The sequence below is a fragment of the Peromyscus eremicus genome, chromosome 2 (genome assembly GCF_949786415.1).
Source record: "Peromyscus eremicus chromosome 2, PerEre_H2_v1, whole genome shotgun sequence".
NCBI lineage: Eukaryota > Metazoa > Chordata > Mammalia > Rodentia > Cricetidae > Peromyscus > Peromyscus eremicus.
The window spans coordinates 79,002,938-79,124,799 of NC_081417.1; the positions used below are offsets into that span (position 1 = coordinate 79,002,938).

Genomic DNA, 121,862 nt, shown 5'->3' on the forward strand with positions numbered 1-121,862 from the left:
GTGCTTTCCGTAAGGTTTGGTCATAGGTGCTCAGTGCTTACAGGATAAAGAAATTTTGTCTGGGGTCAATTAGATGTAGTAATGAGGGACCCTTTAGTTCTCTGAGGCGCTTTCAACAGGTCCATATTTCTGCAAGTCATGCAGCAAGTAAGTGCTGGTGCACCTTTTAAATACAATGTTTTTTGTACTAACTTGCTTCTGATAAAACAAACAGTATGTATTAATAATTTGATGGCAGTGGATTATTATTTATATAATTGTCAGATTATTATAGCAGCTAGGTGGTGGAGCATGCCTTTAATCCCATTACTGGGGAGGCAGAAGCAGGTGGATTTCTGTGAGTTTGAGGATAACCTGGTCTACAGAGCTAGTTTCAGGGCAGCCAGGGTTACACAAGAAAACCCTGTCTCAAAAAAACAAACAAACAGGAAAAAAAAAAAGAAAAAATTACTACAGTAATATTTCTATAACTGTTGATAAACATTTTTGTTCCTAATCATGTGATGTTGTAGAAAGTGGACCATGTTAAAAAAAAAAGAAAGGACGGGGCTCAGCCTTTTAGTGATACCATATTAATTAATTAATTAATTAAGATCAAAGAGTGCTGAAGTTCTGTTTGGGAAAATGGCCAAGTGAAACAGTTGTTGGTCGTTGAATACTTTGGCTCCATTGATTAAATTGCTTAGTAGAAAAGATGCAGTGAGTTAAATGCTCTTGCATGTCCACGCCCTAGCTGGAAATAGAAGAGATAAAGGAAGATAAGCACACCATGTGCACATTACCGTCAAGGGAGTCCTACTCATTCTTCATCAGTGGCTTGGAGTAGAAGTACTGCCTTCATTGGGGGCAGCATGCCGATGTGCTAATCTCAGATAACCAGGGACGGGATGAAATTGATATCTCGCATAAGTTGTGCATTATTTATTGTGTCTGATAAAGCAGCAACATATGTTTAGTGCTCTTACCTCTGCCTGCATAATACTCTGTGCTCTAGCCAACTCTTTTACAGTAAGGGCTTGGACATTCTAGATGAATTACCTCCACAAACAGACTCCGGATGGGAGGAGAACCAGTGAGAGAGAGGTGAAGGAACAGAAATAAACACTGGTGCAACTGGGAAGTAAATTCTCCCACTATATAATTATGCGCCGTAAGTGATTCTGACAATATCGAGGACATTTTTAACTTCTAGTGACACAAACTAGTGTGAAGAATAGAAATGCTGGCTGGAGATCCGGCTCCCTGGGTGAGGTGCTCACTGCACTGCACGAGGGCCTGAGTTCCAATTCTCCGCACCCATGTAGAAACCCAGACTTGTGGAGTACCTGTACTCCAGCAGAAGGGGGGAGGGGTGTTGGGTGGGCTCAGGAGGAGACAGGTGGATGCAGGAGCTCATTAGCCAGCCAGCCTAGCTGAATTAGTCTCCTAGTTCAGTGAAGAGAGCTTATCTTTCAAAAAAACAAAAAACAAAAAAAAAAAACCAAGATAGTGATAGAGGAAGACCCCCAACATTGACCTCTGGTCTCTGCATACATGTGCACATGCCACTCACGTTCATGTATACACCAAACACGTATACATGCATACACCACATACAGAAGAATAAAAATGGAAGCATTCCCACAATGTTCCTTGTGGGAACCATTTCTAGACCATCTGTGTGTGGCTTAGATCAAGACAGCGTATGTTGGCCCTTTTCTGCATTGGCATCTGGCATGTAGGGTTTGGAGTTAGGAAGTGTTGAATCAGTTACGTTTATGTTGGATCTGCTTTTCCTTCATGATGCGGTCAATGCTGTCTTCGGTAAGCCCTGTCTCACTGACTGCTTAGAAACCCTTCTCTGTAGCTTGTCATCCTCAGGCTCCTTGACGTCTATATTTAGTGGGTTTATTCTTTGACCTTTCCAAGAGTCTTTGGTAGTCCAGCTTCCGGGCTTGTGGCAGGGGTTTGCTTTGCCTAACTTCTTTTTCTAAAGTTGGGTGTGGTGGCATTCGCCTTAATTCCAGCACTGGGGAGGCAGAGGCAGACAGAGATGATTTTGAGGCCAGCTTGGTGTAAATAGTGAGTTCCAGGACAGCCAGAGTTATGTAGAGAGATCCTGTATTAAAAAACAAAAACAATAAAAAAACTTAGACGTCTTTCATTTCTAAATAACCTTAATCATTTAAAATAATATTGAAAAATAATGTCTTCTTCTGATCTTTAGTTTTGTTACATTTTGATCATAAATCTGCATGATTTTTGCTTTTGGGAATTCTGAGGTTTATTTTGTTTCTCATTATATGGTAATTTTTGAGAAACGCCCCCCAAAGTTTGGAAAATAATATATATCCTGTATAGTCTATTAATTCCAGTTTAGTTTAATTATTCAGTTTTTGAAATGTTTTTTGAGTTCTTATTATAATTTACTTTTCATATGACTAAAATGCGTTCTCTGTTCTCCCCTACATTGGGCTCCAAGTACCTCTTGCCTTTTATTTGAGTCACCTTTGCTGTCTCTCTGGTCCCTGGGTTTCATTATTCTGAGTATCCGTTAGTGCTGGCACCTATCCTGGTATCTAAAGGAGCCCATAATTCCCTCTTTGGTTTTAGACCAAGAGTACAATTGGATTGATGAAGGCAGTCGTTCTTGTTGTTTGCTTTGACCATGGACCCTGACCCTCTCTGACACATTTTATTTCTGTTTACCATGTTCACTTTCGGCCATAAAGTCGAACATCCTTACCCAGACTGGAGACTAAAAGCTGAGCAAAATGAATGTGTTAACACACCAGAAGGACTTCAGGCAGTTGCCAGTACTAGTGCAGGAGCTCATTCTTATGTGAACCCTAACACCAGCATCTGCCTCCTCACAGTAGGTAGGATGGAAATTTGAAATGACTTGGTCTAGGTTGCTTTTAGAGTGGCTGTTAACGGTGAGTGTGTGGGGTTCACTCGAGTCAATGGGTATAGATGGCTTGAATTAGGAAGGTATGGGGTGTTTGATAGCTGGGCAGTGTCTTTTCTGCCCACAGCACAGCTGTTTCTATCATCACCACCATCCTCAGCTACCCATTAGAAACTGTTAATTTTCCCTCCTCACACATAGCTCCTACTCTGAGAAGTGGCTCAGATTTAGATGCTTGGGTGGTCTTGGTGGGACGCTGAGGTTGTGCAGGAGACTGAGGTTGTCTCGTTAATTGTCTTGTTCTTTGGTGGCTGAGTGTTTCCCATCCATGTTTCTACATGTTAGAAAGGCGACAGAACTCCTTAAGGCACCGAAGTCAAAGTTTCAGTGATGCACACACTTCTTAAAGAGAGGTTGTGTGTGGGGAAGGTTGAGAAGGAGTTCTGGACTTAGCATTATTAAAATAAAAGGTGGATGGGTGTAAAGGGCAAGAGGTCCTTGTGCTCACAGGTCAGCACTAGGGAAACTAGGAATGTTAAGCACACAGGGCTGTCTCTTCAAAGGAATCATTTCTGCTTGTCTACTATCTATTTTTTAAGGGAAGGGAGGAGCAGGGATCATATAACCCAGGGTGGCCTCTAATTTACTATGCAGCCAAAGAGGCCTTAATTCCTGATCCTCCTGAGTGCTGGGATTAAAGGTGTGAGACACCAGTACCCCTAAGGAGTAAACCCAGGGCTTTATGCATGCTAGGCGAGTGCTGTACCAGCCAAGCTACTTCCTGGCCTAGCCTTTAATTATATGTGTTTTTATTGAAGTAGTCACTGGAGGGGAGGACTAGCTAGTTAGTTTGTTGTTGTTGTTAATTGTCTGGTGAGAGGATTTGGGGGATGGAATCTAGAGCCTTTGCACATGCTGGCTAAGGGCTCTTCTACTGAGCTTCATCCCTAACCTTTAGCAAGTTTTTACAGCCCATGAGACCCTGGAACTCTTATGGTTGTTGGTAGACTGTACTTTCATGTCTCCAAATTTCAGGAGTCTGCTACCATAGTAAATGAGGATTGCATTTTCTCATAGAGATGATAATTAATTTGATTGATTCTGTTATGTATCAGTGTTGGGCTGAGAATCACTCTGTATTAATGATAAAAATCCTCATTTATATTCCAAACCTGTTGGTTAATGTGGTGATGTTTTGTTTGTGCACCCCAATAAAGCTTATCTGAGAGATCAGGGAAGCAGAAAGAAGCCAGCCATGTTCTTACCACTAGAAATCCTCAGCCAAAGAGAAACCTACTTCCTGTATACCCATGCCTATAAACCTTTCTGTGCCCTGCCCTGTTACTTCCTCTTTCTGCCCAGCTCTATCACTTCCTATCTGTACAGACCTCCATAGTTAGTGCTGGGATTAAAGGTGTGTGCTACCACATTTGGCTTTGTTCCCAGTGTGGCCTTGAACTCAAAGAGATCCAGATGAATCTCTGCCTCCCAATGGTATGATTAAAGGCGTGTGTGCTACCATTGCCTGACTTCTGTGTTTAATGTAGTGGCTGGCTTTTTCCTCTGATCTTCAGGTAAGCTTTATTGGGGTGCACAAAGAAAATATCACCACAGATTGACCATCTTTAGATCTCAAATTCTTCAGAGTTTTTACATTTACTTTATGTGTATGGGTGTTTTGCATGCATGCATTCCTGTGTACCACTTTCATGCCTGATATTGGGTGCCCTTGAAACTGGAGTTACAGATGTTTGTGAGCCACAATGTGCGTGCTGGAAATTGAACTTGGGTCCTCTGAGAGTGTAACCACAGGTCTTAATAGCTAAGCTGCTCCAGTCCCTGGACCTCAGGTTCTTTGAACAGACTCCCCTGTTTTATTTCCTCAGAATTCCCCACACAGGAGATTGCAACACATTGTGTGTAGGAAGGGTACACTCTTTGAGATGATATTTTATTAGGGAGGAATAGGTAGTATTCTACACAGTAGTGGATCAGATAGTGTTGCTACTGTTCAGTTCTAGAGGTGAAACCTGATTCTTTTCCTCCTGTCTGCTCTGATTTCCGACTAGTTACCTGCTGCCCATCCTCTCCGGACTGTAAACACTAAAATTTATTCTCTCCTGGAGTCCACAGCAGTTGACCTCCCTGTAAGCATTACAAATCTTGAGGAAATGAGCATTTCCTGTGGTTTTTTCATTTATTCATAATAGTGTGTTTCCAGTAATGGTGAAGTAGTTTGATTCTGGAGACTACTGGTGGTCTGTTCATTGCCTGAATAATTATGCTGTTCCTAATGACGCCATTACTCCTGCTTTATTGGTGTTTATTGGCTGCAGTTATTCATATGTAAAAGTAGTTTTGTCTAGTACCTATTATATAAAGTAGAATTTATTACGTTTCTTTCTCATATAGTTTTCTAGTTTTCGCATTTTTTTCCCTCTGAGTGACAAAGCCCGTGTCCTTGGTTGTTATTACTGCTTCTTTCACTCACTATGCTGTGCACCCACAGTACAGACAGATCTCAGTTAGTACAGAGGAGGAGGAAAGACAGGGCTTGGACTGCAGTGTCCTGGTTGTTGGAGATGTTGGAAAGTTTCTTCTGTGTTCTTTATGTTGTCTCTGGTGAGGAATTTATCTGCATCGTTGACTTCCAGAGGTCCTCATGTCCATGTTAGTCCCTGTTGTACCGGTATATGAGAGTACCTGAGACTGAGCAATTTATAATGAGCAGACGTTTGTCGGCCCCAGTTCTGGAGTCTGGGAGATCTTGAGGTGACAGCAGTTGGCAAAGGCCTCAGGGCCTTGGAATGTTGTAGAATAGGAAGGTGAGGGGACCAAGAGGGACAAGCTCTCCCTTTGTTCAGGTACCAGTCCCACTGTGCAGACACAGCATCCATGTCCAGAACACCCCCACTGTGCAGACACAGCATCCATGTCCAGAACACCCCCACTGTGCAGACACAGCATCCATGTCCAGAACACCCCCACTGTGCAGACACAGCATCCATGTCCAGAACACCCCCACTGTGCAGACACAGCATCCATGTCCAGAACACCCCCCACTGTGCAGACACAGCATCCATATCCAGAACACCCCCCACTGTGCAGACACAGCATCCATGTCAGAACACCCCCACTGTGCAGACACAGCATCCATGTCACAACACCCCCACTGTGCAGACACAGCATCCATGTCCAGAACACCCCCACTGTGCAGACACAGCATCCATGTCCAGAACACCCCCACTGTGCAGACACAGCATCCATGTCACAACACCCGCTCCGGCCTCACAGTTCAATCAGTGTTTGGGAGGGGCAGACACTGAAGCCGTCACAGTTCCCATTGACTTGCAGAACTTTGGAAAGGAGTTATCTGGACAGCTTGGGCAGGTGTTAAATTGGTGTAAGTTGCTTCTTCTGTAAGCCTAAGAGAGTTTTTAATGACTTTGTTCAGACATTAAGACATATTCCTACTCCAGAACCTTCATACTTACACTTTGTCTGGAATTTTCTATGCCCTCAGCCTCATATAACTTGCCTTTTGCATTTCTTGGTTTTCAGCCTAGGAACCATTCTGATTATGCTTCCTGTGTAACCTTTTCTCTGCGTTTGGTTTAGAGTGGTTGTTCAGCAGTTGGCCATATTACATTTTAAGTTTCTCCCATGATTGACCATTAGGCTTATATAGCCACCCACCTCTTACCCATTCACACATTTATTTTCTCTCTTTAAAATTTTTTCCTTTATTTTTTATGTCTGTGGGTATTTTGCCTACATATATGTCTGTTCACCACATGTGCAGTATCCTTGGAGGCCAGAAGAGGATGTTGGGGCCCCTGGAACTGGAGTATAGATGATAGTGAGGGGCCATGTGGGTGCTGGGAACTGGACCGTGGTCCTCTGGAAGAGCAGCCAGTGCTCTTAACTGCTGAGCCATCTCTCCAGCCCCTTATTTACTCTCAGATCTTTTTTCTTTTCTTCCTTCCTTCCTTCCTTCCTTCCTTCCTTCCTTCCTCCCTTCCTTCCTTCCTTTCTTCCTTCCTTTCTTTTTCTTTTTCTTTTTTTTCCCCCCTGAGACAGAGTTTCTCTGTGTGTAGCCCTGGCTGTCATGGAACTAGATTTGTAGACCAGGCTGGCCTCGAACTCACAGAGATCCACCTGCCTCTGCCTCCCGAGTGCTGGGATTAAAGGCGTGCGCCACCGCCTGACTCTCAGATATTTCTTGACTGTCTTCTTTTAGTACAGACAGTGCTGGCCTCTTCCCTGACCTTGTGTGTTTATAATTTTAAAACAAATAGTGTTAGTCAGATACAGTCAGTCCTCATTGTTCCTGGCTGAGTTGCAGCGAGAAAACGTGCTGCTTCTTGCTTTGATGTTCATGTTATAGACCGATATAATTTTTGTGGTCTGTGTACTCTCATGATTTTGACATTTTTGTACTTTGTATGTGTGCTGTTGCTCTTTACACTGGCCCCGAGTGTTGTGTTAAAGTGTTGTGGTGGTCCTGAGCAGAAGCAGGCTGGGATGCTCCTGCCATGTTCGATAAGCTTTGTTCTGGCATTGTTTACAGTGCTGTCAACCATGGGTTCAATGCTAGTGCATCAGCAGTGTCCATGTATTGACAGGTTTGAAACAAAAGTTGGTACTGATGGCTTGGCAAATCTTAAATGAACAGATGTCGGTGGGAAGAGGATCCAGTTCTTCCTCTGGGGAGCAATGGAAGGCACTCGCTGATTTGCTAGTGGAATCTGTCCGAGGCGCAGCGGTAAAGTGGGTGCAGTGACTTTACAGAACATAACTGCTACAAGAATAAATACAGTTTGCTTATTATCTAAGTGTAAAGAAAAATAAGAGATTATGATGGAAGGTAACTGTGTAGGAAAGAGGCCTGCCTTTAGTTTGGTCCTCTTGGGGAGTCACAAATTTTAAGTTGAAATCCATGGAACAAGTAATGGAGTATTTTAGGCATGAGGAATGCCCCTCCTTCAATGTGGGAATCAAAGACAGGACCTCTCGTGTTTGAGGCAAGCCCTTCCGGTGAGCCCCATGTCCAGCCCTCACTTTGTAGTTTTGCTGCTGTTGTGTTGGTTCTGTTGTGAGACAGGGACTCCTTGTGTAACTGGCTAGGCTTGACCTCTGTGTGGTCCACAGTAGCCTCACACTGCCTCTGCCCCCTGGAGTGCTGAGGTCACTGGCAAGGTGGATGGTTTTTGAAGGAACTGAAAGAAAAGTAATGTGGTTGGAGGATGTACAGGGTGAAATCGGAAGAGAAAGCAGAAACTTGAGTCTATTACCTTTTAGAGGCTATGCTGAGGAGTTTAATTTTGGAATATGTCATGGCAGGGCATTGGAAAGTTTTAAGCTGGGAGTGAGGTGATCTGCTTTATGTTTTTGAAAGATAGTCTGTCTTCTGTGAGGGGAGAGTTTGAAGGAGGCGGGGTGAAATGGAATTGGAAGTTGATTATAGAAGTCATTATAGTTAACAGTAGCTCAGTCTGCTGTATCTGCTCCCGAATGGTTCCACTGTTGTAGTTGGCCATCTTCTCATTCAACTTCTCTAACTTCTTACGGCTCATTCTGCCTTGTCCTCCAGTAAGTTCAGAGGGTTCGATCTGTTGAAGTCACCACCTTACCATTGAATGCCCCCTTAACCCCCTCATCCATGACTGCCCAGGCCATCAAGAGTATCTGCCTGCATTTCAGTCAGTGTCCATCACTGTGCTTTGCTTAGTACTTAATTTCCCATGTGACAGATCCCCCCCCCCCCACCACACACTTCACTTGTTTGCGGCCTGTTTACCCCGCTTTGCTCATGAATCTTTTGTTCTTACCATCCTGGGGTGTGGGATGTGGTCAGTGTTCCCAATACACTGCCCCATGGTACCCAGAGCAAGAACTTTACACTCACTCATTGTATTGATTCTCATTTGAATGTACATCAGTGTTGCCCACAGTTAGACTTCAGTATGAAGTCTTTTTTTTTTTTTTAATGTCCCCAATACTATGTCATTTTTGGATTATGGGAAAGAGGTAGTAAGTGTTTATTGGATAGATCTGTTCATAGTTGTCAGTTAAAATATACTGTGTGTTACGGGGTGGGGTGGTACATGTCACAATGTGCTCATGGAAGTCAGAAGAAAACTTTGAAGTGGTTTTCTCTTCCATCTTTAGGATTTCAGGGATTGAACTCAGGTCATAGAGCTTTCATGGCAAGCCCCTTTACCTGCTGAGCCACTTCTGACCCCAGTCATTGCTAATTTGTTGACCAGAATTAATTACCTTTTTCTTGATAGCATCTTTTGGTAAATGAAAATATAGACATAAAGGAATAATCATGAGTAACAGGAATAAAAGTGGTGTTACAAAAGTGTATACTTATTTATTTATTCCACAATTTCTTATTGAATGGGGCTGGAGAGATGACTCGGAGGTTAAGAGTACTGGCTGCTCTTCTAGAGAACCTGAGAGGACCCTAGTTCAGTCTCCAGCACCCACATGGCAGCTCATAACCGCCTGTAACTTCAGAGGATCCAGCGCCCTCTTCTGGCCACTGCGTGCCCCAAGCATGCTTGTGGTGCACTGACTTACACACAGACCAAACAAGAATACCAATAATAATAATAATAATAATAATAATAATAATAATAATAACCAAACTATTGAGTGGCAGGAGATGTTCTAACAATGGAATACAATGAGCAAAACAGTTTCCTGCCCTGTTGGAAGTAAGATGTGTGTGAACAGTATGTACCAACATGCAATATATCATTTCCATCTAATACTTACGTTATAATAATGTTACAATCAGACCTCAAGGCCTAGATAACTACTCTGAGAGTTGCAGGAAGGTTAGAGAGTGGAGAGTTCCCCTGTGTAAGATGCTTTGTTATGTTTTATGTTAGTGTGATGTCTCTTAGTGTTAATGAACCAATATCGATAAATGAATGCTGTCTGAAGTCTGTACTTTATCCAGATATTCTTAGTTTTTACCTCATGTTTCCCTTCTGGCCAGTGGATCCCCCCCCCCCCATGATGCCATGTAACACTTATTCCTCGTGACCTCTCTGAACTGTAATAGTCTTTCAGAATGTTTTTGATGATCTTGAGGGAACACTGGCAGCATATTCTAGAGAACATAAGACATTCCTCAGTCTGGGATCACTTATAACTTATACCCTTGCTAGAGTTCTGGGAAATAGGAACAATGGTAAAAGTGTCTTTTAAATTCTTCTTTAAATATTTTATTTTGTGTGTACATGCATGCATGTGTGCACCTGCACATGTGTGCCACATACAGATGTGGAAGTAAGAAGATGACTTGTGGGAGTTGGTTAGTTGGTTCTCACCTTCACCACGTGGATTCTAGGGATCAGGCAGAAAGCACCTTGACTTACTCGAGTTCTCCTGCTGCCCCTAAAATACCATCCTTATCATGTCACACCAATGGTACCTGATCTCAGCACGGATTAGCACTGTCAGTTCCCTGGTTGCAGTGGTGTTTTCTGGGTCTTATAGGTTTGTCTCTCCCTCACACTTTGGTTTTTAGAAGAAGCAGCCCATACTTCATGGGTGAGGAGATGTACTTCGCCTTCTTGAGGTGGCAGCATCTATAGAAATCACTTATAATCCTGTATGGTAGAGTTCTGCTTTTCCTACTAGTAAATCACACATTCATTTCTGTTAGTATCACATGTAGTGATACACAGCTGTCTCTAAATTGAAGCATTCCCTGGGGATAGGGGAGTGGAGCTTAGAAGACTAGGTGCATTAGTTACTTTCCTGTTGCTGTGATAAAATACCATGACCAAAAGCGGCTTATTGGAGAAAGAGGGTTTGTTGTTACCGTCGTTTACTGTTCCAGAGGGTTGGACGTCTATAACGACTGGGGCAGCACTGTAACAAGAGGTTGGAGCAGGAAGCTGAGCCACACATCTCAACCACTCAGTGGAAGCAGAGAGAGAGAGAGAGAGAGAGAGAGAGAGAGAGAGAGAGAGAGAGAGAGAGAGTTGGAAATTGGGTGAATCTGTAAACTTTCAAAGCCCACTTCCAGTGATGTAATAACTCCAACAAGGCTCCTGGTCCTAAATGTTCCATATCTTAGTTACATTTTTGTTGCCATGATGGAACACCAAGGCCAAGGCAACTTATAAAAGAAAACATTTAGTTGGTCTTATTGTTTCTGAGGGTTAGAGTCCATGATGGGAGAGCAAAGAAATGGTGACAGAAAGAGTGGAGAACTCACATCTCAAAAATTATTAAGTAGCAGGAAGAGAGAAAGGAGGGGGCGGGGAGACTGAGAGTGGGGAGGCAGAGAGGGACAGCAGGCATAGAGAGGCAGAGTTTTGAAAGACTTGGCCCATTCCCTATGGAAATTCCCTATGGAAACCTGAAAGCTTGCCCCCAGTGACACACCTCCCCCAACAAGACCACACCTCCTAATCCTTCCTAAACAGTTCCACTAACTGGGGACCAAGAGTCCAAATATCCAAGCTTATGGGGGCTGTGTCTCATTCAAAGGACTAAGTGCAGGACGTAAGTTGACAAAACTTACAAGACTTGGGAGCCCCCACCTGTAGATGTAACCAACCGTCTTATTAAATAAGAAACACAGAGCCGATTCAGAGAAGAAAGCCAAGAGGTCAGAGCTAAGAGCCTCACCCTTCCTGATTCAGCGATCCTCTTCAGCCAAGAGAGCTCTCTGAAAGGGACCTACTTCCTGTGTGTATGTCTTTATATAGTCTAGCTGTTCTGCCTTCTCATTGGTTGTAAACTGCCTGTATGTACCGCCCTCCTGGTCCTTAAAGGCGTGCGCCACTGCCGCCACGTACTTGCTATGGCTCTAATAGCTCTGACCCCCAGGCAACTTTATTTATTAACATACAATTAAAATCACATTTCAGTACAAGTAAAATACCACCACATTTCCCCTTTTCTATTTTAATAAAAAGGAAAAAAAAAGTAAAAGGTTATAACTAACAAAAGAAAAACTATATACAAAAGTACAATGACTATATACAATATATACAAGTAATAAATGTCTAAACAATGTCTAGTCCATTTGTATTTGACAAATTCAGAGAAAATAATTTCATTATCTATCCTATTTTGTTAAGTCCAAAATGTATCTAATTCACTTTCTATCCTAATTAATCTTCAACTATAACTAACTAACCTTCAACTATAACTAACTAATCTTCAACTCCCTCAGAGACCCAAGAAGGAAATAATATTAGCTAACAAAAATAAAAACAGAAAGTGCATGCAAGCAACTTCCAAAAAATTTGTGAGTTGACAGAAACAGCCAGCTCCCTGGACAGTCACCTGAGGTTTCTCCGCAGTGCTGGGGCATCATCTTCAGCCTATAGGCTTAGCGTATCTGACAGACTCATTTGTGAAGTAGGATGTACACAAGGTCAACAGTTCAACCTCACATTGGGTGAGAGCAGTCCATGTACCAGAAACACCTGAATTCCACTAGTGTCATGTCATGATTCAGGATTTTAAATTCTGGAAATTGTTGATGGTTTTTTAATTAAACTGTCCATTCTTCTTGGCTGTGTATATATGGCTTCATCTCAGCATCCCGTTCTTCTCCACATCCCTCTATCAAATGCCAGTCTACTATTGAAAGGCGTGAGCTTAGTTACTCTTCAAGAATAACTGTTTCAGCTGCTGTTCCACTGCACATCAGAAGCCATCGGCCCACTGCCTGTTCAGCTGCCTTCGAAGAAAAGGGCACTGTACCTTTTCCGAATTGCGAAGGCCACTTCAGGGATGGTGCCATATTGTCCTGGCCTCAGGAGATGCCTTTTGATAAAGCCATAACCACACTTGTTTTGGCAAGAATCAGTAGTCCTTTGTTTTATGTCCTGTCTGTCTATTTTGTCAGCAGTTGATTCGAGGATACTTTGTTGTCCAGTGGCTAACTTTTGCCACAATGAGAGTTAACTCCATATGCAGTTTCTTCAATGCCCATATTTTCTCTGAAGTAGATTGGTACTACCAGGAGCCGACATGTCTCAAAAAAGAAAAATTTTCTAAGTTATTAAAACATTTTAAATGCCATATTCTGTAGATCTCTGAAGGGTTTGAAGATGACCTGTCTAAAATATATCTGTTCAATTTTTAAAACATATCTAATATGACTACAAGTTCTGTTGTAATGTCTAACTACTAACTTTCATTTCTTTATATCCTAATAGTTGGTAATAATAACATTCAAGGATCAGAAAATTGCATTGTTAAATGAACGGTACAAGTACAATTAGAATATACATATAGCATTTTCTAACAATATCAATTTCAATATATATAATTTGTATACAATATAAAACAATCCGATCCAATGTGAAGTATTTAAAACTAGTAATTGCCTTTTTCTTCTTCTTTCTTTCTTTCTCTCTTTTTTTTTTTTAAAAAAACAAGAACCTTAAATCTAATCTCCTTTGCTTAGCCTTTTTCCTAGCCCTTTACAACAACTTGTAACCAACCCCCCTCAACAATGAAAATTATTCCAGACCCAAAACCCATTAAAAAGACCAAAAAACCACCCGCCCCACACCACCTCTTTGGGAATGTGGGCGTCGTATTCTTAAAATTGCTTTCTGCTGGGTATGGGCGAAGTTATCTTTATCCTGAAAGAAAAATTTTAGGTTAATTGTCAAATTCTAGGAAAGGTAACTATATCCTTCATTATCCAGTCTGTGTAAAATGCCAAAGTTCAGGGTTTCTCAAGTCCTTATTCAAGTAGTCTTTGAGACTGGATCATCTCATCTAGTCATCTCAAAATTGCTCTGAGCACCTTGTAGTTCAAAGCTGATCTGTAGATGATGTTTGTCAGCTTAGTGATATTATTATTGTCCATGTGGAATTGTTGTTGTGGGGCCCCATCTTCTTCCTGGAGACTTCAGTTGATGTTAGGCCTGGCCGTGATTTCCTGCAGAAAACTGATAAGAGACTCGAACACAAAGACATATATATGCAGCTAATTGAAACATTTTTTTCTAGAATTAGTTAGTACTCTATATGACCATTCATATCTTAACAGAGTTTAAAATGTATATATCTATATCTATATATATTAATCTTGTAAATTTTGATATAAAATTTATACTTTAAGAAAAGTTTAAAGAGTCAGAATAGAATCAAAGAGTTGATATTAGTAATAGAATAGTCCCTTAATTAATTTGGCTTTTCTCCTGTCCCATAGCAGAAGATGGCTCTTTTATTCTGGCATGATACAGGGAGTTTGCATTTTCCTTTTAACAACATGCTTGAGTTTGGTCTGTGTGTCAAATGTGTTGCTGATTGGTCAATAAATAAATCACTGATTGGCCAGTGGCCAGGCAGGAAGTATAGGCGGGACTAACAGAGAGGAGAATTGAGAGAACAGGAAGCTGGGTGGGAGAGACACTACCAGCTGCCATGATGAGAAACAGCATGTGAAGATGCCGGTAAGCCACAAGCCACGTGGCAAGGTATAGATTTATAGAAATGGATTAATTTAAGATATAAGAACAGTTAGCAAGAAGCCTGCCACGGCCATACAGTTTGTAACCAATATAAGTCTCTGTGTTTACTTAGTTGGGTCTGAGCGGCTGTGGGACTGGCAGGTGAGAGAGATTTGTCCTGACTGTGGGCCAGGCAGGAAAACTCTAGCTACACCTACCCTCGAAAGAGATAAAATCAATAAATAATTGCTAGGACGAAAGGAGAGGCTCTTCAGTGGGACTGCCTGCAAGTTGCTCAGGGAACTGTAAAAAACGCTGGATTGGATTTGTTGTTAACTTTATTGCTCTTGAGTAACCTGTGCTCCTGTAATTAGTTCCAGAAAACTCACTGGTTCAGTAATCTATTCTTGAGTGGAATCATTTCTCTGGTCTGTGTGTTTCCTGTTTGGGGTGAATTAGGTTTGCTCATGTCTCTCTAGGAAAAGTCACATAACACATGGATACTCTGGGTTAGAATCTAGCATTACTTTATTTTCTTGCTCAAATTGTTGAGCTCTTGGAGTTGGCTCCTCAGCCCCTTTGTGGTACTCGTTAGTCTGCCTTCTGAGCCTTTGTCAGCTTGGAAAAATATAAATATTCTCAGTGATTTTGTGTAGGATTTGGGATATGTGGATTTGCATATACGAGCCAGAGTGTGAATAGATTGGAATATTTTTAATATTGATGGGCATAGTAGTCAACATCTTAACCCCAGCAGTCCGGAAGCAGAGGCACGCAGGTCTCTGAGTTTGAGGCTAGCCTGGTCTACAGAGTGAGTTCCAGGACAGCCAGGGCTACACAGGGAAACTGTCTTGAAAAACAAAAAGAAAATTAAATTTTTTTTCAATATTGAATTTTATTTTGTGATTATTTGTTTGGCTGTTTCCCATAGGTGAAAATGTAGATGATTATAAATTATCTCTAAATACTGTGTTTGTGGCCACAGGTTTTGTTTGTTGGTTGGTAGGTTTGGTGGGTTTTTTTGTTTGTTTGTTTGTTTTTTGTTATTGTTGTTGCTTTTTAAGACAGTGTTTCTCTGTGAAACCTTGTATGCCCTGGAGCTTGCTTTAAGACCAGGCTGGCCTCGAACTCACAGAGATCCACCTGCCTCTGCCTCCCAAGTGCTGTGGCCACAGTTTTATGCTTCCAGTTTGTTCACATACAAGTTTCACTTTCCAAGTCACATTAGACAAGTGTGATGTCGCTCTGGTTTTCGGGAGCTGAGCAGCTATCATTATGCCTGAGTGGTCCAGTGATTGCCTGTGCTGAGTGGTAAGATTGCTTCGTCTAAAAACGGACTCCACAATATTTGGCTTTTGGTTGTAATTACCAGTCGTGTTTGCCAGAAATTAAGTTTAGCTTTTAAAAGCGTGGAATTCTTAATATGTTTTTTCTCCAGCTAAATATTTCAGAGTGTGTTATGAAACTGTCAGTAATTCCATTATGTACTCATGCTCTGCTTCTCCTGAGATCTGCTGGTAGAATGATGTGAAGCACTGTGATCCAGCGTCACTACAGCTCTGTCTAAAGGAAACTGATCCCATGGACAAATGAAAGACTAGCAGGAAAAAGCAAAGGATTACTAGAGACTCCTTTTATTAGGTAGTGTGATACTGATCTTCTGTTTTCAAAGTAGAAATAAATTGTCATGTATCATTATGGGAAGAGAAATGGGAGCTTTTTTTTTTTTAAATTTAGGGAGAATTATGGGAAAGCACAAAGTCTGTTGGGTCACCTTTTGGGTTTTACTCTAAATACTGAAAGTTAAAAGGCCTTTTGAAAATAACCCACAGTTCTAGTTGGTTTTCTGTATTATTAACTGACTCGTTTTTATAACATTTTAACCTTTACAAAGATTCTCTGTATCTTGTTTAGTAAAATGGGTTTGAATGGCTCTCCCCTTCAGTCATAAAAGAAACGATCAGGTAGAAAGGGTAGCTAGCATCCAGTGTTGACGTACTGAGCCTCATGGCTCTGGCGTCTGCTTCTGGAGCAGTGTTGGAGACACTCTGGTTAGGATCAGAGTCTGTCGCCACCCACTCTTGTGCTGTCCGGCACCCTTGAGGGGTGATCTCACATTCTTCTCTAAGGTGCCCGGTGGCCTGTAGAGACACCTCCAGGTCCTTTAGGAGTGAACATACCTAGCATTCATTGTCTAGCTACCTCTAGTTTTTCCACTTCTAGTGCTGAGGGGAGGTGCATAAAGTTCATGACTCAATCTTGGAAGCTGCAGAGTGAACTTTTTAGGCTGTTGACTCTGGTTGTCCTTGGGATGGACAGGTATTAGTGCAATTAACGATGGATATTAAATTTCCTACCTACTTTGTTCTTTCCACCTACCCTTGTTTCTTTTTCTCTTAATGAACAGTACTTTTTAACTTAACATTTAGAAACATATTTAAAGACATCCCTTCTCATAAAATGGCCCTTGTTGCTAATGGCCAGTGCCCTGCTTTGTCCTCTTCCTCTCTGGGAAATATGTGTAGGAGGCCGAGGCTGGAGGATTATGTCCTGAGTGTGTTTTACCCTGTGTGTAAAGCACTGGAGGGATTATCCTGGCATCATCTGGTGGTCTCCAGTGGAGGTAGGACGGTGACAGAAAACACTGGGTCAGCATTTGTGCAGTCTGGCTCATGGTGTTAGTGGGATTAGTTCCTGTGGTCTTCGAGTGCCTCGGTGCAGCCAGAGGAGGCAGGTGCTGCTGTCAGCAGAGCCTGTGACGCTTTCAGAATGGGACTTGTCAGTCAGTCTGTTAGCCTGATAACCAACGGCTGCATAAAGCCATCAACGTAGGCATTAAGGACAAGTGTAACTGCTTGTCTGTCTATCCACAAAATTGTTTTAAAGTTGAAAAATAGCATATTATGTAAGAGAACAATATAATCTGAAATCTACAGAATATCTTTTTTTATAATCTCTGTGTGTGTGTTGTGTGTGTATACGTGTATGATGTATGTGTGCGTATGCGTGCGTGTGTATGATGTGTGTGTGTACGTGTGTGTGTGTGTGTGTGTGTGTGTGTGTGTGTGTGTTCTGTGTGTCCTACAGAGTGTGTTTGTAAGCTAGAGGACAGCCTCACTGTAGGTCCTTACCTTCTGCCTTGTTTGAGGTGAGGTCTGGTTGTTTTTCAGCGCCCTGTGTCAGCCAGGCTAGCCCGTCTGTGAGCTGGGGCTCTCCTGCCACCCTTCGCCTCGCCTTGGGAGCACCGAGAAACGTGCTCCCCACCAGCCTCACTCGGCTTCTGGGCATTGGAACTAAGGTTCTCAAGCTACTTCACCCACTGAGCTCCCAGCCTAAGTGAAATTTTTCTAATACTCATTTTCAAATATGCAGATAGTATAGCAAATTCAAGTATGCGGAGAGTATGGCAAAAATGAAGTCTCTCTAAATAATCTTACCTCTTCCTCCAAAATTAAGTATTTTCTCAGATTTATAAAGTACACGTATATGTGTGTTAAAGTATATATAACCTGCATTTCCACAAAATATGTGTTTGTCAGATAGCTTCCATTCTCTCGCCGCTTTTGGTGTGTGTGGGGCGTGGTTGTCTCAGCACGTGGGGAGGACAGAGAACAACTCTTTCCACACGTGGGTTCTGGGGATCAAACTCAGGTTGTCAGGCTGGGTGGCAAGTGCCCTCCCTCTCCTGCCTTATTTTTGAAGGCAGAATCTCACCGTGTCGCTCAGGCTGCCTTTGAACTTGGTATGTAGCCCAGGCTGACACTAAACTCTCACTCTTCCTTCCTCACCCTCCCCCGTGCTGGAGTTACAGGCATGTACTAGCATGTCCAGCGTCTCCTACGTAGGTAATGGTTTGGTAAATGCATATAATTAGTTGCTGTTGGGTTTTTAGGGTAACTTGCTAAAAGAAGAAATTCTGGGTCATTGTAGCTTCCAGTCACGTTATTAAACTGTATCTCAAGATTATTTTCCATGATGTTGCATGTCCAGGGGTGTCCTCACCATATGATTGTAGCACCAAGAGAGGCATGTTAGACAGTACCCAGGACCAGCAGTAAACCACAGGGCCTCTGCTTTCACTTCCTTCTCAGCACTGACTCTTTTTTATCCCACTTCAAATTTGCTATTACGTTTATTTACTTGTGCATATGCATGCATGCATATGTGGAGGTCAGAGGACGATTTGCAGGAGTCAGAGCTCTCTGACACTGTATGTATTCCCATGTGAGTCCCAGGATCGAATTCAGGTTGTCTGCCTTAATGGCAAGCACCTTTACCTGCTGATCCATCCTGTCAGCCCAAAATGTGTTCTCTCTACCTCTCCTCCTCCTTTCCCTCCCCCTTTCCCTCCCCCTTCTCTGCACCCTCCTGTTTCTTATTCATTGTGTGGTTAGGGTTGTGAGCATGTGGAGGTTAGAGTAGTTGTTCCTTTTCCAGCATGTCAGTTCTGAGGATCTAACTCAGGTTGTCAGGCTTGGGGCCAAACACCGTTACTCACTGGGCTACGCTGTCAGTCCCCACTTGATTTTTTAAAAATTATGTTTATGTTCTCTGGTTGTGATGTCATATGCCCTTAATCCTAGCACTCAACAGGCATAAGTGGATCTCTGTGAGTTTGAGGCCAGCCTGGTCTACATAGTGAGTTTAAGACCAGCCAGGCTACATAGCGAGACCCTGTTTCAAAAACTCATAAACAAACAAACAAACAAATCGTGTGTGTGTGGGTGTATGTGTGTGTGTGTGTATTTGTGTGTGTGTGTCTGTGTGTGTGTTTGTGTGTCTGTGTGGGTGTCTGTGTGGGTGTGTTTGTGTTTGTGTGTGTGTGTGTGTGTCTGTGTGGGTGTGGGTGTGTTTCTGTCTGTGTGTGTGTCTGTGTGGGTGTGGGTGTCAGACCAGAGGAGGTAGATCCGTTGGAGCTGGAGTGGTAGAGAGTTGTAAGCTGCCTGGCGTGGGAGCTGGGGACCAGAGAGGAGACGATTTGTGAACAGGCTGCGCAGCAAGGGATTTGGCTGCTTTTGGCTTCCCCTCACATCTCAATTCTGTCTGCACGCTGACTGCTCCTTTCGGCGAGTAGCTGGATATAATCCAAGTCTTTGGCTCTATCACAAGTGAACGTAAGAGAAACTGGCTTTTCTCCCATGAACGTTCTGGATCAGGAAATAGTGGGTCTTAGTATATTCTTAGTTTCAGATGCAGGTACAGATTCTCCCAGTCAACTATAAACCCTGTTATCCTAATCAGTTTCAGGAGGTGGGGTGGGGTGGGGTGTGTGAGCAAGAGAAAAAAGGAGAGAGAGAGAGAGAGAAAGAGAGCGAGAGAGATAGATATCAGTGAATTTATTACAAAAAGTATATGGCTGTACAAATGGCCCCAAACAGGACAAAGTTGTAGGACTTAGGTGTAGTCTGTGGCAGGGTCACCATACTTCTGCTCTAATGAGCAAGACGGCATATAGTTTAGATTTTGCAGATGATGTCTTACAGGTTGTAAGATTACCTTGTGCTGCTCTGTAGGATATCCAGATTTGTTGTAAAATTGTGTAGTCAAGGATAAATGCCAACAGTGGATAAACAAACCAATGGGAATCCATAAACAGGCTCACGTATCTATGATCCTATCAATGAATGGTACACATCAGTTAGATATCCATATAGAAAAACATTGCTGCTAAGCTTATACACTGAAATTCTAAGTAGAATTTTAGATTCAATTTTGTTGTTGTTATTTTGTTTTTTGAGACAGGGTTTCTCTGTATAGTCCTGGCTGTCCTGGAACTCAATCTGTAGACCAGGCTGGCCTTGAACTCACAGAGATCCTCCTGCCTTTTGCCTCCCGAGTGCTAGGATTAAAGGCATGTGTCACCTGGCTAGACTTAAATGTTAAGGGTAAAAATAAGTAAATACCCCTGAGATGGCCGTGCCTGCTTTGTGTGATAGGCACAGTATCTTAAATGAGAACAGGAAGCCATAACCATCAAGGAAACATCGTAAATAGGACCACTTTGGTATTAGGAACTAACTTGATACTAGAGAGTGTGATGCAAGCTACAGAGAGGGAGAGGTTAGTTACTTCAGCACTTGTGACTGACAGCGGGGTTCATATACAGAGCCTTAGTGGAGTTCCTACAGTCAGGTAACACAGATAGTGCTATAGGAAGCACTCTCAGAAGTTAAGAAGAGCGTGAGTAACAGGACTAGTTAAGAAGGCTATGACAGGGAAACCCTGGGGGGGGGGGGCATGGAGAAGGAGAATCTATTACCGTCTCTAGTGCTGCATAGAAGACATCCCCAAAGTCGGATAAGTGGAAGTTTTGTCTTGAGTAACACCCAGAGCAAGAAAATGAAAGGAATTGTCCTTTAAATCGAGAAATTTAATTAAAAAAAAAAACCTCTATAGTAACAAGAAAAACATGGGAAGAAGTGTAAGCAACTTAACAAGAACAGAGGAAAAGGGAAATGGGGACAATAGTAATAAAAATGAAAGGGAAAGAAAGAAAACCAGGCTGTGTGTGCTGATGAGCAGACCAAACACGAACAGATTGGGTTCTCCCATTCAAAGAGAAGTTAAATCAACCTGAGTGTGGTGGCACACCTGAACTCTGGCACTGAGGTGGCACGGGGGGTGGATCTCTGAGCTTGAGGCCAGCCTGGCTGTAGAGTGAGGCCCTTTCTGGAAGAGATGCTGGGAAGGGGGAAGTCTTGAGGCACTCTTTCTGGAAGAGATGCTGGGAAGGGGGAAGTCTTGAGGCACTCCTGGAAGTAAATGAGTTGGAGACATAAAGAAAACATTAAAAAGTACAGAGATTAAAACCAAAGTAAACCCCCATACAGAAAGCAAACAGTAAATTTAGGTTCCCTGCACTCGAAATAGACAGTTCAATCCACAATCATATATGAAATATGCAACATATTAGACAAAACCAAAACAAGTGAAGGAAAATGTGGTGAAATTCCAACATTGCATGTTATTTCTATGCACTCTTTCAGTGTGGGACCTAGAGGTACTAAATGCAGTCAGTAATTATGATAATATATGGTAGCTGGGCTGTAGTTGGTACCTACTCTCTTACTTTTGCTTTACATTGTTAAATAGTTGATCTTTCTTCCTAAAACTTATGAGCCTCAGCAAAGTCATTTTTCCCAGAAAGGTATACAAATGAGCAGTCAGCTTGTAGTCTGCAGCAGATTTAAGTGTCCTGGAAATGCAAATCAGAGTGTGAGCTACCTCGTCACAGTCACAGAGTGGCTTTGTCAAAAGCAATGTGGAGACCAAAAATCTAAATATTACTCTTAGAAATGTAATATAGTACTACTGCTGTGGAAACATTCTTAGAAGGTTAAACTTGGGGTTGCCATATAGTGCAAGTTCCACTCCTAGATTATTAATCTCTATGAGTATAGAAAGCAAACTTGGGACGAGGTGTCAGTAAATGGCTCAGTTGGTATGAGTGCTTGCTGCCAAGTCTTTTTTGTTGTTGTTTTGAGACAGGGTTTCTCTGTGTACCCTGGCTGTCCTGGAACTCACTCTGTAAATCAGGCTGGCTTCGAACTCAGAGATCCACCTACCTGTGCCTCTTGAGTGGTGGGATTAAAGGCATGCACCATCACTGCCAGGCACTGCCAAGTCTCACAATATGAGTTCAGTTCTCATTTGTGTGTGTGTACGCGCGCATGTGTGCGCACATGTGTAAAAACTTGTATGTGGCTGAGGATGTAGTCATAGAGTACCTGCCTAGCCTGCACAAGGCCCCTGTGTTTAATCCTTAGCATTACATAAAACAAACTTGTATGTGCATGATCATAATTGTGTTATTTATAAAATAGAACAGTCAGGGCTGGAGAGATGGCTATAATTAAGAGCCCTGGCTGCTCTTCTGGATGACCCGAGTTCAGTCCCCAGCACCCACATGGTGGCTCACAACTCTATAACTTGAGTTCCCCAGACACACTCTTCTGGCTTCCACAGGTACCAGGAACACATGGAGTGTACATACATACATGCAACCAAAACACTTGTACACATAAAATAAAAATAAATAAATCTTGAAAAAAGTCAAAACAGTCTAAATGCCTGTCAACTAATAGGTAAATAAAATGTGGCATCTTTGTTAATGGGATGTTATTTACTTATAAAGAAGGGTGTGCACAGCAAAAGATGCATCTTGAAGATGTGCCAAATGGAAGAATCAAGTCATGAAGGATTATGTACTTCATTTATGTGAGCTAGGGAAAGAAATCTGTAGGCTCTTCAGTGATGAGTGGTAGAATTAAAAGGAAACATTGCTGAGTATAAGAGCTTTCTTTGAAGGGAGACAAAAATACTTATTAACTTAGTTGTTTAGAAATGGTCAAGCTATGTAGCCCAGACTGGCCTGAAACCTAGGGTTCTCCTGCCTCCTGAGTGCTGCCATTATAGGTATGCACTGCCATGTCTAGCTTAAAGGTTTCCAAAATTGATTGCGGTGATCATTTTGCAAACACACACAACAACAACTATTGAATTATATGCCTGAAATTGGTATATTTATAGTATGTGAAATATGGTATATAAAATATATCTTAGTACAGTTGCTATTGACAAAAAAAATGAGTTCTATTTGTTGACTCTGAGTTTACCACTCTATGCTTGAATAAGGATAGCAAGGGCTGTGTGGGATGGTGGTGTAGTCTTGTTGCACAAGGAGGACCTGAGTTTGGATCCCAAGCAGCCACATAAAAGTCACCAGTACTGCAACCCCAGTGCTAGTAAGGAGGAGCCGGTGGAGACAGGCGGATCCCTGGACCTCACTGGCCAGCCAGTCTAGCTGAAACAATGAGCTCCAGGTTCATTTCAGACACCGTGTCTCAAAAATTAAGGTGGAAAAGCAATTGAAGACATCCCCAAATTAACCCCTGGCCTTCACACACTCCCACACAGGGAAGCACAGCTATGCTTCTATGCTTACTTGTGCACCTATGCATAGAATGCATGCATACATATATAAAAGATATAGAAAATATGATTGACTGTGTTCATAAAACAATAGTACTGCATATGAATATATGTGTGCATGTGATTATATGAACATGTAATAAATATATATGGATACATAAACTAGGCTGCCAATATGGGTCACCCAGATAGGAAAGTCTGTTTGGGCTCTCTGGAGAGACAGTCACTAGAATAAGTACATAGGGATATGAGGGGATGTTTTATGGATTGGCTCATATGATTATAGAGGCCGGAAAGTCCCATGACCAACTATATTCAAGCTGGGGACCCTGAGATGCCCGTAGTGTGACTCCATCCCAGCTGAAAGCCTCAGAACTAGAGAAGCTGATGCAATTCCCACTTCAGGACTGAAAACTGGACAACCCAGGGGCTGCTGTTTAAGTCCTGGATTCAAAGGCCATAAAGCTTATTTGTGTCCAAAGGCTGGAAATGAAAAGACCAATTTGTCTTCTGTGTTTGCTTTCTCCAGACCTGGCTGATGTATGGTTGGAAAAATCCATCTATATAGAAGTAAGTCAGTTTACCAGATATAAGCAAATATGTTCTTAGCCCTGCTTTTCAGAATGTTCATTTTGTCAATTAAATGTATTAGTTGACTTGCAAGAATACTGTTCTTAAACATATTCAGGGGATATGAGTGCATTTTTATGGATATATTCCTAATGAATCTATTAATATTTATCAGATTTAAAACTGAGTTCTAAGCTTTTCCAATATGGTCAAGAATACAGGCTATGAATATGAATATATGCTGATGAAAACATGAATATATTCTTAGTGAATATATTGATATTCATTAAATTTTAAACTAGATTTTAAAATGTCCCAATATGGTCAAGAACATAGTTCATGAATATGAATATAAACTTATAAAAATGTTCATGAATATATTCATGTTCATTAATTTTAAACTGTATTAAAAAAGTTTTCCCAACAGGGCAAAGAAGAATGTATTCATGAATATATTCATAAGGAGGATATATTCATGAATATGATCATTATAAAGAATATATTCACATTTATTGAATATATTCACAAAGAATATATTCATAGGAATGCTAGCTTATCTTAAAACCCTTTGCTTTTTTGCAAACTAAATAGTCTTAAAAGATGCTGTGAAGCAAAGTAAAATTTCACTGAAATCTTCAAAAAGGGATGATACATTTGAATTTGATACATTCAGCAAGTTGGTCTGTTGATGAATTGGCTCCTAGCAAATGGCTCTTGCAAATTAATTTAAAGCCCCCTTTCTCAGCATAAAATGAATCATCATTTATTATCGTGTCTACTCTGGGAAAACAAAGGGAGGAAAGAAAGGGATTTTGAACATGGCTGGGTTATGTGAGAACAGCACCAGCGAAATCCTAGGAGAAGGGAGGGCAGGGTCATTGCATGACCTCTAGGCGTGAAGTGCTCGGGTTAATGAGACTGGAATGCCAGGCAGTGCAGTACCAGGTTCCCGTTACCCTGTGACTGGTTCAGTGATGAAAAGTGACTCCTGGGGTTAGATGCCTTCATTGAGAGCAAGCGCTCCGTTTACTGGTCCTGTAGCTGATCTCCTCCCCAGTGAGGTATAATTTACATGTGGTAAAACAGAAATCTGTAAGTTGCTACATCTTACATAATGTATGAACTTACATACACACCATGCAGATTGATTCGGGACACTGCCGTCACCCCACTGCTTCATTCACCCCTTCCTAGGTGCTGCTCAGTCTCCAGAGAGAACCGGACTCCAATTTCTATCATCACAGACTCTTCTGCCACGCACAAATCCATGTGCATGGATTGTGCAATATGTATTCTGAAATGTATCGATAGTGTGTTCTGCTTGTGGTACTAGTGTGTGAATACACAGCACTTTTAGTTTGTTCTCTCCTAATGTGGATTGTTTGCACAGTTTTATTTTTTGTTTTGTTGTTTAATTTGTTTGTTTGTTTGTTTTGAGACAGAGTTTCTCTGTGTAACAGAGAGATCCACCTGTCTCTGCCTCCCGAGTGCTGGTCTTAAAGGCATGTGCCACCACTGCCCAGCTGCACAGTTTGTTAAGAATGACTACTATTTACATTTTTGTGGGTTTTGGAACACATACACTTATTTCTTAGTGTTTGGTATTCAAAAACACACCAAATAATATATCTTAAGCCTTAGATCTGCTTTGAGACAAATAATAAGAAAAAAAGGAAAATTTAAAAATAAATATATATATGTGTGTATACAAATGTATCCATTTTGCTTTTCCTATAATTTATTTCACATCTCTAGCTCTTGATCTTGGGTACTTTACTGTTTTGTTGATGGTATTTGGTTGTACTTAGGCACTGAGAACTTTAGTGTAGTTATCATCTGCAAAATGATACGAGTTAATTTTACTCAAAGTAGAAGCAATCTGGGAAGTCACATGGCTTGCTTTGCGTGTTTCTCACTTCATCCTAGTGTCTCAGAAATTCAAAACAGAGATGCCAAGGCTTTAGACAGTTTGTCTCCTGAGATCCAGTGTGCAATGTTTTGCACAGCTTGTTTCTGCCCTGGGTGAACTGACGCCCCGAGCAGCGTGAACCCTTGCTTGTGCAGACACTTGTTGCCAGCAGCATTCCAAATTTCTCAGCCATCTCTTGACATTTCATGTGTCCCAAAGTAGCCATCTGTCTACTTCACATACATTTCTAAGCAAAAAGTAAATTATTAAATATAAGTGGATATTGAATTCATTAGACTGTATGCCTTAATTACAGATTTTGTGTAAATATTAATTTTTTAATGTTTATACAAAAAATAATATGAATCGTTTATGTTCTTGATTGGCTTTACCATGAGACTATGACCTTAAGTCTGATTTATATTGTCTATGCTGCAGTAATTACAGTTTCTGACTAAACATACTTTATTGTATGTAACAGTTGCTAAATGTTTATATTTTAATGACTAAATATTAGCTTCTTGGAATTAACCTCTTTAATAAGTGATTAATATTTATAAGAAATGTTAGCTGAAAGAGAAGAGTCATATGAACATAGACTTCTTTTGTATAATAGTTTATCTTTTCCCTTAACTAACAAAGGATATGGATGCTAAAGCCTTTTGTATGTATTTGTCCTCTGTGTACCTAATTTTTTTTTTAACAGTAAGTTTCTGTTTCCCAGAGTTCCACATTATATCCCATTTTCTTCTTAGTGCCTATTCCCCCCTGTTTTGGGACATTTTTCTTTTTAATTAACTTTTTCAGTTAGTACACAAAATAATGGATTTTCTTAAGACATTTTCATTTGTATTGTTGTTCTTTGCTCACATTTGTTCTCCCGCTGTCCTTCCCAGTCCCTGCTCCCACCTTTTCACTGTTCTTCAGAGCTCTCATAGATGTATATGTCTGTATACACACACACACACACACACACACACACACACACACACACTATATATATATATATATATATATAGATAGATAGATAGATAGATAGATAGATAGATAGATAGATAGATAAAAATTTAGATTCTGCATGTGAGAGAAAACATGCAATGTCTGTCTTTCTGAGTCTTGGTTTATTTTGATTGATATGATGATTCTAGTTCTACCTGTTCACTTCAGATACTGTGATCCCATTGTCTGTATAGCTGAATGTGGCCCCATTGTGTGTATGTTCCACATTCTGTCATCTGTTGATGAACCTCTAGGCTGGCGCCATTGCTTGGCTTCTGTGAACTTGCTATAAACATGGAGATGCAAGTGAGGAAGGATTAGGATGGCTTGCTCTGACTGTCAGAGCCTAGGGCAACCTTCTGTAGCCTAGGCCACCTGACCAAAGTTCTAGGGAGGGGAGAGAAGTGTTCTGTCTCTAAAATGGTGAAAACAAATGCACATGGGTTCGAGATTTGTTGGTAATTATTTGTTACAACACATTTGAACGCTAAGCATCACTGTTTCACCAGAATGTGGGAGAAAAACCTACCATTTCTTATTTTCTTAAACCTATGAAGTAAACAGTGACTGGAGATGCAGGATGAGTTGTCAAATTCTGGCAGTCTTATTTTTCTACTTATACTAAACACTTTAGGTCTGTGAACAGTATGGGTTGGTTACTTCTAACAATATAAGCTGATTTAGCTTTAGAGATGAGGATTATAAAGACAAAACCAAAGATCCGGAATTGCCTGAGTCATCATGGGGCTTGTGTGCTGATGGAGCAGCTCCCATCTGGCGAGGATCAGGATTGGTAGCTCGAAGACTGGTGTGGACACTGGACAGGGTTCAGGAACATCACTCAAGACGCGTCACACTGTAGCAGTTAGCTTTGGATTAAATCTTTTTGTTTTGTTTTGTTTTGTTTTTCGAGACAGGGATTCCTTTATGTAGCCCTAGCTGTCCTGGAACTCACTCTGTAGACCAGGCTGGCCTCGAACTCAGAGATCTATCTGCCCCTTCCTCCCAAGTGCTGGTATTAAAAGCATGTGCCACCAACCACCCAGCTTGAATGAAATCTTAACTCCCTTGTTTACTGGGTATGAGCATTCTGACTTTGTTCTCCCCTTTAACATGAAAATAATAACTCCCCACAAAGATCAGTGTATTACTACATTGAATGTGTTTAGAACAGACCTTGGGGAGACAGTGAGCTCCATGTCAGTGTAGGCCATTACTATTATCTTCATTGTTAACGTCAGTTCTCGGGATTTTCTCGACAACTCACAAAGGTCAAACACTGCTTAGAAAGATCAAATAGCACCCTCACCACAGTATTGATAGTAAGAATCTCTCACTGGGATTGTTTGATTATTAGATCAGTGATGCTTTCTGCGTAAGAGAGAGAACAGCCTTGTTGTGGACAGCCTTTGCTCACATTATTCACAAGTCATGGTAAATAGTCAAGATATAAGTATAAAATGAGGGTTTCTACATTTATAAAATAACCCAGCATTCTCATACTTTGAGAACTATCAAATATTTTTAAAATAATGTAATTGTGTAGAGTGGTAAGAAAACAGACACATCTGTAAGAGAAGTCTTGTAGATCTACTCTGAAGGTGGTTTGACTAAAAGAATTGAAGAACTCTTATTTTTATTCTGTGTCTAGGCATTTATTATAAGAGGAAGTATATTAAAAAGATGATCTAAGCAGGACGGTGGTGGCGCACGCCTTTAATCCCAGCACTCGGGAGGCAGAGCCAGGTGGATCTCTTCTGAGTTCGAGGCCAGCCTGGGCTACCAAGTGAGTTCCAGGAAAGGTGCAGAGCTACACAGAGAAACCCTGTCTCTAAAAACCAAAAAAAAAAAAAAAAAGAAAAGAAAAGAAAAGATGATCTAGGATCTAGGTCTAGAGAGATGGCTCAGTGACACTCTTACAGAGTACCTAAGTTCGATTACCAGCATCCACACGGTTCACAGCTGCCTATACCTCCAGCTCCAGGAGATCAACACATTCTTGTGGCTTCCTTGGGCACATATACATACATGCAGACACACATAAATGAAAATAAAATATTTTTTCTTAAAAAAGTTAATATAAAAAGATGCTTATTGTTAAATATATGAGTAAGTGAAATCAAGCTAACCAAATCAAATATCCAGAATTCAAGGCCTGGTTAGTTATAGTTAATGTATCATTAAAAATCATGTAGAGTTGGGGTGGAGAGATGGCTTAGCAGTTCAAGAGCCGTTGCTGCTCTTAGAGAGAGGATCAGGGTTCAGTTCCTGGTAAGGGAGCTTACAACCACCTGTGTAACCTGGCTTCAGAGAACTTGACACCGCTCTGGCCTCTGGGCACTTGCGCACACACGTGCACACACAGACACACCAGTCTTCGTAAACAGTATAGAACCATGGTGTTCAAATGCAAACTCTTAGTCTTGGCTACAGAGTTGATATAAACACATAAGCCCAAGCCCTCCTGGTCAGTGCATCTGTCTCTAGGGCTGACCTAATGACCAGATGATGTGTTTTCTAACAAGAACCCTAGGTGGTATCAGCCGTCTCATTTGAGAACCATTGTTGCTTGCCCTCAGGTTGTCTACGGTCAGCCAAGTCTAAGGCTTTAGTATCTCTTAAGACCAAATGGAGGGCCCACTAAGAATCAGAGAAAATCCAAATCTGTAGGAAACCAAGAAAGGAAGAACGAATACACACACACACACACACACACACACACACACACACGCACACACACGCACACACACACACAATGGGTGATGGCAAGAAAAAGTATTTTTCCCTCACATCTTCTCCCATTCCCCATTTCCCAGACAAATTAGAGATGAGCTTTCCAAAAAACGAACACAGACTATCCCCTAAATCAGCGCAGCAGGACCTGGTTTGGATGTGGAAGGTATGGAGGAGCTGCTGCTGGCTCCGTGTACAAAATCTTCAGTTTAGAGCTTGCTTACCTCCAGGCAGCGTTTTGAAATGGTCTTAAGAATAAGTGAGCTGGGTGGTGGTGGTGCATCCCTTTAAATCCCAGCACTTGGGAGGCAGAGGCCAGCAGATCTCTGCGAGTTTGAGGCCAGCCTGGTCTACAGAGCCAGTTCTAGGACAGCCGGGACTACATAGAAAAACCTTGTCTCAAAAAAAACAACAACAAAAAAGAATAAGTGAATTCAAGCTCGAGAGATGACTCAGGGGTTGAGAGCATGCATGGACTGTTCTTCCAGAGAACCTGGGTTTGATTTCCAGCACTCACATGGCAGATCACAACTAGAGAACTGTAACTCTAATTCCAGGGGATCCAGGGACCTCTTTTGGCCTCTGCAGGTACCAGGCATATAGGCAATACACAGACATACTTGCAGGCAAAATACTCATATACATAAAAATAGTTTTTTTAATTAATAAAAAACTTATAACCAGGTGTGGTGGCATACATCTTTAATCCCAGCACTTAGGAGACAGAGGCAGGTGGATCTCTGTGATTTCAAGGCCAGCCTGGCCTACAGAGCAAGTTCCAAGACAGCCAGGGCTACACAGAGAAACCCTGTCTCAGAAAAAAACAACAAAACCCACAAACAAACAAACAGCTGCCCTCCAAAAAACCCACCCAAACCCCAAAAAACTGTGAAAAAGTTTACAAAGGGGCAGTGAACTGGTTTGTAGCTTTAGCCACCAGTGACGTTCCTGAGACGCTGAGCAGACTGGGAAAGCTGGGGGCCAAGGTACAGCTGAGGTTTGTGTCACACTGTGGGTGATCATAGTGTTTGCCCTCTGGCTTTGTCTCTTGGTGACCCAGTTCTGGATTTGTTTATTCTGCTATAACCAAACACTTGAGACTGGGTGATTTGCAAAGACCAGAGATTGATTTTTTCCAGTGTGAAGGTTGGGAAGGTAAAGGTGACGGTGCTGTCACCAGATTCAGTGTCTGGTGAGGAGGGCTGGCTTCACTGAATGTTATTTCTTCACCTGGGACCAGAGCAGAACAAAAGCTGCCGAAGTTTGCTGTCTACAAGACACATTTATGGGGGCTGGAGAGATGGCCCAGTGGTCAAGAGCATATATTGTCCTTACAGAGGACCCGAGTTCAATTCCCAGCACCCTCATCAGGCAGCTTACAACTGCTTGTAACTCTAGCTCCAGGGGATGGCCCTAACCTCAGATACACACACATACACAGACATACACATAAATAAATAATAATAAAATATTTTTTTTAAAAAAAGACACTATTTATGTGGGCTAAACTACAAGTTAGCCTTTTTCTCTGGAGCCTCACCTCTTAGTACTACCACAGTGGAGATTAAGCTTCAGTGTGACTTCAGAGAGGATCACATTCAAACTATACCACCACCACGTGAACTTCATGAAACACACAGAAAGCTGGGTGAGCTGGTGTATTCCTTGTAAGCTCAGAACCTAAGAGGCAGAAGTAAGAGGATCAAGGCTACATAGAGGGAGAGACCCTGTGTAAAACATACACACACACCACACACACTTATACACCACATACACATACACCACACACATACACACACACCCCACACCACGCCCACACACATACACACACATATCACATATACACACACACCTTCCCCCTACCACACACATACACATGCACATACACACACCACCACCACCACACACACATACACACACCACCACCACACACATACACACACATATCACATATACACACACACCTTCCCCCTACCACACACATACACATGCACATACACACACCACCACCACACACACATACACAAACCACCACCACACACATACACACACATATCACATATACACACACCTTCCCCCCACCACACACATACATATACACATACACACACCACACCACACACACATACACACACCACCACCACACACATACACACACATATCACATATACACACACACCTTCCCCCCACCACACACGTACACATGCACATACACACACCACACCACACACACATACACACACCACCACCACACACATACACACACATATCACATATACACACACACACCTTCCCCCCACCACACACATACACATGAACATACACACACCACACCACACACGTGCACACATCATACCACATTTCCCTTAATAGACTTAAGCTGTCTGTTAGATTCTGTCCTGTAGTTTCAAGGGAGGCCTGCCTGTCTCTTCCTACTCAGTCTGTACCTAGGGCAGGAATCTGTTGCCTTCAAAACCAGGTGGCTACTGGCATAGAAGTTTAAAAAGTTTGCCTCTTACACACACACAAACACAGAGATAAGTAAACACTTAAACGAAGATGGTGCAGTCTTGAAAGAGTTTTTAACTAGTAACTGCTCCCCTTGGATCCTTCGCCTGCTCCCCTTGCTCGCCCACTGTATGCTTCATGCATTGACCAGGGAGGAGCGGCCTGTGTTCACAGGTTGGGCAGGAGGTAGTAGCGGGTGGGAGACAATGCAAAATAGGTCGAGCTGGCAGGTGGACACACAGTGGGTAAACATTTCAAATAAAGGAATTCCTGAGAAGACAGCTGAGCTTGATCAATATTTACTGATGCTTTGTATGTTCTGGGCGCTGTAGAGGTGATAGACAGCTGTGGGCAACGTGTCTGTCTTATACTTTGCTTTCGGAAGGGTCACAAAGCAACAGAACACCTGAGAATGTTACATCACTGTCCATTTGGAGGGGTATTTTTGTATAAAGATTACTACGTATGTTTTTAAAAAGTTATTTGTAGTGGGTGTGGGCATGCACATGCTCAGTGATGCGGAGGTCAGAGGACAACTGTCAGAAGCTTGTTCTTGCCCTCCACATGCCAAGGCTTCTGTGGCTGTGCTGCATAGTCCAGGCCAGCTGCCCAGGAGCTTCCAGGAAATTTCCACTCTTGTCCATGTTGCTCAGATTACAGATGCTGCCACCATATCCTGCTTCTTATGTGGATCCTGGGGTTTGAACTTAGGTCTTGAAGTTTGTATCTTTAACCTCTGAGCCATTCTCTCTGCCCCCAATTCCTGAATCTTAATGAACAAATTTAAACCTCTTAACTCTGGGTTTAATCTTAGCAGCCAACAAGATAGTGATACTATTTACTGCGGTGTCTAGGAGACAGACATTAAGGCAGAGCACATGTATCTGTTGACCAGATTCATAGAGGAACTGGTGAGACAAGAATGCCAGGACCATTTGTGAATAATGGAAATTGGGAGAAATTAGCAGTGGCAATGTAAAATCTGTAGACAGAGAAATCTTTAAATGTAACTATTAGGTCTCAAACACAGGACAAAATCACTAATATTAACATATCAAAGCGGACTCTGGCCTGTAGGTTCTCCCAGCAACCCTGAGTCCCTACCTGTTAAAGGGTCCTTCTGGCTGGCATACTGTGCCCCCACCCTAAACTCCAGCACAGGGACTTCCCCCAGCTTCTCTGATTCCTATATAACCCAGCCATTTTGGATATGTGGCCCTTTTTGGCCCTTTTACCTTTTGGTCTCTTTGCCTCCTGGCCTCTTGGTTCCTGGCTGTAGCTGAAGTTTTCCTGTGTCCTGGTAGTCAGGACAAATCTCTCCCGCTCATGTCCCTCAAGTAAACACACAGAGACTTAATATTACTTATAAACTGTATGGCCGTGGCAGGCTGCTTGCTATCTGTTCTTAAATTAACCCATTTCTATAAATCTATACCTTGCCACGTGGCTCATGGCTTACTGGTATCTTACAGCATGCTTCTCATGGCGGCGGCTGGCAGCGTCTCCCTCTCTCAGCCTTCTTCCACTCAGCATTCTCCTCTCTCCTTGTCCCGCCTACACTATCCTTCCTGCCTGGCTACTGGCCAATCAGCATTTTATTTATCAATCAATCATAACAACATATATTCACAGCATTCAGAACATCCCACAGCATCTGGCTCTCCCTTCTCCCTTCTCCTCACATGGCCCTGTCCAGTCTGCTGGTCATGTCCACTATGGACTCTCCCAGATGTCTCTGCCTCTCCCTTATATCATAATAAAAATCCTCAACCCCTTAGCAACAGTCACATCTTCTTTTTATTATTTTTTTCATTCAGTAACATGTTGTTTGCTGTTTGACAAAATTAATATCCCTTCGTATTAAGAAACTGCAAATACTCTTAACATAGCTGAGAAAATTTATTCAGAATAAGTATGGAATATCATTCTTAATAGAGAAGTTTTACCATGAAAATTAGAATTAAAAATGCTTAAGCATAGGTAAGTTAAAATGTTTTACAAGAAAATAGAGATTTGCCTTCCCGGAAATAAAAACATAATCAACTGCAGGGATTTCAGACAAGGGTGTGAGTGTGTGCGTGCATGCATGTGTGTTGTAATTGTTTGTGTCAATGCACATGGGAGTGCAGGTGTGGAGGCCGGAAGTTGTCTTTAAGTGTCTTCTTGAATTGCTCTCCACTGGTTTTCTGAGGAAGTGTCTCACAAAGCCTGGAGCTCTTCACTTAGCTGGGTGATCCAGTGAGTTCAGGGCTCTGAGCGTCTCCTTCGCCCCCCAGGGCAGCAGTTCCAGATGTGTGCCACTGCATCTGACAGGTTTGTGGTGCTCGGGTCCAGAGTTGAGGTTCTCCTGCTGCTGCTGGAGCTGTCTCCCTGGCCCTAGTGACGTATAGATCAGAATAGAAAATCTAGGAATTAAGGAGAAAGTGTGAACATTTTTTGTGCTTTTATGAAAGGACCATAATAACCAAACGATCACTGTTTTATTTCTTTGCATTTCTTAGGAAAATGGTCTTCCTTAGTATTTTCTAGAATAAATACTATAGTCATTTCTTAGGAAAATGGTCTTCCTTTAGTGTTTTCTAGAGTAAATACTATAGTCCCAGTTGGAGGGTTTCGTCTAATTACCCGTTTCCTGAGATTCAAACCGTCTTAATGTCTGTTAAACCTATTTCAGAGCTTCTAAGTATCTATGAGTAGAAATAGGTTCCTCACACCCCACTGTCCCACTGTCTACCCATCCCTTCTGGAACAGTTAGCATCACGTGTGGCACTTGTCATCTTGTTCCTAAAGAGTCAGAAGACAGGAGCTGTTAGGATGGGATGAGTATTTCACAGTATTAAGGCAGATACATTCTCCTTTCCTGAGGGCCAGTGACGATCAGCAGTTGATTTATATAAGATTTTGTAGGGCTGGAGAGATGACTCAGAGGTTAAGAGCACCGACTGTTCTTCCAAAGGTCCTGAGTTCAATTCCCAGCAACCACATGGTGGCTCACAACCATCTGTAATGAGATCTGGCACCCTCTTCTGTGTACATAATAAATAAATAAATCTTAAAAAAAAGAGACTTTGTAGGCAAAATGTTGCCACGTTTTAGAAGATCACACTGTGCATAAGAAAGAAAGCACACCTGTCTGACTGCTGCATCTTTTTCTGTAAGTTCCAGAAGGGTTGCAGAGCTACAAACCACAAACTTTATAAAACAGTAATTTGGAAAACCAGCGGCTGGAATGAGTTCTCAGAATCGAACTAGTCCTGTTGGATCCTTTGGACAGATAAAAAAGTTGGAGTAGGGGTGGCTTCTAGAGTGAACTTCAGCAGCTGAGAGGATGTTGTCATTTATTCAGATAAGGCTTTGTATTTGAACTCTGCCTGATAGATAACCAGATAGTCAAGGGTGGAGGAGGACACTGTCTAGTGAAACTGTAATGTGGAAAGAAACACTGTTAATGGAAAGTCGAAAAGAAGTGAGGAGCCACAGCAAACAAAACAGGGACCTGGGGGTCAAAGGAAAAAAGGGTCAGAGAGCAGAGAGGAGCTGAGGGCTAGGAAGCTGGAGGAAGAGGCCTGGGGGTGACAGTGGGCTTTCTTCACGTGGAGGGTGTGGGTGAAGTGGACCAAAGCCTTTGGGGGGAGGGTGTGGGTGAAGTGGACCAAAGCCTTTGGGAGGAGGGTGTTGGTGAAGTGGACCAAAGCCTTTGGAGGGAGGGTGTTGGTGAAGTGGACCAAAGCCTTTGGAGGGAGGGTGTTGGTGAAGTGGACCAAAGCCTTTGGGGAAAGGTGGTAGGTGCTGTTTTCATTCTGTTCTGGGAAATCTAGGACCAGTCTGCCTTTAGTTTACTGACAAGGTAGGGCTGTGTTTTCAGCATCTAGGATAGATTCTTGTTTGAAAGACATCATTACTAAGTCTTGAACATCTTGAAAATGAAGCTGTGTAAGTTTAAAGGCAGTTTAAGAATGCATGCCTCATTTACTGTGAGAAAGAATTTTCAAATTTTCTACTTACTGTACTTCTTTGCATGGGCCGTAAAAGCATGAAGCATCATGTGAAGTCATGCCCGTTGATGGAAACACCATTTCTTTCTTTTTAAAATTTCATATTTATTCCCTCCACCCCTCCCAAGTTCTCCCCCTCTCAAATTCATGGCCTCCTTTTCTTTAATTTTTATTGTTACATATGTATAAACATACAGATACAACCTACTGAGACCATTTATTGCTTGTATGTGTATGTTTTTAGAGCTAACCATTTGATATTGGATAGCGAATTGGGGGTTCAACCCTGGGGAAGACTAATTCTCCCTCTGTCCGCAGTTATTAATTGACTGTAGTGCTCCTAGGGGTGGTTCCTTATGAGTCCTTCTATCCATGCTGGCATGTCAACTGGTGTTGTCATTGTTCAGGTCTCGTTTTAGCAGCCATGTTGCTGAGAACTGAGTGTAGTTTCCCTGTCGTATAATCCTGCAGCAGACTTCCTAGTCCTCTGGCTCTTAGAACCTTTTCTCCCCCTTTTCCTCAGTGTTCCCAGAGTTTGGGTGTAGGGGTTGTGTTGGATGTCAGTTGAGGCCAAGTATCCCACAGCCAGTTGTTCCCTGTAGTTTTGACCAGTTGTGGCTTTCTGTAATGGATTCTGTCTGCTGCAGAAAGAAGCTTCATTGATGAGGGGTAAGAGCTGCACTTACCTGTGGGCCTAAGGATGAGTTTTAACAGTGCGGTGAGAGATGCTCCTTTGGAAAGGTAGTAGTAGTTTTCTAGGTTCCCTGGCCTTACCAGCCATTGGTAGTTGACTAGGACCAGGACCTAGGATCAGGACCAGGCATGACTTCCATCCTCCTGAGCAGGGCTTACCCAAAGGTAAAAGTGTCATTGAACTTTTGGGGATATCTTGCTGTGCTGGCCATTGTGACTTAGGAGCTTCACGGCTGGGTAGGACCATCGATTGCTTTCTCCCTTCCAGCTTGGATGGACGTCCCGTGTCAGAGAGTCAGAACACTGCATTTAAATGTGATCCGGTACTGCAGCTAGTGGCGAAGTTGGAATGAACGCAGGACCTCTGTAGCTGACCTTTATCCATTTCAGTGCTCTAGAGTGAAGACCTCCATTCAGTGCACACCGGAAGAATTAGGACTGGGATAATTAGACTCACCGAGAATTAGACTTGGAAGTATCAGGAGGTTTTGTTTTCAGATTGTATTTATTTTTATGTGTATGAGTGTGTTTGTCTGCGTGTATGTAAGTGCACTGCATGCATGCCTGTGGAGGCCAGAAGGAGGGCACTGGATCCTCTGGAACTGTAGGTAAAGACTGTCTAGGTGCTGGGAACTGATCTTTGATCTTCTAGCTGTGGCTCCAGCCCTGGTGGTTTTCTTGAGAGAGGCATAAACTAGTTAGTGTGGCGTGAACATGGGTCTCTGCGGGAAGGTGAGCAACCCCAGAGCTGTTTCCTCTCCCTGCCCCCAGTCCCTTAGCCTCTTTCTACGGAGTGTTCAGATCCTCTTTCCCCATCCATCTGCCACTCTTCAAGGCTGGTTGTTGTCACATGTCACTTGAATTCTTGCTTCTAGTCTTATCTTTTCCTCCTATAATCAGAATGACTCTAAAGTCACTGTCCTGTAATGCTTTGCTGTTATCTCTACAATAAAGTCCCGAAAAATATCTTCCATGACCTGCAATGCCTTTGTGGTTGGAATTACATCGGACATACAGATGGATTAGGAGACAGCCCTAACTATGTCAACTTTTGAAATGCACTAATATGGTTTATCCACTTACTTATGACATGCTTAATTTTTCTTACTGCTTTGTACTTTATGTTTTTAGTTTTCAAGACATGGTTTCTCTGGGTAGCCCTGGCTGTCCTGAAACTCGTTCTGTAAATGGGGCTAGCCATGAACTCAGAGAGCCACCTGCCTCTGTCTCCCGAGTGCTGGGATTAAAGGCCCAGCTTGCTTTGTGCTTTTGAGTATAGAAGTCATCAACATCTTTTATTGTGCTTATTTCTGTTGCTTCTGTAAAACTCAGGAATGGTTTCCAGCAGAGGCTCCGAGTCCTCCTGGGCTTTCAAGTGGAAGAGCCTTGCCCTTCCCAGATGGGAAGCGCGGGCTGCTTTTCCTCTTACCTTACTCCTTCTCCTGTCCCTCTCGACCTCTCCTCAGTGGTTAGGTGTCCCAGCGCAGGGTTGAACAGAGGTGATAATAGGGCACTCAGAGGAGATGAGTCATTCCTGTACGTTGTTAAGTGTAGATAGTAGCCATAGATGTTCAGAGATGTCCTTTGTCCAGTTGGGAAATTTGCCGAATATTATCAATTTGTTAAGAGGATTCATATCTCCCCCCGCCCCATCTGTTGAAGTGATCTTTCAGGTTTTCTCCTATCAACTATTAATACCTTGAATTATGTTTTTCTGTTTGTTCTGCCTGGCACTCCTGGGGTATGTTTTGCTTGGTAACAGTGTGTTACCTATATTTACATTATTGGATTCCCTTCGATAATTCTTTGTGAAGGATTTTTGCATCAGCATTTGGAAGTAGTCTTGATTTATAATTTTATTACAGTAACTTCATTAGATTTTGGTGTAAGGGTTGGGCTGTCCTCCTTAAACAAGTTAAGGAGTACTCCCTCCTTTTTTTCTTGTTTATTTATTTAGAAATAAGATTGTGCTATGCAATCCAGGCTGGCCTCAAATTCACAACCTCCATGCTTCCACCTCCCCAGTGCTGATAATACAAGCATGTGCCTCAGTGGTCAGCCTCCTGAGTGTTTGTTTCTTTTGTTTTGTTTTTTTCCAAATATTTCTTTTCTCTCTGGATGTCCTGGAACTCATTCTGTAGACCAGGCTAGTCTCAAACTCACAGAGATCCACCTGCCTTTGCCTCCCGAGTGCTGGGATTAAAAGCGTGCGCCACCACACCTGGCACATAACTTCTTCTTTTTTTTTTTTTTTTTTTTTTTTTTTTTGTTTTTTGTTTTTCGAGACAGGGTTTCTCTGTGTAGCTTTGTGCCTTTCCTGGATCTCGCTCTGTAGACCAGGCTGGCCTCGAACTCACAGAGATCCGCCTGGCTCTGCCTCCCAAGTGCTGGGATTAAAGGCGTGTGCCACCAACGCCCGGCTGGCACATAACTTTTTAAAACTTATTTTTTTCCTAGGCTGAGAGAATTTACCAGTGAAATCATCTGAGCTTTAATTGAAAAACATTTTTAAAAATCAGTTTGTTAAAGAATTCTTGTATGTGAGCAACTGAGACCTGGTAGTTTTAAAACAAGCAAATTTTAAAAGGTTTTGAAGAGTTAGAACTTATAAAGATTGTCCAGCAAGTTGAGGTATCTGATGCCAGCTGGAAGCCAGTCAGGGTTTCACTGTTGGTCAACTGCTAGCTAGCTTTTTCTGGTTCTGGAAAAGTGTCATAATGCTTTAGACCTGAATACTATTTTCTAGAAAACAAATTTTTTCAAACTATTGAAAAAAGTTATTCCCATGATCTGTCCTTCCTCTTTAGTTGAGGGCTGATAAGTTTTGTTATATTGCTATTTAAAGACATGTAACTAGGGCTGGGGAGCTGGCTCAGTTGATAAAGTGCCTGCTGCACAAACAAGGTCCTCAGTTTGTATCCTTAGCACCCAGCTATGATGACACACCCTAGAATCCCAGTGCTAGGGATAGAGGGCAGGGGTGTGGAGACAGGAGAGTGCCTGGAGTTCATTGGCTAGACAGCCTAACCAATTCAGTGAGCTGGTTCAGTGAGAATCCCTGCCTCAGAAATAAGGCAGGGTGTGGAGAGATGGCGCGGCGGCTAAGAGCACTGGCTGCTCTTTCAGTGGACCCAGATTCCATTGTGGTATACAGATATACATGCAGACAAGATGAAAACACACATAAAATAAAATAAATAAGGTGGAGAAGTGATTGAGGAAGACCCTCAGTGTCAACTTTGGTCATCCACACTCAAGCATTATACTCACATGTTCATGTCCACATGAACACATGCACCATACGCATACATGCACACACAAAATGAAGGTGAGGTCATGCTGCATATGTCCGCTACCATAAAGTAGAGGAGTGGAGGGTGACGGAGGGAGAGCCTCAGCAAGAGGCAGAGCTGACTGTAGAGGCTGAGGGGAGCAGGAGGAGCCGGAGAATGCAGCTCCTGTGCAGGATGCAGGAGTGCAGGACATGGTGTACCTAGGCCATATCCCTCAGCGATTCCACAGTGCCTGTGCCTCAGGACTGCTCTCTGAGACACCCAGCAAAAAGCAGCAGCAGTGGCCGCAGGTAGAGAGAAGGGATCCAGATACAGCAAAGACTATGCAGAAAGCTGGATGTGCTGCACAAGTAAGTGCACATCACGTAGCCAAGCAAGTGGCAGCCATTCTCCACAACACGTCCATAGGTGCCCAAGGCACAGTCCCCTCTCCTCCCCTCTCCTCCTCTCCCCTCCCCTCCCCTCCCCTCCCCTCCTTTCTTTTCTCTTCTCCCCGTCCCTCTCTCTCTTTCTTTTTTTGGTTGGGTTTTCAAGACAGAGTTTCTTTGTGTAGCCCTGGCTCTCCTGGAACTCTGTAGACCAGGCTTAGAGGCGTGCGCCACTACTGTACGTCCACCACTACTGGACATCCTGAAGCAATCCCTTTCAGTGTGATCTGTGGAGCCCCAAGTACTTGCATCTTTTTATGTGGTCTTATTTCAGCGAACACTTTGAGCACCAGGTGCACAGGCAGTGGTTATGAGCAGAGATCACCAAGCAAAAGCAGGTGTCTGACTTCAGTCTTTGAAGGATAATGCTTCCTTGCTGCTAATGGGGATCCTGCTGCCTAGGTGGATCTAGCAGTGAGCAGGAGCAGAGGTTCCAGAAGGACAGCACAGACCGGAGGGTGGGAATGAGCTGACCACTGCCTGAGGACCAGGCACACTGCCACAGACAGCTCCCCATCACCTACAGAGACCACGCAGGAATCCTAGCGAGTGAGAGTCTCCTGATAGAAAAAGAAGCTGCTTGCACCTGCTAGCCCTGCCCTCTTCCCGTCTGCCTTCTGCAGAGTGTAGCTGACGGTCCAGACAGATGTTTCCTCTGTTCCTCGGACTTGGAAGTTTTGTGGGCCTCCTTTCCCTGCCGTGATCAAATCCTGTGAGCGCGTGGCTGGTAACCTTACTCACTCCAGGAGGGTGAGGACTGCTGCAGATACCTGTTGGATCCTGTTTGACTTCCGGTTGCCTGCCTCTTTCCCAGTGGGCTGCTAACAATACTGGTTCCTAGTTCCAGGCCCATTTGGTCTGTGGTGTTTGTTCACTACAGCGAGGGCAGAACTAGATACTGGGCTAGTGGCCCAGACTAGATTGGGAGCTTCAGAATATGTTTATTGAAAAGAAAAATAAATATAACTGTAAGAACTTACAGTTCTGATACAGACATAAACCTAGACAGATTTAAAATTCAACTTAAGTAAACCTGTAAAACCAACATAAATTCAAATCAACATTAATGTAATAGTGACCCAGACTTGAGATGAATCTTTCTTCTGCTATTACGCTGGCTGGTTGTGTTGGTCCACACTGGTAGGTAGGGTATGCTGAAGAGGTGGAGGTAAGAGGAACCCTAAGCTGGAAGCCAGTCAGGTTATACCTTTGAGGCTGGAGAGATGGCTTAGGGATTAAGTCTGTACTACTGTTGCAGAGAACCCAAATTTGGTTCCCAGCACCCATGTCACATGACTCAGCCATCTATAACTTCAGCTTTGGAAGGATCTGATGCCTTTGGCCTTCAGGGCACCATCACTCAATGTGCACACACACACATAGGCGCACACACGCACACACACAATTTTAAAAAATTAATCTTAAAGAATTCCAGAGACAGAATAATGTTATGAAGAACATAGACTCTAAAGTGCAACATAAGGTCAGATATTAGGTCTGCTACCTATTTTGTACAAGTACCTTAATTGCCTCTCATTTATAATATTAAGATAATCTGTGGCTGGGCGGTGGTGGTGCATGCCTTTAATCCCAGCACTCGGGAGGCAGATGCAGGTAGATCTCTGGGATTTCAAGTCTAGCCTGGTCTACAGATCAAGTTCCAGGACAGGCTCCAAAGCTACACAGAGAAACCCTGTCTCGAAAAACAAAAAACAAAAGACAAACAAAAGATAATAATCTAAATCACTGAATCAAATTAAAATTATTTAAATAATTAGGTTGTTTATATGCCTGACAATAGTAATTGGCCAATAAATATTAGTTGAAATAGTAAGTAGCATTACTTTTTGATGTGCAAGCCTATAAATCGGTGTTGGGCTTCATGGTAGAGCATCTACTTCCATAGTTAATGTGTTTCTGATTTTGAGTTTACTAGTGCTTAACTTAACATACAGGGCAATGTTAAAAACTATGGAGGCTTGTTTTCTAATCTGGGGTAGTCATATCTCACACACAAACTCTTCCAGCCAGGACTCTTCAGTTTTAATATTTAATGACAAGTCACTTGGTAAGGCTATAATGCTGATATCCTAACATCCATATCAGATATTGAAAAACACCATGTGAAGTCATTTTCAGGTTTTGAAAATGAACAGGGCAGATAAAATACACATGAAGGTCTTTGTGTCTCCCTGTCTAGCCTTTCCCTTACCTGAAGACTCCACAGGTCTCTTCCACGTCCCTCTCCATCCTTTTGCCCCTGCCCAGCCGAGGACTTAAAGCCACTGATTCTGACACCTACCTCTAAAGAGTGATTTACCCTGTTTTAGTTCTTTGTCCTTGGGGCCCTCAGGAGGTAGAGTAGACCTCTGACCTTTCCCTGTGTCTGGAGGGAGTGGCGCCATTTCAGGAGTTTGGAGCGCCTCTGACGCGCCGAGAACCCCAGACCGCTGTCCTTGCTGCTTTACCCACTGCCCGCGCCCAGCCAATCTCCTTCTAGCCTCTTCTTCCTTTTCTTCCAAGACTTTCTTCCCGGGCTCGCTGAGTGTAGCGCCTCATTCTCCCCTTGGTTCTCACTTGTCTTCTTTTCTAGTGTCCAGCAGATTGACTTTCTCATGACATTCATCCTCCAATGGATCCAGACTTGTTTTCAGCTCTGCCTCCAGTAATGAAGTCTACTAGATGGTGCCGTTAGAAGAGCAGTCCTCTTGGTTATTGTAGGAAGTGCGCACGTTTTGTGAAGGACTGAGCAAATGAACCTCCTGTCACTACAGAAGGAAAACGCCCCATGAAGAAATGCCTCCAACTTCTGCCCAGTGCTCTCTCTTCACTGTTTCTTTTCTTCTCTGCAGGAATTGTTATAGCAATAAAGGAAATGAACAGATTTGTCTTCAAATCCCACACTGTGTGGACAGTCAGCTGTCCCCATTCCTGTTCCTCTGCAGTGGTGGTATCTGCATGCAGCTTAGAAGTATATTTCTTTTTTTATTCCGAGTGATTATGGTTGGAAAAGATGGGTTCTATGGGAATGTCTTGGGTAATAACAGCTTCTCATTTTGATTATTTCCCTTTAGGAAAGACACTGCTGATCCTGTAACATGGAGGATTGTCTTCATACCTCATCTGAGAATCTGTCCAAATTGGTCAGCTGGGCCCACAGCCATGGGACTATTTGCAGCCTCATTCCAAACCTGAAACACTTGCTGTCTGAAGGTTCCCATGGGAACCTGACTGCAATGTGGGGCTGCAGTGCTGGTCATGCTTACCACTGGCCATTAACAGCTACTTGCAGAGCTGGGTCCCAAGAGAGGGTTTGTTTCCAGGACAACCGAAGTTTTAATTCTGATAGTCCCAGTATAATTGGGGTGCCTTCTGAGACGCAGACTAGCCCTGTGGAGAGATACCCCGGGAGACCTGTGAAGGCAAAGCTGGACTGTAACCGGACCAGAGACTCTTGTGACTTCTCTTACTGCAGTGAGCCCTCTGAGCTGGACGAAGCTGTTGAGGAGTACGAAGATGAAAACACACTGTTTGACATGGTTTGTGAGTCTTCTGTTACAGATGAGGACAGTGACTTTGAACCCCAAACCCAGAGGCCTCAAAGCATTGCTCGCAAAAGGCCCGGAATAGTCCCATCTTCTATTCATTCAAGTTCCCAGGGACAGATGGTTGATGAATGCAGTAATGATGTCATCATCAAGAAGATCAAGCAAGAGATTCCAGAAGATTATTACATTGTGGCAAATGCAGAGCTGACTGGAGGAGTGGATGGACCAGCCCTTTCATTGACACAGATGGCAAAGCCCAAGCTTCAGACTCATGCTGGTCCCTCCTGTGTAGGGTCTGCTAAACTGATTCCCCATGTAACATCTGCCCTCAGTGCGGAGCTAGACCCACACAGTATGTCAGCATCCCCCTCTGTGATCTCCAGACCAATCATCCCAAAGACTGCTAGGGTGTCTCTGGCTTCACCAAACAGAGGACCCCCTGGTGCCCATGGCACTGCCCACCAGGTGACCATGCAGATGCCTGTGAGCACATCACATCCTAACAAACAGATCAGTATCCCTTTGTCTGCCCTTCAGCTGCCTGGACAGGATGAGCAAGTTGCTTCGGAGGAGTTCCTGCCCCATTTGCCTAGCCAGGTCTCATCTTGTGAGGTAGCCCTTTCTCCCTCGGTTAACACAGAGCCTGAAGTGAGCTCCAGTCAACAGCAGCCCCCTGTTGCTCCAACCATAACCACTGAAGCCACTGCACAGTGCATTCCAGGTATGGAACACGAGGTGACCATAAGTCCCTCAGCCGCGTACTTTAGAGAATCCTGCGCCGTCAGCACTTCTAAGACCACTGTTTTAATTTTAATTGCTAGGGTACAGTCGTTTTTTCATTCTCAGGAAGACAGAAATAATGAAATCTGTTACATGTAATGGGTACAATGGAGAAACTCCATCTGAAGGCCATCCATTTGGTAGATGCACCTTAGGGTCGAGCTGACGACTGGAAGATTGTGTTGTTGATGGCCAGATTTAAGATTCATATCCAACCTTAGCTGAGCATTTTATAGTTCACTTATTTTCTCCTGTTGGTAACAAGGTAGTTAAACCAACTGATGTTGAATAAGGTATATGATAATAGAATTTTCCTTACTATTTATTTGAACCAATTTCCTATTGCTGTTCCTTTTAATTAGTGTGATAACTTAAACCGATTTTTAAAACACAGCAGGTAACTTCTTAAACAAGTGTTTGGCCCTGTCTCTCAAAACTTAAAAACTAATAAATAAATCTTTAAAAAAAAAAAAAAAGGGCTGGAGAGATGGCTCAGAGGTTAAGAGCACTGGTTGCTCTTCCAGAGGTCCTGAGTTCAATTCCCAGCAACCACATGGTGGCTTACAACCATCTGTAATGAGATCTGGTGCCCTCTTCTGGTACGCAGGCAGAATACTGTATACATAATAATAAATAAATCTTTAAAAAAAAACTTAAAAACATCAGAAAACATACGTTTCTGGAGTAGGCCAGCTTAACTCAGTGCACTCACAGTTTGAGGCTTGTAGAGTTATTCACAGCTGCTACCTCTACAGTTCTAACATTCTAATGCTCTTGAATTCAAATGTCCATTGTTTATTTGAGCTAGGATATTGTGGTATAAAGGGGGTTTGGTGACCATACTTTGGGGGTCTACAATTGAAATCTGAAAGGGCATAAGTAGATATATGGGCAAGGGTGAATAGACACACAAAATATAGAAAGCAGAACACTGTGGTACATTTAGTCCTTCTCAAAAGGGCCAAGTGTTTGGGGAAACACCTTTTTTTTTCTTTTTTTAAGATTTATTTCTGAGCCGGAAGGTGGTGGCGCATGCCTTTAATCCCAGCACTCGGGAGGCAGAGGCAGGCGGATCTCTGTGAGTTCGAGGCCAGCCTGGGCTACAGAGTGAGTTCTAGGACAGGCTCCAAAGCTACACAGAGAAACCCTGTCTTGAAAAACCAACCAACCAAACAAAGATTTATTTCTTTATTTTATGTATATGAGTGCTCTATCGGCATGTAATGCCAGAAGAGGGCATCAGATCCCACTGTAAATGGTTGTGAGCCACCATGTAGTTGCTGGGAATTGAACTCAGAACCTCTAGAAGAGCAGCCAGTGTTCTTAACTGCTGAGCCATCTCTTTAGCCCCCAGGGGAAAATTATTAAAAGACTGAGCTACCCACGTTTTTGTCCTGAAACCTCCTGGAATGAAGTTGCCTTTACAAATAGGCAGTTACAGTAGTGTCAGCCCCAGGGTCTCCAAAGGCAACTGACCACTGCAGACTTTTCTACCGAAGCCCTGGGCTGTCAGTAAGGACACGTACTGAAAACGGTCAGTTCACCGGCTGCTTTGAAAACCATACTAGTTGAAAAATCGTAGAATGTTATTTGGTTATTTTTCTTAACAGTTTTATTGAAATGTGGTTCATACCATAAAAGGGACTTTTTAAAATTTTACTTTGTGTTTATGTCCATACACACACACACACACACACACACACACATGCTTGCCTAGTGCCCAAGGAGGTCAGAAAGGGACATTGGCTTGTGAATCATCATGTGGGTACTGGGTACTGAACCAAGTCCTTTTCAAGAGCAACAGTTGCTCTTAAGTGCAGAGGCCTCACGGGCTGCTGAGAGCACTCCTTTAAAGTGCCCCTCAGCCCCAGAAGGAGCCCTCTCCTAAGCAGTTTCTCGTTTCTTCTCCAGTTCTTGGCAACAACTTACCTACTTTTTATGAATTTACTTATTTTATGTATTTTACTGTATAACCTCTTGTGACTACTTTGATTTAGTGTTGGTATTTTCAGGACCGATCCATATTAGAGCATTTTTTATTGCCAAATAACATTTTACTATAAATATACTTTATTTTTCTTCAGTCAGTGGACAGACATTTGGGCTGTTCCCACCTTTGGTCTGTTAGCTTCTATGAACATTTATATACAAGTTATTATGTGAACATTTCCTTTGATTTTTGTGTGGGCAGCTACCTCAGGATGAGAGGCCACAAATCTGTTTGCTAAAGCCATTTGGTTTTAACTCTTAGCACTAAGGGACAAAGGTTTTTGTTTCTTCATATGTCCCTAACACATTATTTTCCATGCTTTAAAAATTCCTCTTTTGGACTGGAGAGATGGCTCAGCGGTTAAGAGCACTGGCTGTTCTTCCAGAGGTCCTGAGTTCAATTCCCAGCAACCACATGGTGGCTCACAACCACCTGTAATGAGATCTGGTGCTCTCTTCTGGCCTGCAAGGACACATGCAAATAGAACACTGTATACATAATAAATAAATAAATAAATAAATCTTTAAAAAAAATTCCTCTTTTACTTTCAACACACAGGAGGCAGAGGCAGGCAAATCTTTATGAGTTTGATGCCAACCTGGTCTATATATAGCAAGTTATAAGCCACCCAGGGCTACATAAGGAGACCCTGACTTAAAACAAAAAATTGCTATGCTGTCGCATATATAAAGTAGTCTTATGATCTAGCCTGTATTATTCTAGTAACTAATGGTATTGAGCATTTCTCATGTTCTCAACGGTCATATATGTATATTCTTTTGAAAATTTTTAGATTCTTTGCTCATTTTAAAAATAGATTCTCACCGGGCGGTGGTGGCGCACGCCTTTAATCCCAGCACTCGGGAGGCAGAGCCAGGTGGATCTCTGTGAGTTCGAGGCCAGCCTGGGCTACCAAGTGAGTTCCAGGAAAGGCGCAAAGCTACACAGAGAAACCCTGTCTCGAAAAACCCAAAAAAAAAAAAAAAAAAAAAAATAGATTCTCTTGTCTACTTGTCTACTTTGAGTTGTAAGAGTTCTCTGTATTCTAGATGTAAGTCTTTTACATGGTTTGCAAGTATTTTCTCCTATTCTGTAGGCTCACACTCTCCTTCCCTCCCTCCCTCCTTCCGTTCCTCCCTCCCTCCCTTCCTTCCTTCTTTCCTTCATATATTCCCCCCCTCCCCTTCCCTCCCTGTCTCCCTCTCTTGTCCCACCCACCCCTCTCAGAGGAAGGCCTGGAACTTCTGTTTTGTTTTGTTTTGTTTTGTTTTTCCTCTGCCTCCCAAATGCTAGAATTACAGGCATTATCATGTTCAGTTATGCTTTCTTTCTTTCTTTTTTAAGAAAGAAAATAAAAAACTTTATACTTTAATTATTGTATAATCCTGTGGGCTCAGGCTAATTTTCACATTGCTGGACACATGTGTATCAGGCAGAAAAGATCTTTGTACTAGGAAATCTAATTTTTAATATATGGAGGTCTAAGTAGTATTTTTCACTTAAATAGTTGGTTTATTCCCTCCTTTTTTTAAATAGACAACCTGACAGAGTTTTCTATATCCTCAATTTATATTTAATGAAACAGTTCAAAAATACATTTTGCAGAGTTGTTTAGTGTGTTCACCGGCTTACTAAAACTTCTTCTTTGATCCACACTAACCCTGTGAAATAAGTTGTGGGACCTGACTGCAAACCACATTGAAGGTTACTGTAGAGTGATTTGGACAAGAAATTAAACCTTTTTGACAAAGAAGCTGTTTTCATTAATTTCATTAATATTGAAATTGTACTTCTTATATCAGCTATGAAAATCAGGCATGACCAAGGACAGCATGTACTGCATCCAGCCACGACCTGATCTGTCTTTACTCTCACAAGGAGAATTAGTTTGGCCTGGTGTACACTGCTCAAGAGAAGCACTCTGAAGAGCCAGTAATGGCAGGTTTCTGAGATGTGGTTCTCATGTTGTGGAAAGATACCAAATTTCCAACATGCTACTGGCTTCAGAGAAACTTTGTTTGGATTGGAAACAGCAGTGAGATTAATAAAAACTCAATTGACACTTCCCTTTTGTGAGAGTTACATAAATTTAACATAATTTACCTTTAATTCCTGGAGCCCAATGTAGGTTCTACATTCTAAATTTTAAAGTTTAACTTATTTACTTGTGTTTGTATTTTATTTATAGTTGATGATCTAACACACACACACACACACACACACACAATCCAGCATATACAAATGTATGTGATTACAGTATAAGTGGACCCTACACAGTCAATATATTAAGCAGGATAGAACAGGCACTTGAACACCGTGGAAGCCTGTGTCTTTCTCAGATCATCGCAGTAATACTACATGGCTTTATAGATTCTATTTTAATAATAATCTGATAAGTGACTCATTGAGTCAGCTTGAAGCAAAGAGAAGCTGTTCTAGTTTTAGTGGTACCATGCAGTCATTTCAGCACATTATAATAAACTGAGTCTCCTCAGATGCGTCGGTGTCATATTAGGGAAAGAAATCAAAGCATTTCCTACTAGTCTCATCTAACCGGGAGTGAGCCCAGATTTGAATTCTCTGCTTCACTCTGCATGTCCCTGTCTGTTGTGTGAGCCTGGATCTGTGCCTGCCTGAAGGCGCTCTTGTGAATCTGTCCCCGTGTCTCTCTCCCTAACAGAGGACGTTGCTCTCTTTTATTGAACAGCACAGAAAGCATCACATGGGGAAGGAATGAGGGACACTTTAAAGAAATCTTTAACACATTTTTACATGGGATTATGTCACTGACCCCAGCTGATTCAGATAACAAATAGTATTACAAACATCATTGTTTATCAAGCAATATCTGTATGTTGCAATCAATATTTATAATGGATATTTATTTTATAAGATTGCTTTCAACCTCTGTTTTTGCTTTTTTCAGCAAACAATCATTAGAATACACAGACATTACTCTAGGAGCCAGGAATGGTGCACACCTTTAATTCCAGCACTCCAGAGGCAGGAAGATCTCTGTAAGTTTGAAGCTATCCTGGTCTATATAGTGACTTCCATGAGAGCCAGGGCTATGTAGAGAGATCCTGTCTTTAAAAAAATAAAGAAGGTGGGGGGGGGGGTTACAGTTATACATTAGCTTAAGTTGTAAAGGTTGATTACATGAGAAATCCAGGGCAAGTAAAGTTGGTTGTTGCTTTGTTCTCTTAAAGGCACGTTAAACAAACAGGCTGAGTACACAGTAGGCTAGTAGTCGTAAGTGACTTCAAGGTGTATTAACTTTGTGAGGTCCAGCAAAAATTCTGTTCTTTTAGAATGTAGGCGATATTTCCATAATGCATTGCCACAGTGCTGATACTACTTAAATTTTGTTCCCTCGTAGGAAATCATCCTTATTTCAGTTCGGAACTGAATTTATAAAGTTGTGAAATACTAAAGTATGAATCAGAGTATTGATTTCATATCATTCCTGTCATTAGCAGTAAGCAAAGTGGACAAATATTATTAGAATTACTAGCAGTGGCTTTGATTCCATTAAGTTTTGAGGTTTCTATGAATGTAGCTCATTTGTCATGATGAAACGTAAAGCCCTACTGTGTCATGAATTAGAGTTTTATGACTGTTTCTTAAATATACTCACATATCTGTAACTTTCTTGTACTGGGTAGTTTTATGTCAACTTGACACAAGCTAAAGTCATCATAGAAAAGGGAGCCCCAATTAAAGAAGATCGGGCTTCAGGCATGCCTATAGAGCATTTTTGTAATTAGTGATTGATGATGGAGGGCCCAGTCCATGTGGGTGAGGTCGCTCCTGGGCTGGTGGTCCTGGGTTCTAGAAGAAAGCATACTGAGCAAGCCATGGGGAGCAAGCCAATAAACAGCACCCTCCACGGCCTCTGCCTCAGCTCCTGCCTCCAGGTTCCTGCCCTGCTTTAGTTCCTGTCCTGACTTCCTTCAGTGTTAGACTATGATGTAGAAGTGTAAGTCAGATAAACCCTTTCCTTCCCAACTTGCTTTTGGCCAAGGCATTTCATCATAGAAATAGTAACCCTAACTAGGATAGAAATTGATACTTATTATCAATTTGTCAGGATTTAGAATCACACTTTTCCAGAGAGGATTAACTAAGGCAGACAGAAGTGGACATCTGAAGTGGACAGCACCATCTCATAGGCCGGGGTGGGGCCAACTGAAGCAGAGGAGAAAGCCAGGTGTGCACCAGCGTTCCCCTTTCTCTGCTCAAGTGTGAGCAAGCAACTGCTCCAGGCTCCCCATGGCCAGAGGCCACCCCCAGCCCTGCCTTCCCACCAGAATGGGCTGCCTTCCCTAGACAGGACCAAAGTAAACCTCTCTCCTGAAGTTCCTATTGCCAGGGATTTGGTCACAGCAATAAGCAAAGTAATGTACTTCCTGTAGGGTTCCCTTTTATTTATTTTCAGAATTGTGTGTGTGCGTGTACACACGCACAGGCACACATGAGTGTGTCATGAGCAAGGGTGAAGGTTGGCAATTCTGTCTCTCCTCCATGTAATAGATCACCATATAATCTTTATGAACAGTTGTGTATCACTTAACTACGGGGATACATTTTGAGAAATGTGTCAGGAGGCGGATTTGTCATTGTGCAAAATATTTTAGGATCTACTTACACAAACTTGGCTGGTGTAGCATATACACGCCTGGTCCTTATGGTACCACTTACTGCTCCCAGGCTGCGAACCAGTATAACATGCTACTGTAATGAATACTGTCGATAATTGCACCACACTAGCAGGTGCTTCTGGGTCTAAGCATAGCCAAAATAAAAAAGCACTGTAGAAGTGTAATGGATTAAATAAATAAATAAGTAGTGTCTATTTCGATCACACACCATGCATGGAGTTTATAGGACCCAAAGTTGCTTTGGGTGAGTGAGCGAGCACCAAACATTACCGTAGTCTTTCTTGGGGGGGGGGGTACATCTCTGATACATTTATTGATGCCATATTGTAAATGGTATTTAGATCAATGTACAGTGATGTTCCATGTTCCCATCTAACACAGCTTGCTTAAGTTTAGCTGACACAATTTGTCTTAAGTGGAGTCAGGGAAAACAGTTAATGAGGACCATGGGCAGGTGCAAGATGGACTAGTATGGGTGTTTATTTCTTGGTTTTTGACTAAATTAGCTTAGTTTAGTTAAAAGTTTACTTCTTTTATCAACACTCCTGATTTTATAAAGGATGAAGGTCATTAACCCAATTTCTACCCAAATTTTTTGGTAAACCTGGGTCTAGTAGGGTTTCATAGGGAACCAGACATTCCTAATAAGACTTTGAAGCATCTCACAGAACAAAGGCCACAGCCACACCAGATCATGTATGTAGGCTACAAACTACACTCAGCTGTATGCAAATCACTTTAAAAATGGCTTTCTTCACTGAAAATTAACCCATCTTTAGTCTATGTAGATTTTTTCACAGCATTTTAAGCTAGTTTACTTAAAAACCAAGAAATAAACACACACATTAGCTAAGCCCTTCATAGTCAGGATCATTAATATCACCATCTTCCTAACCAGGCCACAATCCACAGCCCTAGAGAAACTAGGTAACAAGGAGGACCCTAACAGGGTTGCATGGATTGCCCTGGGAAGGGGAGATAGATGAGATCTCCTGGGTGAACTGGGGGTAGGAGAGGATAGAGGGGGGATGGGAACATGAGGGATTGGGATGGTCACGTTGAGGGAGGGACGGAGAGGGAGAGCAATGAAAGAGACATCTTGATAGAGGGGGCCATTATGAGGTTAGGGAGAAACCTGGTTCCAGGGAAATTCCCAGGAATCTGCAAGGACGGCCCCAGCTAAGACTCCTAGCAATAGTGGAGAGGGTGCCTGAACTGGCCTTCCCTGTATCAGATTGAAGACCACCCTAATTGTCATCATAGAGCCTTCATCTGGTAACTGATGGAAGCAGATGCAGAGATCCACAGCTAAGCACTGGGCTGAGCTCCTGGAGTCCAACTGAAGAGAGGGAGGAAGTATTATAAAAGCAAGGTGGGGTCAAGATCATGATGGGGAAACCCACAGAAACAGCCGACCTGAGCTCTGAGCTCGTGGGAGCTCATGGACTCTGGACCGACAGCTAGGGAACCTGCATGGGACCAACCTAGGCCCTCTGCATGTGGGTGACAGTTGTGTAGCTTGGTGTGTTTGTGGGGCCGCTGGTAGAGGGATCAAGATCTATCCCTGGCACATGGGCTGGCTTTTTGGAACCTATTTCCTATGGTGGGATTCCTCGCTCAGCCTTGATGCAAGGGGGAGGAGCTTGGTCCTGCCTCAACTTGATATGCCATGCTTTGTTGAGTCCCATGGGAGGCCTGCTCCTTTCTGAGAAGTGGATGGAGCAGTGGGTAGAAAGGAGGTGGGGGGAGGGAATGGAGGAGAGGAGAGAAGGGAAACTGTTGTTGGTATGTAAAGCAAATAAAAATATCACCATCTTCCTCCTCCACATCTTGTCTCTTTGGAAGATCTTTGGGGCTCATAAAAAGTAGAGCTGCCATCTCCTGTGACAGAACTACCTTGTCTTTAATGTCTGTTAAAGGACCTACCTAAGGCTGTTCTCATTCTCTTATTTTGTGTATGTGTAGGTGTATATTCAACTGGTTAGAAAGTAGTATAATTTAGTAAGCATATAAACTAGTATACTTCCTTATCATCAAGTGTTAGGCTGTGTATAATGGTGAGTGCTGTGCTCTTACAGTTTGTTTCCATTGACATCACTACACACAGGCAGCCAGTGCACTGCCCTGTGGCACTGTGATAGGTATGACCATTGAGCGAGAGGAAGTTTCCCATTTGTGGTAATCATGAGATGGCTTTTACTGTTACATGCAGCCTGTCATTGGCTGAAATGTTGACATGTGAAACCTGAATGTGTTAGTAGTAATCCAGTCCGTCATGTCTCTTGAAACATATTGGGTCCTAATTTTGTTGGTACTGTTTTGGGAAGTGTAGATTTTCTTAAGCCTTTCTGTGATGGCTTTTCTTTCATTGTCTGTTTAATCTGCCATCTTTTCTGCCTTGGCTATTTTATTCAGGAAGTCCTTTCCCTACCTTGAGATCAGCTAAATAGTTATTTAGGGGTGTGATGTGTCTCAGTGGTACAACTGGGTTAGATCCCAGACATTTGCAGTGATAAAAAAAACATTTTGAAGATAGTTATCTGGGGCTGGAGAGATGGCTTAGCAGTTAAAAGAAAGAATTTGTTACTCATGCTGAGGAATGGGATGCAATTCTCAGTACCACATGGTGGCTCACAACCCTTTATCACTCCAGTTCCAGGGGATCCTGTGCCCCTTTCTGCATATATACAGGCAAACACACACTAAAAAATAAAATTAATTAGAAAATAGTTATGTTTGTTCCTCTGATTCTTCTATGTTCTTCTTTCCTTTTCTCTTTTTTGACATTTAAAACTTTGAAGTAGAATACATTGGGGGTGAGATTTGGTGTCATTATTTTTTGCAAGATTCTAGAATAATTTATTGAATAGTTTCCATTTCCAGTGAATTAATGTATTATGTATCATATTTTTGTTTACAATTGAGTCTGTTTCTGGTTTTTACTGTTTTATTGACCTCATATTTTTTTCTTATAATTTTTACCCCATGGTTATATTATATATAAAACAAAATACATTTAGAAGTGGTATAGTCTAAATTTTTACTGTGCTTCTTGAAAACTCAATAATGTAAAATTGAGTTTAATGAGCTTCTAAAAATTAATAAAGGTGTATATTGCTTCCCATTGTTTGATTCATGATGACACAATAAATAATGATTTCTTTTGTCAGAAACAGAAACTGCCTTAAATCAAAGGAGAAAATGAATTGCTTTTCAGGCTAGATAAGATCTTCAAGCAAGCATTCCTCCAGGTCTCACATGCCATCTAGTTCTTGCCATCTTCAGCCTTGGCTTTCTCAGGGCAGCATTTGCTTTCTCTGATACTTGATTGGCATGTGGAGTGAGCTTGGTTGTGCTGGCTGGGAACGTGTCTGGCAGTTGAGAGAACCCATGTCACAGCATTTGTATTGACCCCTGATCCAATCTTGGGAGCGCCAGGCCCCTCCCCAGAAGTAATATTGAGTTCAGTCCTAGGTTAACCAATAGCTAGAGAGTCAGGATGAAGTTTATAGGACAAGAATGTTCTTAAAAGTTCCAAACTTGAGATAGGTAGTAAACAGCTACCTACTGCTGTTGTGTGCAGTGAGTCTAAGATGATCTGTATGCCAGAGAGAAAAGTTTATGTCATTTAGAGACCTACTGGCATTCACTGAAGCAGTGTTCTAAAGGATAGGAATGTGTAAAATGTGTATACTTACGTGTACACACACACGCAGTATTCTTTCTGTGTTGCTGTATTCTTCAAAGATGTGTGTGCCTTTTCAAAAAGGAGCAAGACTGAACTTGGCCTTCTTTACCTTTTCTCATACTTCCTTCCAGGAAAGCATGAGACAGAAGCGTTGAAAGATGTGAGAGACAGTAAACAAATGCAGGGTTTTTTTCTCATCATTCTCCTCTTCATCAAAGAGTGCTTCTCTGAGGATTGTGTGGCAGGCAGCCTGGCTATGCAGAATTTAGAATAAGATGGTTTTTGAATTGATGCCTCCTGCTGGCCTGCAACCACATTTGCAAATTAACAATGTGTTTTGTAAAGACCAGATGCATAATTGCAAGGTAAGCACTAAGGAGGGTCCTGACCTCTGATAAGCATGGAGTAACTGAGTAATTCCCACCAGTATTAGTACTTTCATTGTCCTCATTAGAGTACAGGAGTACTCCTTACGAAGTAAAGTAGGTTCTGATCTTAGAACTGTTGCTTCCTCTCTCCCTTTTTATTTTCAGGTTATGCGATAATCAAGATTATGTCCCCAAAAGATTTAAAGAAATCATTTGGTTTTCTGAGAATCCTTTTTAAAAGGTCCTGGACTTTAAAATAAAGATTCTGTAAATCAGGAACAAGAAAGCAATATGTATCTTAATTTTGTTTTTATCTGCCCTCCTCCCCAAGCATCTGGACAAGTGGCTTGCATTTAACAAAACCCTCACCTGGCTGTATGATATGACAGACACTTGTGCTGGGATGGTGAAGAGCCCAAGATGAGTGTCAAATTCCCTGTCCTGGGGATAGCATCATTTAAAGGGGCCGTCAGAGCAGCTACTTCCAGTGTGTATGGTGGGGAGAAATACACATGGGGAACAGTTGACTAGGCTTTCAAGAGCACACGGAAGAGCATTTCAGAGAGAACACCGTGAACAAAGGCAACAGGGCTGTGAACACGGGAAGAGTGCAAGAGTTGAGTGTGGCTTGAAAACAGAGTCGGGAGATGGGAGACTGAGGGCAGAAAGACAAGTTGGAGTCGCCTGGGAAAGCTGTGCCTGTGATGTCAGAGTGTCCTACACAGTTCCTCGTCTTAGAGGATCATGCTCTTAGAGGGTGTTAGTGCCCCAGGTAAGAGTGGTTGCTCACGTACAGCAACGCTGAAGGAGCTGAAGAGAAGAGACGGAACAGTGTTCCAGGGCATTGTGTGAAGGCCTCTGGGGACATTGCTAGTTACACAGTCCCTGTTTAAAAGCATACCACTGTTTTAGACAGCACCAGAAAGTCTTCAGGATAGTGAAGTCCTGTGTGCAGTTCTCCTCGTGGACGAGTTCTGAAGTGTGCTTCGACTGTTCATTCACCTGCTAATTAACAGATGCCCACTGCAAGCCTACCAAGGCCAAGTTCAGGTTGGATGTTACTAATGCAGCAATGGACTTGGGCCAAAGACCCCCTCCCAGGTCTTGCCCTCTCAAAACAACCTAGGCTGTTCAGCAGCTGGCTTGATGACTCATGCTTGTCATCAAAAAATACGTATTTTTTAAAAAAACAAAACTCAGTTTCAAATAATTGCCAAAGTGTGATGTTGTTAATCCAATTGAATGACTTTGTGAGACTAGATTGTTTGCCTTTAGAGAACACATTTATTAGAACTGTTTTAGGATGATACATGACTCAAGAGGAGTGCTAGATGAGCAATTAAGCTGCTATGATAAATGAAAGCCAAGTCTTTCTTAGCCAGAAATTAAAAGTGGAGAAGCTACAAGCCAGCAGTCCTCATAATTTATTCAAGATACTTTCTACTCAGCTGCAAATAAGCCTAGTTATATTAAAATTGTAATTTTATTTTTGCAGACAACTGGTAACCTAGCTCTAAAATTAAAAAATACTGTCATTTAGTATGTAGCCCAGGATGGCCTGGAACTCAAGAGATCCTTCTGCCTTTGCCTCCAAGTGCTGGGTTAAAGGTGTGCAGCACCATGTTTCACAGGGTCTGTAATTTTCAAGTAAAAGCAAGATTGGTTGAAATACTGGATCTGCTTGGTATTTATAGCTACATACTTAATGCAGTAGGAAGCAACTTCAAAAATTTAATTGTTTTATTTCACATATATGAGTATTTTGCCTATGTAGATGTCTGTGGACTATATGTGTGCCTGGTGCTCAGGGAAGTCAGAATAGGGTATCAGTTCCCATCTAACTGGAGTTACAGGTGGTTGTGAATCACCGCGTGTGTGCTAGGAATCCAACCTGGATCCTCTGGAAGAGCAGCCACTGCTTTTAACCACCTAGCCATCTCTTTAGCTCCTAGAAATTAACTTTTAATATTGGAATTTACAGATTATATATAACATTTTATACCTTTAAGCCTCTCCCCTTCTTTTCCTTTAAAGACAAAATCTCTCTATGTAACTCTGGCTGTCCTGGAACTGCAGACCAGGATGGACACAAACTCACAGAGATCCGCCTGCCTCTGCCTCCTGAGTACTGGGATTAAAGGTGTGCACCACCTCACCCAGCTTTGACTGGTTTATTTATGGTGGTACTTCTGAAAAATGAGAATTAGGGATAGACTTTTTGAGGCAGGATCAGACAGAAACATCTTTCTACTTTAATTCTTCACAGTGAATGTATTTCTTTCTTTCTTTCTTTTTTTTTTTCCCCGAGACAGGGTTTCTCTGTGTAGCTTTGCGCCTTTCCTGGAACTCACTTTGGAGACCAGGCTGGCCTTGAACTCACAGAGATCCTCCTGCCTCTGCCTCCTTACGTGTTTTTAAATGACAAAAAGGAAAAACTGAGAACGTGAGCCTCATTTTGTCATTGTTTCTGTTAGGCATTGTCCAGCTCCTCTGCTGTAGCAGAAGACCTTGTCACTCCACTGGAACTCAGATAGCTTAGCCAGCACATAACTAGTTCAGACACAAATTCAAAGGCTGAGGGGAAACACAAGCTGCAGATGATTTTTATACAGAATGACGTTTCAGTTTGAGAACTGACCATTGATAGGAGCTAAAAGAACTTGTCTGACTGGATACTGTGAGTCTGAGCGGGTTGGCTAGGACTGTGTTTCTGGAGGAAGCAGGTAGAAGAATTGTCACAGACCAGAGCCAAGGGGAAAGGGGTTTAGATCACACTGAGGGAGAGCCACTCTCAAGTGCCACCTGTAAGAGACTTAGAAACATCGAACTGGGAAGTTCTGGGAATGTGGACCTTGGATTTTAGTGAACAGCCTGCAGTTTTTTGCAGAAATTTACCCATTTATTGAAACAGTTCGTGTGCCATACAGTCCTTTCACTGAAGTGCAGTTTGGTGATTTCTGATACAGTCTCAGGATGGTGCTTCTGTCCACTGGAGAGTTTGTGAACTTCATGCCCCATTGCCTCCACCTTGACCTTCAGGCCCTAAGTCTTACTTAGGCTCTTCTGAGTTTTACAGTGTTTTAATTTATTCTTTAAGGATTTCATTCTGTTCGTTATGTGTGGTTTTTTTTTTTAATTTTATGTGTATGGGTGTTTTGCATGTATGTCTGTGCACCCATCTGTGTTCTCGGTGTCCAGAGAGGACAGAGGAGGGTGTCAAATCCCCTGGAACTGGATTTGTGGGTGATGGTGAGCCACCATGAGGGTACTGGGGATTGAACCTGGGTGGGTGCTCTGGAAGATCAGCCAGTGCTTTTAACCATTGAGCTATCCTTGCAGCCCCACAATGTATATTCCGTATACCCCACTTTCCTCTCTGCGCCCCCCCTCCCAACTTCATAGCCTTCATTTTTCCTCGGTAGCTCATCGTTCCGGTTAGTGCTGCCCATACACACATGGGTTTAACCCACACATATGGGTGAGCATCCACTGGAGCATGGACAGCCTTTCAGTGGCCACACCCCAAAAGAAAGATGACTCTCTTCCTTAGTAGCCATCAGCTGCTAGTAGCTTCCCAGCTAGTGGCGGGGCTCTCACACGCCCTCCCTGTGGTGCTGGAGTTTTGACTGTCTTGATCTTGTACAGGTAATCATAGCTACTATGAGTTTATGAGTGCACCAGCCATGTGGGTCCTGAAGACAACATTTCCCAGCATTTCCCCATCTTCCTCTGGTCTTATATCACTCTCCCCTCTTTGATCATGTTTCCTGAATCTTTGAGTTGTAAGGCAGTTTGATATAGGTGTCCCATTTGGGGCTGAGTACTCAACAATTACTTATTCAGTACTTTGACCAGTTAATGAGTCTCTGTATCTACTACCTACTGCACAAAGAAGTCTGCCCAAGATTGAGAGCAGCTCAGATGTATGGACATAAACATAAATATTTAGAAGGCAGTTTGACAGTGTGATGATGGAGCAAAACAGTAGCAGGTTCCCCACTGTGTCATTGTGACCTCTGAACCGAGAGCTTTTGACTCAGTTTACAGTACCAGGCTATCTTTGTTAGGATTTTATTGCTGTGATGAGACGCCATAACCACATGACTCTTATAAAGGAAAGCATTTAATTGGGGCTGGCTTACAGTTCAGAGGTTTAGTCCATTGTCATCATGGCGGGAAGCATGGAGGCATGCAGGCAGACATGATGCTGCTGGAGAAGGAGCTGAGAGTTCTGCATCCCTGTCCATTGACAGCAGGCAGAGAGAATGAGCCACCTGGCCTGGTTTGAGCATCTGAAACCTCAAAGCCCGCCCCCAATAACACACTTCCTCCACCAAAGGCCACACCTACTCCATCAAGGCCACACCTCCTAATAGTGCCACTCCCTATGAGCCTATTGGGGTCATTTTCTTTTTTTTTTTTCTTTCTTTCTTTCTTTCTTTCTTTTTTTTTTTTTTTGTTTGTTATTGTTTTTGTTGTGGTTTTTTTCGAGACAGGGTTTCTCTGTGGTGTTTTGGTGCCTGTCCTGGATCTTACTTTGTAGACCAGGCTGGCCTCAAACTCACAAGAGATCCGCCTGGCTCTGCCTCCCGAGTGCTAGGATTAAAGGCATGTGCCACCACCGTCCAGCTTGGGGTCATTTTCATTCAGACCACCACACAGGCACAAATTCCCTCATGGAGCAGGCCTCAAGTCCAAGCGTAATATGTCTGGCTACTTTATACCAGTCATGCCATAGTTGCACCAGTGGGTAAATCTTCCTTGGCTGTTAGTATTATAGCATACTGGGTAAGTCCACAGTATGAACCTCTGGAACAGCTCATGACCTTGTACCTATGGGTTTACCTATTTTAGACACTTCATATACCATTCAGTATGGAATAATTCAGGAAAGTTTTGTTTGTTTTATTTTTATTTTAGTCTCAGGAAATATTTAAGTTCTCAGTTTCCACCTGGCTTTGATTCTTGAGAATGCATTTAATTTCCTAACTCCAGTCTTGTTCCTCATTTCCTGTTCAGACACATGCTATTTGTCCACCCAAATTATAAACTGGTTTCATAGTTTATCTATTCTTGGACTTCATTTTTTCTCTTTATATGTTTAGACACATCCATGTTGTGTATGAGTACTTCATTCTGTTTAAGGCTAGATAATATCCGTTATGTAGATGTGACACATTTTGTTCATCCTTTACTCAATTTGTGGACATTACGTTTTGTTTTGCCTTTTTGGCTCTTAATGGAAAAATCTCAGTTGTGAATGGAAAAGAACTCAGGTTCAGTTTTTTTGGAGAGGGGGTTGTTTGCTTTTTCAAGACAGGGTTTCTCTCTGAAATAGCCCTGGCTCTCTGGAACTTGCTTTGTAGACCAGGCTGGCCATGAACTCACAGAGATCCACCTGCCTCTGCCGCTGCCTCTGCCGAAGTGCTGGGATTAAAGGTGTGGGCCGCTACCACCCGGCTTCAGGTTCAGGCTTTAATGTGGACAGATGTTTCCAGTTCTCTTAAGCATGTACCTTAGGGCTAAGCTTGGCAAATAATACGATAGCTCTGTGTTTGTCATCTCAAGGAGTTGCTGAACTGTTTTCCTAAATGATTGTGTGCCATTTTATTTCCCATCAACATATGTGGGTCTAACTTGTAGATCTTTGCTAACATATGTTGCACTCTGCCTTTAATTATAACCAAATCAATACTGGATGTGAAGTGCTGTATCTCATTGTGGTTTCAATTTACATTCTCTAATGAATGATAATTTTGAGCATCGTTTTAATGTTTGGGCCATATTTAATATGGTAATTTTGAAACACCAGAAGCATCCATATGTTTTTCACTCAAGTCAGCAATGACTAGTAAATCTTGCCACTTTGGGTGTGATTATGTTTGTATACTTACACCGCTGTTCACCTCTTCCTTTATCTCTAAGTGATGTATAGGAACAAAGGTGGTTGGTTTCTCTATAGAAGTGCGTATAGCTCGCAGTAATTGAGGAATAGTAAAATACAAGTACAAGATAATACTGAAGTGGCAAAGCAGAGTCCTGGGGCGATACAGCTCAGTGCTCTACAGTACAGTCACACAGTGATCTTTGTAGTACCCAAAGAAAATACTAGATTTCCTGGCTTTTATTTAGACTAGGAATTCAGCTTCATTGGCTTTTAATATACTGACTACACCAGGGTGGGTGGAGAGAGTGAGGTGGGGTTATCACTTTTGGAGGAGTTAATTCAAAATATTTTTTACCAGTGATCTATATGTATGAACATGTCATAATGAAACCCATTATTTTATATGCTAGCTAGAAAATTTAGTTTAAAAAATCAGTTTTTACATATAGGTATGTACAATCAAGGTTTGAAGGCCTCTAACATAGTCAGTAAACAAAGTAGCTAAGTATAGTCGAGAGTTAAAATAAACTTGCATTACTTGCTTTAATGCCTAAATTTCATTCAGCAGTAAAAAAATGACTCCATGTAAAATTGTAATATCTATTGTTTCTATGGATCTGACTAAGATTTGATTCAAAGCACACAACTGAATATTTTTTGAAAATGATGTTTGAACTCTTATTTTACAGATAGCTTTCGTCTTGAGTGTGCTGGGATTTATGTAATGGTTACTAGCATTTTAATACTTTGACTGCTATTGTAATTAGTGCTTCTAAACTGTTCTCTGTTGTGGAAAGCAGCATCTCGTTGTTAAAGGCCTTATTTTACTCTTTTGCTTTTATTTATAACTGGGTGATAGAATACTAACCTACATAAAAAATACTTTATTTTGGGGCTGGAGAGATGGCTCAGAGGTTAAGAGCACTGACTGCTCTTCCAGAGGTCCTGAGTTCAATTCCCAGCAACCACATGGTGGCTCACAACCATCTGTAATGAGATCTGGTGCCCTCTTCTGGTCATACATGCTGTATACAAAGTAAATAAATAAATCTTTAAAAAAAAAAAAAAAAATACTTTATTTTTTATTTTACAATGAAGTTTTCTAAAATGTGCTTTATTGTTATCACTGACCGACCTAGGGAAATTAGCATCTTCCTTCTGTCTATTAGGTTATTGCTTCTTGGGTGAAATTTAATGAATATTAATAACTCAGTTCAACAGGAGATAATTTATTAGAGTTTTACACATTTCCATTTTTATGTTATTTGTTTTCCGTGTGCTTTATGCACCATACATCTTTTACTTCAGGTTGATTAATAACTGCTTTTTGTTTTTTACATTATTATGCATTTTCTATACAAGATGTCTTCATATTTTTATTTGTACTGACTAAAATATGCAGTCATATAAATGAGGTGTAAATGGAAAAGAAGAAGTGGTTTCTAACCAGAAGTTTCTGGTAATTCGTGTAGTGGATATAGTGTTTCATTTTATACCCATCCTGTTACCTCATGAGATCTTTGTTCTCAGTTGTTGAAGCCAGAAAGATTTGCCAAGCTTGTGACGAAGACTTTGATAATCTTTAATTCTGTTGTACCAGTGAACTGATGACAGACGGTAGCTCTTGTTTTTTCTCATATGGGTCTCACTATATATAGCTTTAGCTGTCCTGGAACTTACTATACAGATCAGGCTGGCCTTGAACTTACAGAAATCCTCCTGCCTCCCAAGTGTCATGTGCCTGGCTGACAAAGAGTGACTCACTTAACTTCCTAACCCCTTTGCAGGCTATAGAGTCATTGCTGGTTAGCTCTTTGATTAGTTTGTATAAAGGAGCAGCAGTAATATCCAATGCTGCCGAAGTACTTATTATCTCTCTAGTGACTTGTGATAATTCAGCTCTCACAATACTGGGATAATAGAATGATACAAACTCAACTTTACAGATGAAGAAGCTAAGTCACAGGAAGGCCACACTATAATAACCAGGTGAGAGTTGTAACATTCCAACCCTGGGAGTCTGTGTCCAAGCTCGTGCTCCTGACCAAGATGCTGGTTCTTTTGTTTTTCAGCATTCTCCTTAGCTGCAAAGTGGTGTTCTGTGCCTAGACCAGTATCTTCTGTTTTATTCTTTCAGAAACCTCACTGCCCAAACTTCCTCTCTTTCTTTCCTATTTCTAGTTTCCAACTGTGATTGTCCTCACAGAAGGGATAAAAATGAGGTTTATAAGTTACAGCAGCCGAGGAAGCTGACCCTCCCCTCTATCAGCTGCAGCAGGGGGAGAGCAGGCCCTGCACCTCGTCTAGGCAGCACAGCAGAGCTGACCGTATGGACAGGGGCGTGGGTGAACCTGCCCTGAGAACATGAGCTTGGGAGATCTAGCCCCACCTCTCATCTGCTATGGTAGCAGGAGGAGGGAGAGAGGGAACCCCACTTCCACCCCACTACCCTGCCCTTCACTGCCTGTAGCAGTTAGGAGAACTGGCCTTGAGTTCATAAGAATGGGAGAGCTGGCCCTGCCCCTCACCAGCTCCTGGACCTCACCTGGGCAACACAGTAGAGCTGGCCCTGATGGTATAGATGGGGGTGAGCTGGCCTTACTCTTTGCTCATTGCCGCATAGGATAAAGTAGCTGGCCAGAGAGCTCACCCTGGTGGTAAGGATGGGGGAGAGCTGGTGGGCTGACCAACTCTGCAACTACCCAGGCCCAGAACCATGGATATGAGTAGTTGGCCCACCCCAACATCCACTCCATCTGTGACCTGCTGGAGCACGTGAAGGGGCGAATCCTGCAGATCCAAAGCTGCAGGATCTCCATGACACAGGCAACAAGAGGATAGCCAAGTCTCAGTGTTGATGGTGTAACAGAAACCAGGGACCTCGAACCAAACCAGTGACTTTTTGCAGTGAACACTTGCAGTTAAAGATATATGGACAAAAGGGTTTCCTGTGTGACTCACTGTGTCACACTGTAGCTTCCATGACGAGATTTTTCTTTCTTTTTAAAATTCTCTCTTAAATTTTATTTTATTTTATTTGGCGGTGGGAGGGGGAGGGGGCAAGGGCAGAGGGTGGATGCGAAGGGTAGGGGAGATGAATGGAATCAAGATGCATGATGTGAAAGACACAAAGAATAACTAAAAAGAAAGTTGAGAGACAAACAACAGTTTTAACTGCCCGTACTCAGAGGCCTTGAGGCAGTGTCGTCTGGGCTGAGGCACTGAATGGATTCTGTTGACTGTGGAAGCACAGTCTTCAGCCCGACAGCCTGAGTCAGTCACTGAGTAGTTTCTGTTGACTGTGGAAGCACAGTCTTCAACCGACAGCCTGGGTCAGTCACTGAGTAGATTCTGTTGACTGTGGAAGCATAGTCTTCAGCCCGACAGCCTGAGTCAGTCACTGAGTAGATTCGGTTGACTATTGAAGCACAGTCTTCAGCCGACAGCCTGAGTCAGTCACTGAGTAGATTCTGTTGACTGTGGAAGCACAGTCTTCAACCGACAGCCTGAGTCAGTCACTGAGTAGATTCTGTTGACTGTGGAAGCACAGTCCTCAGCCCGACAGCCTGAGTCAGTCACTGAGTAGATTCTGTTGACTGTGGAAGCACAGTCTTCAGCCCGACAGCCTGAGTCAGTCTCCAGGACTCATCTGGTATACGGAGAGAACTGACTCCCAAACACTGTCCTCTGACCTATTTACAAACACTGACACACATGCTCACCAAATGTTATAATAAGTCATTTCTAAAAGACTAGGACCTAACTTCTGTTCTCTTTTGGCTTTACAGTTTTCTTACACAGTTTTAGTGTCCTGATACTTAAATTAATTCACTTAACCGTTTATCAGTGCCCACTATTCACTTCTTCAGTCATGGATAATCCATGGTGGAAATGAACGTCCCCAACTTGATGAAGCTTATACTGTAAGGTCGTATCAGATGTTAGTCAGATAGTCACACAAGTGTGTGATACACATTGCTAGAGGGGCCGTGATAGAGAAGAAACGAGGATCCGTTGGGATGGGGGAGGATTTGGGAAGGTTCCCTAAGGAGAGTGGCATTTGGCTGAGAATTAAGGATGAGACCATAAGAGATGGAGGGTAGAAGTATATTCCTGAAAGAGGCTCATGTGCAAACCCTTTGAGAGAGACGCTCCTAAGTTACTGAAAGAAGAGGACATTTGAAACCGTGAATGGATGTCCCTGTGGCTGGAAGGAAGAGTGGGATTGGTGAGGTGGCCAGGGCTTTGTGGTGGGAGTTCCTGGAGGTTGAGCAGGGGGACAGCATGGACAGGTTGGAATTGAGAAGGTTTGTTCTTGCTGCAGTGTGGAGAACAGTTGAACCAGCATGGTCGGGGGCATAAGGAATGCTCTAGAATCAACTAGGGATTTCTGAGTCAACTGTGGATAGTAAATTCAATTCCAAATCTTATGTACTTCTGAGTGAACAAAAAGAATGTATCAGAAATGATAACTCAGCCAGGCTCTATTAATAGTGATTTATTTTTATTTTTATTTATTTTTTTGGTCTTGAGTAATTGACAAAGCAATATTTCCAGAGAAAAGTAAGATAGGACACAAAAGGAAACCAAAGACTGTAATTAGGACAGAATGGACTCTACTCTTGGTAATTAAAGGGTAGTATTTTAAATTAAATTTTAAATTGAGAGCTGAGGGTGATGGCCAGCAGTAGAACAGTTTCCTAGTTATGTGTAACACCTTGGGTTCGTCCTCAGCAATAAAGGGAGGAAAATGTAACTGGAAACCAGACAGGCATCAAATGTATCCAGTGACAGTGTCTCAGTGATGGATTTATGGGTGTGTGTGTGTGTGTGTGTTTCGTTATTTTAACCTTTGCTATGATTTTTTTGTATTTCCTGGGGGGATTATATTAACATATAATCCCTTTTTCATATATGAGTAGTTACTTTTTTAAACCGTCTATTTCTTTACAGTTTAGCTCTTAGAAATCAAAAGTAAGATACGCACAGCAGATTAAGGGTGTGTCAGCTCACTGAGGTGCTCTGCTGTCAAGGCTAAATTCTCCAACTATGCAGGGACTGTTTTTTACTTTGGGAAATGGTTTACTATTGAATTTTTTAGTGTGTTTCTTTTAGGAGTCATGTTAAAAGCACTGGGAAAACGTGTGGGTTGATTGAAAATGTCTGTGGAAGATTTCTGTGTTGTGTACTTACAGAATCAGTAAAGAATGAACTGGAAAGGAGCTGGTGGTGTGAGAGCAACACTGAGGTGTCATTACTGAATCTGTGGGAAATGTCAGTGTTGACTCTATGATGAATCTGCGTTCTTCCTCACTGCCTCAAGCCAAGGAAAGTCAGAGTGAGAACAGGACTGTGGGGGATTGTGTGCTATGCTGTGTCTCAGAGTCGGCCGGCAGCAGCTCATGGTATACTTTATCTGTTACACCAGTGGCAGATATGTCAGACACATCGGAAGGTACTCTTGATTCAGAGTCGCCGGCAGTGTAATAAAAGGTGGGGGAGAAGTTTCTATGGTCTCTAATAAGCAATATATCAATGAGCCCTGTCAGGTTCTATGAAAAGGTCCACAAGATGATTTATTACATTAATTACCGTCATGCGGTTTTCATGCTGTTAAGCCTACAAATGCAGCCACATTCTAAAGTTGATTTAAGAATATATTTCAGCCAGGATGAAAGTGCTCTTTATTGTGATTAATATCATACAATATTTATTCTCTTGTTCTCCTCTTCTTTTGCCTTTGCTTTGGAATGCCCAATTTCTTTCCATGAGTAGAAATTAACCTTGAGATTTAGGTTTTTCCTAATTTATTTTTATACCTGTTGGACGATCTCCTTTTTGCCTTTTAGTGTCTTACTTTGTTAATTTAAAAAGCCAACATTTTCAGAAGAGAGAATTCTATGATTGTACCATTGTTAATTCTATGCTGAACTCAGTCAGGCACCATACCTTGTCTCATAGTGACACCATAAACTTGGGGAATGGATGGTCTTCCAAAAGGCTGTTTGAGATATAAACTCCAGTTCTTAACTGACCAAGCCATTCATGCATAGTATTTACTTATGCATGAATGGCTTATAAAAAGGCTTAGAAAAATTAGCAAATGTTTTGCTACAGAAAATCGTAAATAATAGAACTCAGTTGAGACTAAAAGACTGGTGTTTTTTGTTTGTGGTACTGACTATCAAACCCAGGATTCATTCTTGGCAAGTGCTCTGTTATTGGGCTACATCTCCAGCTGAGATAGGGAGATGTGGGCTCAGTGCATTGGAACACATTTTCTAAAGGGTTGAACTTGATAAAGTGTGTGCCCAATACTGTATACTTCTCACTCTGTCTTATTCAACTGTCATACAACTCTTAAGAGGTACAATTTGTAACCACTTCAATTGAAGATGCTAAGGCTTAGGTTTAAAAAGACATGATTTTATGTAGCTCAGCTCAAGCAGTGCTTCTAAGATTTGAAAAGGATTTTATATTGGCAAAGATCTATTAACCATTGACCACACTACCTATATCAGATGGATGGGGCCTAGTAGATGTGATTTAAAAATGGTCTTGTAGTTAGGTAAACAGTGTTTAACTTAAGAATGATTCTAAGGGCTGGAGAGAGAACTCAGTGGTTAAAAGTGTGTACTATTCTTGCAGAGTTTAATTCCCAGCACTCCAAACTGCCTGTAACTCCAGTTCTGGAGAATCCAATAACCTCTGCTGGCCTCCACAGGCACTACAGTGACATGCACAAACCCAGTAATACAAAACATACACACATAAGAAAAATTAAAATGAAATAAATAACAAGGATTCCAGAGAAGGACACCTCTTCCTGAAGCAAGAAGATTACATGATCTCGAAGCCATCATGGTACAGAGAGCCTGTCTCCAAAACAAACAACAAACAAAACTTTCCCAGTGTTTAGCAACTGTCTTGCCTGGGAAGTGAAAACATCAGACTCTAACCCTACTCTGCAGGCAGCCTGGCCGGTAATGTATCTGAGACAGGGCTTGGTCGTGGGCTTCCTGGGAGGAGGAAGAAGAGACCTTTCCAGGCACTCAAGTGTGCACTCATGGACCACACCTGTATTAGAACCATCTGGTGACTTGTTAAAAATCAGACTCCTACACCCTGATAGCCGTAAGTTAATTCTGTGCGGTGGAATCTCACCCCCACCTTTCAGCGTACATCTTCATGGTCTGATTTAATTCATATATAGATAACTACTGGCACAGATAAGAGAGAAACAGGCTTTTTCCTTACACGCCAGACTCCTGTGTTGATTTAATAAACACTACAAAATTTTGTGCTTTCTTTATTTTTCCTAAATTTACGTTGAGGAAATTCTCCAGAGGTTTTGGAATCCCATGGTGCACCCACCCAGGATGATAAGCAGATGATGGATGTCTTTGAGTGATTTCTACTTCAGTAAAAGACACTATCAAAAACAAACTGGACTAATCATACTGTTTCTGGTTTTATGTTCTTGAAGCACGTGCGTGTGTGCCTTTGTTTGTGCATGCATGAGTGTGTGTGTGTGTGTGTGTGTGTGTGTGTGTGTGTGTGTTTGTATAATGTGTTTTACTACAACTGAAAAAGATGAACAAAGCATAGGAATTCATTGGTCAGATAGCCACAGTCGAAGAGGCCTGGCTTCACTTAGTGACGTTAACAGTCCTAGAAAGTAGCTTGGGTTTAAAGCTCTAGCAAAAGGCAGAAAGTGGGCAAGGAACAGGCTTAGGAGAGAAGGAAAAGGAAGCCAATGACTTTTTAATGTCAATTATAAAATCACCGCAGTTTATTTTCTACAGTTTAGGCAACCATAGCTTACTATTGTGGATATTAAGCTATTGCTGTTTCCAAAAATGAAGCACAAATGTTGCCACCTAAGTTTTTATAGCCACTAACAAATAAAATTGAGGTTTCCTGTTTCCTAAGATTGTCAAACAGGGATCTTATTTCTCCAACATAGAAAGTCATAAGAAATTTGTTTCTCTCAAACAAAATCTATCTATGAAGAGGTAAGTACCTCACATTATAATACCAGTTTATCTTTAAAGTGAAGGTCAGAAATGGGGGAGGGCTGTCATTGTCTTTTATGGTTACATAGATTCCTACAGACTTCGTTAAAACATTATTTGTTTTCTTATCCTAATAAGATAAAGATGTTATCTTGCAGCAATTTTTGTTATTGTTTTGGGTTGGAATTCTTTGAAATCATTTTACTACGTAGCCTAGGTTGGCCTTGACTCACAATCCTGGCCTCAGCCTCTAACTGGCTTACAGGCTGTACCGCCATGCCCGGCAAGCAGTTTGTTGTGATGGCTGGTAATTCTAATTTCCTGCGGAAATATCCCTGGGGAAAACTACCAGAGCCTCTTGTGTCATTTCATACCATTATTATGGATAGTCAGAACCACCAGCCCCAACCACAGCTTACTGTTAACAGTCCTAAAAAAGGATCAAGTGAAGTCTGATTGTGACACCACAAATTTAAATGAGTGATCCTTGCTTTATTCTTCCTGCTTTCTAAATGCAGTCAGCATAGGTGATCTGGAGTGAACTACGAAATTACAGTTATCTCAGTGATTTTCCTTTGACCCTGAGTGCTGACTCAGCCCACTAACGTTGGTCTGTTGAGCGCTTTTACTTCTCAGATGCCCTTCCAGACTGAACAAGGCATCGACATTGAAGGAGTCAGCTGTGTGGAGGGAGACAAATCTAAAATGAGCACTCACGGATGATGATAGGCACTAGAAGGCAGTAACAGCAAGGAGTCGGACAGCGGAGGTGGGAAGGTGGCTGTAGATTTATTTACTTATTTAGAAAGTACTTCTGTCAGATTTAACATTTGGGGGTTCTTTGTGCCCAGCATAGTCTCCATGGTCACCCCACTGGTCTAGTTTTCTCCCTACACAGAGGTCAGTGCTTGGAACTCAGGAGCATAAGCTGCTGCTTCTCATCTTTGCCTTTTGCTCAAGCAGCTTCTTCAGGGATGCTCCACTCTCCTCTGCTGCTTAATCAAAGAGTACCGGCCTTCCAGAACATCGTCCACTCCCTCCATAGATTAAAGATAGAGGACGTGCCCTTACAGCTCCAGCTGGAAGATCTCAGCTCCGACAGAACACACAGCAGTTCACAGGGCCGTGGCCTGTCGAACTAGCTGTCTGTGCATTGCTGACCTCTCTCTCTAGCTGTGGTGTCTTCTCACAACTGTTAAGGCTTTGTCTTTTTTCCCACAGAAATTCTTCAAATGCTCAGGGATTAATAGTACTCCTGAGTGTGTGTTCATTATTGATTCCAACCTCAGCTTCCTACATGTAAATCAGCTCACCAGATATTTTATTTTTCAAATTTAAAATACATCCTTACTTAATAAGCTCATGGGCTTATTGTTCACTAGTTTATAGAGAATTAGAACATTACTAAGTGAGAAATGAGACAAAATACTCTTTATTTTACATGAGAATAATAGAAGAAGTTAAACATCAGGAACTGTTCCCTCTCGCTGTAGATGCACTGCTTTAATAACAGCATGCAGGGATGCCATAGCTAAGTGTGCTTGTTTAATTGGATGCAGCATCAATCGAGCAAACGTGTCTGGATTTAAATCTATCATAGACGTCCTCAAATTCAATGAGAACGTAAGATACTGCTCTAATTATGTGTGTTTCCATGCCATTTCCTAACAAGGGGGCAATAATTGGATTAATGGAGCATGGAAAGGGTGTAAACACACTACTCTGGCTGTAGGGAACTGGGAAGTGTTCTGGACAGCTGACTACGTTTGCTAAAAAGGCTGGTTTTCCTCACAGCACTTGGGCTAGTCTACTAAAGATTGACTCTGGTTACTGCCCTCCTACTAGATGACAAATCCATAAGACAAGAGCTGTGTAGATTATGTTGGTAGACCACTTAGTTCCTGACCTGTCACTTGGTGTGAAAGTGAGGTGGTCCAGCTCAGCTCTGGAGAGGGAGGGAGAAGGCTGAGGTTTCCGCTGCTGCCCAGGCGGGTGGGCAGGCGCTGGCTGAGTGGAAGATGAAGCTTTGTAGGATAGCTCCTTAGGTCCTAAGTTACATGCTAGGTCTCAGGACATACATACTGATGAGCCTGTCAGGCGTATAGGCTAGTGGAAGCTGTAGGAAACATTATTTTCATCCCCGCTCACTTACTTACTTGATTCAAATACTTAATCTAGGGCAGCAGTTCTCAACCTGTCGCATGTCACGTAGCCTGCATATCAGATACTTATAATCCGGTTCATAACAGTAGCAAAATTACAGTTACGAAGGAGCAACGGAATAATTTTATGGTTGGGGTCCCCACAACATGAAGAGCTATATTAAAGGGTCGCAGCACTAGGAGGGTGGGGAACTACTGATTTAAGGCTGGGGATGTGGCTCAGTTGGCAGAGTGCTTCCATGAAAACCTGAGGACCTGAGTTCAGATTCCTAGCACCAGTGTAAAAAGTCGTGTACAGCATCGTGTACTCACAGTTCCATTTCGGCAGAGGCAGAGACAAGAGGATCCCTGGGCTAGGGTAGCCAGGCTAGCAAATTGGTGAGTTCTAAGTTCAGTGAGGAACTCTGTCTCAAGAGATTAAGTGGAAGAGCTGGAGAGATGGCTGAATGGATAAAGGGTTGACCACACAAGAAGGAAAACCTGAATTTGAATGCCTGGAACTAAGTCTGGGTGTGGTGTGTTCGTGTAAAACCCCAGTCCTTTTGCAGTGAAACGGAGAAGAATTCCCAGCTGCTTGCAGGCCAGCTAGCCCACTCCATGTGGTGGTGCACTGTCTCGTGGTGAAGAATTGAAACTCAAGATTGTCCTCTGACCTCTGTATGTGCACCCACACTCATGCGGATGAGTGTGCACACATCACGCACAAGTATTATGTGAGGAGCATTGAAGAAGCTACCGACGGTCAAGCTCTGGCTATACCAAGTACTGTGCACATACACCTGCACATATTGTACACATGAACAGGTACACACAGATACAAAAACCAAAAACTTGCTCTATTAGAAGAAAATCCTTTGTGTCCTCATGCTTTTGACTGCCATACTCTGCTTTGTTAACTTTTCTCGGCCTTTGGGTTTACGTGTGCTGAGATGCTGAATTTCTGTCTAGTGGAACATCCCACTGCCATGAGGATGAAGTACCTGCAAATACACAACAGTGGGTGAAGCCAAGAAAAAAGAAGCCAGATGCCCAAGATTCCATGCATAGGCATTATAGTAATAGGCCAGCCCAACTACATTTCAAGTCAGTTTTCTTGGTGCTAGGGGATGATGGAAGAAGAAATTCTTCCAAGTGGTTACTAGATTTACAGATCAAAATTGTGTGCACATAATGACTATATTCTGTGTATGTTATACCTAATAAAGTTTTTTTTTTGTTTTGGTTTTTTGTTTTCTTGTTTTGTTCGTTTTTTCGAGACAGGGTTTCTCTGTGTAGTTTTGGAGCCTGTCCTGGATCTCTCTTTGTAGACCAGGCTGGACTCACAGAGATCCACCTGGCTCTGCCTCCCGAGTGCTGGGATTAAAGGTGTGCGCAACCGCCGCCTGGCTCCTAATAAAGTTTTAAAAGGAATGGAGCAGAAACTTTTCTGGAGACTGGTACATGATGCTTGTAGTTGGTTTGTATTTCCTATTGATTTTCTCTGGTCTTACTTGATTTTGTTATTAGCTGAGAACTTATTACTTATACTGGGTTTGAAAACTGTTTCTTTGCCCTTATTTATACAAAGTGAATGAGGGTGTCCTCCCTTCCAGCTGTCTCCTGTGGTGCATTCAAGTTGCCTTAGAAAAGACAGCGGCCATGCTGCAGCTCACTAGGGCTGCTTTCCTGCAGATGCAACTTCTGCTTCTTAAACTAAGCTTGAGACCCGGCAAACAAGAAGGCAAGCCTTGCAAACAAGATGAGGCTGAGGATGGACTGAGGGGGTCAGCTCAGAGTGGGTTCTTCTGGAGCTGAAATGTGGCAGAGACAGAGAGGAGAGCCGGCCACCTGGTCAGGGAGCTGTGCCTTGTGATGACACCATTTCACAGTGCTCCTCACCAGCTCATGGCTGCCCCATGCTTCATGTCCAGTGCACTTGGCTGTTTGCTACATACCCTGAAATCATCACTTCAATTGACACATACAAGTTTTCAAATCAAATGTCAATTCATTTTTGTAAAAGGAGGTACAAACTAAAAATGAATGTTGGCTAAGTAGAGTTGGTATCTCATGATGGGATCTGATGGCAGTTACTGAGTACCTTGCAAATACAAGCACACTGTAATGAATGAAATTTTAAATCTCTAGTTTATCTGGAGTGTTTTGTTAGCTCTACAGTATTCCAGTTTAAAGATTCAGCTGTCCTTATCCGACCTCCCCTTGGGATATCCTAGTTTGTAGCACCTTGGTTCAGACTCCCAAGACAGTTTCTAATGGCAGATCTTATCTGTTAGGATTTTTAATGGGAAGTGCTAGGGTTTGATCATTGATTGATAAATTATACCTCTGAACAGGTACTGTAGTGGATTTCAGGTGACGGTGCTGCAGGCTGAAAGAATATATTAATAGAGATGCAACTGTATATAATAAAGCTATACCTAGAAAGGCCAAGGAGTTTTTCTAGAGGGAAGCCATTTATCAGGGAATATTTGGTGTTATTCAGTTTTTAATATTCAGCTGTTTCTTGCTATGAATTTCTTGTGCTCATAATTCCCCAAGAACAGTATGTGTGAACCATTCCTTGGGCATATACATTCAAAGTACTTAGATAAGATCACATAGTCAAGGCCTTCTGCCTCAGGGCTCCCTGCTTCCTTTTTAGCATTTGAATTGAGTGTCTGCCTTTTGCAAATATCCCCTTTAGCTACATCCAAAGATAGGGCCATCTCCAAACAAAGCATCCAAAGACTAGCAGATAACAGAATAGCTGGCCAGACCACCCGCTAGGTGCCTGAAGCCCCTGAACTAAGGTAAAACATTTGAGGACAGCCTCCTAGGTGCATAGCTTTGCTTCTTGTGCAAATCAAGCTCAGATCTCCCCCTCCCCTTACAGTCCTAGAACAACTTCTTAGAACAAGGAGTTTTTTGCATGACCAGGTGCAGTAAAGACTGGAGCAGAATTCCTGGTCCAGTCAGAGTCGCGTGGCCAGAGAGAAAAGAACAAGGCAGGGTTTCTGTAGATGGTAGGGCAAACTGGCTCAGGCTGAGGAGTAAGGGCCAAGGAAAAGTTTTGCCAACTATAGGTGGACTTGAATCGGGTCAGGAGAGGAGACGAGGGAGGAAAGATGGAGGATGAAGGAACAGGGGATGAAGATGAGATTGAAAGCATAAGAGCTTAGTTATTAGAGGACAGAAAAAGAAGGGACAGAGAGGAACTGAATGTAAGGAGGAAGCTGAAGCTGTATAGATAGCATTTTGTCTTAGAAAAATAAACAGACAAAAGAGCATGGTGTACATAGATTCTTTTCCCTCAGATAACACCACACTGGACATAGCGACTTCCCCAGGACTCTGGGAAGGATTTTCTCAGGGCAGGCCCCTGGGAAAATTCCAATAACAGGGTATACAGACTCAGTCTAAGAGCTCATGTGAGTGTTGAGGGGCTGGAAATCTTTTCCCTAAAGTTGCCTGTGAACGTTTATTTCCTGGAAAGCCTTTGAAGTTTGCAGACTGCTTTTAGATATTTGCATAAGCAGCCAAAGCAATCCTGTGCTGGCCTCTGACTTCACATGCGACCAGGCAAGGGGACCAGCTGCTGAAAGGTCACACTCAACTCGGCTTCTTTGTTTTTAGTGGAAAGAGAAGGTGGGCTGCGTTGTTAATATGTGAACAATTTCAACTACAAAAAGAGGTGACTGGAAGTTAAGCTGTTGAAACAGAAAGTCTCTTTGTGTCTTTGAATTTTGGAGATGTCATCTCTCCAGTGTGCCTGTTTACATAATGAAATTTGGAAATCTGTCTTAGAATTGCCATTTAAAAATAACATGGTTATTCATAGATATACAGTAATATATGGTAATGCTTTATAAAGTAGTGTGTTCTATGAATAAACTCCAGTTTATTAAAAACTTTCCATTATTGGATATAGTAAGTACAAAGACTTCCACTGAGCAGTCTTACAAATTAATCTGAAATTTTTCCTATATAGATATTTTCAATAAACAAAATGCTATTGCCTTATACTCAAGAGTCTTAAGTTGTATTTTTTTGTTGTTTTAAATTCTGTGTTTCCCTCTTAAAAAGCACTAGGAAAACCAACTTCATTGCTTATCAGTGGGTAGACTGGGTTTCTGTTGTGTAATTCTGTTGGGTGTCTGAGTTTTGTCCAGACCACACCTGACATACAGAGCAGGTGATTTTTTTAAACCAAGTATTTTTATTAGTAATGTTAAGGTTTCAAGTTTAAATTAAATGTTACTGAAATGAAACCACTTAAATAGTTTTTCTTAACCTTTTTTTAAATGGGCAAAATGGAGTTTCCTACACAGGACACAGGCATAGAACTTGACTTTTCTGAGTCAAGGTATGCTTTGAACTTGAGACCCCTACCTCCTGAGGGGCTTCCTAAGGAGCAGGAATTACAGGCCTGAGCTGCTAGAACTGTGTTTACCTGGGAATGTGTTTAAGTCTCATCATGAGCATAGAGGTACTGGTTAAAATGCAGATTCGCCGGGTGGTGGTGGCATGTGCATTTAATCCCAGCACTCGGGAGGCAGAGGCAGGTGGATCTCTGTGAGTTCAAGGCCAGCCTGGTCTACAGAGTGAGTTCCAGGAAAAGCACAAGGCTACACAGAGAAACCCTGTCTTGAAAAAAACCAATAATAATAATAATAAAATGCAGATTCATAGGCTTGCAGGCAGGTAGCCTGTATTTGGCCAAGCATTTTAAGTCTGAAGCATAGTACAGTGTGAAGCCTGCTACCTTGGAGCAGTGCTGCTTAATGGATGGTCTAGAGCTTGTACTGCAAGTCCTTCAGGCAGAAGGTAAATAATAAATCAAGAAAACAAACAGAACCAAGATAGGCCCTTTCTTTCACCTCAATTATAAAGTTCATGTTTAATTATCCTCTTGTTACTGTGACGTTTAGTCCTGATTTTCCTTTAAAATACCAGGTTGATTCTTATCACTTAATTACATACAAACTGTTTTGCTATCCATAAAGAATCCTTAAAAATTGTGTTGACCTCAATTCTTACAGAAGAGCAAGTATCAAATGAACTGCCATCAAATTTATCTCCCTCTAAAAAGACTGTCAGTGATGTGTTAGGTGGCCGGTGCGGTCAGTGGAACCAGTGCTGCGTCCAGTTTCACAAATGAAGTGAGTTTACCAGCTGGGGAGGGGATGCCTTCATACTGCGTAGGACAGATAGCACATTTCTGCCCCACATTTTTCCTCCAACCAAAAGACTACCTGCAGTCTCCCCTTGTCTACAAACCTCACTCACTAAGCTAGGTGCCAGCCACTCAGAGCTAGTAAGGTGGCTCCAGAGGATAAAGGTGTTTGCCGTGCAAGCCTGAGGACCTGAGTTCAATCCCCGGAACTGTGTAAAGGTGGAAGGATTTGCACCTACACTCACTCACACACATCACACACACACACACACACACACACACACACACACCACAATAATAACAAAATTTAATGTTTTAACAAAGAAGGTCTCTCTCATCATGGGCCATATTTTGTCCAGTATATTTGTGACACTGAGTTTGGCTTCAATAGCGCGACGATGCTTTCAATACTATTTATCTCTGTCCTCTCAAAATTGATCCGTCTTTCCCGTCTCATTATAACAGGAAACTTTATTTCAGAGTAGCAAGTGCATTGTCTGAACTCATCAACACCCTCTCTGTCCCTCCCTCCCCCGTTTGTTGCAGACCAGGATGAAAGAGCAGCTGAGCTCAGCAGGGAGCAGAATGAGAAAACCATCCGGAGCACGCAGACCGCGCTCCGCAATTTCCGGGAGTTCCTCATCTCCAAGTACCCTTCGGAAACCAGAGAGATCTATGTCATCCCTTGCAAGGAGCTAGATGCCTACCTTGCCTCCTTCTTCGTGGATGCCAGGCAGAAGGATGGGTCTGAGTACGAACCCAACAGCTTGGCGAATTACCAGTGTGGGCTGGAACGGTACCTGAAAGAGCACCGGTATGGCTACAGCATCACCAGGGATAAGGAGTTTAAGCGTTCCCAGGAGGCCCTGAAGCAGAAGCAGATTGAGCTCCGCTGCAAAGGAAAAGGAAACAAGCCACACAAGTCCATGAAGCTCACCTTTGCCGACGAGCTCATATTGCGGAAGAGAGGACTGCTGAGCCGGTATAACCCCGAGGGTCTGCTCAACCTTGTCTGGCTTAACAATACAAAAGCTTTTGGGCACTGCACAGGCTTCCATGGATCCACCTTGAAATGGGGCGACATCCGACTCCGGGTCACAGAAACTGGGCTCGAGTATTTGGAATGGATGGGTCAGGACACCGGTGATCTGAATGCCAAAACCAAGAGAGGAGGGACAGACTCACGGGTTTATGCCACCCAGCATGCCCCACAGACTTGCCCGGTGCAGGACTATAAGGAATATGCCCAGCGGAGGCCTCCGGCCATGCGCTATGAGGATGCCCCCTTCTACCTGTCCATCAAGCCAGTTGTGAACCTGGCGGCTCTGCATTGGTACAACTGCCAGGCCCTCGGCAAGAACAAGCTGGCCAAGATGGTGAAAACCATGTGCGAGAAGGGCAACATCCCGGGCAGGAAGACCAACTTCAGTGTCTACCAGAGCTGCAGCACCTTGTCTGAGGCCCAGAGCAACCAGCTGGTCCTCATCTGCAACAACCTGAGCCAGCAGGCTGCCCAGTCAGTGGCGGGCCACTCCAACAGCGGCAATTTCATTGTCTCCTCTTACGACTCTTCCTCAGACACAGCTTGACCAGGTGGCTTGCGCAAGACCTCACTTTGGTTTCTGTGTCCCAAGAAACTGTCATTGTATACTGCATTTCGTCGCCTTTCACCTGCCCTCAGTGTTAACTTTATAAAATGCAAATCTCTATTTTTCTTTTTACAGATAAGCCAATGGCAATAGTTTAGTATCACTAACACAGTATTTATAGGCTTGAGACAAACAAGTGTGCTTGTGGGTGATTCCATGTAATTGCTGTTACAGACTTGGCAAAACCGTAGTGGTTCTCAGGCAACGGTAGAGAAAGAATTCCGTTTTGAAAAAACCGTCAGAAAGGAAACCGAGTCATTCAAGACACCATGTCCTCACTCCTCCTTGCCTCCTCACGTCCCGATTTTGATCTCCTTCACAGATGGATTTATTTTTTTAATTTTTAAAAATTCTATATGAATCTGGAGGAGACAACTTTACTGCTCGTGCCAGATGTTGCTGAGCCAGAGCAGGTCATGAAAGGGGTATCATAAGCTCAGCGTTGAGTTATTTACATGTATTGTTAGTGTAGAGTTTTAGCTCCTGGACCTCACTTTTCACCATATATGGAGATCCCAATGCTTAAAGAATTTTTCTTTGGGGGGGAGGGGGCGGCGTGTAGAAGGAGGAATAAAGGTGCCATTCTTTTTGGAAGACGTCTCATTTCTAAATAATATGCAAGGTCTGATACCATGAGGGGTGGGGAGACTGTTACAGAGCTCATTTTTAGTGGTGTGATTGGACCTGCGTAGGATGTCCTTTTTCCCTAAGTCAGTGTAAATGAGTTTGATCATCAGATTTACAAGAAATTTTAAACTTTCAAGAACTTTGAAAATATTTCCAAGTGTTAGATTGTCTATCAAGAATAAAAGAGAAGGTAGAAAATGGAGGCCCCACTAAAAATCTGGATGCCTTGGTGGAGACAAGAAGCTGCAGGACCCTGTTACTGTGTCTAAGCATTAAATCCGGCTCTTTTCCCCACGGGACCACTAGACTCTGCTACACTTAGGATCAAGGGAGCGTTGACACCCATCTTAAATCACAATAGTTAGTTACCAGGCTCAGCAGAACTCAAAGCATTCTTGAGTTTCTGCTCAGTAAATAGAAATGCATTTATCTGTGGTAATCTGTAGTTGAAATAATTTTGGTTAAACATTTGTGGTGGTTTTTCCAGTCTCTGTTTTCAAGTCTTGAAGACTGTAGTAAATTATTAGTTAAAACACTTCAAGAATCAAATAAATTTAGTCATTAGAGCCACAGTAAGATTGAGCTGGCTTCCTTCCCATCCTATGCAGTCAGTAATATAGAAGGGCTCTGAAAACCACCATTGGTTGGTCACAGTGGAGCACCCTGTTGGGGAGCTGTTTATTCTTCACGTCAACCGTATCACTCACATTAGCTTGGAAGATAGGTGGTACTTTATTATCTTCTGATAGGAAAAGAGAAATATTTTCATTTGCTTTACTAAATTGTCACAGAGCCGAGCTTTCCCATGGCTCAGTGGCTCTTCGCATCAATATGTAATAAGCACACAGGGGCCTTTCTTCTAGGCTGTGGTCTTTAGTGCAGAAGTGGCAGGTGAGCCTGGGACCTTGGTGGATAGAAGTAGCTTTATGAGCTTGTCCTTCCGAGAGAAGCATCGTTAAGAAAAGGTATATATTTCTATATAAGTATTGTCTAAATCCTTTGAGCAACCTAAAGAGGAAGCAAGTTATCCTCATTTTATGGTGAAACCATAAGTCGGTTAGATGAAGAAGGAGTCTGTCTTCTTACCCTAGCCTTTTTCTATTCATCTTATGAGCTAGTTGTTGGTTTGGGTGGTTTGAGCCAGAATGAGAACAGTGTCTTTCCATTGCTGAAGGCTGTCTAGTTTCAAGGAATGCTGGGTGATGTTTCATGTTTGCACACGATCCTCTGACCCGCCTCCCCATCACCTCCACTTAAATACTCAGCTGCTTTCTCCCAGTTCCTCTGCAGACCCTCCCCACTCTTGGAGGCAGACAAGCCCGCTGTAAGGGAACTTTTTGAAAGGCTGTTTCATGTGGTATACTTGTCATTTTTTATCGTCATAGTTTTTAAGTTCTCCATCATGTTGGCAGCAGAGTTGGTTTTGAGAAAGGAAGCCTATCACTGTGCACTCCACTAAGAGGATGGAATTAGGCAGTTGTGAGTCCCTGCTGGTGGTGTTGAGTACTGACAGGAGCATCTGCCCTGCCAATCTTAAGTACTACATTTTCATCAAGACAGTACATCAATAATGTGAATTACTTTTATTTATTTATGTTTTGCTATGATAACTAACCAGATAAGAACACTGTGATATTTAGATTAAAACAACTTTTTGAAAAATGGCTTACTAGAAGAAGCATAGCCAACCTAGAACCTCTTTAATTAAATTATACAAAGTCCATGACTACCTCTAAATTTTGTATTTTTAGCTAAACAATTCTGAGGATATACCACTACCAGATGCTGTTTTTATTACTTAGAATTTTAACTTATAAAATGATTCCACGCCGTGGCAGAGGTGTACGTCAGCATTTATCATGGTTATTAGGGCTAATGTGAAATGTTCCATACATAATATATGTCAACTATTAAATATTTATTTCGTAATTTTAACTATCTTAGAATTTCCCTGTTAATTTGCTTTCTCTTAAGTTATTGTGTTGTGTTCTGCTTGATACAGGGTTTCTCCACATTGTCCGTCCTCACCCTCGTCCCCCCAGATCCCGGGTGCTGGGGCTACAGGAAAGCAGCACCATACACAGCTCGTTTCCCTAAATTCAAGTATTACCTGAGCTACAATAGTGCCTGCATCTTTTCTGGTGTAGGTTAAGTCTCTGGTTTTTCAGTTAGGTCTTAGTATTGGAAACTGTGGCGTTAACTAACATCCAGAGCCATACTATCGATGACTTTATTGAGATGAAAATTTATGGCTACAGAGGCAAATATTTACTGAATATCCAGTCAGTGGGAAGTCTGTAAAGATGTATACAGTTCTTCCTGTTCTCAAAGAGAATATAGAGATGCTATAGTAACAGTTTTATTTTTGAGAGCCCAGCCTTCCCCTCCCCCAAATCTCTGTGCTGATCCTATTGTGCATTGTCTTTCATACTCTGTGCCTCTGCAGTTACTTAAGTCATTGAATAGTCAGTCCAGTTTGCTGCAGAATGTATCCCACTTCTTTGAGTATTTTTTTTAATCATTTTTATTTTGTGTGCATTGGTGTTTTGCCTGCATGTAGATCTGTGTGAGGGTGTGGGGTTCCCTAGAAATGAACTTACAGACAGCTGTAAGCCGCCATGTGGGTGCTGGGAATTGAACCCAAGTCCTCTGGAAGAGCAGTCGGTGCTCTTAACCACTGAGCCATCTCTACAGCCCTTTGAATATTTTTAGGAAGACCTTTTCTTAGAGCTTCTCCCCACACACCCCAAGTCAGGGTTTCTCTGTATAATCCTGGCTGTCCTGGAACTCACTCTGTAGACCAGGTTGGCCTCCGACTAACAGAGATATGCCTGCCTCGACCTCCCAGTGCTGGGATAGAATTTTTCTTAAAATCAGTAATACGGTGAAGCCATTTGTGTACCATCCCTGTGTTCACATAGGTGCACACCCACAGGAAAGTCAGGCTGTATTGTGACAGTCATTTGTTAGAGCGTACAGTGTGCCCCTGTCCCAGGACACACAGGAAAGTCAGGCTGTATTGTGACAGTCGTTTGTTAGAGCATACAGTGTGCCCCTGTCCCAGGTGCTTCTCTAAGTTGTCTTTATCAGTAACCATTTTAAGTGAACATTGCTGCTCTTTGTAAGGGACAAGGTCGCATGGGTTGCCCCGGTCACAGAGTGAGTGGGGAGGAGCAGTGGTGGTCCCTGAAGGACATCCTGGTCCCACCAAGTCCTGTCCTCTACTGTGGCTGCTATCCAGGCAGCACCACTCACTCGTGCTCTGCTAATTCTGCAGTAGGCTCTCTGAGGTGACAAGCAGTAGATCAAATCTCTGGTACAAGATATTTTTTTGAGAAAGGGCTTTGACTGGAGCCTGGGGCCCAGCAGTTCGGCTAGGCTGTCCTTTCGTAAGGTAGAGTGCTAGAACTGGGATGAAAATTAGCAGTCATTCCTGTCAAACAGGTCTGGGAACCCAGAAGTACCCTGTAGATACCATCTTCCAGTCACTGCTGTGTTTCTGCTGATAGCAGATAAAGGGGAATTGTATCGGTAAACTCCAGCAACTCTGATTTGACCTTTCTAAGCAGAGAAAAGGAAGACAGATCTCTCAAGGTCCAGCTGACCTGAAAATTGACCCGTTGGGTGTGCCAGAACTGAATGAAAGGCCTGATTTGGTATTGAAGATTGTGGTTTCTTAAAAATACGACATTTTAGTGTACTAAGTTGAGTTTTAGTGCAAGCCATGATGAATTAGAGTCAGTATTAGTTAGGTCCAAGTATTGCTATAAAGCCATTGTCTTTGTTGAATTGTGATCTTAGAGGCTACCCCTGGAAAGGACCTAAGAAGTTGTCTCACCCAGTGATTACCAAGATTTAGACTCAGAAACCATATCTTCCTTCAGGGAGATGGTAAGGAAGGTAAAGGGATGGATACCTCAGAAAGAACATGTGAACGTGCACACTCACACACACTCGCTGGAGAGTCAGCTCCTAGACCTCCTCTGTCCTTTGAGACGGCTGTGCTGAATGGGCTGATGTTACCTCTGTTCCACAGCCCCCACAGAGATGAGCACCTGGGTCTTCCCGTCTCATTAGGATTAGAGCCAGGAGAACCCAGACACCTGACTCCTGTCCTTAACAGAAAAACTTGATAGAATTTAGAGAAGAAATCCCACCTACGTGGAAGTAAACCCTGAGTTAAATGTGTTTTCTTCTTTTCCAAATTGTATTTTAAACTTCTGTATATTTGTTTGGGTTTTTAAGACTGGGTCTCATGGTGTAGCTTTGGCTAGCTGGAACTATGTAGACCAAGTTGGCTTTGAACTCACAGAATCTGCCTGCCTCTGCCTCTGCATCTGGAGTGCTGGAATCAGAGGTGTACACCACCGTGCCCAGAATTAACCCTCTAGTTCGTTATAGGCTGTTTGAATGTGAAGCCTAACTTTTCATTATAGGGTTATGTCTTGATTTTTAGCCATGTTTCATTGTAAAATTTGTTAGAATCACTTCTAGTGTAATTGTTTCCTAACAAATGTCACTCTGCTCATCCCACTTATAGTTAGTTTTCAACTATAAATGGGGAGGCAAACTACCCACATCTCTAAGTATTGGATTCCAGTTGCAGATCATGGACCAAAGGAAATTCCTGTTTCGTTGGGCATTCTCCTGGAAATCCAGCTCTATGGTATCCATGTTATTGGTTTGAGATACAATTTGTACTATTTGACAGTTTGAGACATACCTTCAGTCAAAAGGATTACAATTTTATCAACATAATTAAGATTTTCTTAAGTGAATTTATTCAGCGGTAAAAAAGGGCAAAGTGGTAGGCAGTGATACAGGTCTGCAGCAGGGAGATTGGAAATGCACAGTGGGTGTCCTGTGTTAGCTTGACGTTTCTTCTGGAATTCAAGCATAAGAAATTTCACAGACACAATTTGCAAATTGTGTTTATCAGAATCAGTAGAGACAGTATCAAATTTTAGGATTTTTTTAAAGTTCAGTGTAGTTGTCTTTTTATGGAATGTCTGACTTGGTATGACACTGAAATTAGCATTTTTACCGTTTTGCATTGATTTCCATGGGAGCTTTGCAAATGTTTTGACCTAGTTTACTCGTTCGTGGTAGGTAGAATTAGGACGGCATTGGGAATGTAGAACCCTAACAGTTATTGTACACACAGTGTTTTAGTGACTGTTGAGTGTCTGTGTTGTTACATTTTATAAGTCACGTACCTTAGAGTACTGTACTATTAATTTATAATTGATTATTTATACTGGGTGTCCATATTTAGTATTAGTCCAGCCAGATTAACTTTATCTAACTGAACTTTTATACCAGTAATCCATTATGTTACACTTTAAAAATAGCATTTATAACTAAAAAACTTTTGCTTTATAAAGCATTTGTTATGAAAGAAACTTGCCAAAAACCATTACAATTTCTATGCATTATGAGATAATTGAGTGACTTTTGAGGTTTTGCATGTTGTTCTAGATGCTCGTTCAGTGTTTATAACATTGCTGTGGAGTTGTTAGCTATCACTGCTATCACTTCCTAGAGTTAGGCTGTGCTGCCGTGTGTGTGTGTGTGTGTGTGTGTGTGTGTGTGTGTGTGTGTGCGTGCGTGTGTGAGTGTGTGTGACTTGTTAGCCGTCGCTGCTATCACTTCCTAGAGTTAGGCTGTGCTGCCGTGTGCGTGCGTGTGTGAGTGTGAGTGTGTGTGAGTGTGTGTGTGTGACTTGTTAGCCATCGCTATCACTTCCTAGAGTTAGGCTGTGCTGCCGTGCGTGTGCGTGTGTGTGTGTGTGTGTGTGTACGCGTGCGTGTGTGTGTGTGTGTGTGTGTGTGTGTGTGTGTGACTTGAGAAAGCAAGTACTTGGTCTAGTCTTCGGAGCCAGCACTTAGTGGCCTCACAAAAGGAAACACGGTTGTCACACAGCACTGAACGTGTTTCAGGTGAACCATTGCAGTCCAGAGAGCTTTCCTTCCACACACCTTCGAAAACAGAAAGCAGCATTCTGTGTGTTTGGTTTCTAAGTACTTTGTCACTGAGCGTTTTTACAGAAGAGAGGCCAACAGAGTGGCAGTGGAGCAGAACAGTCTGCCTAGCCTGGATATTTTAGGTTGAAGGGTGTAGCAGTGGGAGCCTGTGAGGCACACACACTATCTAGCTCCTCAGCGTGGCTTACTGTTAGAATTGCATCTGTAAGAATAACTAGTAATTTAGGGGCTGGAAAGATGGCTCAGTGGTTGAGAGCATGTACTGCTCCTCCAGAGGACCCGAGTTCTATTCCCAGCTACTACATCGGGTATCTGTAATTCTAGCTCCAGGCCAAAACGTCTGCACATACTTACACATAATTAAAAATAGTAGAAAAACGAACCAAAAAAGAATAATTAATGGTTTAATGTATACCTTATATTCCTCATGTCAGCTTTTGTATCCAGTATTTACTTAGGTCTGTGGAGTGTATTTAGTGTGCCCACCAGGTCTTTCATAGCTGTCTGTCCAGTTCAGTGCCTGGTGTTTCCCGCTTGCCTCAGTGGTTCCACACACACTCTGACGACAGATTAACTCCATCTCCTGTACTTGGTCAAAATTCAACACGGAGAAAGTATCATTATACTCGTATTTATTCTTTTACAGCAGAGGTTAAACTATCATGAAATATTAAGCAAAGAAGGCTGCTTCCTAAAGAGCCTTTTCACATCAGCATGCCAAAATTCCCCACTTAGTATTGGGTTTCCTCCTGTCAGCTCAATAGATAATAATTATAAGATCCCTTTAATGAAAGGATAATCTCCTGAGGTAGATACAGGCTTTTTGTGTGACTATCAGAGGCATAGTGACAGCTAGTGCTGTGTTTGGACACATGGGTGCTGAAATTACTGATTTAATTCTAACATTATTAAAACTAATTCCTCAAGGCCGCTGTCACTTCTTTGCTTAGAGCAGTGGCTCTCGGCCTGTGGGTTGCAGCCTCTTTTGAGGGTTGAGTGGCCCTTTTCCAGGGGTCACATATCCTGCATATCAGATATTTACATGACAGTTTATAACAGTGGCAAAATTACAGTTATGAAGCAGCAATGAAAATCATTTTGTGCTTGGGGTCCCCACAGCATGAGGAACTGTATTAGAGGGTCACAGCGTTAGGGAGGCTGAGAAGCACTGGCTGAGAGGCAGAAAGGCAGATTTAACTGTGAGCATCCCTGCCAGAATGTGCTTTAAGTGTCCAGCCCTCCGTGAGGCGCTGAAGCAATAAGAGGAAACTGGGTTCTGTGTGGTGTGAGCAGCTCTTGTCATCCAGCCCCAGAGCCTCACTGGAGCATTTCTTGATTCCTGTACTGGGAGATCTCAGACACCAAAGACTATGGCGTGGTAGGTCCAATGATGAAGTCTCTCAGTGACCAGTGGGCATGTATTTTCGGGTTTATTTTCCACCCTTGGAGCTTGTGTTTTGAATCTCTCTGTCCAAGGCCTTTATGTCTAGAGCAATTTTTTGAACAAATAGTATAAATACTTGGTAGGTTTTTAATTTATAGTTTTGTTTTCCCCATGTAAACATTCATTGCTAAAGTTGGACATCTAGTTACCAGATCAGCCTCGTGGTGAGTGAGCATTCCCCTCTCTGTGTGGTAATATCAACATTAAAATCCCATTGACCCGAAGGCTGTTGAAGAGAATGACTGGCCATACTTGAGTCGACCAGAATCGGTATGTGGCCCAGCTGGCCACTACAAGAAGACTTGGTGTGCTTTCATGGAATGGAGGCTAGGGTCAACTTCAGTGAGGTCCTTTGTTTTGTTATAAATCATGGAAGTGTGCATACAGTTCCTTGTCTTCCATCACTGAGGACTTAGGGAATAAAAAGACAGATTTATCATTTTAGTCCCTATGGTTGAAGATCAGGCATCTGTTTGGAAATGCTATAACCACAATTAATATGCTTAGGGGGAAATTTTCATGAAACCACAGCCGTGCTGTCCTTTAGGAAGTATTTACTTGCCCATGTTGGTAGATTGTCGTCTTTCTGTGTGTTTTCTAGCCACTTGGCTTCTCTATGACTGATGTGGAACAAAGCACATGTGTGTCTGCCTCACTCAAGTCATAATTGAAAACTTCTTTTTAAAGCTGCTACAGTTGTAACTGGGAAAGGAAGAAGAAGAACAGTGTGGATTAAAATGAAAAACTGTGATAATGCGTCAGCTGCTCCTGCCTGTCGATGTTTGTAATATAGAGCGTTTGGTCACTAAGAGTGTTTGAATTGGTTTCATTTTTATTTCGCTGCTCACTGACCTTTTCCACTAAGATGTTTCATTTTTATCAGCTCACTGTTTTTGCTTCATAACTGTCTGTGCACTTGTGCTTTAAATAAAGCTCTAGTTTTGTGTCCATCACGTGTATAGCGTTTGCTCTAACGTAGTGAGATTTTCTGTTGTTTTTTTTGTTGGTTTGTTGATACAGCCTGAGATCTTTGGAAATAAGCAGTCCAATAAACCCAGCCCGTGTGTGTCAATAGTGTCTCTAGTTAGAGCCTGCTCTGTCACCGTGTCCCTTCTGTGTTTGGGCATGATGACCAGTTTTCAACTAATAAATTATTTTCTGCAAAGATAGCTGTTTTTGTAACTCTACCAATTTAAAAAGCAGGCCACAGTTTGGGGGGAAAGTCAAATTGTTGGCCTGGTGGCGTGCAGTGGCCCCTGGGATGTTGACAGTTTGTACAAAGCCGGGCACTCCATGTCTAACCCTGAAGGGGACAGCCCTGGAAAAGGAAGCATTTATGTGCACAGCTGTTTACACGACTTTGTAAGGTAATGAAATTCCTGAGTAATGGATCTGTAGCTGGTTAATTCAGGGGCTTTCTGTAGCCCTGGGCCTACTTACGGAGCAGAATGCTCCGCAGCTGATAATTAGCTGTGGGCTGTTTGATTTACTTATTTACATGCTTACTGTGGTGGGTGTGCAGGCCTGTGTGTGTGTGCGGAGGCCAGTGGTCAAAGTCAAGTGCTTGTCCGTGTAACTCTTGAGACAGGAGCTCTCGGTGAACCAGGAGCCCAACGTTTTAGCTCAGTTGCCTGGCCACTGAGCCCTCGGGATCCCTTTGCCTCTGACGTCCAACACTACAGTTACGTGCGAGCCACTGAAACAGGTTTTGACAGGTCCTCTTGCTTCTGCAGCCCCTTCTGTTTGCTCCCATTTTTGAGGTGGTATGTAGCCGAGGCTGGTCTCGGATTTGTTACATAGCAAGTTCTAGGACAGCCAGGGTTACACAGAGAAACCCTGTCTCGAAAAACAAAACAAATTTTTTTTTCTTAAATATATGTCAGGTCCTAGTTCTTTTATTTTCAGAAAAGTGCTTTTAGTCAGATGGGGTTCTCTATATGTTGTTTATCACATTTGGCATATTTGACATGGTTCTTTGAACAAAACAAAACTGATTCCTTGATGGTTAACCTCAGGCATCTCTGTTGGGTCACTAAAATGATCTAATAATGAGAAGCCTTAGGGGCTGGAGAGACAGCTGAGTGGCTAAGCGTGTGCAATGCCCTAATGGAGGACCGAAGGTCAGTTCCGATGCCCTAATGGAGGGAGGACCGAAGGTCAGTTCCGATGCCCTAATGGAGGGAGGACCGAAGGTCAGTTCCAACCATCCATGTCAGGTGGCTCAGAACTGAGTGCCAGGGGACTTGACACCCGAGCGTCTGAGGACACTTGTGACATAGCCCACTCCAATCACTGTGATTAAGAATCAAGTAAAGCTTTAAAAATACCTGAAAATTGTATGAATACTCACAGCCATTTTGCTGAAATATAAACCTACTTCATATGTGAATAATTCACCAGTCATCTCGGCTGAATATTCCAAATGGAGATGGCGGTTTCATTGTAACAGCAGTGTGGATGGACTAACTGTAAGTGTTATGCCTGTGTTTTCATAGTATTTCAAGGAACACGAAACCCAATTTTAAATACGTTTACAAGTTGTATATTTATGATGAATCTTAATTTTGCTTATGGGGAAAGAATATTAGGATTCAGGTTGACTCAGGTACAAGTCATAAAATTGTTTCTATTTTAAAATTTATTCATAATAATTTTAAAAAGGATTTTATTTAACTAAAATGGTTAATATGTATAAAATAACGTTAGTTAAAAGTTTTTAAAGCAAACATTGAAAATGGCAAGCATTCAGAGCAAACTTGTTTTTAAGTGGAAGTGAAACCAGCATTTGCTTTATTGAACATTCTAGTGCTTTACGACTGGTATAGCGATGAACAGCCATTGCAAGTAAGGAGGAGGCAGTAATAGATAGGATACTGGAAAGATGACTCTTAGAAACCGTTACACAGATAAGACTTTCTCGTAGTCTTACTTGGGATGTGGGTGTTCCGCCCATGAATCATCAGGGCTGGAGATTGTAGATCAGTGAGAAAGCACCTACTTTAAAGTGCCAAGCCTACTGTTGGGTCCCTAGAATAGGGGAGCCAGAGGGAGGGAGATAGATTGAGATTTGGGGTCTCACTTGCAGGCATGGACGATGTGAAATTTGCTCTGTCCATCAGGCTGGCCTTGAACTCAGAACTTTGCCTTCCTCTGCCTCACAAGTGCTGAGATTGGAGGTGTGGACCTTAATATTTTTAAATAAGCTCTTACTGCTTTGCACCAATGTGCCAAGGTCTGTTTTAAAATACCTTAATTTAATTATATTCTTTTTTTTTTACTTTTATAAATTTGCATTAACTCCTTATGCATACATTTTTGTATCTCTGATAAAATCCCTGGTTTTGAAAAGAAAGTCTTACATCACATGAAAAAGTTTACTTTTTCCTACATAAATCCTAATGAGTTTTACAATGTACAAAAATAATATATTCATACTTACTACGGGACTGAAAGTACTATGAAACAAATAACATGATATATATCCTTTAGGACTTTCAAAATGAAGTTATAAATAGACAATTTAAGTTTTATTTTCTTGTTAAAATGGCATCAGACTACACATCTTCAATTTTCCTTTTTTACTTAATACATTGTGGACCTGTTTCCATACCCTTATAAAAGGTAGCACAGCTTTTAATGATAGCCTATACATATGCATTATTTAATCTTTCCTCCACTAAGGAGTTTTTGGTAGACATCTTTATCATTGCCTACGTATTTCTACACTAGCTAAAATGGCTCAACGGAAGTATGAGTGCAGACATCAGGGAACATTGGCCAAGAACGCGGCTTCTTCCCCAGACTCTGCCCCATTTAGATGGAGGCTTTTTTAAGTGAAATCCATCTTGTTTTCATTTTAGTGTCTGACTGTTATTAATGTGTTTCAGTATCTGTGTTTCTTCTGTGAATAATTGTCTGTCATTCTGAGACCGTTTTCTAGCGAGTTATCTTTTCCTCATTGATTTCTAGAAGTGTTTCCTAGGTCCCCATTACGCATTTTGTATTTTTTCTTTTTTTTTAACCGTTTGACTTACTGGCTTTTAAGATTCCCCCAGTGACAATGTCTGATCTGCTCCTGTTTGTGTAACTTGTGGGTTGTGTCACGTGGACAAAGGCTGTACTGCTCACTCCCCAAATTATGCAAATCATCTTCTTTGGGAAAACAGCTTTTTTTTTTAAAAAAAAAAAGAACCATTTAGAAATGTGTGTGTGTGTTTTTAAATATGAATCAATTTATTTCTTTTTTTTTTCTGACTTGACAACCAGTTAATTGGAATAAACTGTTTCCTGACGAGCCCATCCTTTGTCCTCCAGTAAGAGTTTGAGTCTTTATTGTGTGCCCAGTGTGTATTTACACACCAAAGACTGTTTCTTTACTAATAAGTGACAGTTTATCATGTTTGGTTTTTGAAATTTTTTTGTTTATTGTTTGTTTGTTTTTCAAACCAGGGTCTCTATGTAGCCCTGGCTATCTTAGAACTCACTCTGTAGACCAGGCTGGCCTTGAACTCACAGAGATCATCCTGCCTCTGCCTCCCCAGTGCTGGGTTTCAAAGGTATGGGCCACCACCCAGCTTAGTTTATCACATTCTTAGTTTATCACACATTTATATCTTAGGACCAGACCTCTCAGTTACTATTTTTATAACTGCCTTTTTAAAATTCATTTACCAAAAAAAAATTTACTCTCTCTACTAAGCTTTAAAATTGGCCTATCCAGTATCCAAAAAAGGGGATTTGGGTTAGAATTATATTTAATTAAAGATTACTTGAAGCCAGGCAGTGGTGGCGCATGCCTTTAATCCCAGCACTCGGGAGGCAGAGCCAGATGGATCTCTGTGAGTTCGAGGACAGCCTGGTCTACAGAGCGAGATCCAGGACAGGCTCCAAAACTACACAGAGAAACCCTGTCTCAAAAAACAAAAACAACAACAACAACAAAAGATTACTTGAATAAATTAAATACCTAATTGGCCCTTCCATCCACATTTGTGGTATATAACACTTTATCCAGAAGGTATTTTTAATTTTAAGGAGTTTTGGATTGTTTTCTTATTGAATTACGCAGACAAATGCACAAATCGTTAGTATATAGTTTAATTGATTTTTCTGAAGCAAACACTATCACAACTCCTGCCCAGAGGAATAAGAGCATTACCTGAACCCAGAAGTTTCTCTTTTGCTGTCCCTGTTGTTACCTCCCAGGCTACTACTATATGACCATGGAGTCATTTTGTGTTTTTGAACTACATGAGTGGCCTTTTCAGTATACTCTGCCATCTGCCTTCTTTTTTCTTAATATTAGGTTTGTGAGATTCACTCATGATTTGCACATAGTACATTCCTCACTATTGTTATATGATAATTTATTGTTCAGTATTTTCTAATTTCATGCAGTTGGTATGTTATGGACAAGGAACAGCCTCCAGTTTGGGGCTATTTATTATACTGTTAGACTTTCATAAACATTCATCTATGCCTTTGATACATATGCATACAGTTGTGTTTGCTGTGTATGCCCCTCCTGGGGATGTAGAATCACGAATAATGTAATGGATGGATGTTCACCATCATCAGATAATGAGTTAGTACCAAAAGTGACCATGGCTGTATTCTTGCACCAGCAAAGTGTTCTTTATTGACACCTGATATTTCTTCTTTGAAGATGTTTTGTTCAGTGAATGTGAATGCGGGGTTCCTAGATTATTACTAATTTTATACGAGGCTCATCAAAGTCTTGTCCTTTTTTATGTGTGTGTGCTACTGGAGTGTATGTATGTGTGTGCACGTAGTTCCCTCAGAGGTCAAAAATGGGCATCGGGTCCCCTGGAACTGGAGTTATACATGGCTGTGAACTGCCTGGTGGGTGCTGGGAACAGAACCTGGGTCCTCTGCGGGCACAGTCAGTGCTTTGCACTGGTGATTCGTCTCTCCAGCCCCCAAGATTGTCCATTTTTAGTTGGACGGTCCACTTTCTTGTTGATTTGTCAGATAAATTCAGGGTAAGTGTCTTTTCCCATTATGTGGCTTGCCCTTTTCACTTAATGATGCTTTTGTGGTGTGTGTGTGTGTGTGTGTGTGTGTGTGTGTGTGTGTGTTTGCGAGTTTGTTCTTAATTTTTATGCAATCCAACTTCTCAGTCTTTTACTTAGTGTTGATTTTGATGTACGGTTTAAAAATATCTGGCTACTCCAAGATCATAGAGCTGAGATGGTTTTGTTGTGTTTTGACTTTTGAGACAAGGCCTCCTGTACCAGGCTGGCCTTGAACTCACTAGATAGGTTACAGCTTGGTTCATTTGGGATTGTTTTATTGTTCTTGTTTATGGTATGAGGTAGGAATTCAGTTTCCTCGGGTTTTTTTTTTTTTTTTAAATTGGGATTTTTTTTTTTTTTCCTTAAGCACTTATGTAGCTGGAATTTTCCTGGTCCTGCCTGGCCCACGGTCAGGACAAATCTCTCTCACCCACCAGTCCCGCAGCTGCTCAGACCCAACCGAGTAAACAAACTGTATGGCTGTGGCAGGCTTCTTGCTAGCTGCTCTTATATCTTAAATTAACCCATTTCTGTTCATCTATAAGTTGCCACATGGCTCGTGGCTTTACCGGTACTTTACATCTCACTTATCATGGCGGCGGCTGGCAGCGTCTCTCTGACTCAGCCTTCCACTTCCCAGAATTCTCCTCTCTCCTTGTCCCGCCTATACTTCCTGCCTGGCTACTGGCCAATCAGTGTTTTATTTATTAACCAATCAGAGAAACATATTTAACATACAGAACATCCCACAGCACACTTAAATCTTTTATTTTTTACTTTTAAAAATTTCTTAGAGTTTTTTTTTGTTTTTTGTGTATGAGCGTTTTGCTTGTCTGTGTATCATGTGCATGTTTGATTCCCAGGGAGGTCAGAAGAGTGTGTCAAATGTCATGGGACTAGAGTTCCAGATGGTTTGAGCCACCATGTGGGTACTAGGAATTGAACACTGGGTCCTCTCCAAGAATTTTTGTGTCTGTTTAATAGCTGAGTTAGTCCGTAGGTTTCTTTATTTTGTTCTGTGTTCTGTTTTTATGGAAAAGTTATACTGTCTTATAAAGAGTGGTAGGTGGGCTGGAGAGCTGCCTCAGTGGCTAAGAACACTTTCTGTTCCTGCAGAGGGCCTGAATTTGGTTCCTGGAACCCACATCAGGTGACTTCTTCCCTATACTCAGCCCCCATTTAGATGGAGGCTTTTTTAAGTGAAATCCATCTTGTTTTCATTTTAGTGTCTGACTGTTATTAATGTGTTTCAGTATTTGTGTTTCTTCTGTGAATAATTGTCTGTCATTCTGAGACCGTTTTCTAGTTAGTTATCTTTTCCTCATTGATTTCTAGAAGTGTTCCTAGGTCCCCATTACGCACCCATATGGCAGCTCACAACCATCTGTAACTCCAGGCCCAGGGAATCAGATGCCCTCTTCTGGACTCCCTGGGCACCAGGCACACACATGGTACAAAGACATACTTGGAGACAAGGCACCCATACACATAAAAATAAATAATTTTTTAAGTATGTTGGTTAACTCAAGGGCATTTCTCAGCTCTGTTGTGGATGGGGGCGCGCACACACACACGGGGAGGGGGGAGTTTCTCCTGGGTGCTGGAGGATTCTGAGTCCCCGGGATGCTCGGAGTAAGGTACAGAGGAGATCCTCAGTGGGCACCATGAAAACTAAGATAGGTTAGGTGACGTGAAACCAATCACAGACTGCACTAACTTATCATTTTCAGTCTCTCTGAGACCTAGCCAGTTTCTGTTTGAATATACGTTCCTCAGAGGGACACTTGGTTTTATCAGACTCCAGAGTGTAAGGAAAGACCAGCTAATGTTTATGGATTTGGTTTTCTTTTTGGCAGTTTAAACTGTTTTCCCTTTCTTCTGAAGGTGAGCCTGCCCTCAGATTCCTCTTTTTCCCTAATATTGCTTCCATTTGATCTTCCATTCTGGTTTGAAACTAGTTTATGGTTTGTGTAATCAAGGCTTAAATCAATACAACTCTCCCTCATATGCCCATGTGTGGGGGTGTGGGGGTATGAGTGTGTACGCATCATTACTTCCGGGAAGGGATTAGGAGGTTTATAGCTCCATATAATTTAAGGTTGCTCCTGATGGCACACAAGTAATGTGACGCTGTATTAGCAGAGAGATGGTGAGTCTTTATGTACTGAAGATGAGTACCTTCCCTTTCCTGTGCCGTCTTCCCTTTCCCCGTACCCATCCTCTCTTTACTGTACCGTCCTCCCTTTCCCGTAACCTTCCTCCCTCTCCACTTTTTTTAGTCTTCCCTAACTACTTCCTTGTCATTTTTTTTTTTGCTACTATTAGTAGAAATGCTATATTTTCTAGTGAAAATTTAGAATTTTCTAGTATTCCATCCTATTACTGAAATGTTTTCCAGTGTGTCAGCCAGTGTACATGGCAAAATGATCAGGATTAGATACAAGGCATGGATTCTCATACATGTAAACAGTTTTTTTAGACAGGGTCTCACTGGGTAGCTCTGGCTTTCTTGGAACTCACCATGTAGACCAGGCTGGCCTCAAGCACATAGAGAGTTCTGGGATTAGAGGTGTGCCCACCACATCTGGCTAGAAATTTCATTTCTTAGGTGTCTTTTTAAAGTTCTTTTTTATTTAATATCATCCCAGGATGAGGCTCACTAAGAAGGGAATGGCAAATTTTTGTAATGTTTCTGTTGTTTTTGTTTCTAGCTTATTCTACTAAGCTCAACAAATTTCCTGTATTTAATATTAATGATGACTTGAATGATCTGTGTACCAGTGCAGTGAGCCCAAACACCACCAAAGCCACGAGGTACGCCCTAAATGTGTGGCGCTACTGGTGCATGACCAACGGGCTCAAAGACCACACGGACATCACCAAGGTAAGGGGCGCGTGAGTTTGCTAATCCTTTTGGCTGACTTCACCGAGCTTCCAGGTGCCGGGCACCCTGCTAAGGGCTCTGGGGAACACTCACCAAAGAGCATGAAATACAAAGAAAACTACAGACCCAAGTAGAATTTAGAAAGTGTTTAATGAATGTACGTTTGTTGACATATAAAGAAGAATAAATTAAGCCATATTTCCAGGAAGAGGCAGGAGTTGGTAGAATTAAAGACAAGAGACCGGTAGAGCGAGTGATGTGAGAAAGAGCAAAATGGTAGAGCCATTTGCTAGACAGAAAAACTGGACATTGATGATGCTTAAGTGACAAGCTCGGGGTTTTGTAAACACTGGGAATCACTGATGTGTGATTTCCACACGGCAGGGTCTGATTGTAAGAGCTGTAAGTATCTAGGGTCAGAAAAAAAAAAAATCCATTAGAGGTTTTTGAGCAGAAAGGAACATTAAAAGTGGTATTTTAGAGAAACTAATTGGAAGTTATGAACAAAATAGTTATTTAGCATCCTTGGTCCCCAATCTCTGCCTTATAAAATGTGCTCTTAAGAGCTCTTCCAACTTCAAGTATTTGAGATTTGTGAATAGTAGGGGCACAGTGATTCTAAGCCAAGATCCAGACAGATATATCCATTAAGCAGTTGGGTTTGTGAGGTTTAAAATGGTGGAAATGATGAGCTGGAGGCCTAGATTTAAAGGTTTCACAGGTAGCGGCCATTAGTTGAAGCCTGAGGCACGTGAGATTTCAGAGTTTAGGTGATGTAGTTAGGGAATCAGTAAAAGCTGGAATAGAAACCCTGGCTTTCTCTTTCTGACAGCATGGTGCATTACGTAGTGTGAGAGGCTTTTCTGTTACACATGAAGATAGAGAAGCATCCTGGGGGTGAGGGCAAAAGAAAGAATGTGAAATGACCAGAGAGCATGTTTCCTTCTGAGGGCAAAACTGGTAATATCGAGGCGACCAGAGGAAGGTAGATGTCTGAAGGACCTTGGCTAGAGGAGGAACCTTTAGGTTCCTGAAAAAGTTTCATGTCAGGAGGCTGGTGAGATGCTCAGTGGTTAAGCGTGGGTACAGCATTGGCAAAGGACCAGAGTTCAATTCCCAGCACACATATTCGGTAACTCACTTGTAACTTGTAACTCCAGCTCTAGGGGTCCAGTGCTCTACTGGATTCTGCAGACACCTGTACTCACATACCTATATCCACACACAGACACATATTTGAAAGTAAAATAAATGTTAAAAAATCCTTTTAAAAAAGAGGAAGAAGCTGTACAAATATATCATAATCACATTCTTAACCAGCGATAAAATGAGCAGCTAGAACAAAAGGATGATGATTCACAGAGAATCAAAGGTGAAGGTTGACAGAAGGTTTGCTATTGGAAACCAGGAAGATGAAAAGACATGAGGACAAATGTCTCCTTTAAATTATTGAAAGAAAAGTAATTTCAGTATCCACAGTGAAGGTGTCTTTCTAAAAGTAAGATGAGATAATGACTTTTGAAACATTCAGAGATGAGGGAATTCAGCTGCAGCAGCTCCACACTGTGAGAAACATTAAAGGAAGTTTAATGTCCTCCCTCCAGCCAACAGGGAGACGATAGCATCTGGAAATGGGGTCCATCACCAAGGGAGGAGAGAACAGTGGAGAAGCTGCTGTGTAAACGTGGGTGCTTTAAATCTCTGTGGAACAGCATTGGCTTCTTAAACAAAAACAGTAACAAGATAAAATGGAACAATAAGTAGCAAACTGATGCGGAAGAGAGGAAAATGGGCAAAACGCGTCCTCATTGACAAGTCTGCAAGCCACAAACAAGGGGATAATGTAGTTGGAAGTTTCCTGGGCCTGGGGTCAGGACGAATCTCTCTCACCTGCTGCTCCTGCAGCCGCTCAGACCCAAATAAACACACACAGGCTTATATTATTTTTAAACTATGGCCATGGCAGGCTTCTTGCCAGCTAGTTCTTACATCTTAAATTAACCTATTTCTATAAATCTACACTTTGCCACATGGCTTGTGGCTTACAGTACTTTTACGTCTTGCTTCTCATGGTGGCTGCTTGTGGTGTCTCCCCACATCATCTTCCTGTCTCTCTCTTTGAATTTCCTGCCTGCCTTTAAGCTGCCTTGCCATAGGCCAAAATGCTTTATTTATCAACCAGTCAGAGCAACACATATTCACAGCTTACAGAAAGACATTCCCCTGTCAGGGTAACATTTGTAACTAGCTGAAAGGAAACCTGTCCACCTAAAATTTTATACTGCCCCTCTCCCTGCTCTTCCCCTTTCCTTCCTCCCCATCCTCCTCTCCCTCCCCACTCTCCCCCTCTTCTTCCCCATTTCCCCCTTCCCACTCTCTCCTTTTTCTCTTTCCACTCTCCCCCCTCTTCCTCCCCACCCTCCTCTCTCTTTCTCTCTGAAAGAAAACAGCTGTATTTTGTAACTTTAAAGACATCAGCAGACATGGCAGTAAAGGAAGACCCGTCGGCCAATGAAGAAGTTCACAGTGACAGTCTTGATTCAGGATATTGAAATTGTAGTGTGTCCCTGTCCATAACAGAATTAAATTGCATTAGTTACAGATGGCTAACGAAAATGACCCTGATTCTGGGAAGTTATTAAATGACCTATAGATCAAGAAGAAACCACAAAGGAAATTATAAAATATCATGAACCAAATGAAAATTAAGTCACAGCTTAGAGTTTGTAGAGTGTGACTTCTGCTAGGGAAGCAGGTAGGCTGACTGCTTTGCCTCTCCTTCATTCCTCCAGATCCAACCCCCAGTCTCCCCCTTGGCTCAGCAGCCCCCCCCTCCTCTCTGCCCATCCCCAGTGGATCACACAGCTCTTCCCTCCCAACCTCCGGTACCCCGCTCATTGCTTTCTCCCAGCCCCCAACTTGAGCAGGCACTCCTGGGGAACCCACAGGCCACTCCAACCAGGGAAGCAAGTAGGCTGTCTGTAGATCTTCCCTCTCCGTGCATTCCTCCAAGGCCAGCCTCCCAGTCTCTTCAGTACCAGACCTTCATCTGTGGCTTCTCCTCACTCTCTACCCCCATCCCAGGGGACTAAGCAGACCCCAGTGGAACACCCTGCTTTCCTCCCTCCTGTGGGCCACCTCAGCCCCTCTCCAGCCCATCCTCATTCCTAAGTGTCAGCTCCCAATACCCAGGAACAGATTTTACCTGGAATTCCCAATGACCACACCTGTCAGGGTCCCAGAAGAATTTCCTACAAGGCAACACCCAGCCACCACACTCTGCTAAGAACAGAGAGGACAACAGAAAGCCAGGAGCAAAACACCTGTACAACATAGACAAGACCAGATATCAGCACCAAGAATTACAATCATCCCAGTCCAGATGCCTAGATACCAGAATAAAAACACAATAACAGTCATGACAACAGGATTCCACTAGAACCCAGCAACCCTACCACAGCAGGCCCTGAGTGTTGCAACATAGCTGAAGCACAAGACGAAGACCTAAGACAGCCTTGATGGATATGACAGAGGCCCTTAGCGAGGAAATGAGTACATCCCTTAAATTCAGGAAAACACAAAACAGTGGAAGGAAATGAATAAAACAGTTCAAGACCTAAAGTGGAAATAGAATCAATAAAGGAAATCCAGGCTGGGGGAAATCTGGAAATGAAAAAGTTAGAGACTAGAACGGGAACCTCAGAAGCAAGCCTCACCAACAGAATACAAGAGATGGAAAAGAGAACCTCAGGCACTGAAGACACAATAGAAATTGTGGGTACCTTGGACAAAGAAAATGTTAAATCTAAAATGGGAATCGATCTACCTCAAGACCTAGCCATACCACTCTGGGGCATATACCCAAGGAATGCTCAATCATACCACAAAGATACATGCTCAACTATGTTTATAGCAGCATTATTCATAATAGCCAGAACCTGGAAACAAGCTAGATGCCCGTCAACTGAAGAATGGATTAAGAAAATGTGGTACATATACACAATGGAGTACTACTAAGCAGAGAAAAACAATGACAGCATGAAATTTGCAGGCAAATGGACGGAACTAGAAAATGTCATCCTGAGTGAGGTACCCCAGACTCAGAAGGGCAAACATGGTATGTACTCACTCATAAGTGGATACTGGATATAAAGCAAGGAACAATCAGACTGCAACCCACGGAACCAAGGAGGCTATATAGCAGGGGGGACCCTAGGATGACTGTGGCTTATAATAAGTTTTGGTTTTACTCAATCACTGGGCAAGCTTCAGTGAACATTTCACTATTAGGATAAGAATTTATACTGTATCAAGCTGATAATAGAAAAATAAATAAAAGGGGAAAAAAGAAAATGTTAAATCTAAAAAACTGGCACAAACATCCAAGAAATCTGGGACACTATAAAAAGACCAAATCTAAGAATACCAGGAATAGAGAAAGGAAAAGAAACACAAGTCAAAGGCACAGAAAATTTTCAACAGAATCATAGAAGAAAATTTTCCTTACCCAAAGAAGGAGATGCCTATCAAGGTACAAGACACACAGAACATCAAATAGATTAGACCAGAAAAGGAAATCCATGGCACATAATAATCAAAATGCTCAAGGTATACAACCAAGAAAGAATATTAAGGGCTGCAAGGAAAAACATGAAATAAAATATAAAGACAGACCTGTTAGAATTACACCTGGCTTCTCAGTAGAGATTCTGAAAGACAGAGGGGCCTGGACAGATGTTCTACAGACTCTCAGAGACCACACATGCCAGCCCAGACTACTATACCCAACAAAATTTTCAATCACAATAGATGGAGAAAATAAGACAGACTATGTTAAAGCCAAACTTAATATCTGTCACAGGTCCAACCCTACAGAAGATGCTGGAAGGAAAAGTCCAACCTAAAGAGATTAGAGAGAATAAATAATCCCAGATCAGCAAATAAAAAGTGGGGACACACACACCACCACTACCACCACCACCACCACCACCAACAACAACAACAACAGCAACAACAAAACAGGAATCAACAGTCACTGGTCTTTGATATTGCTCAACATCAATTCCCTAGTAAAAAGACACAGAGTAACAGAACTGATAAGAAACCAGGATCCATCTATTGCACCCAAGAAAAACACCTTAACATGAAGAATAAACATCGCCTCAGGGTAAAAGGATGGAAAAAGATATTCCAATTTTAATATCTGACAGAATGGATTTCAAACCAAAACTAACCAGCAGAGATAAGGAAGGACACTACATACTCATCAAAGGAAAAATCTACCAAGAGTACATTACAATTCCAAATATGTGTGCCCCAAACACAAGGGCAGCCAAGTTTATAAAAGAAACACTACTACAGTTTAAATCACATATTGACCCTCACTCGCTGATAGTGGAAGACTTCAGGGTTCCATTCTTGCCAATAGATAGGTCATTCAGACAAAACAGAGAAATGCTGGAGCTAACTGACGTTATAAAACGAAAGGACCTAACATATTTACAGTGTTTAACCCAAACACAAAAGAATATACTTTCTTCTCAGCACCTCATGGAACTTTCTCCATAACTGACCACATACTCAGACACAAAGCAAGTCTCAACAGATACAGAAAAACTGAAATAACACCCTGCAGCCTATGTGACCACCATGGATTAAAACTGGATATCAAAAACATCAGAAACAACAGAAAGCTTACATACTCATGGAAACTGAACAACTCTCTACTGAATGGAAAATGGGTCAAGACAGAAATTAAAAAAGAATTTAAAGACTTTCTAGAATTGAATGAAAGTGAATACACAACATACCCAAACCTATGGGGCACAATGAAGGTGTTTCTAAGAGACAAGTTCACAGCACTAAGTGCCTACACTTAAAAAAAAGAAAAGAAAAAATTGGAGAGATCTCATACTAGTAACAGAGCAACTGAAAGCTCTAGAACAAAAAATAAGAAAACACACCCAAAAGGAATAGATGGCAAGAAATAATCAAACTTGGGGCTGAAATCAATAAAATAAAAACAAAACAAAAAATACAAAGAATCAATGAAACAAATATTTGGTTATTTGAGAAAATAAGATTGACAAACTCTTATCCAAATTAACTAAAAGCTAGAGAATATTAAGTTGTTAGATGAAATTTATTATTTACAATTTAATATTAACAAAATTAGATGAAAAGGGGGACATAACAACGGACACCGAAGAAATCCAGAGAACCATAAGGACATATTTTAAAAACCTGTGCTCCACCAAATTGGAAAATCTAAAAAAGAAATGGACAGAGGAGGGAATATAGGGAGAGACAGCTCAAATTGAGGGGTAGTATGGAAGCCTAACACAGTAGACGCTTCCTAGATTATATATACATAGATGAAGGTAATCTAAATAAAATCGCCAAATAATGGGGGAGACAGGGCCCCAGCCGGACATCTCTTGTCGCCAAATGAAGCTTTCAGTACTTGGACTGGGTTACATCCAATTGAGTTGTCCCTAAACAACCCAGGCTGTTGCCAAGGCCATAGGTTGCTCTCCACAAACTGAGAGCAAGTCCCCATTGTACATGGAGAAGTCCAGCTGGTGCCCACATAGAGCCTTCACCCCTACATTCTAACTTCTTTGGTACAGAAAGGTACTCTGCACTCAGCCAAAAGATAAACACAAACATCAAGCCAGCCATGAACCCTGTGATCTCCAGTGGTGTCCTGTGTACGAGATATGCTAGTGCAAGGGTGGTGCAAAGCTTGTGGAAGTAACCAACCAACACCTGATTTAACTTAAGGCCCACTCCACGAGATGGAACCCATACCCCACACTGCTTGATGATCAAGACCAGAGACTAGATAGCCCAGGGACCTAGGGTAAAACCAAATACTACTATTCAGAAAGTAAAAGACAAAACAACAAAAAAGTAGCAATAAAATGACTAGTAGTGACATTCTGCTATACTCATAGATCAGTGCCTTGCTCAGTCATCTGCAGAGAAGCTTCCTTCTGCAGCAGATGGGAAAAAAATACAGAGACCCACAGCCAGACATTATACAGAGAGTGAGAGACCTTGGAACACTCAGCCTTAAATGGGATGTCTCCATCAAATCCCTTCCCTCGGGGCCCAGGGAACCCCGTGGAAGAGGAGGCAGAAAGAATGTAACAGCCAGAGATGGAGGACTCCAAGAATGTAAGGTCCTCTAAGCATGAACAAAGCTCATACAAACTCACAGAGATTGTGGCGTCTGCACAGGACCCGAATAGGTCTATAGCAGGTCCTCTAGGTATGTCTTAGGACTCCCAGTTTAGTGTTTTTACGGATTCCTGAGTGTGTGAATGAGTGGACCTCTGATTCTTGTGCCTTCTCCTGGGATCTTTTCCTTCTGTCTGTCTTGCCCAACTCCAATGTGCTATTTTTTATTTTATCTTACTTTATTTTATTCTATGACTGTTCCTTAGAACCCCTTTTGATTTCTAATGAGAGACAGAAAGAGAGTAGATCTGGATGGGAGTGGAGGCGAGGAGGAACTGGGAGGGGTTGAGGGAAGAGAAAACATATGAGGATATATATTTTTTTATCTCAATAAAAAACCAAAAAAATCAATTCAAGGTATGGAAATAGTTTAATTGCATCTCTCAAGTGTATGGCTTATGTTCAGGGTGAGCCTGTGCCTTAGACTATCAAGAGCTGAGTGTGGTCTCTTGTGTCTCATGGTGTTTTCTGAGTTCGTCACCGCACAGGCTCATTGAGAAAGAATGTGAATCAGTTAAGATTTACAGCCAGCTCTGAACTTTGAGGATTATTTCTCTGGTTTACAACGAAAAAGAATCCAAGTCTTGAGAAGACTTAATTCTTTTACTTGCTCACCAAATTTATTTTAAAAAATAATAATTTTTATTATTTGAGGATTTCATGCATAAGACCACTGATGTCTTTTCTCTCCCAGAGCTATACAGAACCTTTGGCACTCTGTAAGCTAGCCAATGGGGAAGGGGTTTCCCAGTCAGTTTCAAACTTATTTCTCTATATCTGGCAACTAAAGTATGTGGTGTCTTCAGCTATAAGGTCTTATCACATCATAACAGGTAACTAAAATGATGGCAATAGCCCGTGTTGCTTCTGAGACATCTGGGACTTTGCTGACCAATAACTCATAGTGCTCATTCTTGGCACTTAAAATTTTATTTAATAATGCATTACTTCTGGGCCTGCTCCCAAAGTTTCTTGTAATAAGTTAAGTAATAAACCAGGTGGTGGTGGTGCACACCTTTGATCCCAGCACTCAGGAGGCAGAGGCAGGTGGATCCCTGAGTTTCAAGACAGTCTGCATTATAGAGTGAGTTCCAGAACAGTCAGGAGAAACCCTGTCTCAATCATCACCCCCAAATTTAAATAATAAAAGGTATATACATTAAAAATAAAATATGGAGGAGTAAAATAATGCAGCAAAAGCAGTATTTGTAGAGAAAATATAGGTTAACTCTAAAAGCTTATGTAAGGAAATGAAAGTGACTATAACAGCTATCAATCAATCAATAAATGTAATGTTGAAGTAAGTTAACAAGCAGGTCTGATTGGGCCTGGTGGCACAGAAGCACTTTCAGCACTTGGGAGACAGAGGCAGAAGGACCATGGCAAGCTCAAGGTCAGCCTCAGCCATAGTGAGTTCCAGTCTACCCAAGCCTACTTCAGAAAACAAAACAAACTAATGTAAAAGAAAGTTTTGAGACTCAGACGACAAAATAATAAATTGTCAGCAAGATGAGAAGACTTTTGAATATGTAGGATAGCAAGGTTATGGCAGCAGGTCAAGGGAGTCACGCCGGGTGTGGGGGTCCATGCCAGCACTGAGGAGGCGGAGGCAGCATGACTGATAGTTCAAGGGCAGCCTGGAGTCTGTAGAGGGACACTGTCTAGAAGAAAAGACGAGAGACTAAGGTCAGAGAATATAAAAGAATCTACAATACTAAAAGCAGTAATAGAAGGGAGTGTTACTACCACCCTTACAACAACGAGAAAGGATTCTGTGAACAACTGTGTCCCCCATGAGCAACCACAGATACGGTGAACAAATTCCTAGACGGTTCAAAACACCGTGAGAGAAACCGCCTCCCGGTCAGTTCCAGCCGGTGACCTTGCCTGCTGGGTGTCTGTTGTCTCCTCCTGCTGCACTTCTTCCCATGTGCACACTCCTCACCAGTGTCCCTCCTTCCCTGTGTGCACACCCCTCACCAGTGTCCCTCCTTCCCGTGTGCATACTCCTCACCAGTGTCCCTCTTTCCCTGTGCACACCCCTCACCAGTGTCTGTCTTTCCCGTGTGCACACTCCTCACCAGTGTCCCTCTTTCCCTGTGCACACCCCTCACCAGTGTCTGTCTTTCCCGTGTGCACACCCCTCACCAGTGTCTGTCTTTCCCATGTGCACACCCCTCACCAGTGTCTGTCCTTCCCGTGTGCACACCCCTCACCAGTGTCCCTCCTTCCCGTGTGCACACCCCTCACCCGTGTCCCTCTTTCCCGTGTGCACACCCCTCACCAATGTCCCCAGGGTGGAATCGGCCTTCCCGGCACTTGACTCAGAGCTCCCGTGTGACATGTACAGACCACTGTAAACCCCAGGGCTCTGCTGTGAGGTGCTGTTGTGTGAGCTGAACTACAGATATGGGCAGGCAGTGTCCCACTGTCCGAATGGTGCATCCACATGGTCACCCCAGGAGAAACCCACCTGATACCCACCTGAGCTGCACTTGTTCAGGACTCGGTCTCCAGCACCAACACGATTCCACCTGATTAGATAGTGGCAGCCTGTGTGCTGGTGGATGTGTCAGGACAGTGACTTAACCTGAGACCAGGAGCACCCCACAGACAGGGTCAGTGACTTAACCTGAGACCAGGAGCACCCCACAGACAGGGTCAGTGACTTAACCTGAGACCAGGAGCACCCCACAGACACAGTAGAGAACAGCCTGTGTGCTGGTGGATGTGTCAGGACAGTGACTTAACCTGAGACCAGGAGCACCCCACAGACGCAGTAGAGACCATTTTTCTTGGCTTCCACAAAATAGCACACATTTGGAAATACAGTGACGGTAAGCAGGTAGTTCCAGAAGTGTCTGCCCACACAGTGTATTGTTTGCCTCCTTCGCTTCTCAGCCTGCTTGATTGTCAGAGACTCCCCATCACCAAGGTCTTCAGTCTGTTAAAAATGTGAGGAGCAATGTTACTTCAACTGTTGAGGGCCAGTTTACCGTGTCATGTGGGGAAGTGCTGGCAGCAGCGTGTAAATGTGGCTTCTTTCATAGACCGATGACTGTGACCGACAGTTACCTAGCAAGATCTCGTGATACACTCATGTAATCCCAGCATTTGAACAGCAGAACCACCTGGATGAACTGTTTGCAGACTTTCTTTCTTTCTTTCTTTCTTTCTTTCTTTCTTTCTTTCTTTCTTTCTTTCTTTCTTTCTTTCTTTCTTTCTGTCTTTCTTTCTGTCTTTCTTTCTGTCTTTCTGTCTTTTCCCTTTGGACAAGTCTCATTGGGTAGCCCTGGCTGGCCTGGGCTATGTACACCAGGCTGGCCTTGAATTCCGAGGGAGCCGTCTGCCTTGGCCTCCGTAGTGTTGGGATTAAAGGCATTTGCCACTGCATCCAGTAATTTATTTGAGTTTTTTAAATTGTGGCAAAATATCCATATTATAAAATTGAGCCTTTGAGCTATTTGTAATGTAAAAATTTGCTGCTTTTTTGAGATTTCCCACCTAAGTACTATATATTTCTGTCCTTTCCACCGCAACCCCCTCACATTCTCAAGTTCATGACTCTTCCTTATTATTGGTGTGTGTGTGTGTGTGTGTGTGTGTGTGTGTTCTATTTGTCGTATTTGGAAACTGTCGTCTCACAGAATGAACTTCAATTCTGTACCTTTCTTTACCATATAGTCTATCTGTATATATACTGTACCACACACATGTAACCTGCTGGGTTTATTTAGTGTTGCTTCTGTGCATGTGTTTAGGGCTGGCCACTGGGGACTGGGTAACCTGTCTTGGAGGCTCATCCCTGGAGAAGACTGATTCTCCCTCTCTCAGCAGCCATTATCTGCCTATAGCTCTTCATCTAGAGGTGGATTTCATCTAGTGGTAGGATTTCCCCCTCCACATTGGCATGTCAGCTGGTGTCACTGTGCAGGTCTTGTTTAGGTGATCGTAGAGTAGAGATGTCATGGGTGGAGCTTCCTGTCACGTGTGGACCCTGCCTCACCACAGACGTCCTTCCTCCCCTCTTCCATGATGTCCCCTGAGCCCAAGGGGCAGAAGCTGTATTATAGATGAGTCAGTTGGGGTTGGGGACTCCAGAGTCAGTTCTTGAATTTGGACTATTTGTAGATTTCTGTGATCGTCATCTGCTGCAAAGAGAAGCTTTGCTGGTGGGAGCTGCACTTCACTGTGGCTCTAAGGAGAAGTATTTCGAGTGTTGTTAGGAACTATCCTGGTTTAAGAAAGTGGCGGTGCTAGGCTCTCCTCTAGGGTTCTGACTTCACCAGCCGTGGGGAGTTGGCTAGGTTTATTTCTCTCCCATTTAGCTGGCAGTAACTCCAGTTAGATAGCTGTTGATCACTCAGCAGATATAAATGCTACTATTGTACCCTTGGAGGTATTTTACCATGGTGGTCAGTTTTTAAGTGCACAGCTTAGCATTTATTGTATCACACTGTTCTGCAAACCGTCACCATTATTCATTCCCAGAATTCTTTCAGCCTTCCAAATAGAAATTCCTTATTCACCAAAAAGAATAGTTCCCCATTTCCTCTTTGCCCCTGGCCCTGGTAACTACTGCCCTGCCGTCTGCCTCTGTGGATTTCTTACTCTAGGTTCTGCACGTTAGTAGGATTATCTTTGTCCTTTAGCTCTGGCTCACTTGCCCTTTTGTGTCTGTAGAAGTGGAAAAAGTGAGCTTTATTTATCATGGTATTTCAAAATTCACTTTTTATTGCTGAAGAAAATTCATATATATATATACGTATATATACATATACATATATATATATATATATGCCTCATATTGTTCATCCACTTACCTACTGGTGTGTGTGTGTGTGTGTGTGTGTGTGTGTGGTGTGTGTGTACATGTAGTATGGACAAATGCTATCAGTCTTGTTGGGTATATGACTTAGATTTGGGGGGAATTAACAGTCAGTTTCTAAAGCAACTGCATCACTTTACGTTTCCATCAAGGTGTACAAGCATTCTGATTTCCTAACATCCCCACTAGCAATTGTTATCCTCTCTTTTCTTTTTCTTAATTCTAGTCATCCTGGAGTAGAATTCCATGTGGCTTTAGTTTCCCATGCCAGAGAGGAAGAGATTGGGGCTGGGGAGAGAATGTCTAATGGCTTTGGACTCTCCTAATTCTGAATCCCACTTTAAGATGTAGGCTTGTTCAGGTTTGATTTTTTTTTCTATAACCAAAGGAATCTCAACTAATTGTTTTAACTTTGTTTTTTGAGAAAGGGTTTCTTCCTGTATCCCTGGCTGTCCTGGAACTCACTCTAGACCAGGCTGGTCTTGAACTCAGAGATCCCCCTGCCTCTGCCTCCCTAGTGATGGGATTAAAGATGTGTGCCACCATTGCCCAGCTTCTTTTAACTTTTTTTGTCGATAAGTAAGAAAGCTAGTCTTACATTTTGTACAGAGCCATCCTAATCTGTTGACAGACTAACAGATTATCAAAAAATGACATTTTGTTCTTCTATGTTCCTTCCCTTCTTCATTTCTTTTTTATTTTTTAATTCAGCATGCCATCCTGCCCCTCACTTTATAAGGAAGAATCTAATTTTCATTGTGGGTATATTTTTATAGTTCTTGCCTGTAAAATACTTTTATTTTTATTAAGTGGATTTATTTCTAGCAGTATCAGTTTCTATTCAATTCTGAAAAGTTTAAAGTAGATGCCACATCTGTAATATAATTTTTTCAATATTTGTCAGATTCGTACTTTTCTCCCTGTCATGTCAATGTCTTAGCATGTAAATAGTGGCTGAGATTGGATCGTCCTTACACTGTAGTAACACCACCTGTGATGCAGGGTGACTGCCCTGACATCTTGACTGTGATGTAAGTAGTCAGGCAGTTGGTGTCTTACAAGGTACCATGTTACCTGGGACTCGTGCACACCAGGACCATTGCGCTTGAACACATTCTGTCTCTTTCTTTAGTGTTTGCTGATTGTGTTAGTGTGTGTGTACATGAGCACAGGTACATGCCGTGGTGTACATGTGGAGGTCAGAGGGCAACTCGTGGAGGTCAGTTCTTGACTCCGGCCTCTTTTTCTGAGGCAGGGTCTCTTTGTTGCTCTGTTGGCTAAGTACCCCAGGCTAGGTGGCCTGGGCACTGCTAGCCAGTTCCTGCCTCTCTCTGTCTGCATCTCACTGGAGGAGGGCCGGCTCTGCAGATCTGTGCTGCTACGTCCGGGAGTTCTGACTTGAACCAGGTCGGCAGACTCGTGGGATGAGCACTGTCGTCTGCTGAGCCCTCTCCCCAGCCTGGCCATGGCTCTCCTGACATCCTGCTAATCTGAGTACATCTTACCTGACATCGTTACAGGCATGAAGGCTGCCTGTGTTTAGGATTACATTCGTATGTCTTGGCTTTTGATATACTATGTAGATGTGGGTCAGATAAGAATGGAGAGCCTCTATGGCTTTTTCCCATATTGTTAAACTGTTTAATCCAGAATTGGTAGGTCCTTGTCACACACTTGCCCAGCATGTAGCAGGCATTTGATTGGATTCCCAGCACTACAGTAAGAAAGAGTAAAGCCGGGCGGTGGTGGCGCACGCCTTTAATCCCAGCACTCGGGAGGCAGAGCCAGGCGGATCTCTGTGAGTTCGAGGCCAGCCTGGGCTACCAAGTGAGTTCCAGGAAAGGCGCAAAGCTACACAGAGAAACCCTGTCTCGAAAAACCGAAAAAAAAAAGAAAAAAAAAAAAAAAAAAGAAAGAGTAAAACGGCACAAGTATAGGGACTTATATGCCATGCGTGCGTGCGCGCGCGCGCGCACACACACACACACACACACACACACACACACACTTAAAAATAAGATCATCCATGTCATCGAGATCCTCACATTCATGTACATAGGCACGCAGTGTTCGCCCGTGTTCTTTACTCTCCTTTTGTGTGGCCTCCTTATTCCTGATTTGCTGACGTTCCCTTCTCTGCCCTCCGCTTCCTCCCAGACCTGATGGGACTTTATCAGCTTGATAGGTTTTCTCAAAGGTTGATGTTTTCCTTACCTACTCATTTCTCCTTCTTCCTTCACTAATTTTCATTTTTGTTTTTATTGGCTCATTTTACTATTTATGAATTTGATTTACTTTTCTAGCTTTGGGGGTATATATGTTTGCTTACCAAGAATAAAGTTTTCTAACAAATCATTCTAGTTTATGTTATTGGAGTATATTTAATTAGATATAGTTTTTTATTTTTTTATTAAGAGATTTTTCTATTCGTTTTACATATCAACCACGGATTCCCCTGTCCTCCCTCCTCCCTCTCCCCAGCCTTCCCCTACAACCCACCTCCGGTTCCCACCTTCTCCATGGCAAGGTCTTCCATGGGGAGTCAGCCCAGCCTGGTACATTCAGTTGAGGCAGATCCAGGCTCCTCCTCCCTGCACAAAGTGTCTCACCATAGGCACTAGGCTCCAAAAAGCCGGCTCATGCACTAGGGACAGGTCCTGATCCCACTGCCTGGGGGCCCCTAAACAGTTCAAGCTAAACAACTGTCTTACTTATTCTAGAGGTCCTAGTCCAGTTCCATGGGGGCTCCTCAGCTATTGGCCCACAGTTCATGTGTTTCCACTAGTTTGGCTAGTTGTCTCTGTACTTTTTCCAGTCAGATATAGTTTTATATAATCATAGTTTAGTCAATTTTTGTTTTTAAATCAAATTCTTCATGGATATCATTTTTTAAAAAGATTTCTTTTATTTGTGTATGTGTGCACATGTGAGTGCCTGCAAAGGCCAGAAGGGGGCGTTTGATGCCTGGAGCTGGAGTTCCAGGTGTGAGTCCCTGACTGGCATCTGTACAAGCGCAGCAAGGACTCTCCACCTTACTCACATTTCTCCCAGCCCCTAATATGGCCCATTTTTAATACATGACTCATCTTTTATTTTTTCTTTGACTCTTAGGCTGTTAGCAAAATGAGTGATAACTGTATAGTTTCTACTCAAACATTTTTTTGGAATTTCTGTTTTCTCCAAAGCATGTGTGTACTATAGCCTGACTCAAGGCTACTTGCTCTTTACATCTTTATCTTGACCTCAAGGATTTCTTATCAGCCAAACTTAGAAGACTGATATTGAAAATCTAGTGATTATTAAGTGAAAAACCACAGAGCATAAACTTGCTTTGTACGTTGGATGTGTTGCTCCTCTTCCTCCGAAGCCCATGCTCAGTAGTAGGTACCAATCAGTATGGGAAGGTATGAAGGACATTAATGCTGGAATATGCCAAGGTTCAGTTGTGGGATCCCTTGGAGAGGATGGCAGAACCGTATTAAAAGCGAAGGAAACAAAAAGAAGAAGGGACCGTCCAGAGAATAGTCAGCATTACAAAGGCCAGTCCTGGCGTAATCTGCATGTGTTTGTAGACACACGTTTGTAAGAGGGGGATGCTCATTGCTGCGTACAAGCCCTTGGAAACTCATGGTCCATATCTCCTGTAGCATTGCTTACATACTTTGAGAAAGTGGCTACCCGTATGCCCTATTTTGCAGATTGAAATGGTGAGTTGAAAAGAAATTAGAGGGAGCCAACTACGAAACCTAGACCATCCAGTTTGAAGTTCGCTGCTTTTCTCCTGTAGTGTGTGAAAGGGTCAGTCCTCCAGAGGCCCAGAAACTGTCCTCCCCTAGTACAGCCCCTAGTGAGGACTGGGGAGGAGAGGGGTCAGCTGTTCGCGTGTCCTGCAGTGTGTAACCTCGGTGTTTGTCTCATTTGAGATCCCTGCAGTGAAGTTGAATGAGCTGCTTGAGAACTTTTACGTCACTGTCAAGAAGAGTGACGGCTCGGACTTCCTGGCTACCTCCCTTCACGCCATCCGCCGCGGCCTGGACCGCATCCTGAAGAATGCCGGGGTAGGGTTTTCCATCACCAGCAGCACCTTCAGCTCGTCCACCAAGAAACTCAAGGAGAAGCTGTGGGTTCTGAGTAAGGCAGGGATGTCGGGGGCCCGTTCTCGCAACATCGTCTACTTCTCCCTTTCCGATGAGGAGGAGATGTGGCAGGCGGGGTGTCTGGGAGATGACAGCCCTATTACTCTCCTGTCCACAGTGGTCAAGTACAACAGCCAGTATCTGAATATGCGGACACTGCAGGAGCATGCAGATCTGATGTACGGTGACATCGAGTTGCTCAAAGACCCACAGAACCAGCCCTACTTTGCCCGGACAGACAGTGTCAAGCGAGAGAGCCGGAGTGGCTCCACTAGAGTGTGTCACGGGAAAATCTACCACGAGCATTCCAGGGGACACAAACAGTGCCCTTACTGCCTCCTCTACAAGTATATGTATATCCACCGGCCACCTACCCAAATGGAGGCCAAGTCTCCCTTCTACCTGACAGCCAGGAAGGAGGCCACAGACATGGGCAGTGTGTGGTATGAAGAACAGAGGATGGGGCTGCGGTCCCTCCGGGGAATTGTCCCAAATTTAGCCAGAAAGGTCAAGCTGGACAACTGTGAGAACTTCACCTTTGTCTCGTTCACTCAGGTCTCCAGGCGACTTGGCTCCCATAGCTGCTGCCAGTGAAGCCTCCAAGGCCAGGCTACGGTCCTGCTCACTCACCTGGGAGACTTGCCTCATGTGGCCACGGCTAGAGTCATCAGCCAGCAGGTTCTGGGGCGACAGAGGCTGACGTCTTCACTCCAGGATCCAACTGGCCTCCATTACTGCAGCAGGCCATTCCTCAGACTTGAAATTCACTTTTACATAAAAGTAGATGACTGAATAATTTGGATGTTTTATCTAAATGTGTGATACCTTGTTAAACCTTAGAATCTAACACAATATATAATTACTATATACAAGAGTGAAGAAATTCATTTTATCTATCTAGTGCCTTTTTTAGCACAGGTTTTCTTGAAAAAAAAAGAAAAGAAAAGAAAAAATGTTTTAAGTAGTTACTTTAAAAAACTAGCCCAGTAGCCCAGTAGCTTTAGAATGGTATAGAATTATATACACTTTGTTGGGTTTCTTTCACATCGGGACCTAGAGCAAGGGAGGCGGACATTAGAGAAGAATTGGACTCAACACCCGTTACGTTTTGTTGGTGGATACTCTGCCCGGGGTGGCGGGTCTGCTCACCGAGAAAAGAGCAACATTTCCGCTGTGCTGTTGATAGAGATAGTTTGGTGAATCGACCATCCATACTCTGAAAGGGTGTTTCTGAGACACCATGTGCAGTGGACTCAGCGGTCTGCACCGTGAGCATTTCCAGCAGCGAGAGGGGGACTTGGAAAGCCACCTGTGACTGTGACCCAGATGTGAAAACCTGAAGCGGAAGTGCCTGCATCTGTATGAGTTCTCCACACGTGAGAGCACTTGCTGTTTGAACTCTGTTTTGTTTTGTTTAACCTCTTTTTCACATCATGTTGGCAAGAGTCCCTGGACATGTAAGGCTAGCAGTAATGCCAGTGATTAACTAGGAAAATCAACAAAGTGAGCCACAAAGAAAACAAATTCCCCAAGCATTTGTAAGGATCCTGGAGATCTTCTGAGGGCTGGCACTAGTGCCTGGGACACTGATTTAGGCAGCCTGCCAGGTAAGCAAACAAGCTAAGGACATGCTGACCGAGTCAGATAATCACCATAGGTTACTCATGCATTTTCACATCAGTTCACATTAATAAAACTCAGCCAGACCATGTGTTATTTAAACAGCAGAATTTTCTGGTAACTATTCTGAATGCAAGTTTTTAAAAAGGAGCCCAGGGGCTGGGGATTTAGCTCAGTGGTAGAGCGCTTGCCTAGCAAGCACAAGGCCCTGGGTTTGGTCCTCAGCTCCAGAAAATTTAAAATAATAATAATAATAATAATAATAATAAATAAATAAATAAATAAATAAATAAATAAATAAATAAATAAATAAATAAATAAAAAGGAGCCCAAAGAGTGCTAATTAATAGTAGTAGTTTCTATTCTACTTTCTATTCAAGGGAAGACTGCTTTATGTAATGGTACATAATTTGTACCATTATGTTCTCGTGTATGCTTTCTGATCCCAAATGAAAATCCCAGTGCAGATTCAGACGACAGGAGTCCTTACGTTCGTCATTTCTTTTTCAAAGCACTGTTTTAATATTTGTTTTGAGGCGATGTTTTAAAGTCACTCATTAGTCATGGAAATAGGTGACACTTACCAGAGAAGACGCAACCACTGCTGCCTTAAGGACTCACGTTGTTCCCTTTCTAGTGAGTACACGTTATAGTTCTGTTCACTAGGTGACCGTCCCTGCGTAGTGATGAGGTTTAGTAGCCCCCTCTGTGTGTAAATAACACGCAATTAATAATCAGTGTTTGACTCAACCCGGTGTATTGGTCTGTAGTGGCTTCCAGTTGTGACTTTAGGGTTTTGGTTTAGAAGAGACAGACAAGCCAGGTGTGGTGGCACACGCCTTTGATCCCAGCACTTGGGAGGCAGAGGCAGGCGGATCTCTGTGAGGCCAGCCTGGCCTACAAAGCTGGTACCAGGAAACCAGGGCTACACAGAGAAACCCTGTCTCAGAGCGGGGAAGTGGGAGGGAGAAGGAGAGAGAGTCACAAAACGTTAGGGCAGCCCGGCAGTGGTGGCGCACGCCTTTAATCCTAGCACGCGGGAGGCAGAAGTAGGTGGATCTCTGTGAGTTCGAGGCCAGCCTGGGCTACAGAGTGAGTTCCAGGACAGGCTCCAAAGCTACACAGAGAAACCCTGTCTCAAGAAGAAAAAAAAAACCAAAAACAAAACAAAACAAAAAAGGAAAACGTTAGGGCAGTCTTCTTCAGTTTGCTAAACACCCAAAGGTTATTTTGTTTGTAGGAAGCAAACAGTCATCTTGTCAGTTCTGCATGTAAGATGGAGACATGACTTGTATGACAAGTTGCAGAGCCTGCAGCTTAATTACTAACACCTTCATTTTTATTTTAAATAGATTCAAAATGTTGCCACTAGGTATACTGTGATCTTTCCGAGTTTAACATTTCCAATAGTAGCAATAACTGACCATGTGTCATCAATATTCCTGTTAACTGGGACTGTTTAGCATTTGAATAAGCATTTCTGCCTCAGCTCGCTGCCTGTCACTTATTTGATGCATTGTAAGTTCTCAGAATTCTGAAGTGAACAGTTATACTAAACTCAGGGGTCGGATCTTTCGTTACACCTGATGGGATGAGAATTCTTCTGAGTTAAGCCTCCTTGGGTCATGAGAGTGAGGAAGAACACACTTGCATCCAGGGCGATCATGGGTCATGAACAACTTTATTGTGTATTTGTGCAAATGTGTCTATGTGAAACACACTTTAAATCAGCATGTGGTAAAGCTGGGTGAGCCCACTGGCCTGGCAGAGTAGTTGTCTGCCTGGACGGCCGTGCTCTGGAGAAGGGTCAAGAGCTAGTGGCTGAGGTTCACATGAAGGGGCTGGTCTCTCTCCAGTCAGTTACATGCCATTTCCACAGGAGATTCATCTGCTTTTGGCTTAAGCAAGAGAAAGGAGAATTCCAGAAGGGACAGGGCAAGTTACAAGCACTTTCCTTTCCCCCACTTGCCTTTGGGTCTCTGTGCACCAGAGTTGGAATGGTTACCCAGTACTTCCCGTTTCAGCTGGGGCAGTAGCTCAGCAGTAGAATGCTTGCCTAGCATGTGCCAGAGCTTGGGTTCCATTCCCAGCACTAAAGAAATAAATTCTTCCACTAGTTCACCCCAATGCAAGTTGCCTCTGGACCCTGCATAAGGGAAGTTGCCATCTGGGTTCTGAGAGGACCCCTGGGACCCTTGGAGGAGGTCATGCCACAACACCTTTTGTATTGCTGTAAAAGAAGCTGAGGTAGGTATGGTGGCTCACACCTCCAGTGTCTGCAAGACTGAGGCAAGAGGACCACCCTGAGTTCCGGGCCAACCTAGGCTATCATAGCCATCTTGGGCTACAGCGTGAGACCCTGTCCTGAAAAACTTAAAATTAATTAAAGGGCTATAGATGCCTCAGCCATCAAAAGCACTGGCTGCTCTGCCAGAGGACTTGGGTTCAATTCCTGACACCCACAGATGTTCACAACATCTGACACCCTCCTCTGGCTCCCATGAGCACCAGGCACAAACACAGTGCGCAAGCATACACAGATAAAACCCCCCCACACTTAATAAATCAAAGAAGTTGCAGGTGCCACCTCCCCAGAGCCCATGGGCCTCCCTCTGGGGAATGGCTTGCTGGGAAATAGGTTGTCATCCTGATTCGGGAGATCTGGTTGGACATGAAGACTTTAACATACAGCTGTATCTTAGGCAAGCAATGGATTGTTGTTGTTGTTGTTGTTGTTGTTGTTGTTGTTAAAACTTCTAGTAACATGGTGTCACTCGCTTCCTCCATTGTGGAGATTCTCTTCCTTGCATTTTTAAACTTGAAGAGGAAACCAAACCTGATAATCTGGTCAGATGAACACACCCAAGCCTATGAAGTCTACCTCCAGCACAACCAAGCCTGATACCTCAGACACAAGCAAAAACAAGAGAAGGAAGACCAGGAGTCTGCAGAGGCTTTACGGAAAGGTTCTCCATTGTTTTCTGTGTTTTAAAACAGAAATATTGTATCTAACCAAAGCTGTGAAAGAAATGGTCTCTTTGGTCATGTGGCCCAGTCCCCTCTCCTTGGATTTTATTCTGATTGGTCAGCTCAGACCCATAAATGATGTTTGAAAAAAATGTGAAATTGTATTACTTTTTTGTGTTTATTCAGTTTTATTAAAAGCATCAAGCATTTCAGCGTGTTCATAGACACAGCCATCAAGAGGATCTGAACAAGAGGGTATTTACATAGAAATGAAACGTCCAGACAGAGCCTGGGGCACAGATCTTGGGGTGTTCCTTCACCACTCACCCGGGCAGCTTCCGCACCCGACTCCACAGCCACCTCAGCGGGCTGGCTCATGGCCAGGAACAGCCACACTGCTAATGTAGCATTTCTCAGCACACTAGCATGTCGTCTTGGGAAATACATTTTTTCTTAATCCTTCAAGTTTCAGAACTTCTCAAGTTATTTTGTTGTCTCTAGACAACAGAATGCTATTTTTGTCAGTCTAAGCTAACAGTGACCACATTGTTACCATTTAAATGGACAAAATGGTTAAAGATCATTCCTGTCAAGTGTGAATCACTTTGTCGCTTTTATGAGACATTGGTTGCTTTAAAAAAAAAGTTAAACGTGGTGAACTTGGAGCCAGTTACTTAGGCATGGATGAATGCACACAGTAGGAGCTCACAGACGCTGGTCGGCTCCGCTGTGGCCTGAGCTGTCTCTGTACTTGTTTGGGAGCTAGCAGACGACTGTGAACAGTCAAAATGTCAAATTGGTGGACAGTTTACGTAATTTCACTTCTAAACCAAAATTTAATTCTCTGTGTCAAAAGAAAAACATTCTGTTGTTCAAGCATTGTTCCTACATAAAGATCTTTGTTGTATTGTTTCTATGTGAATGAGTCAGTTTAAGCTAAACATGGCTGTACTCACCTGTAACATCAGCACTCAGGATCTGGGATAGGAGGATTGCAAGTTCAAGGTTAGCCTGGGCTACATAGCAAGAGCCTGTCTTGAATGAATGAATGAATGAATGAATGAATGAATGAATAATAAAACATGAAGTGAGGTAGAATGTAGCTGCACCCCCCTCTCTGAGAGACAAGGCCAGGAGGATGAAAATGAAATGATTATCCTTGGAAATTCCTACATCTGACATCCCAGGATTTCTTAAAGTCCTTCAAAGGCAGCTGCCCAGCCTTCAAGTCGAGTTTTACTGTTACCAATAAGAGTTTCAGCACTTCTTGCGTTTTTTTTCATCCAAGAGACTTTGTTGATCAGAATCACATTGTTGGATTCAACCAAAGCTCTTCATTATTTATCTAATGAAGCTTATGTAGAAGTTAGCCTTTTCAGGAAGTGCTTAAGACCACCACCACCCCAAAAAAAGAATGTCTGATGTGTTGGTAAGTGCATAATAGTTCTATCACCACTCATACCAACTACATAGATTCCTCCTCCTCCACTGAAAGGGAAAAGAGCCCAGAAGCTTCATTGTTGATTCAGGGCTGTCTCATGTGTAGCTCCTTAGCACTGATTCCACCCAGTTTTCAAATGCAGACTCCAGTCTGACCAGCACTGTGGTAAGGGCTCCCCAGGACTGCCTCATTCTCGGTTAACTTTCACAGCAGTTTATAAAAGACATCTAATTATTCCCAGTTTGTTGTTAAGAAACCAAGACTCAGATAAGTCAATTTAACTTCCCAAATTCTTATAGAGCTAGTAAGTTGGAGAACATAAACCAATATCAAGTCTTCTGATACAAATCCAGTGCTCAGTTCATTAGGGGAAAAAAGCCTCCTTCAGGCCTGCTGAAGTACATTTAACTTTGAAAAAATTAATTTTAGAAGTTTTAGCTAGGCATGGTGGCACACACCTGTGTTCCTAGCAGTTGGGAGCTGGAGGCAGAAGGATCAGGGGTTTGTCATACCTGGCTACATAAGCTAAACTGGGCTGTTGAGATCCTGTCTGAAAATTCTTTAAGGACTAACCAGCCAGGACCAGTCAGGGGCAGGTTGCAGAATCAGGCCTGGGAAGCTAGTGAACTTGTTCCTCCAGAGCATATCTGGGAAGATTGGGATTTACAAATTAATAACACAATATCTGGCTAGCAGAAAAGACTCATTAGGGCTGGAGAACTGGCTTCATGGTTAAGAATACTGGCTGCTCTTCTAGAGGACCTGGGCTTGAGTTCTGGCACCCACATGGCAGCTCACAACTGTCTAGCTAGTCCCAGGGTATCCAGCGCCCTCTTCTGGCCTGAACAAGTACCAGGCATGTACATGGTGCACAGACATACATGTAGGCAAAACACTCATTCAGATAAGGGCCTTACACTTGCTAGGCAAGCGCTCTACCACTGAGCTAAATCCCCAATCCCCAGATAAAGTTTTTTAAAGACTCATGAAGACCAGAAGACTGATCTCAACTGTAGAGTCTAGATGGAATCAACCCTGTTTCTGAGGCATGGCAGGCAGACTGGAGCTCAGTCCCTGGCCTCACTAAGCAGTCCCTATGTCTCCATGCTTCTCACTCAGGATAAGGATCCCAAGCCAGAGGTGCTGAACTTAAGCTGATGCTGCACCATGAAGGGTGGGCTCTAGATTTCACTTTCTTTCCAATGTATATCCTCATCTAGTCCAAGACCCCAAACTGTAGGGTGACAATGGCCAGAAAGCAGAAAGGACAGCTAGACACACTCCTAGAATAAAGCCTTTAGGTGAAAGTGGAAACAAAGTCTGGACAGCAGGAAATGCAAATGTTTTAAGATGTATTTTATTATGTGTACAGTGTCCTGTCTGCATGCCAGGAGATGCCACCATGTGGTTGGTTGCTGGGAATTGAACTCAGGACCTCTTGAAGCAGTAAATGCTCTTAACTTGTGAGCCATCTCTCCAGCCCCAGGAAATGCAAATGTTATGACTTGTATGGTGTTGGTTCAGAGATCCAGAAAGCTGGGCAATAGGAGGCTGAGGCAGTAGAGCGCTGAAGACTAGCATGCACCGCCGAGCTCACCATGACCCAGGATTTCACTGAAAAGGGAACTGACGAGTGTGCAGGGTCTGAGGAAAAAAACAAAAACAAAAAAACCCAACTCCCAGTTAAGGCTGGAAATGGAGAGAAATTCATTAAGAGTGTGCCCAAAGAAAATGAACAGCTTCCAAAGCATTTTGGGGGAGGGGCAAGGACACAGGATTTCATGTAGTCGCTAGCTTGAACTCATCCAGTCCTCCTGCCTCAGATTCCGGGTGTTACCATGTCTGAGCAACAGCACTCTTGACATTGAAGTGGTATATTTGAGAAATGGGAAAATGTTGGGATTCTCTTTGTCATAATTGTGAAAGCATGGTCTGCCTCTGTGTGATATGAAGTTATCTTAAAGGGTGGGGAGAGAAAAGGCAGCAGACTTGGATGGGAAAGGAAATGGATCAGAAAGGACTTTAGGAAAGATTAAGACAGTAGTAGATTGAAACCTATATTGGAAAAAAACAACAATACTTCGCCTTTAAAATGTCAGTTAATGTGAGAGACAGGAGAGCTTTTCCTGTTTAAAAAGTTTTTAAAGAAGATAGCGGGGTGGTGGTGGCGCGTGCCTTTAATCCCAGCACTTGGGAGGCAGAGGCAGGCGGATCTCTGTGAGTTCGAGGCCAGGCTGGGCTACAGAGTGAGTTCCAGGAAAGACACAAAGCTACACAGAGAAACCTTGTCTCAAAAAAACCAAAAAAAAAACAAAAACAAAAACAAAAAACCACCAGCAGTAGCTTGAGTTTGTCTTTAATGGAAAGACTATGGAGAAACAAGATCTTTCCTGAACAAATGAGTATCAGTGCTTGTTAAGTTTGAAAAGACTCAGTGTATCTATCCCAGCTACACACACACACACACACACACACACACACACACACACACACACACACACACTTCTGGACAGGATCCTTCAGACATCCAATCAGAAAGCAGCAAGCAGTCTCTGAGAAGAGAGAAGAGGACTGTCTTCGGCTCCTCTACAGCACCAAGTGCTGGGAAACAGTAGGGAATTCTCAAGAGAAAGATTGTATCTTTGGAATTTTATATTTTAATATCTAAAATGTTATGATAAAGTCCAAGAAAAATACCAGCTATCCTACAGCATCCAACGCATCATTTAGATTAAATGGGTCTCTAATTTCAGTGTCTCTGGAATAATAAACATTGGGTCATTATCCACGAGAGGAAAGGAGTATGTGCTTTAAATAGACAATAAGCTAGAAGCCATGCATCTGCAAATGCCCAGAGTCCTCTCTTGAATGTGCTGTTAATATAACATGTATCTAAAAGTAAATGTAGTGCCACAGTACTGTTCTTTAAAACTTTTTATTACTGAAATAATCCATGGCAATTATAAATAGAAAACTCAGCTACAACTCTTACAAATAAAATCTAAATTATTTTAGGCTTTTATAACAATTAAAACACTCTTGTGAAAAAGCCCATTGCTTTTAAGTGGCCACTTGTTCTGTTCTGGGGTCTCAGAGCCCGGACTGTGCCTGTTCACTGCATCACACATACTGTTTCATTCTCCCCAAAGTCAGTAACAGCAGGTTACAATTAGACAGTTACAGAATGGATCTATGTCCCTTTTAAACGTGAGGAGGGGAGCTGTACACAATTAGACAGTTACAGAATGGATCTGTGTCCCTTTAAAACGTGGAGGGGAGCTGTACACAATTAGTTACAGAATGGATCTATGTCCCTTTTAAACGTGAGGAGGGGGCTGGAGAGGTAGCTCAGTGGTTCAGAGCACTGACTGCTCTTCCAGAGGACCCAGGCTCAATTCCCAACACCCACCTGGCAGCTCACAACTGTCTGTGACTCCAGTTCCAGGGGATCCAATGCCCTCTTCTGGCCTCCACAGGTTCTAGGCATGCACACAAAACAGTTATAAAATAAACTTTCAAAAAGCTGGATTTGGGGGCTGGAGAGGTGGCTTAGTAGTTAAGAGCGTTGGCTGTGCTTCCAGAGGCCTGAGATTCCCAGCAACCACACGGTGCTCACAACCATCTATAATGGGATCTGATGCCCTCTTCTGGCATGTAGGCATATGTGCAGACAGAGCACTCATACCAAAAAAAAATGGTGTCTTCAAGAGTGCAAAGATAAGAAAAGTTCGATTTTAACTGCAGGAAGCTGGCCAAGACAGTGGTGCTTCCCTAAACAATACTTGAAGTTGTAAACATCTGTCGAAATTCAAGTGTTGTGAACTTGTGGATGTAGCTCAGTGGTAGAGCACTTTGCCCTAGGGTTTTTTGGTTGTTTTTTTTTGTCTTTGTTTGTTGTTTTGTTTGCTTGTTGTTGTTTGATGTTTGATACAGGGTCTCACTATGTAGCCTTGGGTGCCCTGGAACTCGTTATGTAGAGCAGGCTGGCCTTGAACTCAGTGCTGGAGTTAAATGCACGTGCCACCATGCCCTGCCAGGCCCTAGTTTCAGTGCCCAGCTTGGTACAGTGGGGAAGCACAGGAAGAGAAATAGAACAGTGAGAACAAATTGCTTCTAGAACCTACAGTATCCTGTTGGCACTAAAACTGGTTCTTTTGTTTTCATGTGCTTGCCCTGGACAGGCTTGGAAACAGGAGTGGAGGGTGCCCTCAGCCTCCGGCTCGTGTCCTGCAGCAGTGTGTGCTCCTAGCTGTCTGCCCAGTGAACCCTAGATGTTTACTTTAAATTAGCAATACAGGAGTTTACAGATTGCTTTGTGCTTGCAAAACCTGTCCCCTGAGGGACTGACGGCCTCTTC

The 121,862-nt window shown here is 42.6% G+C and overlaps 1 protein-coding gene across 3 annotated transcripts; it reads left to right on the forward strand.

Moving 5' to 3' along the window:
• Positions 1-43,475: 43,475 nt before the first annotated feature.
• On the forward strand, positions 43,476-113,352 carry Kiaa1958 (KIAA1958 ortholog). 3 transcript variants are annotated; one of them, XM_059254412.1, is made up of 4 exons: positions 43,476-44,666; positions 77,195-77,278; positions 95,099-95,271; positions 111,265-113,352. In XM_059254412.1, exons 1-4 carry the CDS (start codon positions 43,496-43,498, stop codon positions 112,069-112,071), a joined length of 2,235 nt encoding a protein of 744 aa, XP_059110395.1. In that variant the 5' UTR covers positions 43,476-43,495; the 3' UTR covers positions 112,072-113,352. The 3 variants fall into 3 exon arrangements, with proteins under 3 accessions (XP_059110395.1, XP_059110394.1, XP_059110393.1); XM_059254411.1 differs by lacking the exon at positions 77,195-77,278; XM_059254410.1 differs by lacking the exons at positions 95,099-95,271; positions 111,265-113,352 and having other exon boundaries at positions 77,195-83,698.
• Positions 113,353-121,862: the final 8,510 nt, after the last annotated feature.

Coding starts and splice junctions, on each gene's coding strand:
- Kiaa1958 (XM_059254412.1), top strand. CDS start 43,496: ATGGAGGATTGTCTTCATACCTCATCTGAGAATCTGTCCAAATTGGTC. Junction 44,667..77,194: donor CACTGCACAGTGCATTCCAG/GTATGGAACACG, acceptor CGTTTGTTGCAG/ACCAGGATGAAAGAGCAGCT. Junction 77,279..95,098: donor GACCGCGCTCCGCAATTTCC/GGGAGTTCCTCA, acceptor TTTTGTTTCTAG/CTTATTCTACTAAGCTCAAC.